Source organism: Malus domestica, chromosome 06 (genome assembly GCF_042453785.1).
Source record: "Malus domestica chromosome 06, GDT2T_hap1".
Lineage (NCBI taxonomy): Eukaryota > Viridiplantae > Streptophyta > Magnoliopsida > Rosales > Rosaceae > Malus > Malus domestica.
In genome coordinates, this window is record NC_091666.1 from 33,468,099 (window position 1) to 33,608,165 (window position 140,067).

General features: G+C 38.2%; 15 protein-coding genes, 1 long non-coding RNA gene, 1 other non-coding gene and 1 pseudogene across 35 annotated transcripts; 8 read left to right on the forward strand and 10 right to left on the reverse strand.

Moving 5' to 3' along the window:
• Positions 1–554: 554 nt before the first annotated feature.
• LOC139197235 (uncharacterized) lies at positions 555–1,425 on the reverse strand. Its single transcript, XR_011582445.1, has 2 exons — positions 1,293–1,425; positions 555–1,056 (listed from the first exon to the last, which is right to left on the reverse strand). It is a non-coding gene; the product is annotated as an uncharacterized lncRNA (long non-coding RNA).
• Positions 1,426–14,845: 13,420 nt separating this feature from the next.
• AP2D14 (ethylene-responsive transcription factor CRF6-like) lies at positions 14,846–17,082 on the forward strand. Of its 2 annotated transcripts, XM_008376528.4 has the most exons (3): positions 14,846–14,982; positions 15,185–15,404; positions 15,611–17,082. In XM_008376528.4, the coding sequence occupies exon 3, from the start codon at positions 15,795–15,797 to the stop codon at positions 16,815–16,817; it is 1,023 nt and encodes a 340-aa protein (XP_008374750.1). In that variant the 5' UTR covers positions 14,846–14,982; positions 15,185–15,404; positions 15,611–15,794; the 3' UTR covers positions 16,818–17,082. The 2 variants fall into 2 exon arrangements, with proteins under 2 accessions (XP_008374750.1, NP_001280962.1); NM_001294033.1 differs by lacking the exons at positions 14,846–14,982; positions 15,185–15,404 and having other exon boundaries at positions 15,879–17,082.
• Positions 17,083–17,679: 597 nt separating this feature from the next.
• On the reverse strand, positions 17,680–22,309 carry LOC103437994 (carbon catabolite repressor protein 4 homolog 5). The gene is made up of 14 exons (XM_008376527.4): positions 21,833–22,309; positions 21,519–21,682; positions 21,345–21,410; positions 21,192–21,244; positions 20,755–20,836; positions 20,367–20,407; positions 20,187–20,274; positions 20,014–20,106; positions 19,888–19,920; positions 19,670–19,767; positions 18,678–18,789; positions 18,501–18,586; positions 18,301–18,385; positions 17,680–18,064 (listed from the first exon to the last, which is right to left on the reverse strand). Exons 1-14 carry the CDS (start codon positions 22,131–22,133, stop codon positions 18,011–18,013), a joined length of 1,356 nt encoding a protein of 451 aa, XP_008374749.1. The 5' UTR covers positions 22,134–22,309; the 3' UTR covers positions 17,680–18,010.
• Positions 22,310–23,459: 1,150 nt separating this feature from the next.
• Positions 23,460–26,230, forward strand: LOC103437993 (lysM domain-containing GPI-anchored protein 1-like). The gene is made up of 5 exons (XM_070824201.1): positions 23,460–24,294; positions 24,985–25,099; positions 25,211–25,372; positions 25,733–25,764; positions 25,849–26,230. The coding sequence occupies exons 1-5, from the start codon at positions 23,643–23,645 to the stop codon at positions 26,073–26,075; spliced, it is 1,188 nt and encodes a 395-aa protein (XP_070680302.1). The 5' UTR covers positions 23,460–23,642; the 3' UTR covers positions 26,076–26,230.
• Positions 26,231–33,990: 7,760 nt separating this feature from the next.
• Positions 33,991–36,155, forward strand: LOC103437991 (zinc finger protein CONSTANS-LIKE 6). The gene is made up of 2 exons (XM_008376525.4): positions 33,991–35,305; positions 35,700–36,155. The coding sequence occupies exons 1-2, from the start codon at positions 34,271–34,273 to the stop codon at positions 35,991–35,993; spliced, it is 1,329 nt and encodes a 442-aa protein (XP_008374747.1). The 5' UTR covers positions 33,991–34,270; the 3' UTR covers positions 35,994–36,155.
• An 11,721-nt stretch (positions 36,156–47,876) lies between these two features.
• LOC103437997 (NADH dehydrogenase [ubiquinone] 1 beta subcomplex subunit 10-B-like) lies at positions 47,877–50,012 on the reverse strand. Of its 3 annotated transcripts, XR_529742.4 has the most exons (4): positions 49,517–50,012; positions 49,390–49,431; positions 48,269–48,345; positions 47,877–48,066 (listed from the first exon to the last, which is right to left on the reverse strand). XR_529742.4 is itself a non-coding variant. In XM_008376530.4 (3 exons), exons 1-2 carry the CDS (start codon positions 49,803–49,805, stop codon positions 49,400–49,402), a joined length of 321 nt encoding a protein of 106 aa, XP_008374752.1. In that variant the 5' UTR covers positions 49,806–50,012; the 3' UTR covers positions 47,877–48,066; positions 49,390–49,399. The 3 variants fall into 3 exon arrangements, 2 of the variants coding, with proteins under 2 accessions (XP_008374752.1, XP_008374751.1); XM_008376530.4 differs by lacking the exon at positions 48,269–48,345; XM_008376529.4 differs by lacking the exon at positions 48,269–48,345 and having other exon boundaries at positions 47,877–48,211.
• A 1,910-nt stretch (positions 50,013–51,922) lies between these two features.
• LOC103437998 (kinesin-like protein KIN-14P) lies at positions 51,923–58,427 on the forward strand. 7 transcript variants are annotated; one of them, XM_017332704.3, is made up of 22 exons: positions 51,923–52,059; positions 52,717–52,901; positions 52,999–53,156; positions 53,261–53,353; positions 53,442–53,655; positions 53,786–53,913; positions 53,997–54,095; positions 54,207–54,284; positions 54,368–54,460; positions 54,569–54,598; positions 54,755–55,318; positions 55,402–55,483; positions 55,567–55,662; positions 55,743–55,922; positions 56,073–56,179; positions 56,274–56,452; positions 56,540–56,704; positions 56,803–57,056; positions 57,144–57,307; positions 57,408–57,887; positions 57,990–58,090; positions 58,192–58,427. In XM_017332704.3, exons 2-20 carry the CDS (start codon positions 52,787–52,789, stop codon positions 57,552–57,554), a joined length of 2,946 nt encoding a protein of 981 aa, XP_017188193.1. In that variant the 5' UTR covers positions 51,923–52,059; positions 52,717–52,786; the 3' UTR covers positions 57,555–57,887; positions 57,990–58,090; positions 58,192–58,427. The 7 variants fall into 7 exon arrangements, with proteins under 7 accessions (XP_017188193.1, XP_070680304.1, XP_070680303.1 ...); XM_070824203.1 differs by having other exon boundaries at positions 57,144–57,286; XM_070824202.1 differs by having other exon boundaries at positions 54,012–54,095.
• Positions 58,428–60,668: 2,241 nt separating this feature from the next.
• On the forward strand, positions 60,669–60,741 carry TRNAR-ACG (transfer RNA arginine (anticodon ACG)). Its single transcript has one exon. It is a non-coding gene; the product is annotated as a tRNA-Arg (tRNA).
• Positions 60,742–69,076: 8,335 nt separating this feature from the next.
• LOC103428317 (uncharacterized) lies at positions 69,077–71,393 on the reverse strand. The gene is made up of 4 exons (XM_008366423.4): positions 71,120–71,393; positions 70,566–70,745; positions 70,381–70,447; positions 69,077–69,860 (listed from the first exon to the last, which is right to left on the reverse strand). The coding sequence occupies exons 2-4, from the start codon at positions 70,703–70,705 to the stop codon at positions 69,579–69,581; spliced, it is 489 nt and encodes a 162-aa protein (XP_008364645.1). The 5' UTR covers positions 70,706–70,745; positions 71,120–71,393; the 3' UTR covers positions 69,077–69,578.
• Positions 71,394–75,423: 4,030 nt separating this feature from the next.
• LOC103428318 (uncharacterized) lies at positions 75,424–78,894 on the reverse strand. 2 transcript variants are annotated; one of them, XM_008366424.4, is made up of 6 exons: positions 78,572–78,894; positions 78,006–78,454; positions 77,538–77,885; positions 77,052–77,426; positions 76,666–76,886; positions 75,424–76,360 (listed from the first exon to the last, which is right to left on the reverse strand). In XM_008366424.4, the coding sequence occupies exons 1-6, from the start codon at positions 78,715–78,717 to the stop codon at positions 76,112–76,114; spliced, it is 1,788 nt and encodes a 595-aa protein (XP_008364646.1). In that variant the 5' UTR covers positions 78,718–78,894; the 3' UTR covers positions 75,424–76,111. The 2 variants fall into 2 exon arrangements, with proteins under 2 accessions (XP_008364646.1, XP_008364647.1); XM_008366425.4 differs by having other exon boundaries at positions 76,666–76,880; positions 78,572–78,884.
• Positions 78,895–84,921: 6,027 nt separating this feature from the next.
• Positions 84,922–86,343, reverse strand: LOC139196943 (uncharacterized). The gene is made up of 2 exons (XM_070823307.1): positions 85,713–86,343; positions 84,922–84,995 (listed from the first exon to the last, which is right to left on the reverse strand). Exons 1-2 carry the CDS (start codon positions 86,341–86,343, stop codon positions 84,922–84,924), a joined length of 705 nt encoding a protein of 234 aa, XP_070679408.1.
• A 16,577-nt stretch (positions 86,344–102,920) lies between these two features.
• On the forward strand, positions 102,921–106,092 carry LOC103420368 (protein CUP-SHAPED COTYLEDON 1). Its single transcript, XM_008358432.4, has 3 exons — positions 102,921–103,295; positions 104,487–104,752; positions 105,069–106,092. The coding sequence occupies exons 1-3, from the start codon at positions 103,142–103,144 to the stop codon at positions 105,759–105,761; spliced, it is 1,113 nt and encodes a 370-aa protein (XP_008356654.1). The 5' UTR covers positions 102,921–103,141; the 3' UTR covers positions 105,762–106,092.
• Positions 106,093–106,138: 46 nt separating this feature from the next.
• LOC103438221 (cleavage stimulating factor 64-like) lies at positions 106,139–107,987 on the forward strand (annotated as a pseudogene).
• Positions 107,988–108,630: 643 nt separating this feature from the next.
• Positions 108,631–113,274, reverse strand: LOC103438000 (CRM-domain containing factor CFM3, chloroplastic/mitochondrial-like). Its single transcript, XM_008376532.4, has 9 exons — positions 112,252–113,274; positions 111,598–112,063; positions 111,383–111,513; positions 110,641–110,985; positions 110,228–110,384; positions 109,855–110,147; positions 109,703–109,762; positions 109,381–109,464; positions 108,631–109,205 (listed from the first exon to the last, which is right to left on the reverse strand). The coding sequence occupies exons 1-9, from the start codon at positions 113,101–113,103 to the stop codon at positions 109,110–109,112; spliced, it is 2,484 nt and encodes an 827-aa protein (XP_008374754.1). The 5' UTR covers positions 113,104–113,274; the 3' UTR covers positions 108,631–109,109.
• Positions 113,275–114,015: 741 nt separating this feature from the next.
• On the reverse strand, positions 114,016–119,576 carry LOC103438001 (synaptotagmin-5-like). Of its 4 annotated transcripts, none has more exons than XM_017333009.3 (15): positions 119,471–119,576; positions 118,967–119,167; positions 118,447–118,521; positions 118,253–118,360; positions 117,888–117,920; positions 117,697–117,778; positions 117,432–117,557; positions 117,158–117,301; positions 116,310–116,717; positions 115,993–116,127; positions 115,688–115,903; positions 115,305–115,577; positions 115,022–115,159; positions 114,604–114,906; positions 114,016–114,476 (listed from the first exon to the last, which is right to left on the reverse strand). In XM_017333009.3, the coding sequence occupies exons 6-15, from the start codon at positions 117,718–117,720 to the stop codon at positions 114,255–114,257; spliced, it is 1,989 nt and encodes a 662-aa protein (XP_017188498.1). In that variant the 5' UTR covers positions 117,721–117,778; positions 117,888–117,920; positions 118,253–118,360; positions 118,447–118,521; positions 118,967–119,167; positions 119,471–119,576; the 3' UTR covers positions 114,016–114,254. The 4 variants fall into 4 exon arrangements, with proteins under 4 accessions (XP_017188498.1, XP_008374755.1, XP_017188497.1 ...); XM_008376533.4 differs by having other exon boundaries at positions 117,689–117,778; XM_017333008.3 differs by having other exon boundaries at positions 117,689–117,778; positions 119,301–119,494.
• An 11,248-nt stretch (positions 119,577–130,824) lies between these two features.
• Positions 130,825–131,172, reverse strand: LOC103438222 (polcalcin Syr v 3-like). The gene has a single exon (XM_008376749.1). It carries the CDS (start codon positions 131,170–131,172, stop codon positions 130,825–130,827), a length of 348 nt encoding a protein of 115 aa, XP_008374971.1.
• A 1,374-nt stretch (positions 131,173–132,546) lies between these two features.
• On the forward strand, positions 132,547–133,581 carry LOC103438002 (VQ motif-containing protein 20-like). Its single transcript, XM_008376534.3, has one exon. The coding sequence runs from the start codon at positions 132,611–132,613 to the stop codon at positions 133,325–133,327; it is 717 nt and encodes a 238-aa protein (XP_008374756.1). The 5' UTR covers positions 132,547–132,610; the 3' UTR covers positions 133,328–133,581.
• Positions 133,582–133,979: 398 nt separating this feature from the next.
• On the reverse strand, positions 133,980–138,498 carry LOC103438004 (uncharacterized). Of its 6 annotated transcripts, none has more exons than XM_070823852.1 (11): positions 138,153–138,494; positions 137,959–138,032; positions 137,599–137,831; positions 137,030–137,264; positions 136,634–136,803; positions 136,319–136,461; positions 136,020–136,197; positions 135,314–135,893; positions 135,083–135,195; positions 134,486–134,729; positions 133,980–134,378 (listed from the first exon to the last, which is right to left on the reverse strand). In XM_070823852.1, exons 3-11 carry the CDS (start codon positions 137,775–137,777, stop codon positions 134,151–134,153), a joined length of 2,070 nt encoding a protein of 689 aa, XP_070679953.1. In that variant the 5' UTR covers positions 137,778–137,831; positions 137,959–138,032; positions 138,153–138,494; the 3' UTR covers positions 133,980–134,150. The 6 variants fall into 6 exon arrangements, with proteins under 6 accessions (XP_070679953.1, XP_070679954.1, XP_070679952.1 ...); XM_070823853.1 differs by having other exon boundaries at positions 138,247–138,439; XM_070823851.1 differs by having other exon boundaries at positions 137,959–138,035; positions 138,156–138,292.
• Between the last annotated feature and the right edge of the window lie 1,569 nt (positions 138,499–140,067).

Genomic DNA, 140,067 nt, shown 5'->3' on the forward strand with positions numbered 1-140,067 from the left:
GTTTAAATATCTTTTTAATAAAAGCTCATGTGTAAATTTTATTTATTATATTAATAGGTTTGGCCATCTTATTGAAATTGGCTTTTGGTGGGCTTCTCAAGTTTGACTCTTAATTTAAGCGCAAATTAAAATTGGGTATGGGGGTTTAGAAATGCAAAGAAATGAAGTATTTTTTTTATCACTTCATTGATTGTCGTTACATGAGTTTGATTTAATTTATTTACTATATAAAATTACAAATTTCAAAATTTGAACTCATATAACAGCAGTTAATGAATTGGTAAACATCACCACCCACCGCTTATGGGCAATGAACAAAAATACACTCAAAATGGAATATGCATGAAGATTTTTCAATTCTTAAGTCCATTCTAACTAGGAAAACACGTACTGCAAGATAAGTAATTTAGTTTGATGTGAGTCCTCAATACAAAACGAGTTAGTCATCCTCAATGCAAAAATATCTTTGCAAGATTTGAAAAGCAAATGGGGTTAATTTCGTTTAAGATAATGTTAAAAAGATTAAACTTGTGAATAAAATTTTGAAAACTAAATGATATGAAAGTTGGTGATTGGATTATTACTTGAACGTTATAAACGTGCTCATTCCAATTGGTGACACATCACTTATTTTACAAATTTTATCTATAAATTTAATCTCTCTAAGGTGGTTTAAATTAGAGGTGGGCACGGGCCGGGCTGGGCCCAAATTTGGAGGGACCGGACCGGACTTGCTTAAAAAGGAAACGAGACGGGTCGGGCCGGGTATTGCAAATCTGATCACTGGAACTTGACTTAAACATGCCCGTTTCAAACGGGCCAGTTCGGGACGGGTCCACTGAGTCCTCTTACTTTTTTTTTCCTCGGTATTGATCGCCTCCGCTCATCCTCCAGATCTTCTCCAACATCAAGACCCTTATCGGTTTTGTTCTCTTCTTCTTTAGCTCTCCTGACGAGCTCGTTGGGATGGCGCGGGGGTCCTACTCCTCGGAGTTCTCTTCCAATGGCTGCTGCTGCGAAGGAAGAGCAAAAAGACGAGCTCGACGAGTCCATCAACTACCAAGTTCGACAGAAGTAGGGTGAACTTTCAATTTCCATCTTTTTTTTTTCTTCAAATCAATCACTCATAACACCAATTCAACAAAAAATTACATTATCTATATCTATATATCTAATATCTATATATCTAATATCTATATATGTATAAATGTGATTGTAATTAAAGATCAAACGGAGCTAGATTCAACTCAAAACGCAAAACCCAGAAACAAATATGAGAGTGGACGAAGTACAAGGGCTTCGGCAACGTGGTGGCGGGGCTGGCAGGGCACATCTACGCCATGAACTGGAGCGTCCTCGAGCAGTACCCAAACCGAGTGGAGATCCTGCAACTAGACGACCCAAACGCGGAGATCCCAACCTGTCCTTCGAGCACCTGTACTCGCCAACCAAGACCATCTTCATCCCAGACAAGGAGTGCCAGAAGCCAAAGCTGCGATGTAAAATTTCACAAATTTTGTAAATCAAAATTAAGAAATTGACGAAATTGGAAGAAATAAGGGAAATGAGTTACCTCGGTATCGAGATCAGGGGAGGAGATGGAAGAGTTGGTGGGGGAGGATGGCGGCACCAGCATATCATTTCTCGGTGTGTCTGTGCTCAGAGATGAGAGTTACAGAGATGGGGGGAGAAGGTTCAAGAGATTGGATGAGGGGGAAACACGGGGAAGTGGGGTGTGTGTGTGGAGAGTTCTCGAAAGTGAGAACTGTCGCGTGGAGGAACAATAGGAAGTGGGCCTGGGAGACAGTAGCCAACACGGGGGTATTCTTGCAAATGAGCCGGTCCGGGTACCCGTTTTTCTATACTTTTGGAATCGGCTTGAACCTAAAATTTCAAAGGCCCACCCCGCCTCGCTCCGTTTCTCTTTTTTAAAATTAGGACCCGCCTCGAACCCGCCCTGAACCGCCAATACTCGCCCCTACTTGCGGGTCCAGGGCCAGTTTGCTCACCCTTAGTTTAAATACAAATTACAACGCCTCTTTGGCGTTTTCAAAGTCATTTTGCCATACATATATAACGAAAAACGAGACAAACACTTGCTATTTTATAAAGGGATGTGATATTTATATACTTCTTTTTACTTCTCTCACACTTTTTTGGTTTCTAGTTGTTGGATCGGATGAATTGAAGAATATCAACGAACATAAATTAACAAGAGGTGTGTGGAAAGTAAAGAAATGTGTGAATAGCACACCCTTTATAAATGGGTGCCCTATTCAACCTGGAAAAATAGAAATGTAGAAACAGTGGCGCTTCAACGTTCAACAAATATGAAGACTGCCACCTATCTGAACTTCGAACGATTGCATGCTCATATATTATCATCTACTAAAATAAAATCAACACACAAGACAAATTAACAGAAACAAATCACCTTTAATTACAACACTAAAATAGATTAATTAATTAATCAAATCCAAATGTGCCAGCAAACAAAAAAACTAGCGTCGTGGAAGAGAAAGTCGAAATTAGAAATTAGAAATAAAATAAAAAGGAGATCACAAATAATTAAAGCCAGCTGACAAACAAAGACAACCTTTGCTTTTAATCATCGGCATTTACTATTAGCAACAACATATTCATTTAAAAATTAAAAGCAAATTAAAAAAAAAACAACAACAACAACAAAAAAAAAAAAACCTGGGGACGGAGGTTTTGGGTAAAAAGCCGGCCGGAGTTCCATGTCCGGCACGTGCATGCATGAACTGACAACAGTCAGAAGAAGAACCCACCTGCAGGAAAAAACCAGATACGACGTCGTACAGCACATACTCAATTAATTAGCAATTAATTAGGTGCCTCGTTCAAGTCTAGAACCCCATTAGTCTCCTCCTCATCAGCTTCATTAATATTAATCACTTCATTATCTTCCACCACCAGGACATGATCCGCCGCCGACGCTTCCACAACTACCTGCTCCGTCGCCTCCAACGCAGCTCTGTAATTACCATTATGTCCCTTGACACTAACCCCGCCAGCTTTCTCAAAGTACTTGATCGCCGTCTGCATCCTCCTCACTATTGCAAAAAACTCCTCCACCTCCTTGTCCTCCGCCGCCACGTCACCGACAACCCCCTTCTCCTCCTCCCGCTGCTGCTGCTGCTTCTGATGCACCTTCTTCGCTCTCCTCCCATGACACTTATCAATTTCATCATCTTTCTCTACCCTTTTTCTTCTCTCCATTTTTTCACTCAACCCCACTGTATACAATTTACCCACTAATCCCAATCTATGAACTCCTTAAACCATTTTTCTTTTCGATTTGCGAGTTTAATGTAGCTTTCGTTGGAGCAATTTAATAGGACTACCGAGGCAGCAGTTCTCTCAATATTCTCTCTTTGGTGGTTGCGGTTGTGGACCTTGGGGTGGTGTCATGATCGTGATTTTCGGTGTAATCTCATGTTATATTATTGGACTTTGAGCATTTTCAGCCGTTGGATTAGCCTAGGCCCGTGATGTCATTCCATTTCGTCATGCTGCCGACGCCCAATTGGTTTGCCATAACGACCGCATCTTCCTACGCGCGCATCACAATTTATAGGTCAGAGTCTAAAATATCGATGATATCAGAAATATCAGTAGTTTAAAAACATGGAAATTTCGATGGAAATATCGAAATATTATCGATATCGATAAAAATTGAATAAAAACCAAGGAAATTGTAAGAAAAACTTAGAAATTTTTATTAAAACTTTGTAGGATATTTATTTAGTTAATTATCTATTAGTTTATCACAAAAAATTGAAAGGAAATGCATTGCATGATGGATTTAACTGATTTAAGTTGATTATATAGCGAGCTGGCAAACATAGTGAGTGTAGAAAATATGTAATAATTAATGAAAGAAGTTTAAACACACCATAATCATTTATATATAATAAATTAGTACAATATTTTACACTTTATACATTGCATAGTAAGATATATGAGTGACTTAGTACCACATAGAGTTCCTATCAAGGTCTAAAATATCGATGATATCGGAAATATCGGTAGTCCAAAAACACGAAAATTTCGATAAAAATATGAGAATAATATCGATATTTTAAACCTTATTCACAGTGTACCGGTGTCTCTCTCTCTCTCGAGCAACGTACCGTGAATAATACATGTTTCTGTGACTCACAATTAGCCACGGTTAGCGTTGTTGACTTATTGTGTATGGTTTGTTCAAAATTTACACAAGAATATTTTAAGTATTAGAACTATTCTAATTTCTATCCCATCTACTTTTTTAACATGAAGGTATGTTGGCAGACGAATATATGTGAAGGGGATTCTCTCTTTCACCTAATCATCTTTATCAAATAATTCTGAATTTTAAAATTTGATCAAACGACTAAAAACATGAGTTTACTTTAAAAGTTATAATAACTTTAACCGTTTGATCAAATTTCAAATGTCTGAATTGTTTGATGAGAAAAATTAGGTGGAAGGGATTCGGAGAGGATCCCTTTCTAATATATAGCACTCATATTGTTCCCAATACAATATTCAAACAAGAGTAATATTACACATATTATATATTTGTACGGTTAGTTATACCACTTCTCTAATAAAAATAAAACTCACCAACGTATGTGAATTTCATCTCTCATAAAACAATTTTACAAATAATAATACAAATATGTGGTAAGAATTCGTTTTGAAAAAAATAAAAATGTCATATTACTTTTTTTATTTATCGAAACATGCCATGATACTAACGAGCGAGGCAAGAGGCGCGTGGAGGTTGGGTAGGGATGGTGGACGGACAAAGCAACTTACTTGGCCTCCTACTTCGATGCTTCGAGTAGACAAAAGCACGACTCACCACTTAAAAGTCAACATTTTAATCCATGACAATGCAATGGCTTTTGGGGGCCACTATGGTATTCCTTACGACCAAAATAATATCGTGCACCCGCACAATGACATGCCACGTGATTGAGTTTTGACTGATTGATGCAAACTCATTACCAACCAAACCCCTCTTTATCCCCTTCTCTTTAACAGATAGCGCTTTACTGGGGTCCTTTGTTGTTTGATTATTGTGGGGTGGGAGGTAGAATAATATTTTACTATTCAAAGATATTAAAATTGATCTTGTCGATTCATATAATTTTATGTTTATAATTAGAACCGTTTATAATATAAACTAATTTATCAAAATCACCTCAGCAAAAATTAAATTAAGGTCGATTAGTCTTCTAACTGTAAAAACAATTGAACATAAGGGATAAAAATATTACTAATAGTCTATAACTATTTATGTATTTGTTACAACGGGTAACTAAATGACCTTAGTTTTAATTGATTTTTTTGCAGAGATGATCTTTATAAATTGATTCATGATATGAACGGTTCTGATCATAAACATAAAACTATGTGATTCTAACAAGAAGAGTGCTGAATGAGAGTTCCTATTCATCCTTATGTAAGCAAACATTGTTCGGGTGGTTATGTGATTAATTATTCTAATCAATTTTTTTTTGTTGTAATTCACACACTTTTGATATCTTTCACACATTTTGTTTAATTTTTATCTTTTGATTTTTTTCAATACATTTAATTCGACGACAAAAAATTAAGAAAAGTATGTGAAATGTGAGTCCTTTAATATTATTTTAGGGTGTTGACCTTTCCTAAGTGATTTCCACTTTGTAAAATATACTTAATTTTGTCTTCGAAAAGAATATTATTATCTCAAGTAAACACAATACTCTGTTTTAGAGAGGAAAAGGTTTCGAAAAGAATATTTTTATCTCAAGTACACACAATACTCTATTTTATAGAGAAAAGGTTTTATTAAGAACATATTAATATAGCGCACTCGAAATATGAACACATGCCCTAAAAACAATTGAAATAAGATGGCACCATTAAATTAAAAATTAATTATAATATAAGAAACTGTTATTAGCATTTTAAAATTTTCATTATACACTCCTCATAAGTGTATTTATTTTTCTAATTATAGAAAATTTGGAGTACCAAATGAGATTTTTGGAGTGCTAATAACAACTTCCATAATATATACATAAAAACCTCTTTCTGTCGCATAATGTTTACCATCGCATATAAATTTATGATAAAATTTTAATATGTATTCTAAGTCTATTATTTTGGAGTGAGACTTATGTGAAGTACTATCACTGTTATTTTGGTGTTCTAAACCTATCATGCCTCAATATTTATTTATTTATTTTTAACTTTGTTGTATAATGGGTGTTTAGGTAAATTTTGATCATCTATGGACCTCTGGGGCTTAAGGATCAAGGAATTTGGACGGTTCAAGAAAGAGAAAAAGAGCTTTGGACCCTGATTTGTATGAGGTGAGTCAACATAATGAGTTAATTAGGCCATATTTAATTTGAGTAGTCTAAATTACCTACTCTTTGGGCTCTAAACCGTGAAATTAGGAGAAAATCTCTATCCATGTTAGGTGTTAGTATTCTCTTTTTGTGATTCTTGTGAAAATCTCTATCCATGTTAGGTGTTAGTATTCTCGTTTTTTGTGATTCTTGTGACGCCATGTGAGCATTGGGGTTCAGTATTCAAGACTAGAGGGGCCATTAAGAGAAGTTTGCCATGACCAGATTCGACACCTTCCTCATGCTAATGATACCAGTTGCTAAAAAGCAGCTTGTTCAATTCATGTGCTATGTCCGTGCAGCCCTTTAAGTGTTTGCTAGATCTTAAACAATAGATAGAGGAGGGTAACTTATACATTGCGGGTACATTATCATTATGGTGTTTTATATCAATGATAAAACATTAATCATTATATCAATAACATAAGACGTCACGATGACGATACACTCATTCTATATAAGTCATTTTCAATTCATTGATATAGAGGGGGAACCGCACTGCAAAGATTGTTGGTGGTCATGTTGAACTCATCAGCAGTAGGAAACGTAACCGTTGAAATATGCATTTCCATGCACATGCATGTACATGTATGCATGCTTATTCCTTGCTGTTCATCGTTGCCTATATTAATTTTAATAACCAATTGATGCAAATTTCATAACGAGACATATAATCAACCAAAGTCTGTTGACTATAACTAACTAAAAAAGCGACTCAGTCAAATGAATCTTTATAGTTCTTGTGTTTCCTTGTTTGAAGAGACGAATCTTCTATAATAAATAAATAAATAATAAACATAGAGTACGGATCGAGAGGGGTGGGTGGATACGAAGCTTCCTCTTATTTTTAATTAAATTGCTATTCGTCGGCAGTTCAAACAGTTGAATCAAAACGTGATGGTGATTGGTGAGTGCCAAATTTGATTGAGTCGTTTAGAAACGATGTTCAAGTCTTCTCCTTAATTAATTAGCCTTCGCCTGAAGTTTCTTGAAAGGTATACTACACTACCAAGGAACTTTTTTCTGCCCGTGTCTTTGAAGTTGATCTGTTGAACGAAAAACTCATGAAACCAAATATCTTAATTAATAAACAATTTTAGGCAAAGAAAAATTAATACATGAGACTAATACATAAATTAAATGGAGAAATTTTTATGTGTGCAAAAAATATGGCTTAATACGTCAAGTATCATAATATATTTAGTTAGATTTTTTATTTTCAAGTATCTAACCACTTGTAATTATGATACTTGATATATCGAGTTATGTTCTCAACGCACTAAAAGGTCTGTCAATTAAATGATACCAACGATGAGCGACAAACATGCACGCCATTGCATGGAAATGGCGACAAACATGCACGCCATTGCATGGAAATGCATATATATATATATATATATATTGCAGTAGTTTACATTTCTTACTAATGATGAGTTGACATCACTCTGAAAAAGGGTAATGCAGAGACTAAATTTCTAAATCAAATGATGTGAATGTTGATAATTAGATTATTATTTAAATGTTAATTAACGTGCTTATTCCCTATTGATAACACGTGACACACCCCGACCTGGAATGTCCACTTGGACTCCGCATCGAGTTGTGCTGGCTGACACCTAGAGGGTGACGAAACCATAAATTGTAGTGTAGTGTAGTGGGGAAAAGGATGTGAATAAATTTAAATCTAAAAGTGCCTAATCAAAAGAGTGTGCGGGTGAGCGGGATTGAACTCATTTCACACGTATGTCAGAGCATAAGACAATATAGTAAATAAGATAAGGGTTATACCATTGAAGATATCCATCTCCTGAGATTTGCTAGAATCATCGTTTACACGTAAGTACAACTACTAAACCTGGAGGGACGAAAAACAAAGTTGAGTGAGTTAGAAAATAACGTTTTGTAAAAACCTTTTCAAAAACATTATAACCCCTCACCGTAAAACCAAGTATAGTTTCCAAAAATATACATACTACGTTGTTGACCTTAAAAGCTATCAAGCCTACGTGAAGTGCAGACCGAGTAATTAATAAGCTAATTACGTCATTCGGTTGTGTGCGGGGTGTGCCAACTCGTTGACTGAGCTTGGCCAAGGAGTAAAATATGTTGATGCCGCGTTGGGCGCACTGCTAACTTCTTGATCTTGCGACTGCAGCTGAGGAAGGAACACTTCTTGGCCTTCGGGTTCTAGAGCCTGAAGACAAGGCTGCTAGTTCTGCGAAGTTCAATATCAAATTCGACTTTCAATACAATAATAAATTAAGCTTTAAAAACTTTATCTTATATGCACATAAGTCCACGCCTTATCACATCAATCAAAGGTTGATCCCATCTTTTCCATCTTAACTTCCAATACAATCTTTTTCAAAGATTCAATCCTAATTGCATCATCACCATCGTTCAAAATCCACATGTCCCTTTGTAGCAACCTAATGCAGTCCCACTTTATCTCCTCATCTTGTATGCAATCCCACTTTTTCTTGGATGTGATAATGCATGCAATTTTATTAATCTCATTTAATTAAAATACTTGGCATCCTGCCAAGATACTCGGTGGCTATGATTATTCCATATCTGCACATGTTATTTGAACTCTTCGGTGCTTGAATTATTGGAAGATAATCTCCCAATACACTTAAAAACTCCAATACGAGAATCTCCAACAGACTCGTGGAAGAAGAAAAGTCCTTGATTTCAATCTGTACTTTGGGTACAAAGTTGATCACATTCCAACATCTAAAATTCTTCATAATCATTCGACAGTCTTGATTGCTTGGGCCGAAAATGTAAAATCGGGTCCAAACATACCTATAATAAGAAAATACTTACCGTAACCTGCAAATCTCAAGAAAATCAATAAAGTATAGCTATCAAGGTAAGCACAAGATGACCGCAATCACATAATCTCAAAATAGTAAACATATCATAATGAATGCTCATCTACCTATGCTGACACACGAGTTTGTACAGATAATTTCTGAAACGAACAAGACTGGGTGTAATCAATGCATTCTAGTACTACGATCACGTGAAGGCTGGCGCCAAAGCGCGGTCACATACAAGTCGGAATTGCCTAATGCAATATGTACTACATGACTGGCACCTAACTTGGATCCAAGGCAAATGAATGGTGCGGATGTGAATATACACGTGAAGAACTGACCCTAGCCCTGGGGCGAGTACTAACACCGGGGTGCAGCATTGATGAGCAGATAACATAAATATAATCATGCCATAACAATTCAATAATTCTAGTCAACAAAGTAACTTACCTGCGCATCCTGTAGGATTATTTTAGCATTTCACAACAGCACAATAGTTTTTAAAACATTAATTAATCATAACTGTAAAATATAATCATGGTATCTCACGCATGCCTGTGAACCTATAGGGTTCAGAATAATTTTCTAAATTCCGTCATTTCGCTACCTCATGTAATTTTAATCTAAGCAAGGCATACGTAGTAAATTCTTTTCAAAGTATAACTAGAAACTAGCAAGTATGCGTATACTTATAAAAAGAAAAGACCCACTCACAGTTACGTAGTCGAACAAAGTCTCTGAGCCTTACTTAACCCTGTACTTCCTCGGGATACGTTTCCCCTATACGTGAAATTACTAATTTAATTAGTTTAATAACACATATACTGAAACTTAAATAAAACCTCCGTAGATTGCTCAAACATAGGGTTTGAATATATGAAATCAATATACTCGATGTCACGGACCCATACGTGTCAACCACACGTCGGCCGGAGGTCGGACACGCCGTCACGCGCTGCATGCGCTGATGACCCATGTGAGACCACACGCGCCCACGCTCCTTGAGTACAACCGTACTCACCTTCCTTGATAGTGTTCCTACACTGTAAATTTGTCCGCACGTGTACAAAAATACCTGTAATTAACGTATTTTAACAGAGCATCACTTTTTCATTACAAATCTGATTCGAGTTTAACTCGCATCTACGCGTTCGTGATGACAAGTACTAATTAAGTGCGTAACCAGGAAAATGGAATGAAAGCCGAAAACCACGTCCACGTTAGATTCCACTTTTGTCCAAAAGGGTAAAATCGTCAACTCACCCCAACGGAAAAGAAATCACAGTGAAAAGTAGGGATGGGTCGTCACAACACGTCATTTGGTTTAAAAAATCGATCTCCCTAGCATTTTCCCTTTGAAAATCTTTGGTGCTACAATAACCTGAGTGTCGCATTATTACTCTAACCGAACTTTAAACGAAATTACATGGCAAGTGTAGCATCGATGTGGAGAGCAAAATGTGGAGGAGAACATTGATCACTTAAAGGCAAAAAAGTAATGAGAGGTAAACTAAATTTGTATACTAAATTTATAAATTACATGATGTGTCACTAATAAAAAATAAGCACGTTCATTAACAATTAAGTAATAATCCAATTATTAGCTTCCATGTTATTTAGTTTACAAAATCTAGCCTACACATTTAGTCTCCCTAGCATTACCATTATAAATTTACCTCAAATCCTCCAAGAGACGTACTAGTAACTTTTTTTTTTTGGAATATCTCAGCTGTACAAGGGATATTTATTGATATGAAAAAAAAAGTTACACCTAGTTAGGAGGAGGGACATAAACTTTGCCCCTCATAGAACAAGAAAACAAATACAAGAAAAGAGGGGGCATACACCTTACCTTTTTGAAAAAGAAAATACAAGAAAAAGAGAGAGACTAGACCTTACCTATCTTAAAAAAGAAAATACATGAAAAATATGGGGTAGACATAGGACCAAACCCCTCCATAAAACCTAAAAGGTAAGCACCTACAAGACAAGCTGCAAAATGAAGGAAAATCCAAAAAGATTTGGTAAAAAAGAAAATCACAAATCAAGAAGGGGAGACAAACGTGTAGGCCAACATGCCCAAGAAATCTAAGTATAGAAAATGAAGAATCTCTGTAGAAGGAGCAGCATTCCAAACAAGTGAAGACGAGAGAAGCCCTAAATTGGCTAATTTGTCAGCAACTGCATTCCCTTCTCGAAATGTTTGAGAGCAACATAATACCATTTCTGCAATCGGAAAACACATTTTTTCCAACGTGTCTGGAGTGACCAACGAGGAGAAAAAGAACCATAAGCAAAACAAGATATCATGCTTGAAGAATCACTTTCAAGCTATAAATTTTGCCAACCCAGGGCGTGAGCCAACTCCACAGCAAGGATGACAGTATGAAGCTATGCACAAAAAGAGGTACGATGCCCCAAGCTCAGGAAAAATCACCAAGAAAATAACTTGTAGAATCTCGGAAAATCCTACCACATGCCGCAGGACCCAGGTTACCTTTAGCAAGGCCATCAATATTCACTTTGACATAAGAAAATGGAGGGGGATGCCAAAAAACAAAGTCTATAAAAGAAGCTTTACAGGACTCAATCGAGATTTTAAGAGAGGCTAAAAGTTGCTTATCTAAAATAATATCCAGCAGGACCCGGGTAACTACTTTGTGATCTTTCTTTAGCCTCTGCCTAATTTTCACCAAGTTTGGCACATGGCAGCTCTGGCACTTTCAGAGAGGTTACATTTTCGATTAGCGTTTTGCTTCCCCTACAGAAAAGCCAATGCCAAATTTGACCGTTGCAATCTTTAGGATCTCAAAACAAATACAGCTATGCCGCTAATTCCCTAAGGGAGTTTGTTTGAACGGGAGCTCTCCTACCGGATAAACATCAAAGTTTCAAAGCCCTGATCTTCTTCTTAATCTTCCAGCCGTGACGAGGCTTGACTGGTAGCTTAGGTGCCGAAGTGCCGCATCCAAGGCATGAGATGAGAGAGTGGTGAAGAAATTCATTATAATTTGAATTTGTAAAGTGGAAAACAAGCGTCTCAGAATAAATTTAAACAAAAAAGACAAAGTAAAATGTGGATAACATTCGAATTCATTTGTCGCTGCCACGCGCAGAATAATGTTCACATCAGATAGTTCAATTTCTAAGAACATAAACCGATGGATACATCTTACATCATGTGTGCATGCTTGGCCATAACGCTGCTCTTTCACTTGGAGTTACTAGTCTGGAAGAGGAAGGTGATTTGAAGATTCTAATTGATGCAATTAACGGGACGTGTTCTATTCCTTGGCATCTCACTGCCTTGGTGTTCAATATTTAGAGGACCGCTTGTAACTTCCAGCTGAATATATACTTTCGTCATATCTATCTGGAAGCTAATTCATTTAGTTGTCGATGTGTTAGCTAGAATTGGGCATCTATCTCATGAGTGTTAGTCTTGGACCTTGGTGGTACACTCTCCCGTGCTGCTTGGTTTTGGGACTTATGTTGTAATTCTTGCCCAAGGGGCTTCTCTTTGTAACTGTTCTTTCCTATATATATAAAAAAGCATATCTCCTTAGATGTTTTCTTTTTCTGAAAAACAATGTAATGATCATGGGACAAATAAACAGGACGAAACAATTCCAATAACAAACATAGGATCCTCCACCATAAGACGACCATGTTGAATATAATCATCATATAAAATATGGCAAGGACAAGGACAAGAACAAGGAGAAGGGCGGATATGATCATCCAAACAATATAGTATGGATGAAGCAGACTAACAAACAAGTAAGAACAACAAAAGGAGAGGAAGGGTACCTCTGTCTTTAACAAAGGGTTCAAGGAAAGGGAAACAATTGAGACCCAACCAATTCGTCAAGGTGATAGGGCGACTTCATAAAAATTCATAATAACCAAGGTGACAATGGTATAATTGGTATATGTGCAGCATTCAGATGGCCATGGTCTCCCTACTGATACGATCCTCATAACCCTGGCCAAAGAAAATAATTAGAAAACATGACTCAGGAGAGAAATAACAAGACCATCACGAGTTAGGAAATTCTCTTCTAAAACAGCTTCCACCAACGAAAAACGTTATTGCAGATGTTTAACTGAACATAGCAATGAAAAAATATCATAGGTCAGAAGTTAATAGTTTACACCCATTTTTCAAACATGGTGGTTGTTTGTTTTGAACCTACACTAGGTTCACCTTATATCAGCAGTTTTCCAGTCACACCAGCAAACATTAGATATTTATAGTTTACGCCCATTTATAATATGATAGTTAATTAGAGAAATTGTATAGTTGAATAAATGTGCGTATGCATGCAATATTCAGCGTTAACTTAACAACCACGTATGCGAGCTTACGTAGTTATCGTTACCTGCTCTTATCTTGTAATCATGATATAACTAATTAGTCACATAGTGAGACTTCAAATTATAGCAACTCAAAAAACAATTCAAATCCAAATCCTTCAATCCCAATAGAAGAATAACAAGAGAGGAATGGTACGTACGGTACTGTGCATGGGTGATTAAATGTTAAGATAATTTGGATTAATTGTCACGGGTGGCAACCACGTGACTTTGCTACTCTTGAAAAGACTTTTTGGGTCTACTTTGCAATGGGAAAAAGCACCCAACAACTAGAACTAAAACTAATGGGCCGGTTTGAAATGCTCCTTTACAAAACACTTCAACTTTAAAAAAAAAAAAATTTGCTTAATACTTAAAAGTGCTTTTAATATCCACTCAATATTACGGTGGTATTCTTTTTCACTTAAAAGTGATAGGTTTAAGTTCGAATCCCGTGGATGGCAAATTCAATATCAAATTAGGTTGCTCATTATGTAGATTAACCGAACTCTCATTTCCTTTAATGTAAAAATATATCGATGTACTAAAAAAAATGCTTTCAATACATAAAACCACAAATGCTTCTTAAAAATCCATCTAATGCTATCTTTAGAAACTGCACATTAGTTTTTTTTTTTTCAAAAAACACTTCAAATGTATTTTTCAACTATAAACACTTTTAACATTTTTCAATCTGTATTCGAATCATTGTAATTCTATTCATTTACCACGAGTTCCACTTACAAATCTGCTATCCGATAGTAGTTGATCTCGTTCATATTCCTTACTTTCTTTTCCTAGTTCACGACTTTCTCTGTTCTAAATAAGTAAACACATTGAAACTGAATACTTAAAAAAAATAAAAATAAAGACATGTTGGTTTATTTGAACTTGAAATGGCCTAAACACCCATACATACCGAGCGTTGCAAAATGACAAAACAACCCTTCGTTAATGGTGGAGGGCCCACTCTTGTCCTTTGTAGGTAAAAGGCTAAATTATAATTGTAACGCAAAACCGCAGCAGTGACGAACCGTTTCTCAATTTCGTCGTTCTTCCGAGAAATTTTTTGGTGTGACTGTCATACGAAATAATACATTACGTGTCCTTATATAAATGATGAATTATGTGTTTTAAAAGGTTAATAACTTAAAAATTAAAATTTTTCATCACTTACGTAAAAACACGTGATATACCATCCGTGTTCATGTTACAACTAAAAATTTCTCCTCCTCCCCTCTCTCTCTTAAATGGCTATTCCCCCAAATACCATTTCAGTCCCTCCAAAAAAACAACCACAGGGTGGGGACTGAGGAGAGAGACCGGGTTTTTTCTTGTGTGTTCTTCTTCAGAGAAAACACCAAGAAATCAGAATCATCACACCACCTTGAGTAAGAATCAAGCTTTCGCATTTCCCTGTTTGATTCCATCGATTTTTTTTCTGATTTTTCGTAGAAAATCTTGAGGCTTTCTTTTTGGTAACGAAAAAAGTTTCTGAATTTTCTCGGCCGCTGATACCAAATCCTCTGCTTGTTTTATATTCTGGGATCTTTTTTTTGATCTGGGTTTCGATATCTTGTGTTATTTCTCCAGATTCTCTCTTGTTCTAGCCCTCTCTGCTTGCAAGTTGCAAAAGATAAGGTTTTTTTTTGGGAGAAAACAGAGGAGGTTGGCACAGAGGATATATGTCTTCTAGATTTTATCTGTCGACTGGAGCTCCGAAGAAGCTCTGGAAATCTTATCAGCCTCTCTTTTGCATGCACAAACAGATTTCATCTGTTTTTTCCATGCCATTAAAATCACAAAGACAGAGGTATGTGGGTTTAATTTATTACTCTCTTGCGTTTAATATTATGTGTTTTCAGTTTTCAATTTTTATGATATTTAATGTATGTATGAACATCAATATTAGTGCTTTGTGGAATTTTGTTTGATGGGTTTTTTGTTTTAGGGGTTTTTGATGGGTTTAAGGTCTTTGATTTGTTGTAATTTTTGTTTTCGTTGATGCAATTGGTGCAGGAGTTGTTCTGGAGTGAAGTGCTTTAAGGATTGTTTCAGAATACAATTTTCGATTTCGATTTCTGGACTCGAGTTTTTGAGGGTTTTGGGTTTTTCTTGATACCGAGTTCTGAACTTTTGAGAGAATTTTTGTTTTCTTTTTCTTGTTTTCGGGTATAGGGGGTTTAGGGGTTTTAAGTTCAAAATGCCGGGGATGAAAACCGTAATCTTGAATCAACATGTGAGCTGGAACAAATTGAAGAAAAAGCAACCTACCGTAGAGGAGAATGCAGGTTACATGAAGAGAATTCGGATTATATACAATGATCCTGATGGTACCGACTCTTCGAGTGAAGATGATGAGGAATATGACATTGAGGGAAACCTATTTCAGCATAGTAAGCGCTTTGTTTCGGAGATTTTGGTTGTGGAAACAGAATGTGAATCATCTGCAGGGACCAATGGAGGCAGAATTGGTCATAGTACGGACTTTGATGACTCTAAGAAAAGTAATAGACTGCTCCCTAAGGGAGTTCGACGCAGAAAATGGGGAAAATATGCTGCGGAGATTCGAGATCCAATTCAAGGAATTCGAAAATGGCTTGGCACTTTTAATACAGCAGAGGAGGCTGCTGCTGCATATCAACAAAAGAAGCGTGAGTTTCAGACCATACAGTCACAGCGAAGGACTAAGAGCCACTGTGAAAACATGCCATTATCAGATAAGCATGAGTTTGAGAGTATGCAATTAACGGAGGGAGACAAGCATGGGCTTCAAGGCGTTCCTTTATCAGAGGAGAGTCAGGATTCATCGTTTTGCCATCCATCACCATCATCTGTGCTTGAAATGTCTGGTTCAGCTGCGCTTTGTTTTGGACTCGAAAGGTCGAAAGAAGAATCTGGGGTGGAAGTTTCTGGGGGACAAGGCACTCTACAGCAACCAGTTTTTGAAGAAGAAGAATCCATTCCAATGTTGCCTCCAATGTTGCCACCGTTAGATGTCGAACAGTTGAATTTGGGATGCGGCGACAATTACGTGTTTTCTAGCTTGGATCAGTTCTTTGATGGCATGTGTGATATTGTTGATGATGGTATGACAGACATAGTTGATTATCCCGCGTGCAAGGATAAAAAAGGCGAGGCTACGTGTCTTCCCCCTCTCGACTTCAATTTTGGTCAGCAGGATTTCTCCTGGATTGATCAGAAACTGGAACACGGTAAGCCATGAAGTTTTGTAGTTAGGAATTACCAGTAGTTTATCTAGTACATGTTGCACAATAAAATGCTCAAGAAATGTTTTAGCAGCGGTGTTTAGGGTTAATCGTTTTCTATGTTCGGAGAGAGTTCTTGGGTTTTCACTGTGCTTTTCAGCCGTCCAAGATTTTTCCAACTCTCAGACTCAGAGTGGTAATATGTTTGAGTAAGCTATTATCTACTGAAACCTTTGTGTACTCCTTTTCTATTTGTATTAATGACAAGTCCGTTTAGTCAAATGCGTCAAACTGTGATTTCCAGATAAGTGGAAACGACTCTGTACTACAAACACAGAGCGAATTGATGTCGATTCTCAAAGGTAAAGTTGCTTTGCCAAATTTTGAAGAGAAGATAATACTGACATGGCAGACAAGGATCATGTAACATAGGAAGAGACAACAACAGTGGCTTTGGATTAGCGTATAGTGCGAGTCTTAGGAGGCGTGTCGTTTAAGGATAATTATATGGCCAGGAAAGGCGGCTAATTGAAGTTAAGCTTTCACTTTCAATTGAAACCATCATTTCGCCGGCCCGGTTCAATTTCGAGGAAAAAATCCTCGCCGGATCATTTTCTTAAGGATCTTGTGATCGTGACCGTTCATCGTACATTGTACAATTAGTTTTCGTTAAGTACTATTTATATTTAATTTTAAATTTTAAACTTTGAAATTATTTTTTACCGCACGATGTACGATGAACGGTCACGATCACAGGATTCTTAGGATCCCCAAGAAAAGAATCCGGCGATGATTCTTTTCCCAATTTCGATGGGTCCGAAAGCCACATTCATAACAATATAAAGCTGACCAAGTCCATTGTGAAAATTGGAAAAAAAATTGATATCGAAAAGTAATTGTTGAATTCAAAAGGAAATGCGATTACGACATGTCCTGCTTTGTTACAAGTCCTCGATAACTCTACAAGTTATAAGAAAAACACTTCAAGCCCGAAATTAGCTTGACTCAATCCAACAAACAATAAAAACCCGATACGGAAATATACATTTTCAAAATCCGAATTATTTTTCAACTCCCCGAAAAAACTAGGAGCACAGTAAATGTGCAGAAGCCCCGTAAACATTACAGCCATTGGAACTTGACACGGAACAAAACGTTTAGAACGTACCCTCCCCAGGCTACAGCTTGAGTAGGGACTTCAGTACTGCTATCATTGACGAAAAGCCAGTTCGCATACAACAGCAAGATGATCGCTGCCCCATTGCTGCAAAGCAAAACCGAAACTTGAGAGAAATACACAACACCTTACTACCTTATCACACTTCCAAGTTTTCAGGAGAATTTCTGAGTAGTTCACTTGTTTATCGGTCTGTTCACTTTTCTACAGTACTGAACATAGTGAAGAAGCTTATGATGCTCTAACTCAAACAATTGTTTAATTCTCCTTTAAAGCAAGCTAAGTGACTGATAAAGCATAAATAATTGGAGATAGAAAGTTACCTTGCTGGGGAGTCCTCCATCTCTTCTTAAAGCATTGACTGGTAAGGTTTCAAGAACTCTGACAGGAACAAGTTCCTCGGTATGCCTGTCACTCAGCGACCAAAAGTATTTAAGTACAAAGCACAAAACAGTAACACTCAGCCTGTTAGAATTTAATGAAATTCCGGACAATAGACCGACCGAAAAACAAAAAGGCATACCAAATATAATCAACGGTTCCCATAAACTCGGAGTGGTATGATGTTGCCAAGGGTTCTCCAGACCTATCTCTGGTTCTACAACTACCCTGCAGAAAGGCACATACATACAGCATTGGGAAAAAGATAATTGGATTTAAGCATCGAAATTTTTTTAAGTAGAAATGATTTAAGACTTACAGGTACTCCCAGGTATGCACTGCAAAGCTTCAAATTGTGCCGAAGACAAGTGACTACTTCACTGCCAGTTGCAAGCCTTACTTCTTCCTCGCTCCATATATATGAAAATGGCCTAATAAAAAATTTTGTAATACCGCATCCACAATACAGAATTCAGTTAGAACTTTTTTTAAAAGAAAAAAAAAAAAGTTCTTTATCTGCAGTGCATGTTGTTTGTACCATACTTGACAAATCCTGAAACTACCGAGCACCGGTCAACGTTATACCGTCAAGGACCCATAAGAGTTTCCCTCCAACCAGGAGGCCAATCACAGCGCGACACATGTCGACATCAGAAGCCAATCATAGCGCGACACGTGTCAACATAAAAAACCAATCACAACTCGACACGTGTCAATGTCAAAACAAAGCTAGAAACTCTCTTCTATAAAAGGAGATCATTCTCCCACAATATTTCCTAATGTCATTTGTACTAAATCATTCACTAGTACTCACTAAAGGAGAGCTTGAACCTATGTACTTGTGTAAACCCTTCACAATTAATGAGAATTCCTCTACTCCGTGGATGTAGCCAATCTGGGTGAACCACATACATCTTGTGTTTGCTTCCCTATCTCTATCCATTTACATACTTATCCACACTAGTGACCGAAGCAATCTAGCGAAGGTCACAAACTTAACACTTTCTGTTTTACCAAAGTCCTCACTAATTTTGTGCATCAACACATGTCATATGAGAGGTCAAGGAAACAATAACTTATGTCATCCTGCTTTCACTTAAGCAGTTAACCGGAAATTTCAAAAAAATGGATCTCCCGGGTTCTCACCAAACCAAAGGGAGTTTAACAAAAAATAAAGAGAAAAGGAAGACTACTGAATTCCATAAAGTTATAAACCAATTATATCTAATTTTAGGTGATAAATGCACTAGTCATATTGCTTGTACATGTTCTAATGCGACATTTGAGGTAACTATTCATACACTGAAGTACCTGCTTGCTTGCTCATTCTGAAATCTGAAGCCTCTGTGATTCGAGTTCAGGACAAACTGTCCGGATATACCTCTGCGGTCATGTAGTCGGATGTCCAACTGCAATAAACCACAGCAAGAACAGCATAACATAAACTGAAACCCATACAAAAAGGAGGGGAAAAAAAAAGACGACAAAGAAACAGAGGGGGAAAGCAGGAGAAGCCAAAATGGAATCACCTCAGAAGAAGCTAGGAAATGGTACATAGGACTCTGAACATTTGACGAACCAAAAAATTCGGTGTAAGTGACGTGGACCATCTGAATCAAACATGCTTAATAAACGATATCATTGCAGGAAGTCACCTGTGGGATGCTATTTAGATCTCCCGAAATTATAACAGGGATGCTGCCCCACTCTTGTGATAGCTCGTAAGCTTTTTTAAGAAACAGTCGGACCTAATGCATGATCACATTTGAGATATATTACAAACTATGCTGTACAGTCCCATTTCTGAAAAAAACATAGTAGAGAATACCTGCCCTAGCTTGATATCTCCACGTTTTGGGTTGAATAGTAGATGTGTATTCCCAATCACTAAGCTTCTACTTTGGGTGTATGGACTCCTGTATGATGTGAAATAACCCACCAATATGTGAAGTAAAACCAAATCCTATACAAAATATGCAAACAGGACAGAAAGAAAACTTATACTCACGTTCCGGGAGGTATGCCTGACTCTAATTGATTTTGGTTACTCTGCATTTTCAACAAACAAAAACAATGTCTAGTGTAGCTAAGCAACAATAGTAAAATGGAAACAAGACAATTGGCAGCACAAAGGGGTTCGTCGAAGTCATAGATTTAGAAGATCACACTGGAAATCATAATTTTACCATGTGACAAGGCATGTTTTACATGGCTAGATAAGGCCCATAAGGGTAACATTCAAACCTAAGTACCTAACCACAGAGAAGTGCACATTTAAAAAAATGTGATGCTTGATGCTACAGGAGCAAACCATCATGCCACCATGACATGACACATCAATATGAATTTCAACTAATGAATTAGCACCCCTTAGAAGAAAGTAATGCCCCATATACCTTTAATACACAAAGTTGAGCAACATTGTTACGAAGTCCAAAACTTTGGAACTCTATATTTTCTTCATGTAAAAGGCTAAACCTGCATTCAGAAAATCATTGGCTAAAAGCTGGAATAGAAAGAAACTAAATTGATAATAAACAAGAAATGACAAGTTATACCAAACATACAATACCAACATGATCGTAACTAATGAAAATTAGATAGGATATATAATTCAAATGCAGTCATCAAACATGTTTCTCAAGAAACTATAAAACCACAACTAATATAATAAATATCAAAGGAAAAACCATCTAGCTAGTCATAAAGAAGTAACAACATATTTGATTTGAGGAGAAACAAGATTGGATATGAACTGATCTGTCATTTGAACTTAGAAGTCAAAGCAACGTGCAGAAATTTTACAATTTTCGAAAGGTCAACTAAACCATACATTTCCTTTTTCCAAAATATGGCGCATCCATCATTTGCTTCACCCGTGCGCGCCTAGGGATAGTTGGTAATCATTAATCAGAATGTATGCCAATAAGAAGGTACTTGACAATGGTAAGTGATTACATACTTGGAAAAGAAAATTCAAAGCTACCTTATAAACACCTTCGAACCCATCTTTCTGGAAAAGATGAGCTAAATCATCGAAACGATCAACCTCCTACAGCCATACAAGTAACATATTATTAACTTAAAATTAAGTGAAACAATAAAGATTCACACTTTAGCCAACACATCATATCTACATTGCCAAACTCTTCGACTTTACCTGCAAGCACATGATGCTAGCATTGTAACGATTGATCTCCTTCCGAATAAGCTTCCGGCGGCGGTTCCACTCCAAGAACATGGGTGGGACTTTGTAGTACAACTCTGGGTGCTTGGATGCATTTTCCACACCCAGAATGTTATAAGAAACAACCACAAATTTCTCTGGACACCACAACATTCAAAAAAATTAGCACAATGCCTTGTTTGGCTGAGCAATCCAAACAGCTAATTGCAGTAACAAACAATCCTAAGCGAACTCAATTAAAGTCAAATTAGCCAAACAAGGCATTTGAAAATTGGATATTTGTTTACCTCCATAGGTGGAAGCAGAGGAGCTGCAGGGAGAAGAAGCCCACTCCCGGGAGCTCTCTGTCTCGGTTCGACTCGGTTGCCGCTTCGTGTGCTTCCGATACGAAGGCGATACAAATTGGAACCTGGATGACGACGGCGGCGGTGGCGGGTCGGATTCTCGGGTTAGGGTTTTAGATTCGGACTTCACTCTTCTGCGACGCCGCCTTTCGTGAGGCGGAGAGTGAGGGTGGTTCTCTGCGGCTTCTGTGTTGTGTGAATGTTGCTTGCGCTTACGCCGCCGTACATCGCCCGTTTCTTCCATTCTGCCTAACTTTTTAGTTTTGGAAGCGGTGGCGGGAAGTAGGAACGCGCTCAATTTGTGGTACGCGCTGCCATGGTGAGAATGGGGGTGGTTGCTCCGAAATTCAGTTAACGGCGTTTAAGAGGAGGAGAAAGGGATAGATGTCCAATGAAGTTAAATGGCCCAATAAAATGTTCAAGATCTCAGCCCAATTTTTATAACAATTCATTAGATATTGACAAAGACTTTTACAATGTAAACAAGAGAAATGCTAAAAAGACCCTTTAATTGAAAATTTTACTTTTTGTTATTTTACTGTTTAACGTTAATTTTTATATCAATATTATAAAATATTATGTCAAAACATGAGATGATAGCGAGTCCATAAATAGTCTCGCTTTTGAAAAAATTTCTTTAGCATTTACTAGTTAGTTTCACCCAATTTTATTTGGAACGAGATAAATTTGGAGGCAGATTGTCTGCTTTCCTGTTTGGATGCCCTTCTCATTCCCTTCTATTTATGCGGTCACGGTTAAGTCACGTTAACATTTTATATTCTTATTGCTTTTTGTCTTATTATCTCTATAAAAAAAATTGATATAAAATGTTGACATGGCTTAACCGTGACCGCATAAATAAAAGAGGATGGGAATATCACTCAAATAGAAGGGCAGACAATCTGCCTCTGATAAATTTAGCAGTACCTCCTAAGCTTACCACTTTCCTCTTTCCAATTATATCCCTCCACTTTTAACTGAGCTATGAAATCATGGACTTTTTAATCGTATGATTTCTCCTATCGTTCTGTAAGTCTCAAATTATGTTCTTGCAATGAAGTAGAAAGTGTGGAACTACAATTTTCTTCCGTAATTTGGACCATTGAGTAGTTTTGAAAATGGACGGTGAAGTTGACTCTAAAAAATCAAAGTATTTAATAGTCTAAACTAACAAAATATGTGATACTTATGATTGTTTGCAAAAAAAATGACATATTTTGAAAGTTAAAAGAGATCAAAGCTAAGGGTGCATTTTTGCTCATTCAAGTGGTTGTAATGTTAACCATCCTACTTATTACTATTAAATGAGTTTAAATTTTAAGATTTTTATCTATCCACTACACAAATCTTGAAATTTAAACTCATCTAATAATAAAAAATAAAATGATGAATTTCACCATTACTTAAGCGTGATGGGTACAAATATTTTCCAAAACTAAATTAAAATTGAATCAACTAATCCTTTTGAGTTCGTATAATGGAAGAACTCATTTCAACGGCTATTGCTCATGGTGGCACTCAAGGGCCAAAGACTGGTTGGTCCAAATGTCCAATAGCCTAAGAAATAATTAAAGAATCACACATTGGTCTGCGCAACACCAACTTTCTCTCACTCTCATTAATTTATGATGTGTACTCCCAACAACTTCACTCCACTCGAAATTAAATTAATCGACCAAATTTTTTGAAAAATTGGACAAAGATATGATCTTTCCAACTATTTTCAACAAACCCACCCAAGCAGATTTACAAGATGAGATCAAATCACCTAGTACTAGTACTTCTGCAACTTTTATTCATCTTCTCCATTAGTCTAGCAAATGCCAAGTCCACCATAGAACCATGTTCCTCCGCAGACTCCTGCTCCTCCCTCCTCTCCTACATCCTCCCATGGGACTCGAAACTCTCCGAAATCGCCTTCCGCTTCCAACTAAACGTCTTCGACGTCCTGGCCGCCAACTCCATCAACTTAACCATTCCGTTCCTTGGAAACCAAATTATGAAAGCGAAAACCCTACTAAAGATTCCCATTTCGTGTCCATGCGTGGACGGCATCAGGAAGTCCGTTTTAACCTATACCGTCCACGCGGTGGACACGTTGGATCTGATAGCGGAAGGGTACAGCGGGCTCGTGAGCGCCGAGCAGATTAGGACTGTGAACGGGATAGGCGCCAAGAATCCGTTGACGGGCGGGCAGAGCGTTTTGGTGCAGTTGCCATGCACGTGCTTTAATAATAGTAACAACGGGGTTGCTTCTGTGTACATGTCGTATGTGGTGCAGAGTGGGGAGAGCTTGAGCGGCATTGGCGGAGAGTTTGGAGCGACTGTGATGGAGTTGGTGAGCATCAATGGGCTCGATCAACCGTTGGTTGATCCTGGTGACATATTGGCTATTCCAATTTCAGGTTAGTAGAATTTCAATGAAATTGGTTTTTAATACAAGCGATAATATGTAATACAGAGAATTGAACTTAAGACTTCAAATGCAAAGATAATTGTTACAACGATGTCATTCCAATTTTTATTGAAATTTAGGGAGTGTATTCAATTGAGAATTTGAGAGATTTTAATGGACTTACAAATCCATAGATTTTTATGAAGTCTGTGTTTGTTGGTTGTTAAGATTTAATTAATTTATAAGGAAGAAAGGTAGGTTGGTGAATTTATGTGATTATGTACATAATTAATTTGGCGAGTAATGTAATTATGTACTTGCTGGTCAAAGATGTTCTTTGAGTTCTGCATGTGTTTGGTTTTGAAGCTATCAAGAGGAGAATCTATGTTTTGGTTAATGTGGCATAGTACAATAAGTTAAAGAAATGAATGAATAAATTTTGGTACTCCCTATACCAACAGTGCTTAGATATGTTCACCAAATATATTAACATATAGAATTGATTTGGGCAAGTCATGAATTATTTTAAGTTTATAGAATGATCGGTGTGAAAAGTATTTACCCTCCTTCGTTTGTATAAAAAAAGAGCGTCGGATTTATATATGCAACATAATCGAAGCTGCACCTACGTACGTACATACCAAACATATAGATAGATTAGCTAATTAATTAAATTAATATAGTGTCACGGTATATGCAGCATGTTCATCAGCAAATTTGAACTGGTACAATGAGAGCTTAATAGTTCCAAATGGTTCATACGCCTTAACTGCCAACAACTGCATAAAGTGCTTTTGCAGATCAACCACTCTCAAGTAAGCATGTTTAAATTACCAGTATATCGTGCTCACAATTTTCTACATGTTAAAAGCCTGGCATATTGTACATTAATTTGTACTGAGCTGACTATCTTGGTTGGTCATCAGCTTGCAGTGTTCCCCATCTGGCATTGTCCCCTCATGCTCTCACCTGCAATGCAAAGACTCCGATGTCTTCATCGGCGATGTGATAACCAAACCAACAGCATTAGGTTGTAATGTCAGCACATGTGTGTACCGAGGCCACAATGGCCGCAAGATTTTCAGGAGGTAAGAGCAAGGAGAAAGTCTTACCTAATAACGCTTGTATGGGGCACCATTTACACAAAAAGTAGATCCAGCTGCAAGTCGCATGCACTAGCAAGACAAACCATTGCAATTGGATATTTATTAGGGTGGTTTGCTATCCAAACACTCATTTTTACCTCCCACACACTCCTTTCAATTTTCGGTTATCGGATCGAATGAATGAAAGAAGATCAAAGAATAGAAATTAACAAGGATTGTGTGAGAGATAAAAATGAATGTGTTGATAGCACCACCCTATTTATTAACACACAAGAACAAGATTCTAGAGCCAATTTAACAATTACTTGTATTACTTTTTAACTATATCCTTTTCTTGCGCAGTTTGGAAAATTCTTCTCATGCCAATTGCTCAGGTGACAATTACTAAAACCTATTTATTTTTCTTTGATGATTATTATTATTTTGTTTCTGTTTACTGTAAAAACCTGGCTGTGCAGATGTACAAGATTACAGCGCAGTGTCACCAGAGCAATCTTCTAATCCTGTAATCCCATATATATCTTTACCTCCATCAGCATCACCATCTTCTTATCCACCCATGGGAATTGGTGCTTATGGACCTACGAGTACACACAACCCCAATATCTCTAATCACAGCAGATTGCTTACTCAATCTTCATACTACATTTTGTTGGTTGTCCTTGCCCTCTACTTTTTCTTGTGATAAAATTAATCGATGCCAATTCTAAATGTCCCCATGTAAACTTTTTGTTCTTTTGATTCATATTTTTCAATTAGATGCTCAATCCAACCAATGAAATGACATAAAATGTCAGAAGCAGCAACATTTGCAATGTTTTAGGTTACTGCCCCTTCTCATTCGTATGGTTTCAACTTTTAACCTAATTTCTGTTTGTGCATATTTGGATTTTACTACGGATCATAGTTACCCTAATCCGTGCACGTATGGTAGTAGCTCAGAGTTGTCAGCGGAGTTATGCTCACAAATCAGAAATCTACACGAGCTTGACCCATTATAAATTGGTATGCGTTGGGGTCGTCTGAGCCATTCCGCTAAGAAAACTTACACATAAATTTCAGCCCAAACTCTGTCCACAAAGTCCAATTGTTCATCTGATCATCAACTGCTTCTTCTTCATGAGAAAATATGGTTTGTAACTATGTTTATTATCCACCGCCATTAGTATTAGTAATTTCTTTGTCACATGTCATGCGATATAGAAATACTAGTGTGAAATAATATCACTGATTGCACCACAAAAATCTTCCCTTTTTGTTAACCAATATCAATGGAAGATCTGTGATCTACGAAGAACAGTTTGAGAGAGAGAGAGAGAGAGAGAGAGAGAGAGAGAGAGAGAGAGAGAGTGAGTGAAGAAAGAAGTTGTATATGATTTTCCTTAATCTCCAAGTAATGCAATGTACATCACTATTTATACACAACAAACTTAACTACCTAATTATCCCATAGCTCCTATTCTTGTGACAAGTGTAACAATCCTACACTCACTAACTCATATTCTAACATCCCCCCGCAATCTCTTGCTTTGATAAGCTAAGCATGAGATTCTCACAATGTGTTCGAAACAAAGGAGCACTCAATCCCTTGGTCAAGATATCTGCAAACTGTTCTCTGGAGGAAACACTTGGCCACTCGTTCCCTAACAAAATGCACATCGATTTCAATATGTTTGGTCTTTTGATGCTGAACCAAATTAAATGAAAGAGCAATAATGGAGAGATTGTCACAAAACAATACTAGAGCTTGAGATATAGGAACATGCAGAAACACAAGTAATTGTTTGATCCAATCGAGTTCTGCAGAAGTAGTAGACAAAGCATGATATTCGGCCTCAGTAGAGGACCTGGAAACAGTTTGTTGTTTCTTAGAAGACCAAGACACAAGATTTGGTCCAAGAAAAAACAACGAACCCAGTAGTGGAGAGATTGTCACAAAACAATACTAGAGCTTGAGATATAGGAACATGCTGAAACACAAGTAATTGTTTGATCCAATCGAGTTCTGCAGAAGTAGTAGACAAAGCATGATATTATGCCTCAGTAGAGGACCTGGAAACAATTTGTTGTTTCTTAGAAGACCAAGACACAGGATTTGGTCCAAGAAAAAACAACGAACCCAGTAGTGGATCGTTGATCATTTGGGTCTCCTGCCCAATCAGCATCACTATGTTAGATTCAAAGCTCCTATATGATAGTTGATTCCCAAGTGCAATGTGCCCTGTAAGTACCTGAGTATGCGCTTCACAGCTGTGAAATGAGCAACCATTAGATTCTGCATAAACTGGCAAACCTGATGCAAAGAGAAGGCAATAGCAGGCCTGGTAAAAGTAAGGTACTGTAATGCCCCCACAATGCTTCTATACAACTTAGGATTTCCATACGGCTGACCATCATCCTTAAGCAATCTGTTATAGGGTAGACATGGAGTATCACAAGATTTAGACTTATTCATTTCTGTCTTGAGTAACAAATCCTGAACATATTTGGCCTGAGACAGAAATAACCCAGTTTTGGTTTTGGAAATTTGAATTCCCAGAAAATAATGCAAATCGCCTAAGTCTTTGATCTCAAACTCAATTGTGAGAGAGTGAATAACATCCTGAATAGCATTGGATGCACTGCCAGTAATAATGGTGTCACCAACATACACCAATAGGATAACAATCTCATAATGCACTTGTTTCACAAATAAGGAAGAATCAGAGTATGTAGATTTGAATCCCAGTGTTGGTAGAAATGAAGTAAACCTTTCATTCCAAGCTCTGGGAGCTTGTTTTAACTCATATAAAGATTTATGAAGTTTGCAGACCAAATGTGGATGATTGGGATCCACAAATCCAAGAGGTTGAACCATATATACTTCTTCTTGGATAATTCCATGCAGAAATGCATTCTTGACATCCAACTGCCTTAAACTCCAACCAAAGTGTGCTGCAAGGGCCAAAACAATTCTGACAGTAGTTGGCTTGACAACATGACTAAAAGTTTCTCCATAATCTTGACCTGGTTCTTGACTGAAGCCCTTAGGCACTAACCTAGCTTTATGTCTAGCAATAGAGCCATCGGCATGCTTTTTAATCTTAAATATCCACTTACACCCGACTAAATTTTTATTTGCAAGTAATGACACCAAACTCCATGTGCCCTAAGAATGAAGCGCATCAATTTCTTCTGTCATAACTTTCATCCAAACAAGAACTGTTAATGCATTTTTGTAATTAAGAGGCTCAACCAAAGACAAATCAACACCACCAGATTCTTGTAGAGTAGTCAACAAAGCATTCTTCTTCACAATTCCACTTTTGCTTCTAGTTTGCATGGGATGCAAATTCATAGGAGGAATCTCCAGTACTACTTGCAAAACTTCAGGTTGAAATGAAGAACCTTGATGCATATGAACAGATGATATTGCTTCAGCATTGGACTCAAGTACCACAGGGACTGAGGGAGAAGATTCAGATGTACCAGTAATGGACAAAGGTGAGGGTTGGACAAATGGAGAAGATAAGGATGACATGGGTGATGGTTGTGGTGTTGGAAGAGAAGACTCAATAGAATTACTAAGGGTATGAGTTGTATCAATAGTGGAAGGGACATGAGACACAGGTAGAACAACAACATTAGTGTTTGTGAAGGTAGGCAAAAAAGATGGAGGTTGAGACATCACAGAAGGTGTATGGGAGGACTTGGAAATGGATAAGTCTGGAAATGGATAATCATGTTCATCAAATATAACATGCCTAGAAATGTAGGTTATGTTTCCAGATACATCATAACAAATATACCCTTTGTACTGTGAAGCATAACCTAAAAACACACATTTAATGGTTTTGGGTTGAAGTTTGGTACTGAGATATGGTTTTAACAAGGGATAGCAGGCACAACCAAATATTCTCAAATGGGAAATTTGTGGAACAACTCCAAATAGAACTTCAAAGGAAGACTTATCAAGGAGAACGGATGTGGGCATTCGATTAATCAGGTATGATGTAGTTTGGACAACATAGGACCAGAAATAGGAAGGTAACTTAGCATTCTGCAATAAAGGGATTGAGGTTTCTATAAGATGCCTATGTTTTCTCTCAGCCAACCCATTTTGTTCAGGAGTATAGGGACATGATTTCTGATGAAGGATACCCTTATCTTTAAGAAAAGATTGAAACTGTTTGCTAATATACTTTCCCCCCCCCCATTACTTTGGAAAATCTGAACACGACTTGAGAACTGAGTTTGAACATAGTTATAAAATGTAACAAACACAGAGAACAAGTCATTTTTATTGATTAATGGAAATAACCAATAGGGCCTTGTACATTCATCAACGAAAATCACATAGTACCTATATCCATCTTTGGAAATACAAGGAGAATGACCCCAAAGGTCACTATGTATGGTGTGAAAAGGTTGGACAAACTTATTGACACTGTGGTGAAAAGGAAGTTTACAAAACTTACCTTATAGACGACTGTGACATATGACTGGTGAAGAGACCTGTTTACATTGGATATGAGCTTTATGCAACATCAATGTAACAATTTTATTTGTAGGGTGACCTAGTCTATGATGCCAAGTAGAAGATAGTGCTAGCTGACCAATATATGCTTGAGGTTGTTGTGTTGTATTTTTTAAGATAGATGGAGAAGATGCAAGAGGAATGGGATATAGTCCATTACTGCACAACCCTTTGTAGAGAATCCTCCCTATGGCCTTGTCCTGAATCCAAAAGCAAAACGTGTCAAAAATTAGCCAGCAGGTGTTATCCAAACAGATCCGATGTACTGACAACAAGTTTTGGTACACAAATGATAGAATTCAAAGTTATTGGTTTCACTCTGGTGTTAATCAGAATTGACCAATGTGTGATACTAACAAACCTTCACCATTTGCTGTTTGAATCGTTTCATTGGATGGATAAGGAGTCGCCAAAGACAAGTTAGACAGATCTGCAGTCATATGGTTTGTGGCACCAGAGTCAGTAAGCCAGACTTGAGGGAGGCCTTAAGAGGTGGATGCCTGAGATGGTTGAACTGCAGTATACATAGCATGCATAGAAGATGGTTGAGATTGGAAATGTTGAGAAGAAGTTCCATAAGTCTGAGAAGACATCGGAGGATAACTCTGATAGGAACCACCACCAATATAATTTGGACCTTTGTCATTATAAAAACAGTACCATGTGGAAAGATTTGTTTTGCCACAGATGTGACATTTGGATCTCTCAGGAGGTTTAGAACCACAAAATGGTGCAGTATGACCTTCACTGTTGCACAATTGGCATGTAGGAATAAGAGGGGCAGATGGAGAAGAATAGTATTGACCTGGAGATTGACCAAGAACACCAGGGGTTGGTGTAGGCAAAACATGAGTCTGTGTGTAAAGTTGAGGTCTTGAGTTAAATGACCTCTGACCTTAATTAAATTTTCCCTTGCCTTTGTTCCTATTAAAAGACTTGTAGCCACCATTAGGTTAGGAAGATTGACCATGAGAACCAGTAGACTGCTGAAGTAATGGGGCTTAAGACATAGGAGGTCCAGAGTTAGCAGCCATAGTAGTGGGATATGAAGGAGCAACAGAAACATTATCCACAATACTTTTTTTTCAGCCAATAATTGGGATCGAAACTTAAGGGAAATCACACTTTCTCTACCCCTAACCACACATCGGAAGGTATTATACTCAGGAGGGAGTCCATTCAAGGCTAGAATTACAATGTCTTCATCAGCAAAATAAACCCCTGCAGCTGCCAAGTAATCTCTAGCCTCTTTGATTTTATGTAAATACTGACTGACATTATCAGACCCTTTTCTGGTGTTCTACAAATTAGACTTCATTTGAAATATGCTAGTTCTTGACACAATGGAAAATTGTTCTTTAAGACGAACCCAAAGTTCTTGGGAGCTTTGGTTACCAATCGCACAAGACATAGCAACCGGAGACAAAGTCGCAGTAATAAGTTGCATAACAGTCCTATCATGCATTTTCCATATGGAGCAACTTATCACATTTCTTAGAAGTAGAAGAGTCAGAAGAATTGATACCAGAAGCAGCAGAGACATTGGGCACAGGGTAGTGATTGGATCCATCAACAAATCCCATAATGCCATTGCTTTCCAGCATGAGTTGCATCTGAAAATGCCAATTCAGGTAGTTGGAATCATCTAATTTCACATTCACGGACGTGGAGATAGTAGAAATGAGGGACGTAATTGGAGATTGAATAATCGTAAGTTGAGCAGCAGTCACTATTGTTGCAGAAAACAACCAAATCAGATCACTGTGCAAGAAAAAACTTCACTGAGAACAAATCGCAAACACTTGGAATGAACACGACAGAGAGATATCAAGGAAAGATCGACCACCACACAAGATCGAGCCAAACCCTAGACAATGTAGGTGCACGAAGACGAAGAAATCCTTGAGAATCAAGAAACAGAAATCAGAGGCAGCCGAAGACAGAAATCGAAAGCAGCGAAAGCAAGAAGATGGATCGACGTATCATGCGCAAGCATCATAGGCGATTGATACCATGTTAACCAATATCAATGGAAGATATGTGATCTACGAAGAACATTTTTAGAGAGAGAGAGAGAGAGAGAGAGAGAGAGAGAGAGAGAGAGAGAGAGAAGAAAGAAGTTGTATATGATTTTCCTTAATCTCCAAGTAATGCAATGTACATCACTATTTATACACAACAGACTTAACTACCTAATCATCCCACATCTCTTATTCTTGTGACAAGTGTAACAATCCTACACTCACTAACTCATACTTTAACACTTTTCACAGCACAATTTCGATTTTTTTTTTAAATTTCGGTTTTTCTCTTTTAACCAAACCTGGGTTGTTATAATCAACATATAAAACCTATCCCAAACCAAATTAGGGACTGATTGTTCCTGCAGGCTGCAGTGTGTTAGAGACGTTATAAATCTCCACCATGAACATATGTATGTGGAGTTCAGTTCCCTCACCAGTACTGGTTACTCATTCTTATCCCCAGCCAAAAGCTAGCTAACGTGGCACCTATCTCTTCTTAGAGCACCCAGATGTCGAAAGCGAACTCGATCCCACCATTTCATCAGTTACCTAGATTTCAAGCCATCATGGTCTAACTGACAATTACATAATGCTGCGTTTGTTGGACATGATTTATGTATCATGTATGGATGATAAACTTACATGACAGTATGTTTAATATGTGTGGAACCTGTCACTCTTCTTCCCTTGTGATATCAAATCGATCAATACGTTTCATAATAAGTTTGATTACATCTATGGAAATTCGATTTATAGGGCTCAGTGGCCGGCACAATTTGAGTTTCAGAGAATTAAGACTTAAGTTGAGTTTTAAAAGATTAAGTGAGACTTGAGACTCGAGTTAAGTTTCAGCCTTTTACAATGAAAACCATAAATGCCACAATAGCAAAGTTTGGATATGACATGGGCAATTTTTGTTTGTTTGTTTTAATTTATGGTTTTGTACAACTTTTGTAGCATTCTAGCCCATAACAAGATTGGGTTTGCACAGAAATTTAATGAAATTTCGTCCTGGCTTGACTCCAACTGTAAACTTGTCTTGATAGCAAATTTTCAGCAAAATATTGACAAAATTCTATCTTCTTATTACGAAATTATCGCACACAAGTAGTAAATGTAGATGTGTACATGTTACCTTTCTATTTTTGTGCACTTGAGCGTGTGAAACATACTCAAGGGACCAAAGTCAATCAACTTGCTGCTAATCAACGATTGTGGGTGGTGACACAATAAGGTGGATGCAATTTGCGAAAAAATGGTTGGTTTAGTGGGTAATACCTTCGAATTTATCTCTTGATTCGTAGTTTGGAGTTCTCATAGCCCACTCGTTAGTGCTAAAGCTGCTCCTTAGCGCATACAGCCGTTCGTTGGTGCTAAACCTACTCTTTAGTTAGCGCACATAGTACGTGGTGAGACTTAAGCTTATGCCTGGATATAAGTCCAGTGAGAATAACAACTTGATCATGACTTATGGGTGAAAAATTAACAAGAGCTTTAATTCTCTCTTAAGTCTTAAGTTCTTAACTAGAAAAAGATATTTTTGTATTTATCACATGAGAGATTGTAATATTACTGTTTTTATGACTCAGATTCGTTTACCAATAGAAGTAAAAACCTAGATATCTAAATTTAGCAAATGGCTCCGCAGTAAGTTCATCATTTGGAGAGAACCACGTTCACATAGTGGTTTAGGGTGAGACTGAGAGATGGGAGCCACAAGAGAGTTGAAAGAAACCCTAAGAGGAGGGGCGGGGACCAATAACAAGTTTCTACATAAACCAACAAAATAGTCTCTCTCATTTTTCTCCCACAACACACATGCTACATACACACGCAATTGCGGCCTTCCCTAACTCTAGTTTGGCCCACATGGATCCCTCAGTTTGACTTACAACCAATAAGAATTCAGAGAAACAGATCAAGTTGAGAAGCTTAGCCAATAAGCAGTGAGATACGACCTCCTTGTGGGTCCCAATAAGCTTTAGCAACATCCTCTCCTCTCTTCCTAATGTAGCAAAGCAAAGCAAACCACCAAAAAAACTGCATGGCAACGAAGGTAAGAGTAAAAGCGCTGCAGTGGGTCTTCCTTTCACTCTCACAGTCTTCTCCCAGTCCCCACACTATAATTATTGAACCATTTGGGCCTAAATAAATATGTGAAGCCACCTCAATATTCCGTGTTCATGAGCTGTGACTACTTACAACAAAAGCACTTTGTTCACCTCAACATTACTCCTTCTGAATTCAGTTGTGACTTCTAACAAAAGTAATTGTTCATCGGTTTGATTCTTGCTAGATTTTATCAAACACTTTGCTGTTTGCTGCTGCTGCTGCTGCAGTATGATCACGGATAAGAAAGCTGCAAATGCAATGGGAGGCAACACATCTCGAGCTTGCGATAGCTGTTTGGTGAAACGGGCACGATGGTTTTGTGCTGCTGATGATGCTTTTCTTTGCCAAAGATGTGATGCCTCGGTGCACTCGGCGAACCAGTTAGCAAGCAGACACGAGAGGGTTCGGCTCCAAGGTTCATCTTTCAAGGCCAATGCATCGGTGCAGCTGATTGCGGACCAAGCTGCACCGGCTTGGCACAAGGGGTTCAAGCGCAAGGCGCGAACCCCTCGCCACAACAACAAGCCTGGATTCGTGGCCAAAGATGAGCAAGAGAAAGTAGGGCTACACCCTCCTCTACCTTTTGTTCCGGAAATCGGGTGCCAAGAAGCAAATTTGATGGAGGATGAGGAAAATGAAGATCTAGAGCAGCTTCTTTATAGGGTTCCAATTTATGACCCTTTTGCAGCCGAGCTTTGCAATATTTCGTCAAGTGATCAGGTTGGGAACAATACTGGTGCTATTGATCTCGATGCCGAAGAGATTGAGATCAGAAATACGGGAAATGACTTGGACAATTTGGGAGGGTTTCTACGGTCGGATATGGAGCTGGCGGAGTTTGCTGCTGATGTGGAGAACCTGCTTGGAGGGGGACTAGATGAGGATTGTAGTGACATCAAAGGAGTCCTGGGGCTATTGGACGAGGGTAAAGAAGTGAAGGTTGAAGAGGAAGTTGAAGGGATAGAATTTAATCCTTCGATCTTGGATTGGAGCTTGTATTACGATCAGTCATCAGCTGTACCGGTACTAATGGGAAGTGAGGAGGACAGGGAGGAAGAGGAGAAGGTAGTCCTGCTCATGGGGGCTCAGAGTAGTGATGAGATTGGATTCATGGAGAACAAGCAAATAGTGATGAAGAGGAAGAACATATGTTTGAAGCTAGATTATGAGGCAGTCATCACTGCCTGGGCAAGCCAAGGCTCTCAATGGACGACTGGAACTCGACCGGAGCTCAACGCTGACGAAGGCTGGCTAGACTGCATGGTAACAATACTACTATCTCTCTCTCTCTCTCTCTCTCTCTCTCTCTCTCTCTCTCTCTCTCCATTTTCTGGTCCTACTGATCTACTAGACTACTGGCCAACAAAGGCATACTCATTTGAATCACTCGGTGCACTCTTCTGCCTGTGATTACTGTCTACTGAAAAGAGTAAAAACAAAAATCATGTCCATATGATTACATATATATAATTACATCAAATCCGCTATACTTTTTTAATTTACTCCGTAAGGATGATTGCCTATATAATTAAAATCTATCTAGCTAACTTGTGTTAAGTAAGACTATTAAGCTCGCACAATTTTTACAAAACCTATAATTAGGTTTTTTTCTTTCGATCAAACCTAATTAGGGTTATGTATTATATGGTTATTGCAGGGTATGTGGCCTACAGAAATTCATCAACCACATGGAGATTCAGCAGGATGTGTAAGTCGAGGAAAAGGCGATGACCCGGGAAGAGAAGCAAGAGTTTCTAGGTACAGAGAGAAGCGAAGGACGCGACTGTTTTCGAAGAAGATAAGATACGAAGTTAGGAAGCTGAACGCGGAGAAGCGGCCTAGAATGAAAGGTCGATTCGTTAAGAGGACAACGTCCAGCTTTGGTGGGGTGGGAAGTAGTAGTAGTAATGCTCCTGCGGCTGCATTTCCCTACCTCATGATCAATAAATAACCGTACGTAGCTGTAGCTCTCGTGATGATTTTCACGAACATCCCAATTTTGCTTGTTTTAATTTCATGGCAAAATTGGACTGACACTGATGTATATGCAATGTGCCATATATATAGCCTGCATTTGTGCGATAAATGAAGCAAGTTGGTAGCTTATAACTAACACAGTTAGTCCATCTCTCTCACTACCAATTTATTAAAAGGCGAGGGCAGAGGCGTAGGCGTCCCATGAATAGCCCCGCTTAGGCGTGAAGCGTGAGGCGAAGCCTCATGGTACCTAAAATTTTAATATATTATTATAACTAAATCAAAGATAATATAATTATCTTTATAAAATATAATTCTTTATAAAATATAATACTTTGTAAAACAAATATAATTATAACTAAATCAAGGATAATATTGTCTTCCTCATTACTAATCTTGTTGTACTTAGGAACTATGTCATAAAGTCTTAAAATGTTATAATTATTTATTTTATTGTAAGCAATTATAGAGAACTTCAAGAAAAATAAGGGTGAGTGTCCACAATTATAGAGAATTTTAAGGAAAATAAAGGTTGAACGTCACAATTATAGGAAAATTCAAAAGGAAATAAAGATTGGGTGGAGGGGAATTTAAAATGAAATAAAGGTTGAGTGAGCAATTATAGGGAAATTCAAAAGGAAATAAGGGAGCATTTTTGCTCACCACCATTTAGTGTGGTGTATGCTTACCACCCTATTAATTACCGTTAGATGAGTTTGAATTTTGAGATTCGTGTAGTGGATAAGCACAAATCTCAAAATTCAAACTCATCTAACGGTGATAAATAAGGTGGTGAACATACACCACTCTAAATGGTGGTGAGCAAAAATACACCCAGGAAATAAAGGTTGGGTGGAGCAATTATAGGGTAAAAGGAAATAAAGGCTTAGTGGAGCAATTATTATAGGAAATTTAAAGGAAAATAAAGGATGAGTGGAGTAGTTATAGGAATTTTGAAGAGAAATAAAACTTTGCTAATTAAAAATAGGATTTGGGGAGAGAAACTATCTCTTCCTTCTTTGTTGAAACTTGAAGTTTCCTGCATTTTAGAAACAACCATAGATTTCGAAGGAAAAAAATGCCCAAGTTGAACGCCTAGGCGTGCCTCAGCTGCCTAGGCATGCCCTAACGCACCCTACACACACCCCCACAAAATAAAGGCGAAAACCCAGCCGCCCAACCTCAAAGGCCGCCTAGGCCCTCCCGAGATGAGTTTTTTTAAACATTGCTCACTACTACTCATAACTAGCTAGTACTTCAAATTCGAAGCTTTTACTGAACAAAGTCAGAAGAGCTCCCTCTCTCACATTAACCAATATCAATTTTGAAATTGTGTGTGCTAATTGATGCATGTATAGCTAACAACTGGTTGGCAATAGCTACTACTATCTTAGACTTGAGTAACAATATTCATGTTTTCTTAATTTACGTAAGAGTAAATTTTTAGAAATCCCCCCGAAGTTATACGTACTTCACTTCTTATTACCTTTACGTGTCGGTGTGCACATGCCTTTATATAATGGCAATTTGGATGAAATGTGAAGAAAATAGACAGTATGGGCTACAATCATTCTTTTGAGTCCTTAACTTACTAAAAACAAAAGTTCAAAGAGTAAATCAGAAAGCAAATACAAGTTCATGGAGTATTTTGGCAATTTACTTAACAATGTTAGAGATAATGTACACATAGGATGGTGACACTTGTAAACAGATTAAGAGAGTTAGTTATAGTTGTTAAGAATATGCAAATGTAAGTAGGGTGTAGTATATATACTCTTATAGTGTAATAGCTTGGTGATTAAGAAAAGAAATAGAAATATCTTTCTCTCTCTATGAATCTCTTTCTCTGACTTCTCTCTCTAAGATTACTGTCTGTGATTCTCTTCTTCTTAGTTTACATGGTATCAATCGCCATTTTCGCTCTTGCTGTTTTCTTCGATCCTTCGGCTGCTTCCGCTCATCTTCTCACTATGTGATTCTTTCTCGTCCTCGACGTCGATTCTTTTCTGTATGCTTGGACGTATTCTGGTATTCTTCTTCGTCTTCTGTGATTTCTAAGGTTCTTGGTGTTTCTTGATCTTCTTGCATCGGTGTTTCCAGAGTGTGCACACCAGGTGTTTGTGATATTTCCTCTCTTGGATTTCTATCTTCTTTCTGTATAAATGGTGTCTGCATCTCAATTACAACTCCTTCAGTCGCCTATTACTGCTCTCATTTCTACTATTTCAACATCTATCAATGTTAAGCTTGATGATTCGAATTATCTTAATTGGCATTTCCAAATGCAATTGTTACTGGAAAGTAATGGAATCATGGGGTTTGTTGATGGTTCAACACCCTGTCCTGCTCGGTTTGCTCCTAATTCTGGTGATTCTGGAGTTAATTCTGCTACTTCCTCCTCTGGTTTAGAAACAGATGAATATACTGTTTGGAAATTACATGATCGCGCACTTATGCAGCTTGTTACTGCCACCTTGTCCCCAGTAGCTATGTCATGTGCAATTGGTAGTGCTAGTTCTCGGGAGTTGTGGACTCGGCTTAAGGAACAGTTTTCTACTGTTTCCAAGACCAGTATTTTTCAGATGAAGTCCAATCTTCAAACCATTAAAAAGGGGTCAGATTCAGTCACTCGGTATTTACAGAAGATCAAAGAAGCAAGGGATTATTTGTCTGCTGCTAGTGTGTTTCTTGATGATGAAGACATTATTATTTTGGCTCTTAATGGTTTGCCTCCAGAGTATAATACATTCTGCACGGTTGTTCGAGGCCGAGAAAGTGTTATGACTATGAAAGAGTTTCGGACTCAACTCCTTGCTGAAGAAGAAATTGTTGATAGTCATTCTCATGTTCCTTTTCTGTCTGCGATGGTTGTCAATAATACCTCATCCCCTGTGCACAAAGGTTCTAATCAGGCATTTAACTCTGGCGGTGGTCATTCCTTTCATCATACTGGGGGTCAGTCCTATGGTGTTTCAGGAGGTTTCAAGCCGTATGTTCACAAGAACAAAGGGAAGGGCAAGTTCAATGGAGGTCAGCGATACTACACTCCTCGGCCAATGTATCATACACAAACCCATGTCTTCCCTACACCTACTCCTGGTGTTCTTGGTTCGTCGCCCTCAGCACCTCTATTGCCGACTTGTCAATTGTGTAATGCTGAAGGTCACACTGCTCCTTATTGTTACAATAAGTCTTCTGATCGCCAACAGTGTCAAATCTGTGGCAAGTTCAATCATACAACTTGGTATTGTTTTTACAATGAAAAAGGGCCTTCCTATATGGGACCTCAGTATTCTCAACGGGCAGGTACTCCAATGCAGGGATACTCTTACAATGTGCCTCATGTGTTGCATGGCTCTCACCCCTCTTCCCTGCAAGCAATGAATACTGTATTTTCTCCCACATCACCATCTTCTCATATGGGCTCTGTGGCATCTACTTCTCAATCACCACAAGTCTGGTTGACAGATTCCGGTGCTACTACACATATGACAGCTGATCTTAACAATTTGTCCTTAGCTTCTCCATATCCTAGCAATGAAGTTGTTCAAACTGCCAATGGTGAAGGTTTGCGAGTTTCTCACATTGGCAGTTCTATTCTTAACACTTCTAAAAATCCTATCACATTAAATTCCATTCTCTATGTTCCTAAATTGACACAGAATTTATTGTCAGTTCATAAGTTGTGTTTGGACAACAATTGCTGGCTAATCTTTGATGCATTTTACTTCTGGATTCAGGACAAGGTCACAGGGAGAATCATGTACAAGGCCCCGTGCAGTAATGGACTCTATCCTATCCACTCACTCTCTACTAGCTTCCTACCTTCTCAATCTTCACATGTTGCTTTTCTTGGACATCTTGTTGGTTCCAGTCTATGGCATACTAGGTTCGGACATCCATCCAATAATGTAGTTTCTTTACTTCTTAAACAAGCAAATATTCCATGTAATCAGGATGTTGTCTCTCATATGTGTCAAAGTTGTCTCAAGGGTAAATTCACACAGTTACCATTTCCTTCCACTCATGTCAAGTCTGTCATACCATTTCAAATTGTTCACAGTGACCTTTGGGGTCCTGCACCATGTACATCCATTGATGGCTATAAATACTATGTTACTCTCATTGATGAGTGCACTCGGTTTTGTTGGTTGTTTCCCTTATCCAGTAAATCTGATTTCACTGATGTTTTTGTTACCTTTTGTGCATTTGTCTCCACTCAATTCTCTACTTCTGTGAAAATACTACAAACTGATGGGGGGTGAATATATTAGTAATAAGCTCCACACTTTTCTGAAATCCAAAGGTATTGTACATCATAAATCTTGTCCTTATACACCTGAACATAATGGATTAGCTGAGAGGAAACATAGGCATATCATTGAAACTACTGTCACTTTGTTACAACATGCCACACTGCCTTCTCAATTCTGGACCTTTGCTTGTCAAACAGCAATTTACTTAATCAATAGGATGCCAACTCCAGTTTTACAGAATCAATCTCCTTTTCAAGTTTTGTATGGTCAAAATCCTGTCATTACTCACCTCCGTGTCTTTGGTTGTTCTTGCTATCCTTTACTTAGACCCTACAACACTTCCAAACTTCAAGCTAAGACCACCAAGTGTGTTTTTCTGGGGTATGCTTCCCAATATAAGGGTTATATTTGTTATGAGGTGTCCAAAGCCAAGTTTTTTATCTCCAGACATGTTATCTTTAATGAGACTGAATTTCCTTATCTTAGTCTTCTTCAATTGTCCAAACAAAATAGTGTGTCCCATGTCCCTTGTTCACCTTCATCTTTTACACATGTTCCTAACCATCAGAATGTTTTGGTGGTGCCTCTTCCTCTGGTTTCTTCCTTAACCTTTCCACCTGTCCCTCCATCCCCTGACTCTAGTGTTGCTGTTCATTCTCCACATATGGTTGCTTCACCTCCATTTTCCTCCTTACCTTCTTCTTCATCCATTACTGCTCCATCAAGTACTACTCCTTCTCTCCCTGTGGATCATGAGTTCAGCCCTGATCGGTTACAAGTGGTGTTACCTATTGCACCATTGAATATGCATCCTATGCAGACCAGGAGTAAAAATGGTATAGTCAAACCCAAGGTGTTTTTCAGTTCTTTAGCGCCATCTGGAGATGTTGATATGTCTCTCATTGAGCCAGTTTCTTATAAGACCGCTAAGAAATCCTCTGTGTGGTTGGCTGCTATGAAGGAAGAGATTGCTGCCCTGCACTCTCAAGGTACTTGGTCTCTTGTATCTCTGCCCTCTCAGAAAAACTTAGTCGGCTGTAAATGGATCTTTAAAATAAAGAAGAACTCAGATGGTTCTATTGCAAGACATAAAGCTCGCTTAGTTGCAAAGGGCTTCAGTCAAGAGGAAGGATTAGACTATGGGGAGACATTCAGTCCAGTGGTTAAGCCTACCACAGTAAGGCTTGTCCTGGCCTTAGCTGCTCAGTTTCATTGGTCTTTACGGCAGCTTGATGTCAAGAATGCATTTTTGCATGGCATACTGCAGGAGGAGGTTTACATGGCACAACCTCCTGGTTTTGCAGACCCTGTGCATCCTCATTTTGTTTGCAAGTTACATAAATCTCAGTATGGATTGAAGCAAGCCCCCCGGGCCTGGAATGAGAGATTCACAGCTTTCCTTCCTTCTCTCGGGTTCATCTCCACCTATTCTGATTCGTCTCTATTTGTGAAGCATGTTGGTTCTGAGATAGTGATTTTACTGCTTTACGTAGATGACATTATCTTAACAGGGAATGCTACAGCTGCTATACAACAGGTCATCCAGTCCCTTACTACTGAGTTTGACATCAAGGATTTGGGCACACTTCATTATTTTTTGGGCATTCAAATATCCTGCACAGCAACCGGGATGTTTTTATCACAAACCAAGTACATTCAAGACTTGTTACACAAGACTGAAATGAGTGATTGCAAACCGTGTGACACTTCATGCTTACCTTATAATCGTTTACTGAAGGATGATGGAGTTCCATTTTCAGAACCTGGGACATACAGGAGTATCGTTGGTGCCCTGCAGTACCTCACTTTCACTCGTCCTGACATTGCATTCTCAGTCCATCAAGTATCTCAATTTCTGCAAACCCCTATGGTGTCTCACTTCACTGCTGTCAAACGCATTCTGCGTTATTTGAAAGGCACCTTGTCTTCTGGCATTACTTATGCTGCTGGTGACGTTGGTTTAAAAGCTTTTAGTGATGCCGACTGGGCTGGTGATCCGAATGACAGGCGCTCTACAACTGGGTTCGTTGTTTTCTTGGGCTCCAATCCCATCTCGTGGTCTTCTAAGAAACAACAAACAGTTTCTCGTTCGTCAACTGAAGCCGAATATCGAGCCATGTCCTCCACTGCTGCTGAACTTGATTGGATTCAGCAACTTCTTACATTCCTACACATTCCTCTGTCTTGTGCTCCTGTGCTTTTCTGTGATAACCTGTCCGCCATTGCTCTTTCGTTCAATCCCGTTCAACATCAACGGACCAAGCATATTGAAATTGATGTTCATTTTGTTCGTGAACGGATTGCTCAAAAGAAGTTACTTGTGCAGTTTGTATCTTCCGGAGAGCAGTTTGCCGATATCCTTACCAAAGGTCTTAGTGCTCCTCTCTTTCGGACTCATTGTACCAATCTCATGCTTGGTTCTTCTCCCATGCATGAGTTTGAGGGGGGATGTTAGAGATAATGTACACATAGGATGGTGACACTTGTAAACAGATTAAGAGAGTTAGTTATAGTTGTTAAGAATATGCAAATGTAAGTAGGGTGTAGTATATATACTCTTATAGTGTAATAGCTTGGTGATTAAGAAAAGAAATAGAAATATCTTTCTCTCTCTATGAATCTCTTTCTCTGACTTCTCTCTCTAAGATTACTGTCTGTGATTCTCTTCTTCTTAGTTTACAAACAATACTCTTCTTGTTGATAATGATATTGTAGTTAACTTCTTTACATCCACGTTTAATCAAATTTCGTAATTAAATAAGTCAATTTCGTGGGTAAGTACCCTAAAAAGCTGTTGTGTCACTGGTACTATTTTGATTAGGGCAAAATGTTCCACATCCATCACATAAGTTGAAAAAGAGAAATCACGATTCAGAAACCAACTCACAGTACAATAATTTTTTTTTATAGACATTCTTTAGGGGCACGGTTAATTTTGATTCATTTTACTGCCAACAAAAGTTAAATTTGAAGAGAGAAAAGGGAAGAAAAATTGACAAAACCTGGCCAAGTTGATCAACAGATTTCAGAATTTGGCATTCACCACTATAAATTTCATGCAGTTGTTGGTAGATTCGGTTAATGCAAATACATATCTAGGAATAAGAATTAGGGTTTCTTCCTACTAGCTAAGCAATACCAATAGGAAGACAATCTTTTTTTGTCAGATATACTGCATCAGTAGAGTCTTCTGGAAAAATGAAAAAACGTGGTGGTGTTTTACAGGAGTGAAGGAGGGAGTGGTATTGCACGTGGGTTAGGACCACCAGACAAAATTGTCTCTAAATTATTTATTAAAAAAAAAAAAAAAAAAAAAAAACCCTTAAACTCTTAAAAATTATCAATTTCATTCCTTGCTTTGAAACTCTTATTGTCACTCGAGTAATAATTTAAAGACTAAATCAGCAGTTTACCTAGTTATGTATGATACCCCTTTGGATTCGTTCTTTAATTTAAATTTTTGAAAAAAAAAATTTAGGCTTGTTTAATAATCATTTAGTCTTTACCTCATAAAAAAAAAATCATTTGGTTTTTTGTTTTTGGTTTTCATTTGTTGTGTCAGTTATAAAAATTGAAATACATAGATAAAATGATGGATGAAAAAGAGTGGATATAGGGGATGATACAAAGAAAGACAAAATAAAATGTAAATTAAAAAGATATATAAAATTGTTTTCATTTTTTAAGATTTTGTTTTTATCCATTCTTCTTCATCTTTTCCCTCTTCCATCACTTTTCGTGATCTCTCCTTTTCATTATATAAAACGCAAAAAGAGAAAATCTAAAATCCAAAAATGAGATAATTATCAAACAGGTCCTAAGATTTTGAATAATTGATTTGAGCATCTGTAGTATTTGCAGTGCCCAACCATAGATAACTCACTTTAGTGAAAGCAATTGAAACATCTTAAGCAGAAATCGTACATCAGTTACCATTTTAGTAGTTCAGTCCTCCATGAGCAAGGACTTTCAAAGCAATCGAATCAACCACCAATCATTTTCTCAAGTCAAGTAATATCCAAAAATAATAATAAAAAATAAAAAATATCAGTACAATTTATTATAGTTTTGCATACATGGGATGGGATGTTTACTACTAGTATAGTTTAAAATAGAGCTTATCAAGATTTTAGACTAATTTATGTAAAAGTATTCAATTATTTCCATTACGTCTTCTTCTTAGACGTCTTCCATAAAAAAATTATAGTGATTATATATCTTAAATTGACATCGACAAGTACACGAAGGTTTCTATATTATTATTAAGGGGAGGATTTGAAACTATTACAATAATTTAAGGGATCATAGGCAATTTTGAACTCGAGAAGCATGGGTGGAAATCCAACACCCTTTCGCTAGGATATTGGACCACATGCAAAGGTTTGTATATATTCAATTTGCAGACTTATATAGCTTGAATGTTAACTAGCTAATCAATTTGTTAAGAGCGATCATACAACAAAGTTGTTCGAAGTCCAGATTAGTACTTTGGATTCTGCTCCCACTCCCACTCAAGGACATGGGATAGTTTTGATGAGTGGTTGCTACGCTCTTCTTTTTACCTTTACTTAAGAAAAATTAAGAGACATAACTAAGTAGAGAGTACATAAAATCAAAAGAGAGTGCGGAAATCACTTTCTAGACTTTCTAGTACCGTTAGTAAACGATGAAAAGAAATCCAACAGTTGGGGTGCAGCGAAGTAGTGTTGTATAACTGTTGGGTTCATTGGTTGTCTTGCTTTTAACTGCAGACAAAAAAAAGATGATTGCTCCTTTCCTTGGTATGTTTGTTTTTGAGTGAAACTTTGTGATCTCATGATGGGAATATTGCCATACGGTTCAATCTCTTCCAGTTCCAAAGATTCCATATGTGTACGTACGTATGCATGCATGATTGATTCTTGAAAAAGGTTTTGATAGCGCTGTTTATGTTTATTTTTTTATTTAATCAAAATTAACATGACTAATCAAATGATGATCAACGCATCATTAACAAAGAAATGTAACGTGCCGTGCCCGAAGAAGGTTAAGGTGACAAGAAAGCCACCATGCAATCTTCAAAATACAATTCCTAAATTACGTTTTCATAACAAATGATGATCAATGTAAAATGACTCGTTTGGAATGTTAACAACAAAGCAATGAGGACAAACCTATCACTCTTTCATATGTTATATAATGGGTTACGCTATTCACATACCCTATTTTACTTTCCTCACCTCCTATTAATTTTCGACCGTCAGATCGTATGAATTGAAAAAGTCAAATGACATAAATTAATTAGAGGTGTGTGGGAAGTAAAAATTGGAACGTGAACAGAACCACCCTATATAATATATCATAATTGAGAATAATCCCATGAATCATAATCATGAACTAGCTAGTTAAACATACTGTGATCATCTTCTGGGAGTTAAAAAGTTCTCTGTGTACTATATAAGGAAGCAAGAAGGGGAAGGAAGGAGAGAGAGAGAGAGAGAGAGAGAGGAGAGCGAGGGGAAGAGCTAGACTGCTTGCATTACAAGCGATCTTGAGGAGCTGATATCGATATGTGAATATGAGGGAACGATGGAGAGGGGAGCTACCTTCGGTCCAATTCAGAGGGCTGAGGAGTGGCTAGAGCTGTCATCTCATGCATTTGGCTACTCCCTTAATATTATTTTCCAACCCTAGTAGCCTGCTGCCTGCGCAGCTGTGCAACTCTATTCAATTAGCTGTTACATGGGAGATGATATACTGAATATTAAGGGTTCGGCCTGGTGCATGGTGTGGGAGCAACTCCTTCCGCGCGCTTAGCCCGCCCATTGGACTGAAGGGAGCTCTGGCCACCACCCGTTTCATCACGTCGCGTAAACCGAGTCAAGTGCACGATTTTCTTTTCTTTCTGTTGTCTGCTCTTAAGACTATAACCATTCTCATCACTGTCATATTCTCGTCGCTAATAATTAATCATCGGATGTCACTTATACTATCATAATTTTCATTAAGGTTTGATGAATCTGCTTGACAGGAAAGAAGAAAATCAATTTGGAGACTTGAAGCTAGCGTGGATGATGTGGTTTTACTACAACAGAAATCCGAACGGTGATGCGAAATCCAGGAAAACAAGAACGTGTGCTCCGGACGAGATTGAACACTTTTCTGGTTTTCTGATTTTCTTCTTCTGATCACCGGAGCATGTTAAACTACTAACACTCTGAAGTACTTAGGATGGGCAAATACCTATTGGTTGCGGTTATCCGTCCATTTAAATTTGACAGTTATGGGTATAACTGTTTACCTGTGAAATTTAAATAGGCGGTTATGGTATTACCGCGGTCATAAATGAGAACCTATTTAACCGTTTATTCTAATATATGTAAAACTAAAAAATAAAAATAAAAAGTTTCTAGCTAAGTTTGGTATCCCGAGACATATTTGGTTATAAGGGGCCATATAATATATATATGCCTCACTTGAGAGAAAAGTATAGTTGATAGAACAGGCCAATGTTTAACATATGTGATTGAATGTGCTAAAGCATTAGAATGTTCGACAGTTTTATTTTGGAGTCTTTTGAAGCTTTGGCCAATTCAAGATAATGATTACCTTAAGATTTTAGAAATATGTTATTGTCAGCTGATGCGTGTATATATATATATATATATATATACAGAGAGCTTAAGGGGAGGGATCCCCATTTTTTCAAAAAAAATGGGGACACGCTCCCCACCGTTAGATTGACTTTAATGAAATTGTGTGGTTGAGATTAAAACACAGGCCACAGAATCTCAACCACATGATTTCATTAAAGTCAAATCCAACGGTAGGGAGCGTATCCCCATTTTTTTTTTAAAATAGGGATCCCTCCCCTTAAGCAATTCCTATATATATATATATATATATTTATTTAATTGGCCTCGGTTTTCAATAAATATTTGACCCAAAAATTAGAAATCGATTAAATGGCTTGGATCGATGAAAATATGTTTCTAAATAAAAATCTAAATATTTATCAAATTAGCTTATTAGCAAACTGATCCGTACTTACATATATATATATATATATATATATGTATATGTATACAAGAATATTAATTAACCTACAGCCATGCATGATTCTTGTAATAGATTGATTGTCAAATAATTGGGAGACATCACATATATTCATAAATAATATTGGTGTCATACAAAAATACATGTTAAATGTACTTATAACGGTATTTAATTGTTAGAAAAAAGAAAATTATGACAAATTTCTTTTTAAATTTTCAAGTTTTTAAAAAATAGGTAGACGGGTAAAAAAAAAAAGGGTAAAAAGGTATGCGGTTATGGTTAAATGGATATGCTGTTATGGATAAATAGATATACGGTTATAGGTATGGTTAACCGTTTATAAATAGTTATGGGTATACCCGTTTATGTAAATACCCAACGGGTAAACAATTATATGGGTAAAAATTTAAACGGTTATGGGTAAATAACCGTGGTTACCCACCCGCCATAACTGTTGCCCATCGCTAGAAGTACTTGGTAAGTGTCGAGTTACAGCGTTCGAGTTAGAGGAGCAACAATTACCGGGAGGACCGCAATAAAAACACAAATTGTAATGCTTTGGAGAATTAGCAACTGTTTTTCCTTAGCACTTGAACAATGCAAAAGATTTATGATACATCATCCATACATGACCAATGACAAAGAAACTTATTCTTTTATCTAGGCAGAGGCCTAGTTCAAATCACCGTCAATTTTTGGAAGCTAACAAGCAAGATAATCTAGTGAAAAGTCGAAGCCTGAAATCTGGCCGGAAATCTGTAACGACAAAGAAAAGATAAGAATGGTTTCACAAAGTCCGGAGATGATAACAGAATATCAACAATGCAATGAAATCGTGATGTAGGTGATCCCCAACTTCCCCCCATTTTTCTGCATTTCACTGCAGCCCAAACTTACCCACCTGCGTGAAGAAAACATAATAAGTACACCAATTATAACTGCAGACCTCTTCACTTACATACAACATTGAACATATCACGACACGGAAATTTTGGACTCCATGTCAAGCAACAAAGTTCACAATCCATGTTAAATCTGCATGAAGAGTGATGCTAGCAAAGCTCAGTATTCAAGTCATTCAACAGATTCGACTTAAATGTTCAAAACAAAATGAAGGTTTCAGCAAGACCGCGCAAGCAACCTTCTTAGCTCCATCACCCAACTCCAAACTCAAAATCAAATGAGTAGACTGAGTAGATTGACAGACTTCAAGATCATACCAACAGGCCCGAATACCAGAATGCATTTATACACAATATTCTCATGCTCTATGCTTAGATTGACAGACTTCAAGATCATACCAACAGGCCCGAATACCAGAATGCATTTATACACAATATTCTCATGCTCTATGCTTTCTCAAGTTGAACCATTACCAATTTGTTTACCATAATTCTATTTCCGAAAGTTACTGTAGATCTACCAAGTTAAAGATGACTCAACTTGCTCAGACCTTTCAATGAACTGTCCAAAAACTTAGAAGCTAGCAAATCCAACACGACACAGAAAGCCGTGCAAAATGGATAAAAGACATTATATGCGAAAAATCATAATGGAAAAAAGCCCCACAACGCAATAAAGGAAGTTGCAGGGGTAAATCTTCCGAAGTTTGTAGATTCATGTCTTTGGTATATACATGTTTATTACCTGAATCGAAGTAACCCTCGCCAGGTAGCAAATATACATCAGAATTGGATTGAGCATTCTATCAATTTTCAAAAACTCAAACTGATAAGCATTTGTTCCAGCTGACAGTCACGATTCGACTCAAGCCTCAAACTAAGAAACTAAAGACCATAGCTACACCTACACCTATTAGGTTTCACATTTCAGAAATTGAGTTGTTTCCTAGTGTTTTTTGTCTGAATAAAACTCCAACCTAAAGCCCTAAATCATATGCCTCACCAGAATCAAAAAACAAGAACCCGACTCTTAATTCACAGCGAAAACGAGCAAATGGAATCGAAAAGACCCAATCTTGAACAAAATTTCACCCCAAAAACTGAACTTTCAAATCCAAACAATAAAAAATTGCAATCAGATTATCAAATTGGGAGCTCAAAACACAAGAAACAGTACCTGAAACCGATCACTCGGACTCCACCGGCTCCGGCTTCGGACCTGAAATTCCCATAAACAAAAACAAAATGTCAATTAATTGAGAAAACTGACAAACGACGGGAAAGGATAGGGTACGGTGGCGGACCATGGAACTCGTAAGGACGGTGGTCCTTCCCCCAACCGATGCCGCGAGTGGACTCGAGGTACTGGTGGACGAGGTGGCGGCACTTCTGGAGGTGGTTGACGCCTTCGATGCGGTAGCACCATCGGAGCTTCTCCCTGATGATCTTGGCCTTCTCGATGTCGATCCACTTCTCCCGCACCAAGTGCTCCCTCATCTCAAGCATCGCCACCGGGTCCTTGTACGGATTCGCCGGATCAAAGTCGTCCGGCGGCGACTCGTCGAAGTCCACCACTCCTTTCTTCCGCCCCATTTTCCTCTCGCACTTCTAGATTGCTCTCTCCCTCTCTCCCTCTCTCCCTCTGTGTTCTGGCTTTGATTTTCGGAGCTCTGCAGCTGCTTCAGGTGGTTGAGCTTTTGGGTATTTGGGCTTACGATTGATCAGGCTCTGGTTTTGGGCTCATCTCCATTGATAAAGCACTAGGCCCATTCAGGATACTTTTGTAGTAAGAAAACGGGTTTGTCTTCAGTAGTCCGACATTTTATTAATTAGATTAGCAAGTTGACAAAAAATAGTGTTTCAATAATTCAATTATGGCCAACTATTTCTTGCTACTAAGTAGTTTGGACTATTGAAGAAAAATTGGTAAGAAAACATGTTCACTTCGAAGTGTATTTCCGTGTTAGTGATTTGCCCACTCTATTTTTATCGCTAAGCATCTCTTTTTATTTGAACTTGAGTGCAAGTGATTAGGTATACTTCCTTAATCAACTGGTCTAACATGCAACTGCCTAATTAAGACATGCAACTGCCTAATTAAGAGAAACAACGGAAAAAAAAAGAGTGCAAAAGAAGAAATGAGTGTGACAATCAGTATTTGTTTCTCCTTCTAATAGGCTTAAAATTTGTGTGATGGTTCAAGAGCAACTCAAAATATTATTCATATCTTTCTTCGTCATTTGAGATACACAAAATGTTATGGCCAAAGCCGTTTATCTAGCATCCAAGTGCTTCCTAAAGCAACTCCTAGATCGAGTACTTCACCAAAAAACACTTATATGACCCAAAAAAAATTGTAGTAAAAAATAATTCTAGTTGTCAAAAAAACTATTTTTAACTACAGTTGGGCACGGGCCGGGTTGGGCCTAAATCTGGAGGAACCTGTTTTAAAATGTAACGGGCCGCATGGGCCGGTTAGAGGGATTTTGAGTTTGAGAACCAGACCTAACCCCACCTGTTAGAAATGGGCCGGTTTGGGGCAGGTCCATGAGTCCAATTACTTTATTTTTATTTATTTATTTTTTCCGGTTTTGGGCATACTACCAGTGTCTTTTTTCTTTCTCCTCTTCACATCATCTCCATTCTCTCCTCTTCCCCTCTTCCAAATAAAAAACTGAAGCAATCACCATTTCTCGATAATTGCATCACCTGGGCCTTTACCATCGTCGTTGTCTTCAACATTAATTGTCTCTCTGTCTGCAACTTCTGTCTTCTCTCTATTTGCAATTTTAATCAGCTTCAACGTCATCGTTTCACGATTCGATGACAGGTATCCACCTTTTCCCAATCTTTGACTCCTTCGCACTTTCTTGTATTTAGTTCATCAGATCTAATGGTTTCTCAACTTGCAGGTGTTGAGAGGCAGCGGATCCAAGATATTGTCAACATCTTGGACTTGGGACTTGGGATAGAAGGAGAAGGAGTCGAAGAGGCTTTCAAGTTGGGAACTAAAATGGCTTATTAAAGAAGGTTAGGAAGACGGGGTTTGTGGACTAGAGGTCGTTTTGGTGAATTGATGATGGTTTGAGTTAAGTGATGTCGTCGAGGAGAGGAGTGGGAAAAGATTAGCCGAGTGGGAGGTGGGAGAGGAAGGAGAGACTAGGTCACTTAGAGAAACAAGTCCAATCCAACGAGTGCGATTGGATTGAAGATTGTTGATCATTCCATTTTAGAAACGGGTTGGTTCGAGGCCCCGTGATTTTAAAGATTTAGACCCGGCTTCGCCATGTAAATACCACCACCCCGCCCCGCCCCGCCCCACCTCGCCCCATTTCTTCTATAAAAAAATAAGACCCGCCCCATACCCGCGTATACCAGTCCTGACCCGTAGGTCCTTGACCTGTTTGCCCGCCCCTACTTTTAACCCTTCCAAACGCAATACCAAACAGATCCTTAACTCACAGGCCTACTAATTTCATGGGCCAGGGATGGATTTGGGCCATGGAATTGAAAATTCAAGACCAATTTCAACCTGACATCGACGACCACCAATAGGTAGCACAGAAGACGGAGGGGTGGAAGACAGGTGGCAGAAACCCATCTGATGGAATTAGAGACGTAGAGCTGAGAGAGTTGTGCTCCTAATTTCGCGCACTAGTTCTTACCTCTCATGGAAGATCAACGGTGCACGGAAACTACGAGGAAACCAAAATACACCAAACAATAAACATCTGAACAAGACATGATTAAAAGTAAAAATAATTAAAGTAAATGATAAAAAAAAAAAAAAATTGGTCTAACCTTAATCAACGCCGCATTAGCTTGTCGTCTCTTTGAGTTTTCTCAGGTGGGACTCTCTGTCTTTTCTTTAATTCACATTTTCCTGGATTTCCTTCGCTGCATTTTGATCATGATGATCAACATTTGTTCATGTGTGTATGAATAGTTACGGCCCGTTTGATGACCATTTTGTTTTTAGGTTTCGTATGAATAGCTCAAGGCATGCAGCGTGCTTGGTAACCTTTTCGTTTTTAGATTCATATGTATAGCTAAAATGGTTTGTTTGATAACCATTTTGATTTTCGTAACCAATTGTTGAATGATTATGGGATTCTAAGTCAAGTTATATGCTTCTGGGTTGTTCCATTTTCCGCTCTCTTTACATGCTTACATACGTTCTCTTGTAGCTAGTGTGAAGCTCGGGCAAATTGTCTCTCACATTTTGTTTTTGCTTTTTTTTTATTTTTATTTTTTATATTTTTTATATCCGATTTTCGAAGTTCTAACCAGATGTTCATAAGTTTTTCTTTTCTTTTGTGTGTGTGTATATGATTGCTGGTGCAACCCCAGCTTAATCTTCATCCCCTTTCGTTTGGAACTCGATAGCATTTCTCCTACGTGTTTGTTTCTTCGAGAGATTGTTTGTTCACTTTACGCAGTTCATTGTTAGTACCCTTACATCATTAACGCGTTTCTAACTCGCAGGGTTACTCTTTTTCAACAGATGATTAATGTTTTTTAGCATGAGTTTATAGTTAAGCTCCAAAGCTAGACGCCACTCCAAGTAGCTGATCATGGATTCCACATCAAATTACAGCAGAAAAGAAAATGTAGGAGCCAGCAGCCCAAGTGTTCCTGCTACAGGGAATAGTTTCGAACAAGTTGTAAATCGTAATGGTGAGACTGAAGGTGAGGAAATCTAGCCATCTCCATTTGTTCCTGATATACTCTCCAATGCGAGTCAATGATCTTAAATTTTTCCCCGTTTTGGAATTTTATTTTGCAGGGAAGCGGAGAGCGTACTTAGTAGAGTGGTTAAATAGTTTAGTTCCTAATCTAGGTTTACCAACAAATGCTTCATACGAGGACTTGCGATCGTGCTTGATCGATGGTACCGTTTTATGTCTGATGTTGAATAGGCTTAGACCTGGTCTTGTTGATAAGGTTAGTTGATAACTTGATAGGCTTTCCGCGGCCCTTTTTTACTTGAAGAGTTATTCGACAAGTTGGTGATCGAATGTCTCGTTTTGTAACTTCAACGTTCATAGAATTCGATGTCACCCTCAGAAAATGTTGCAAGGTTTCTGGCAGCTATGGATGCATTAGGGCTGCCGAAGTTTGATATGTCCGACCTAGAGAAGGTATCTGTCGATGTAATTTGTATGCATACAGCTCCCCTATCAAATTAAACAATTTCTATACGTTCGCTGACATTCAAATATTATCCAGGGGTCTATGAAGACTGTCACAAACTGTCTTTTAACACTTAAAGCAAAACTTATGCCAAATGTTATGGGAGATGGTATTACTATAACTAGTCCGACGACTAAATCTGGCAGCCAACCTTCCCGCTTCCAGCTTTCTCAATTATCTGTAGATGAGAGGCGGAAGGTCCTGTCTGAGTCAAAATTTCAGCGCGCATTGCATAGTCCTGTTATGGCAGGTCTGGCCATTGTGTTGTACATATCAAACTTTATTTTTGACAATACACTTGTGTTTGTTTAGTTGATTAACTTTTACATGATGTTTTCGTCATTCAAACAGTGGGTTTGACGCAAATTTACCTTCAGCAGAGACATCGCCTTCACGAATGCATCATGTTGGGCATAAGTTCCATGAGGTGTTGCAGTTGAAGCAAGGAAGCTACGCGGATCTTCCTGCTGCAAAAATTTCAGAAATGATGAAACCGAACAGTTTAGATGTCAGTCATCAATGGACCCTGAAACTGAATCAGGTTTTCCTTTTGTGATCTCTTCAGTTTAATGTATTTTTAATGCACTTCAGCATCTCTTGCTGCAGAACGCTCCAACGCAGTCACTTTTGAGTGTCGTAAATGGAATCCTCGATGAAGGTGTTGAAAGAAAGAATGGTGAAATACCTCATGTATGGAAATCCGAAAGCAAATGATTGTTAAAAAAATAAGTTCATCACGTACAATATTCAAGAAATATGGAGTTTGAAAATCTGCTCTTACACATTGCGTTTGTGGCACAGCGTGTGTCTTGCCTTCTGCGAAGAGTTGTCCAGGAGATTGAGCGGCGAATATCAACTCAGGCGGAGCATTTAAGAACTGTAATATGCTTTTATGAGTACTTACCACCGATAGCCTTATTAAGAAGTGCTTTGCGTTAATTTTTTTTTATGGTTTCGTGCAGCAAAACAACCTTTTTAAGGCTCGTGAAGAGAAATACCAGTCAAGAATCAGAGTACTTGAAACACTTGCATCCGGAACCAGTGAGGAAAGTGAGGTATGAAACATTTTTCGGAAGATTAGATCAGGAGTTGACAGCTTCTCGTAAACATGTTTCAATGTGGTACCGATGTCTTATTTTCAAAGTGTGAATTTTCTGGTACAGCTTATGATGAACCATCTTCAGCAAATAAAGGTATATTTTGCAGACAATAAAAAGCATATTGCTGGTGTTTAGGTGTTTAAGCAGTGAAAGAATACGTATAATTTTACTTGCAAACTGCGGTTACGAGGATTTGCTCATTATATAAGTTTATGAATATGATTAAGTGGGAATGTTTACAATTGGCAGAGTGAGAGAACCCGAATGGAAGCAAAGAAGAAAACCGATGGCGAGGATGTGAATGTGATCAGATTGATGAAAGAGAGGGATCAAGGCAACCTTGAAATTTCAGGATTGAAGCAAGAGTTGGATATAGCAAAAAAGACATATGACCTGCGTTGCTTGCAAATGGAAATGGAAGAGAAGGGTGCTAGAACGGAGCTTGAAGAGAGGATAAAAGAACTCGAACGTCTCTTGGCAGAGTCAAGGAGTAAGGTGAAAGAGCTCCAGGCAAATTCTGAGTCAAAACATCAGTCTAATAGAGCAGAACTTGAAGAGAGAGTAAAAGAACTTGAACGTTCTTTGGAAGAATCAAGGAATAAAGTGAAAGAACTCGAGGCAAGTTCCGAGTCCAAATATCAATTTTCTAAAGTAGAGCTTGAAGGGAGAATAAAAGAACTTGAACGCCTCTTGGCAGATTCAAGGAATGAGGCGAAGCAGCTTGCAACGAATTCAGAGTCAAAATATAAAAGTTGGAGCAAGAAACTGCGTGATTACGAGAACTCTATGGACCTTCAACTTGGTTCACTAAAGGTATCTTTAGATCAAATTGTATTTTCAGCTTTAATGTATATGATGAATAGTACGCATTTCAAATCAATTTATGAAATATTCAGGAATTAAGATTATCTTCGGAGTTCATTAAGCAAGAAGTTTTGACGGCAGAACACAGTTACGCGGTGGACTTCAATCACTTAGGTAGGGTTGTCTATTGGAAGCATTCGTCTGTTTCGTGCAGTTTGTGCTAGAAGAGTTTCATGCTTTATAACTTTGTTTTCCAGGAGTGAAACTTCAAGCATTAGCAGACGCGTCTGAGAACTATCATGCACTTCTCGCTGAAAACAGGAAGTTATTTAACGAAATTCAGGATTTAAGAGGTGCTACAAAATAAATTAGCGTTACTGTGGTTACATCTTACGGAAAATATTAGAGTTCACTTCTTAACTTTCTTGCACAGGAAACATCAGAGTTTACTGTCGAATAAGACCATTTCTTCCTGGAGAAAAAGAAAAGAAGACGTTGGTAGAACGTATTGGTGAAAATGGGGAACTGGTAGTTGCAGACCGCTCCAAACCAGGGAAGGAGGGTCATCGATTGTTCAAGTTTAACGAGGTCTATGGTTCAGATGCAAGTCAAGGTTCTCTATTTTGTGTCTGTAATGTTGGATACATATTTTTCGATTCATCTGTTCGTTCTCCTCGAAAATGATTCTTCTTGAATTGAACATGATTGTACAGTGACATACATTACTATGCTGAACTTTGAGCAATTTATTTAACTGTGGCAGGCGAAGTATACGCTGACACACAACCATTGATACGATCTGTGCTTGATGGATATAATGTATGTATTTTTGCTTACGGTCAAACAGGATCCGGGAAAACATACACGATGGTATGGAACATATTTATATCCTAATTTTCAGCACAGAACGATAATTTGAAAAATGCTGATTTGTTGATGTTTTATGTCTGTTGTTTCCTCTCAGACTGGTCCTAATGGATCAACTAAAGAGAACTGGGGAATCAACTACCGTGCCTTGAATGACCTTTTCGACATCTCTCAACGTAGAAAAAGCTCCATTACATATGAAATTCGAGTCCAAATGGTTGAAATATACAACGAACAAGTGCACGATTTGCTATCCAGCGATGGTGCTCAGAAGAAATATCCTTGTCGTTATGAAATGCGCTTCCTATTGTGTTGTCTGAGTTAGTTTTGGTAACAGTCTTTTGTTTGCCTTGACTTGCACACACTTGGGATTATGACTCACTCTCAACCCAACGGGCTAGCTGTGCCAGATGCTAGCATGCACCCCGTGGAAGCAACCTCAGATGTAATAAGATTGATGGGAATCGGGTTTAAGAACCGAGCTGTTGGTGCCACTGCGTTAAACGAAAGAAGTAGTCGCTCTCATAGGTTTGTACATTTCATCTTCGTAAAACTTCATCCCGTATATATCTACATGTTATACATTTTCTGGTGTGTTTGATTTACGCATGAATGTCTATGTACAGTGTTGTTACAGTTCATGTACGTGGGAAGGATTTGAAGACTGGTTCCGCATTGATTGGTAACCTTCATCTTGTAGATCTCGCGGGAAGTGAAAGAGTGGACCGTTCGGAGGTAACAGGAGACAGGCTCAAGGAAGCACAACATATAAACAAATCATTGTCTTCGCTCGGAGATGTCATATTTGCTCTCGCACAAAAGAGCCCTCATGTACCTTACAGAAACAGCAAGCTCACTCAAGTCCTTCAAAGCTCTCTCGGTACCTCTTCGCTAGTTAGTTTCGTTGTTGTGCGAAGTTTTGTCAGATATGTAGCAATGCTAGAATTTTTACGGTGTTTTCCAACAGGTGGGCAAGCGAAAACGCTAATGTTTGTGCAGCTAAATCCCGATGCGAGTTCATTTTCCGAAAGTTTAAGTACTCTAAAGTTTGCTGAGAGGGTTGCCGGAGTTGAGTTGGGAGCTGCGAAAAGCAACAAAGAGGGCCGGGATGTAAGGGAATTAATGGAACAGGTTCTCATTATATATAACATATACATATGCTTGGGAAAAATATGTACAAATAATGTTCTACAAACAAAATGTTGTTTCTAAATTTCTCTTGCCTCTGCAGGTAGCGTCCCTCAAAGACACGATTGCTAAGAAGGACGGCGAGATTGAGCGATTGCAATTACTTGATGGCCACAGTGAGAAGCGTGGGACGAGCTCATTTAGGTATGAATCTTCGCAGCCAAGCAGAGTTTCTAGAGGTGGGAAGTGAAACCAAACACCGTTAAGTGGCGGGATGAAGGCTTAGGGCTTAAGGCAGCTTCTGATCCTGAAAACTGTGTTCTTGTACAGTATCATAAGCTCCAAAAGTCCATGCAGGACATTAAACAACAAAATGATTTTCTTCGGCAATCATCAAAGGTTGCCGGAAGTGATGACATAGGTCAGAATAAACATGCAGATCATGCTGAGTACTTGGCATCTGGAGATGCAGATTCTGAGGGGAAATTAAGTGACTTATCTGACGGTGGTCTTTCTACTGGAACAGAAACTGATGGCTCTGCATGAATTATCCCGAAAGCACGAAATCCGTTCCCTTGTAAAGGTGGGCATTACTTACATTGAATCTAATGCGTTATCCAGACACACCAACAAGGCCTATATGTAACGGCATTGGTGATACCTACCAATGACTCATATTCTGCAGGCCTAAAAGGATTAGTAGGATTCCGCGACCCTCGCTAAAACCAGGAACAACTTCTTCACCTTCGGCATCAGGATCAACGAGCGCTGTGAAGGTGCCATCAGGTACGTGAAAATAGAGCTCTCTGCACCAATTATTACTTCAGTTTGCCTTCTACTTATCAGCAGTATTACGTCTCTCAACAATTCACAATCACTTTGTGCAGGTATGAGAAAAAGTAGCAGTTCTTCGTCACTGAAGCCGGCTGCAAACAGTTGGAAATAATTAGAACTCAGTCACTACAAGAATTTCTCCACTAATTTTTTTGATATACATGTACAGAGTTTTCTTAGTTGCAATTTTCTGAAAATTTTAACAGCTCCTACCCCTAGCTTTCTAATTACTCAAACCCTTTGTTGTGTGAGCTCTACTGCAATTATGCAATGTATACAATTAAACCAACGAGCCTTGTGTATAATCTTTATCCGAAACACAAATCTTATCATTAAATTACAGTCAAATTAATCTTTGAAGCGCAACTCATATCATTAAATTACGGTCATATTAATCTTTATCCAAAGCACAAATCTTCATCTGAAGCATCACATTTAAGCATTTCAAGACCCGTTATATTGTTTCACTTTACAGCCATGTAATAATATAACTGTAAAGCGAAAACACCAATTGATATAGTAACTATTTTCCACACAGTATATTTTTCCGTATTTTACTAGGATTAGAATACATGTTTAAAGCCAATGCTCTCTTTGATAATTTTACATTATAACCACATACCTTCATCACTGCAAAATTTGTATCGTTCCACTGTGACTCCATCTACTGTTGCTTGTGCTAGCGCCACATTTTCATAGTTGTTTATAGATTCCTTAATTGCACTTTCCAGCAAAGTAACTTCTCCCACAGTTATCTCACCCCAAGGCAAGCCCAGTCTCGAGAGATTTTTCAATATGATTGGTCGGGTTGATACACTACATGTCACTATACAAATGATGAGATATGTGTGCTAAAATGTTATATTCCACCGTTTCTATTAAAACATGTGGTGTACCATTTGTATTTCCGTCACAATGAAAAATTTCTTGCCCAGCCTCATCACTAATATTAGAACTTGTTCCAATTGCAAATCCCAAGTTAGAGATCGTATCCAAGGCTGAGATCGAATACATTCAACCTCCGGGCTTAGAATTGCTAGACCTATCTAATTCCTTGAAGTTGACATATCTGCCATGGTTTCAAGTATCAAGTCTCCACCTGGTAATTGATCACAAAGATTGAACATTAGAAGACCCTCGTACCGTAAATCAGTTTGAGAGCTAATTTCTTGAATTGCTTGTAGTCTCAGAATTCAAAGTCATTGGCTTTGAAAGTGCTTCATCCTTTTTTATCCCCTTGATCTGGTATTTATTTATAAATCGATGAACGTATAAGATCTCCCATATGATTGCTAGCCAATAATCACGAGGATTTTTGTCGGTAACCTCAGACCAATCAAAATCAATATCAATCGACCCCTTCAGCTCAGGAAACTCTATTATACCTGATTCTGATCTAAAGAAAAAACACTACTGAAAGTTGATAATCAAGTTATAAAAAGAAGACTTTCTTTAATAGCTACATGGCAGAACAAGTGTAGAGACTACAACACTAATAAGTAAGAAAAAAGCACAAAACATGTCTGATTAAAAAGAAGAGTTTTAACAAAACACTCTCGGTACTGTTCACTTTTAATGAAAAACCATATTTTTACCTTTAACTGGCACTATTCACTATACCTTTAAAAAAAGATTTTCGTTAAAAGAGAATTTTTTTTGGACTTTTCGTTAGTTTTCCTTAAAAAGAATGTAACATAAGATTAGAGATTGTATAATTTATATAGAGTACTGATAGGAATATCTAAAAATATACAATATAAGAATAAGCTTCTAAGGAAAAAGATGAAACAATACCTACTTTAGTACATAGGCTGCTCTCTTCGACCGAAGGAACGCTATATAGGCTGCTCACTTTGGAATTTTTGTTCATCAAAACCTCAATACCCCCATCACTTTAGTACATTCAATCAGAATGGCATTTTATATTAGTAAATGTATACTCTTTCAATATATTATGAATTCACATATCATAAGTTCACAATGAAATTCAAAAACTACAACAATCAGAATCACTTGCTAATCGAAATCCCAACAAGCAAATTTTAGTCAATAAAGTTCACCCCTTCAGTCTATTAAGATTTCAACAATCATAAGTTCAAAGCAAAATCCAGAAATGTTAGATCCCATATCGTCCAGGGAGTGGATCCTCTATGCCTTATATGTACATGCTCATCTCCATATACCACGAGATCTTTTGGGAGCTCACTGCGTCGGAACTCCAAAGTTAAGCGAGAAAGGGGCCAGAGCATTTCCAAGATGGGTGACCCACTAGGAAGTTCTACTCGCGTGAGTTCCCATTAACAAAACCTTGAGGGTGTGGTTGGGGCCTAAAGCGGACAATATCGTGCTACGGCAGAGGGGGCCCGGGCCGGGATGTGACAAGAAACTTAAACAAATTAACACACCAGCAAGTTCACAAAACCACCCAATAAAAAAATTACAATTTGAAAACCCAACCACCAAATTGAGGGTTTAGGGATACTTATTGTTTCGTATATATTGTAAAAAGGTTGCTTTGTTAGCAAACAGTGACTCTGTGGCCCAATGGATAAGGCGCTGGTCTACGAAACCAGAGATTCTGGGTTCGATCCCCAGCAGAGTCGTGTTGTTGTTTTTGAACTTTTTTTTTCATGAATAATGAAATCATTATAATCATTAAATGTTCTAGAACAAGTTTTGCTCTGTACCCCAATGGTTAAGGCACTGGTATGCGAAACCGGGCTCCGGTTCGATTCACAGTTGGCAGAGTCGATATGATTTTTTAAAATTTTTCCTATTTAAATGATTTTTAAAAAGATTGCATCATATATCCTGTTTCAGTCATTAGGCCATCTCCAACCGATGGCTGGCCAGAGGGCTCGTTTTAGCCCTCTGGCCCTCCAAGATTCTCCAAGATATTAATATTTTAATGAACAGTACAGGGTCATATTTGCCTCCGTTTTTTTCATGAATAATGAAATCATTATAATCATTAAATGTTCTAGAACAAGTTTTGCTCTGTACCCCAATGGTTAAGGCACTGGTATGCGAAACCGGGCTCCGGTTCGATTCACAGTTGGCAGAGTCGATATGATTTTTTAAAATTTTTCCTATTTAAATGATTTTTAAAAAGATTGCATCATATATCCTGTTTCAGTCATTAGGCCATCTCCAACCGATGGCTGGTCAGAGGGCTCGTTTTAGCCCTCTGGCCCTCCAAGATTCTCCAAGATATTAATATTTTAATGAACAGTACAGGGTCATATTTGCCTCCGTCTCCAACCGAGGGCCAGAGGGCCAGAGGGCTCGTTTTAGCCCTGTCACAAAAAATCGTCTCCAATCGAGGGCCAAAGGGCCATAGGGCCAAACATAATTTATTATTTAAAAACTACAATTTAAATTCAAATCTAACGGCTAGGTGACGTCAACATGATGTCAGCTAGTTGACGTCAGCTAGCCGTTGGTAGCTGACATCATGCTGACGTCAGCTAGCCGTTGGATTTGAATTTTTTTTGCTATAAATAGGGTGGATATTGGGCTATAATTCACACAAATACGTTCTCGTGCCACAAATACGTACCTACAACAGGATCTTGTTGCACATCTTTGGGCCAAAAGAAGCATGGAGTAGGCTTTTAAGTTTTATGTTGTTAAATGTTTTTAAAAATGTTGTTTAAGTTTCATGTTGTTAAATGTTTTTTTATGTTGTATAATTTGTATGTTGGTTAATGTTATTTAATGTTATTTCATATTGTTTAATGTTGTTTCATGTTACTTAATTTAATTTAATGTTTTATAAATGGCCTAGGAAAAAAATAGAATTGAAAAAAATTATGAAACAAATTTTGTGAAATAGAAGTTATAGGAAATAAAATATGAATCAAATTTTGTAAAATAGAAGTTATAGGAAAAAAATAGAATTTAAAAAAAAATTGAAACAAATTTTGTAAAATAGAATTGAAAAAAAATATGAAACAAAATTTGATTAATATGAAAAGGAAAAAAAAAGGGAAAAAAAAAAGTTTAAAAAAAAAAAAAAAGGCCTAATAATACAACGGCTACTAGCCGTTGTATTAAAAAACATTCAAACTATTAGTGTCGGTTATAACCGACACTAATAGTAGAACTATTAAAAAATAAATAAAACATGTTTAATGCTGTCGGTTTTAACCGACAGCAATAGAAAACATTAAAAAAAAAATAAGCCAGCCCGGGGCTGGCTGGCTGGCCGAAAGCAGCCAGCCCTCCAGCCCTCCAGCCCTCTCCGATCCCGTGGGGCCCTCCCAGATTCCAGAGCCCTCTGGCCTAGCCCTCGGTTGGAGACGGTTTTAGGGCTATTTTCGGCCCTCTGGCCCTCTGGACCCTTCGGTTGGAGATGGCCTTATGTCATGTAAGTCTCTCCAGACCATACAACTGCTCGGCGAGCACATGCAAATGGTTCAAAGTTAACACATTAGAAAAACTATGAAATAGATAAACTGAATAAGTGAAATACATATAAGTTTAAAGACAAATATTGTAATGTTGGTTTTTTTTTTCATTTGAATAAAAAAGCTTGCTTTCATGTCTTAATTTCAAAGGTTGAATCTTTTCTTCCTGAAACATAAATGTCAGTTTAGCCAAAATGGTCTCTGAGATTGACATAACTCCTTAATTTGTCCTTGAGGTTTGAAATCGATAGAACTGGTCCTTGATGTTTGAAATCGATAGAACTGGTCCCTGAGTTTGTCCATTATCCATCATTTTCATCCTTCTATGCAAAATATCTGTTAAATAAGAATTGTTAGGGCCCAAAGATGTCACATGTAAACCCAATCAAGTAGGCCCGATTGTCGTAAAACCCCGAGTCAAGTCTAAACACATGTCAAGGTATGAAATCGAGAAGGGAAAACATTCACAATCATGCCATGCCATTAATATATGATAAACGAACCAGACATTTATATAATCACGCAACGCCATGCAAATCCCTACACATTCATCATGCCATGTTATATTTCGCTAATTACCATTCACGCTAAAATATGCCCAATCCATATGTCTGGGGCTTGCCAAGTGAATCATGGTGTGGATGTTTACGGAAGTTTGTCGGGCATACACAAAGTCAAGATTATGGAAGACTTTGGGCTGCTTAGGAGCCCAAAGATCCAAACCCACAATCCCACAATCCTTGAAGTCTACGTAAGTGAGTTTGAGAGAGAACAAACCTAATTCCCTTTTTTCCCTAGCTAGACAACTAAGCCAGTTAGAAAAGAGTCAGACTCAAGGCCTTAAAAATCATGTGAAAGCCCAATAGAGCCTGCATTTAATGAAAAGAGAGGCAGATTTTCCCTTCCTAGTTCACGTAGAAGAACAATGAAAGAAAGTCATGAAACGTGTTACTAGAATTAATGCACGTGGAAGTTGACCTAGGAAATAAGCGCTCTGGAAAGAGAGCCCGATGTAGTCTTCACAAAAGCATTGGTGTTCATCTGTCTTAAACCAAATGGGAAGGTCAGAGTTATGCTGGGAGAAATGGGAGGGAAGACTTAGTTATAACTAGAGCTTTTCTAGGAAGCCTCAAAAGGGAACCATTCACCTACAAAAGAGAGGTCAGAGGTTTTGAATAGAGGAAGACATAATATTAGAGAGAGGGAGATTCAAGGTTATACTGCACCAAGCAAGGGAAATAGCTCTCTAAGTGCAAATAGTCTTGAACATCTAAGAGGATCACCTTCATGCAACCTTAGTAGTTTCTTTAAGCTTCCTTCAATGGGAGCCTTCTTAGAACCCTAGGAAACCCAAATCACCCAACTAAACACATCATGCAATCATGCAAAGTTCTTTCGCATGCTAAATTGGTAAACTTCTAGATTCACCTCACTCATGCAAGTTATTATTTGCCTAATCATGTTATCTTTGAGTCATTAATCCAACCGGGATATTTCCTAAGACATGCTAATTCTTTCGAAATATTTTGGGAATTGGTACCAAAACGAACCAGGGGAATAAAAAGGGTACTTTCAAGCCCAAGTCTAGCTCGGCTTAAAAATCCCTTAACAATGACAAAAGATAAAAATACCCTCAATTTAATAAACAATGTGCCAAAGTAATTTGACAAAAATCGAGAGTATTTTTGTCATTTATAGCTTATTTAATGAAGGTCATTTCCGAAATGACCAAAATGATTGACGGTGGACAAACTCAGAGACCAATTCTATCGATTTTAAATATCATGGACCAAAGTGAGGAGTTAGACCAATCTCAATGATTATTTTTGGCTAAAAAGCCATGTACTGCAGCCCAGTAAATGCATGTTCAAGTTGGGAAGCATCGAACGAAATCAATCGTGTTTAATTGCAAGAAATTGGTGGTTCAAAATTCAATCTTTTAAGAGGTTTTAAGATATTTTTACATGTCTTCATGAATTTACAATTTTTTTCTTTTATCTGATAAATTGTTATGTCATGGTTTGTGCAGTGTAGTTTATGACTTGGGTTATGAAACACCAATAATGTTACAAAAATTACACCTTAAGAGACCAATAATCCAACTTAGATATAAAATTTAAAACCAATAATATAATTAGTCTCCCAACTTAATTATATATACAAAATGTATCATTGAAATCCAAAACGAAAAAGAAATGAAACAAAGTTTAATCAGGGAACATGACAATGTGTTGTGTCCCCTCATTGTGTATTTTTAATCAGATCCCTAAGCTGTTGAAGAAGTTGATCGGTTGAGCAATGTTCTTCTTTTGCTTAAAACAGTACAAATACACTCCAAATCGAAAAATAGTGTACTTGTGGTGCCAAAAAAGCATATGATCTTTTGAGAACTCGTTCTTAATATCTTAGCAGCGTATTATTGGTGTTTATTTGTTTAAGTTCAATAGCGTGTCAAATGCATGTTCATTTTGTCCCATGAATGCAGGCAAGGGACATCAGGAACATTACTTGCATTACAAGTTCCGCTACTTAGGTTGGTGCAAAAGGCACGGATCTCCTTCCCAGCAATTGCCGATGTGATTTTAATCTGGTGCAAATTAATGTTAGCACAACCTAGATTCTCCGAGCAATCAAACTTGATCGCTTCTTCGGTTGCAGAAGTTCCATGAAAACCATTGTATGTCACATCGCTCATTCACTGTCGAAGTCAGCAAATTTTTTCAAAAATGATGACTTCGTTAATACAACTAATTTGTTTGAGTTAAAAATCATTTTATTGAAATTAGCATAAGAGCAATCTACTAACCTTATTCCATGACCTAGTCCACAACTAATTTTGGTGATATTGATAGAGGTTAATTTGGTCCACAACTTTTATTTAAATGTGTAACTTAAATGTGCACTTTTGATGTGCACCTGGACTTAACATTTTATGTAAGTAGAATATGTTGACTAGTTCATGGCCGGCCAAGCCCACGTGAGTCAAGTTGTGATGGGTCGACCCGTTTGATACCTTTAAAGCAACCTAATCATCTAGAATCCAAATAGTCATGTATTCTCCACAAACGAACGGGTTTTATTTAGGTACACAATCTTATCCTATGAAGGTTTTCAATGTACCCGATCTGATCAGATTAAAAACTTTACCCTTTTTGCCTTTTCACTTTATATATGTAGATATCCCCCCTCCCTATATATGGAAAACATACGCTAATTGCAAACCATAGTCTCTCATAATTAATAAGAGTTGCAACAGTGTAACTGTGCTATGTAAGTTAATATCCGTGATTAGGGGCGCATTGCACAAATTTTATCCTTCACAAGTGCGTAGGCCAGCGTTTGCTACCATACATTTCAACCACTGAAACTCATGTGTGTACAAAACTAGGGAAATGGATTCTCTCTGGATCATTTCCACCAAATTCACCAAGTTAACAAATTCGAACCCTTGAAATTTGATCCAATGACTAAAGTTATTATAACTTTTAAAGGAAGCTCACGTTTTTAGTTGTTGGATCAAATTTTAAAGGTCTGGATTCGTTGACCTGGTAAATTTGATGGAAAGAATCCGAAAATGATTCCTTTTCCAAAACTAGGAGCCCAAGGATTTGACTAGTCACCCTTTGGAGTTGGCCCATTCAAAAGTGCAAATCCCTGATAGCAATCCTCCACGCCAACTGGTAAACTTTTAGCTTCCACACCACACTTTACTTAAGCAAGTTATTATTTGCTTAATCATGCTATCTTTAAGTCATTGATCAAACCGGAATATTTCCTAAGACGCTATAATTCTTTCGAGATATTTCGAGATTTGGTACGAAAGCGAACCAGGGGAATGAAAAGGGTACTTGCAAGCCCAAGTCTAGCTTGGCTTAAAAATCCCCTAACAATGACAAAAATGACAAAAATGACCTCAATTTAATAAACAATGTGCCGAAGTAATTTGACAAAAAATCGAGGGTATTTTTGTCATTTACAGCTTATTTAATGGAGGTTATTTCTGGAATGACCAAAATAATTGACGGTGGACAAACTCAGAGACCAATTTTATCGATTTTAAATCTCATAGACCAAGGTGATGAGTTATGCCAATCTCAAGGACTATTTTTTGCTAAAAAGCCATGTATTGCAGCCAGTAAATGCATCTTCAAGCTGGGAAACATCGAACGAAATCAATCGTGTTTAATTGCAAGAAATTGGTGGTTCAAAATTCAATCTTTTAAGAGGTTTAAGAGATTTTTATATGTCTTCATGAATTTACAATTTTTTTTCTTTTATCTGATAAATTTTTCTGTCATGATTTGTGCAGTGTAGTTTATGACTTGGGTTATGAAACACCAATAATGTTACAAAAATTACACCTTAAGATACCAATAATCCAACATAGATATAAAATTTAAAACCAATAATATAATTAGTCTCCCAACTTAATTATATATACAAAATGTAACATTGAAATCGAAAAAGAAATGAAACAAAGTTTAATCAGGGAAACATGACAATGTGTTGTGTCCCCTCATTGTGTATTTTTAATCAGATCCCTAAGCTGTTGAAGAAGTTGATCAGTTGAGCAATGTTCTTCTTTTGCTTAAAACAGTACAAATACACTTCAAATCGAAAAAATAGTGTACTTGTGATGCCAAAAAAATCTGATCTTTTGAGAACTCGTTCTTAATATCTTAGCAGCGTATTATTGGTGTTTATTTGTTTAAGTTCAATAGCGTGTCAAACGTATGTTCGTTTTGTCCCATGAATGCAGGCAAGGGACATCATGAACATTACTTGCATTACAAGTTCCGCTACTTAGGTTGTTGCAAGAGGCACGGATCTCCTTCCCAACAATTGCCGATGTGATTTTAATCTGGTGCAGATTAATGTTGGCACAACCTGGATTCTCCGAGCAATCAAACTTGATCGCTTCTTCGGTTGCAGAAGTTCCATGAAAACCATTGTATGTCACATCGCTCACACTCACTGTCGAAGTCAGCAAATTTTTTCAAAAATGATGACTTCGTTAATACAACTAATTTTGGTGATATTGATAAAGGTTAATTTGGTCCACAACTTTTATTTAAATGTGTAACTTAAATGTGCACTTTTGATGTGCACCTGGACTTACCATTTTATGTAAGTAGAATATGTTGACTAGTTCATGGCCGACCAAGCCCACGTGAGTCGGGTTGTGATGGGTCGACCCGTTTGACACCTTTAAAGCAACCTAATCATCTAGAATCCAAATAGTCATGTATCCTCCACAAATGAACGGGTTATATTTAGGTACACAATCTTATCTTATGAAGGTTTTCAATGTACCCGATCTGATCAGATTAAAAACTTTACCTTTTTGCCTTTTCACTTTATATATGTAGATATCCCCCCCCTCCCGATATAGGGAAAACATACGCTAATTGCAAACCATAGTCTCTCATAATTAAAAAGAGTTGCAACAATGTAACTGTGCTATGTAAGTTAATATCCGTGATTAGGGCGCATTGCATTTATTTTATCCTTCACAAGTGCGTAGGCCAGCGTTTGCTACCAGACATTTCAACCACTGAAACTCCTGTGTGTACAAAACTAGGGAAATGGATTCTCTCTGGATCATTTCCACCAAATTCACCAAGTTAACAAATTCGAACCCTTGAAATTTGATCCAATGACTAAAGTTATTATAACTTTTAAAGAAAACTCACGTTTTTAGTTGTTGGATCAAATTTTAAAGATCTGAATTCGTTGACCTGGTAAATTTGATGGAAATAATTTGAAAATGATTCCTTTTCCAAAACTAGGAGCCCAAGGATTTGACTAGTCACCCTTTGGAGTTGGCCCATTCAAAAGTGCAAATCCCTAATAGCAATCCTCCACGCCAACACCAAGTCAGCCAAAGCCAGGCAGGCCAAACAAAAACAAACAAACAAAAGAGGCCAATCCTACCACATGTTCCGCGATGCTTCCAAAGACAGAAACCCCAGTACCCCACACTTGTCCCTCAAACCTTTCTCCCACCCACCTTCCCAATCCTCCTTTTTCTACAAAACAACTTGGAAATCTGATTTGATTAAGATCTCAACTTAATTTAGATTAATAGGTGGTCATAAGACCACCAATTCTCAATTATGTTACTTGTTTTACTCAACTACGGATCCATCAATTTATTTGAAACTTTCTCTCTTGTCGTATCACATTCTATTTTGCGATATTTGAGACGTCATACTTATGATTGTAGGATCAAAACATCATGTGCTTTTTATGAAAAAAATTTCCCTACATCAGCACGCTATTGTGTGAGAAAGTTATAACGTTTAATAACAACACAATGACATCTCAAGAAGTTCTAAAGATGCAAATGTGACAATATTCTAAACCCATTGCAATTATTGTTCGAGAAAATTAAAACATGTGTCAATGTGCGAATGACTTGTCACAATTCTACAATCACATCCACATACTTCTCGGAAAAAAAAAATTCTGAAGATTCAATTGTGACAATATTCCAAGTCAATCATAAATCGTGCAATAACACAACAAATTGCAAATAGATCCAATCCTCATTTCCTCCAAAATACAATTACAAAGGGATTATGAGAATCCAAACAAAGTCTTTAGTAGAAGATTACATACTTGTCCCATGAAACCTCCTCCCCCAATGTCATAAAACCATCTCCTAATAGAGATGGCCACTTCTATGAAGGAAACCAAAACAAACTTCTATCCACATATAGAGAGAGAGAGAGAGATAGACTTTACGCCTCCCACTCTCTCTCCTCTTCCCTTTTATTCCTCTTAATTTACATATACATCTTTTGAGTTTACACAAAAAGACTCACCATAAATTAAACATATTAAGATCAACTCACTTGACTTGTATATACAAAAATTACACTCTCCATCTCAAAGACCCCCCAAAAAACATTAATCTTCTTCCTCCTCCTCTTGATATTTTTCCCAAAGCACAAAGCCCTCTACTTTTCTCACAAAACTCTGCTTCTTCCAAAACAGAGAGGGCTCTGTTCCACACCCTAACTCTGTGTCTAAGCTACAGCAGAGATGCTGCAGTTCCTGCGGTCCCTGCTAAGACAATCAAACCCTTCGATCCGCACTGCAACTGGCCTGTCCCCAGACTTCATCCGGACACAGCCACCGTTGCGCGATGACAACATAGGCTGTGCCGGCAAAAATGGAGCCATATTGCCGCTATTACCGAAATGCTCATCTTGGATTACAGGGTTGGATGCCCTGCTCGGCGGCGACCCGCAGAAAAAAGGAGGCGATGAAGCCGATTGCTTATTACCGAATCTATCTTCACAATTCCCCTGTTTTCATAAATTAACCACAAAACAGGAGAAAATAATTAGTCTTTGTTCTTGGAATTTTTTCATAAGTGGAAGAGCGAGCTAAAACATGACAACAAAATTAAAAATAAACGAATTCATGCCAATAAAAACAAATTTGAAACCCCCAAATTAGAAAATATAAAACGAAAACATGAAATGATTTAGGCCTGCCCCTTCCTCTACAAAACCGTCAAACCACGGTTTATTTATGTCCCTTGATTCAAGTGGATGCATCGACGAAAAGGGGTGTGCAGAAATCATTTTCTCTGAATATTAGCTAAAAAATCATCCCACGAATATTAGCACAACAAGTTTAAAGAATTTAACGAAAAGTTATCAGTCCTACTTTAACGAAAAATCACATTTTTACATTAAAAAGTAAGATCTGATACTATTCCCTTTACCATTTATTCAGTCATTTTCATTTATTCAGTCATTTTCGTTAATACCCAAAATTTTCAAATCCGTTTTACTATAAATTTAAGGGGAGGAGAGGAACCTTGGCGAGAATAATATCCAGAATCTCAGACCCAGCTTCAGAATCTCGAATCTCCGATTGGTTGTGACTGTTGCAGCAGCAGCAACAAAAATCAAACACCCAAAAAATAACAACCTTTGACTCTTACCTACGAATTAAAACCTTAAAAGAACATAGAAGTGTGAGAAGATAAAAAAGGTACGTACTTGAAGTATCTGAAGGGTCTGATGTTGTCGTTGAAGGAAGGATTCAGAAGGCTGAAACGACGTGGTTTTGGGCACACAACTGAATCCATCCCCTCGCAGCCTGCCGTGGCGCTCTGCTCGTAACCGCACCTGCTCATCATCTTTGCTTCTTCTGTTGGGTGATATCACCAACAACCAAGCCTGCACACCCACACCCAGATTTCATTTCATCAAATCAACCCCAAAAATTAAAAAACACAAACTTTTGCATGAAGATTTCATATAAAATATAATTTTTGTTGGGGGGCGGGGGGAGTGATTTTCGTACACCTTGTTTATTAAAATTTCAGGCCTTTTTGAATGAATTAAATCAAAAGAGAATCACGAGACGGAAATAAACAGAGATGTGTGAAAGACGTTAAATATAACAAAGCATGAAAAATAAAACAACCCCAGAAGGATAAAAAGATGCGAAATTAAGACTTGTTCTTCATGATTTACATATAATTTGCAGATCTGTTGGTAGGAAAGTTGCAGAAAACCCAGGAATAAAAAAACAGGGAGGAACTAAGAACCTTGAGCTGCAGCCACAGGAGGCCCCTCAGGGAGGAGGAGATTTGAGGGGAAGAAGAGAAAGGATCTGCAAAACAGAGATTTTCCGGGGCGTCTGAGAGGGAGAGGAGAGAGAGGGAGAGGAGGGGTGGGGGCTGAGTATTTATGATTCAAAGAAGCAGGGGACAGAGAGAGAGGAAACAGAGGATGATCTAGATTGTGGACCGTTGGATGAGGTTTGAGATTGGTGTTGGAGGAGCCCGATTTGGTCCACGTGGTCGGGATCTCCAGCCAATAATACTAGAAAATAAATAAATAACAATACTCCCGTTTTAGCACGAGCCTACAAAGGAAAATATCTAAATTTATTTATTTATTTATGGTACGGTTGATTGATTCCAATTTCCAATTGACCAATGACCCTTGAGCCTTTGCAAGTGCAATGCACGGAAAGACATTCTCTCCGGATTTTTACCATTAAAGTCATCGAATCAAGTGATCCGAATATTTGAAATTTCATTTAACATGACAAAAATTATTATAGTTTTTAATAGATCAAAATAAGTGAACCGTTGGATGAAATTTTAAAGACTCGAATCATTTGATCTAGTGGTCTTAGTGGAAAAAATCCGAAGAGGATCTCTTTCCGCAATGACAATCCAACTATTTTAATTTTTAATTTTCTGGTAAACGAAGAGAAGGATTAGGATTAAGGACAATCAAATCTTTATCTAATTCTTAAATTTGAAGTCATGCAGATTTTTTTCTTACTTGATAAGAACACGTTGACATGGACAATCAACCAAAATAAGAAGATAAACGTCTCCGTAGGATTTGAGCTTCCGTTTTTATTTTGAAGATCTGTGAAGATTAAAATGCATATTAGTCATAAAATTAATGTGTCTAATATTAATTTAGATTTAAAGATTTAAATATTAGAAAAACCAATGAAAATGACTTGAAATTTTTGAGTTTTAACGAAAATGACAAAATAAAATGTAAAGTGAATAGTACCATAATTGATTTTTTAGTGTAAAAATGTGGTTTTTCGTTAAAATGAATAATACCGAGTGATTTTTGTAAAAATTTCCTTAAATATTTGACAACTTAATAAATTAATATAAGAAAATGAGTTTTTTAATAGTACAAAGGCACAGAGTATGAACAACTAATTAGATGATGCAGTGAATCTTTAAAAAAGGCAAGAAATTCCAATAAAGTTGTCTTATTAGATCATCTTTTACATATGATCAACTTAGAATCATGTGATATCAAAATACATAGAAGTTTCAAATTTTATAAAACATGTTATAACAATGACATGTCGTAATCACTTTTTTTTTCTTAAAGTGTTGCTACGCCCAATAGGCCGAATGCAATTCGATGAGTCATGAACGTGCCACAAATTAAACGAACGTGGTATGAGTATGTTCGTACTTTTGCCAAACCCGAATTTAAAATAAGAAAACTAATGAAAAGGGTTTGAAAATTTTGAGTTTTAACGATAATAAAAAAATAAATGGTAGAGTGAATAGTATTGTTGATGCACAAAACCAGAGGTCTTGGAACAACGTAAATCCGACCGTGAATTTGCAAAAAATGTAAATAACACAAGATGTATCGTGGTTCACCTTAAGGTTTGGACTACGTCCACACTAATTGTATTTCTCTGAGAGTATTTGTGAGGGAGAGAGTGTGAGAGCTTTTCTCTAGATAGGAGAGACTTAAGGTTTGTGAGGGTGAAGATGCCCTTTTATAGAATAAGGATTCCTCCACTAATTACATATTTGCCCATTCTTTTATTACGTAATTACATTTGAGTTATCCGAGTATTTATACGAGGTCTAAATACAAATGCCCTAGGTATGGTATAAACACGTATCAAGATTGACTTTTTAGTATAAAAATATGATTTTTCGTTAAAGTAAACAGTATCATGAGCTTTTCGTTAAAGTTTATATTTAAAAACTATAGCCAAAGATTAAAGAAGCATGTCAAATTTTGAAGATAAAAAGAGGGGATGAAAAAAACATGGCAGATGAACGTTAATTAAATTCCAGTGGAGCAAGGGTTGCAGAAAGGCTAATTGCAGGGAGGCTTCAATAATTCGAATCCAAGGTGGAAAGGACAGACATGTTTGTAAACACAGAATGGAAGTGGGAACCACAACTCCATTCCCTTTCCTTTTCTGTTCGATTCCTCCACATGCCACTGCCTTGGGATGCTCACATTGGTAAACAATGTTGGGAGAAAGATTTACATTTACTTGGCACAGATATATTGTTATCGGTGGCGTGCTGTGTTAATAACATAAAATATATGTAACTTTTGTTTATATGGTATTGTTTTATTTTTACGGAATGTTATGTAATTGTGTACTCGTGCTATATATGTTGTTTTTTTTAAAGAAAGGTTTAGTTGTAGAATCAACTCTCATGAATGACCTATGTATGTTGTTCTATTTGAGGGAAAAGTTTAGTCGTACAATCAACTTTGATGAATGACGAACTTATTAATATCATGATATTTTTTTATAAGTGAGAAATTTTAAAGCCAACTCTTGGTGAATATCAAATTTAAAATAATATTTTAATTATCAGTATAAAATGTCGTTGTATATCATATACTTGTATTAAATTTTGGTGGCCATAGTCCAAATTTGCAATCCAATGGAATTCATGGAGATTAATACACACATATATATATGGCCCCTACCATTAGGTCCATTACCAACCAATTGTAATTGGGGCGATCATATGTGTATACGGTTCATTCACCACTCATATAGTGTATATCCGATTATACCGTATTTTAAAACGATTTTGTTTCCTTTTGTGCACTATTAGATAATAGATAGTGTAAAAGTAACCCTTTACCACAGTAGTGAAAATGTGTTGTGCCCTTACATGACGATATGAATTTGAACTTTATCGGTAGCTAATTTAACATCTAACTTATTAACGCTATCACCCGACTCAAAAGATAATAGATAGTGAAGTGCTCACTAACTTGCTATTTATATTGAGAAGTAATTTCAATATATATTTTTCTTCTTCTGCACGTTGATGTTTATTCTGATCATCAATGCTTCATATATTTCAATTGAATGACCAGGATAATACAACAGTGTACAACTACGTGTGATAAAAGGATTGTGCGGGATTCACTTCCCCTATTCCTTAGAGCAACTAACTATTAGTCTAGTAATATACAAATCTCTGAGCTCTCCTTAATGTATATCTACATATATAAAGTGAAATGGCAAAAAGGGTAAAGTTTTCAATATCCTTTCAATGGCCTCACTTTAATTGGTGGGTGGTTAATAATTCTTTCTTTGTTTCTGAATTTTTAATTAAAATATATAATTAGATCTAAAGCAGAAATAAAACTTAATTTTTAATCTAGGCGTGGAAGGAGGCTAGTTAGTGAAATGAATAGCTTGTATTAAAAAAATAATAACTTTCTGATAAAAAAAATAATAATTTGGTCATTATTTTCATAATTATTTAAGGGCCTGATAGGCCCGTACAATGTCTTGGGTAGGCTTAAGACCGGCCCACTAAACTAGGTTAAGGGCCTGATAGGCCACGGGTAATAGGTCTTGCGTTTGAACTTTGATCTTCTGCGCAAGTTTTACTTCTGTGTTTCAGAAGACTGAGAGGAAGATGGTGTGGCCAGGGACAACAATGGCAACCAATTGTCTAGTAAGTCGTTTCTCAACCTTTTGTTGTTATTTTTATTATTTCAATCTTCTGAAATATATTCGTAAATGATACGAGCCATATAGAGGGATTGGAATTCCCAAACCCTAGTATATATTAGACTGTTAGTTAGCAAACAAAAGAATTATTGATTATATTTATATGATGAGAAACGTTAAGATGACTCTCTTAAAGTGGAACTCTGTCACTTCATAGTTTAACGTCAATTTTCTTGCCAACATTATAACAAAAAATATGGGCTGGCAGCCCATGGAGAGTCCCACTTTTAAAAGAGTCTCCTTAGTATTTCTCTTTATATGATATATTAAGGAGAGTGATAGGATTGTTGGCACAAATTTGCAATTATATTATTGTTGCGTATGAATTACAATTAAGTATCAGTTACAATTGACGACAAGTGCACAAGACTAACCAATAACCCCAATAGTTCGGATTGTAAATTGATTAAGGAATACATTAATGTTTTGATGGTTCAATGACAAAATTTTCTTATACACTCTGAAATACTATAGAATTTTGAATAGTTAATTATCGGTCAAGTATACAATAATTAAAATCTACAAAGCGCTATACAATTTTCAGCAAATGATATGTGACATTTGACATTTGAAATTATGTGACAGTTTCAAATTCCCATGCAATAACTGAGTACAAAATTAATATATTTCCTTTCCAATGACCATGATTTCCCAACTACAATAGTCAATAGGTCATCACCTTTAAAAAAGTCATGAAATCCAGATGCAGAAATCTTTAAAGATGGTGATATATCAGACTTTATTTCATTTTTCATTCCCCACCTAAGTGGGTCCTAAACCCTAAATTAACCACATATAAATGATATAACCCTAATCCCTTGAGTGTACCATGTGATACCTTTTTATTCCACTGCATCTGCATCATGTGTTTGAAGCAGCCTTGTTATTCTTCCTCTTTAGTTTTCTCCTCTTTTGATTCAGCTCATAAGCCTCATATCCCAGCTTGTAGATAAACCCTAATTTTTTTTTAAAAAAAGCTAAAGCTAAAGTAACCCTTGTCTCTCTCTCTCTTGATGTTCCTTGCTTTGTTCTCTCTCTCTCTCTCTCTCTGTCTCTAAACATTATTTCATGGATTCGAAATCTCCAAAATCCATGTCACCTTCTTGTCCTACCTCAGTAATATAATATTATATATTATAGTAGTTTTTACAAAAGGGTACCTGGGTAGGATATTCACTCATTCTCTGTGCAGTCATGCATGCACATTCATGTCACAATGTCTAGTCATCAAAGCAACACAATAGTGGTACGTGGGTCATTGTGCTGGGAAGAAAAGTGGGGAGGAATCTCTTTGGTATTTTCTCCCATCCAGAATTCGCACTTTGCTCATCTTTGCTTCGCACCAATGCAATTGTTCTGCATTTAGGTCGGTCATTCTCAAAACCCTAGATACCAGTTTTAGGTCAATCAGACCCATCAGTATCTCCATCTCTTCCTCCACCTTCAACCTTCGCTTTCTCAGGCATTTGTGGGAACGTCGAAGATCTTTGATTTTCATCTTCTTCTGCTCATGAAATTGGGAGAGGTAAGAATATATCCGGAAAATGTTTATACATGACGTATGTTTTTTAACTTAAAGAACGGACGCGCATTGATATTGCTAAGAATGTATCAACCACATGTTTGTACGCTTTGTTACAACAGTGACATTAGTGACTTGACATTACTAATAACATATCGACAATCAATTCTTTAATAAAGGATGGACTTCCGTTATGGACTATAATTTGGTATAGTAAAAATAAATGATAACATAACATAATTAAGCAATTGAAACACAAACACACACACATATATATATGAACTTACTTTTTGATTAACTTTCTTCATCAGATGGAGAAGAGTGGGATCAACTGAACCTTTTCGTTTTCGTTTGAACATGGATGCTAATTTCTGGCAGGGTTTTTCCTTATCAGTCTTGAGAAAATCCATGAACGTTCGGATTCCGTCTTCCATTATCATTAAAAATGCAGCTGACGAAATTTTTGAGCCAAAACCTTCATCCTTTTGATGGTCATCATCTTCTGAAACTTATGACATAAAATTCATGCATTAGTTAATTAACTTTGTTTGATCCCTAGACCTTTTGCATTCTTTGATACAATTTAAAAAATCATATCACGTAACATTCAAATTGTTAAAGAAAAAGGGTATGAATTAAAAGAAGTTAAAGTACAATTCTTCTGCAGATGTACCTCGATATTCTGGCACTTGAAGTAACTTTGGTGCCAAAAGCCTCATCCTAGCATAAATCTCTGGCCTCCTGCCTTGCTCATAAGGCTCATTCTCTACATATCTTTGTAGAAGCACTTGAAATTGCTGAAATTTCTGTGCTAATTCGCCAGGAACGCCGGGATCAAACTCATGGCGTGATGCCCTTTTTTGCTCAAAATTCTTGTAGTTCCAATTAAGTGCTTCCCATGTTAAGCAAATTTGTGCAACATAAGCAGCCTCCAGCTCATGATAAGGGTTGTGACGTACATCAGGCAGCCTTTTTGTTGCCGTAGAGATTCTATGAACAATCCTTTCCGAAATTGATCTTGGACAGACTTGAATAGACTTAAGTGATTCTGAAAACAAAAATATAGCATATATAATGTCAGCTTAAGATATTAATAAAAGAAATCATTACAAAAAGGGAGAAAATATAGCTAGATAATAAAAAAATTAAATTAAATTACCTGTTTCATGGAGCTTTTGGGCACTAATTCTGTCTAGGAACATCATTTCTTCATCATACTTTTGGAAGACTGTGTAAGACTCCCATTTGGGGCAGCTTCGCCGGGACGAGGAAGAAAAAGGATCTTCAGTGGCAGAATCCCTGCAATTAATTGAGCTTCTCCAATCAGAAGAGCTCTTAGAAGTTGATCCAACAGTTGAGTCCTCAAAAATTTCATCCTCTTTATTGTCTTGAACTTGGAACTTCTTGTTCTTCAATTGTGATGGCCCGAAAACCACAAAATTTTCGTCACTGGATAAATGCGTCTGATCTGCCCTATTGATTTCAGTATTATGTTCATCACAATTACCTGTATGATCAAATAACATAAGCAAATGTCAGGCTGCAAATAGTACAAGTATTAGAAGTAAATCATGTGACTAGCTAGCTAAGTGTAACAAACTTTAGTGCTTGAAATAATGGGACATACCGTCACCATTTTTGTCACTTTTATGTAGCTCTATAGTTATCGGAGATGTGGGCCACACTCGATCCTTCGCAACAGAATTGAGAACTGAAACTGTATCTTTCACGGGGATTTCCTCCGCACCTTGATCGTCATGTTCAGATTCTGAACCTTGTGATGACTCATGCAAAGATTCATCGGGGCGGTCTTCAATTATTAAGCTCTCCCGTGCGCTAATGAATTGGTCTTCGGAAAAACTTTTTTGATGATGATGCTGAAGGTTATTGTTAGGCAAAAACATCAGTGATTCGCCGCCGTGAATGATGTCAGCCACCAGATCATGATCATTTATGGTACTGCAGTATTGGTGACCAGGAACATGAAACTGCCTTTGTTCGTTGTCTTCTTCTTCCTCCTGCTCCTCCTCTTCTTCTTCGTCCGAAAACACATAGTCTTCGTATCCATTCTGGTTTCTGCAATCCAACAAATAAATGCATACAAAAGGGTGAAGATTAAGTAAATTAAAGAAGTAAAACACAAAAGTGAGCATGCAGTTAAGAACTTAAAACATAAGGATATATAATTAAGACCTTGGGAAAATAGGGTTGCTGCCGACAAAGTAGAAGAGTTTGAAAAGAAAAGTGGAGGAGAGGTAGAGGAAGAGGAGGAGGAGGTGGAAGGAGGAGGAGGTGTTGTAGAAGAGCCTAACTAGTGCTTCCTCAGCTGAACATGGCATTTTCTCCTCCGAAAAATGAGTTTGTATGGAGCCTCTAGTGTCTCTCCTTCACAAAGCACAATGGCAAAGTGGGAGTATTACTCCTTGAAAAAAGTTAAAGCGTGTGCTTTGGTTTGCTTTCATAAATACTCTCTTTCTTGTTGGTCGAAATAGTTTTTTTTCACCAAGAAATGTTTCGTGTCCTCCAATATTGCAAGTGCCAATTTACCTTATATATGTTTCCTATTATTAATTGGATATTTATAAATAAGCCACTTAAATCGTCTATTTTGTAGTGAAAGAACACGTATAACACTATTTTGAAGAAAAAAAACTTTTAAACTTAACTGTTGCAACTGACATTAATATAGGTAAGAGATAATTTTCTATAATTTGATTCTTTAAAGGTTTCTACCACCAACAGTTATTTTAAATATTTCACTACCTTCTTCTTCTTCTTCTTTTTTTGTTTTTTTAGGTAAAAGATATTGCACAGTCTTGATTAAATTGCTTATGAAAATAGTTCTTTTGCATGTGCTCACATTGTGTGAAACAAATCGTGAGAATCATTTCTAATGCAGTATCTTTGTATTAAAAGAACATAAACCTTGTATTTTAGTTTGTATTTGAAGTAAAAGAACTCCTTTTCCTTTTCTTTTTATTGCTAGAATTAAAGTAGAAAATCCTATTCTACAAGAAAGGGGCCTATGCTATATCCAAATAAATAAATATAAGTATATAACTAGAAATAAAAATAAAAAGAAGAGACCAAAACCAAGCCGCACGCATTGGTAGACATGTATGCATGCCACTTTTTAAAAGAAGTATTAAGATAATATTATTTTCAAATAAAAAGAAGCTGAAATAAAAATAAACAACTTAAAGTAGATAATTAGAGGAAAAAAATGACACGACATAAGTTTCTGTACAAGGTTTTGGTCAGATAATTAGTGGAGGCTTGAAGGTATTAGTATTCTTTGCCTCCTATAATATATAAAGAACCTTTTTATAAAGCTATGAATTATGGGAGGTATTGTCAATTGAATTTGGAGCTTCTCTTTTGGAAATCTTCTTGGTTGTTTCTTCTTGTCTTTAACTTTGCCACTAAGATTTCTGCAGACATGTTTGTCGATCCAATCAGCGGTTGATTACTTGATCAGGCACGAATCAAATCACCAAATTATGAAGCACTAAACTATGATTTGTATTAATTAATTAGTTTACAATGGATTGAGCTTTTGAATACAACTTTGTATCTTTGCTTGATAAGCTTGAAAAAAAAAAACCCCCCAATTCTTGGTAGCCCAATAGTAAATACATTCCTGAATATAACCCACAAAAAGTCCAATATTTGCATAATTCTTTGAAGGGAAAAAAAAAAAAAATCTTTTGGTGCCACAAATTGGATTGAATAACCCACATACCCAAAGAAATTAGAGTAAATTACTTTTTAACTCTTTCTGTATGGGTGCAATTGTAACTCATTCATCATCTTTAAAATATTTCAATCTCATATACTTACATATTATTTATTTTCATACATATGTTAGTCAAAGGCTAAATAGCCAAAATGGTCACTGAGATTTGCATCACTCATCACTTTGGTCCTTAACATTTCAAATCAATAAAAGTGGTCCCTGAGATTGTCCACCATCCATCATTTTAGTCATTCTGTTAAAAACTCCGTTAAGTGTCCCGGAGCTTTTGGCTGGAAGTTAGGGCAATTTTCAAAGCTTCGTAACTCAATCGTTTCTTAACCAAATTCGACCCATAATATATCAAAATGAAGATAGGAAAGTGTAGAATAAGATTATACCTATTTGGAGCCCAATGGTTGCCAGAGATGGCAGGAAAATAGCCTCAAAGTTGACTGGTCCGAGGAAAAACTGGAAAACTCGTCGGAAACTGGGTAAACTTTAAATGTTCATAACTTCTTCAATACTTAACGAAATCAAGTGATTCAAAAACAAAAATCATACTTCTCGACGAGATGAAGATAATGGTTCATTTTTAGATAGCTAACTCTCCGTGGTTTGGCTGGAAAACAGCTTCCGGCCATCTCCAGCAACTATTGGGCTTCCAAATATGTATAATCGTAGTCTACACTTTCCTATCTTCATTTTGATATATTATGGGTCAAATTTGGTTAAGAAATGATTGAGTTACGAAATTTTGAAAATTGCCCAAACTTTCGGCCAAGAGTTCCAGGATGCTTAACAGAGTTTTTAACGGAGTGACCAAAATGATAGATGGTGGACAATCTCAGGGACCACTTTGATTGATTTGAAATATTAGGGACCAAAGTGATGAGTTATGCAAATCTCATGGACCATTTTGGCTATTTAGCCGTTAGTCAAATTATCGATTTGACCTTTAAATGATGACATGACAAATGTGGGGCCTATATTTTTACTCATGTGAAAGTCAAATTTGTCCACATAGATTAAAAAAAAATGGTAAATTACATCTTACCACCTCAACTTTAAGTCATATAACAAACTCATATTTCATTTTATAAATATTACAATGTCATACATCAACTTACGAATCTGTTGCAATGTTAGACCTCCAATAGTCAATTCGTCAAATTGGCCATTAAACGATGATGCGGCAAATGCAAAATCCATATTTTTGATGATATGGTAGCTAATTTTTCCATGTAGATAAAAAATAAAATTATAAAATAAATAACTTAAAAAGAAAATAATTTTCTGCACGGTTGACCTCTCTTCTCACCTGAACCAACACGCTAGCGTTGTGCTTCCCCCCCATAATCCTACACCTCGAGATCAAGATAAATTCACATCCACATTCACCGAAAATAGAGAGCCGCCAAAAACCTACTCCAAATAGTTGAACTTGAACAAAATTATATCTTGTTCATCAAATTAGATGAGTAAATGTCTAGATGATGGTGGTGGTAGTAGGAAGCCAGATCGAATTGACATTCAAATGTTAAAACTAAAAATAAAAATTAAATTAGAAGTAGGAATTTTCTACAAATTGGGGATTAGGGTTGTTTGAGAGTGTGAAAACTGGAAGGGAAATGGAGTTTGCAGATGAATAATTTCTTGCATAATTGACTTGATCTTGAATCATACAATGATTCATGGCTTTATACAGTAAAGGGAAGGCTACTCTAGGTAAATACATCTTGATTGTTTGCCAATTACATTACGATCCTATAATTACCCTAAATGAATAGTTGACTTATTTTCTTTCCTTTAACAACCCCCCTCAAGTTGGAGTGTAAATGTCAATAACGCCTAACTTGTGAAGATGCGTTCGAAAGACAGCTTCCCTTGTTGGCTTCGTGAATATGTCGGCAATTTGTTCTCCGGTTTGCACATATGCAGTTTTGATCTCTCCATTTTGAATTCTTTCACGTACTGTATGACAATCCAACTCAATGTGTTTGGTTTGTTCATGATATACTGGATTTGCAGCAATGTACAAGGCCGCTTGGTTATCACAGAATAGGTTTGCAGGTTCATGATGATTAACCCTCGAATCATGTAACAAATACCTTAGCCAAGTGAGTTCACATGTAGTAGCTGCCATGGATCGGTACTCCGCTTCAGCTGAGAACCTAGAAACAATTGCCTGCTTCTTGCTTTTCCATGATACAAGTGCTTGTCCAAGGAATACACAGTAACCTGTGACAGATAGTCGTGTAGTTGGACAACGAGCCCAATCTACATCACAATAACCGACCAAATTTAATTGGCCATATGATGGAAAGAGAAATCCTTGACTCGGAGCTGCCTTTAAGTATTGAAGTAACTTGTGGACAACATCGAGATGAGGCTTTCTGGGTTGTTGCATGAATTGACTAAGGGTATTAACCAAATACGTGATTTCCGGTCTTGTGATAGTAAGGTAAATCAATTTCCCAACCAACCTGCAATAACAAGTTAGGTCATTGAGAAGGTCATCATTGTTTCGATTCAACTTTAGTTCTGGATCCATTGGAAATTTGGCAGGCTTCACACCAAGTAAACCATTATCTTCCAATATATCCAATGTATATTTTCGTTAGCCTATTGAAATCCATGCCATCGATCGTGCAACTTCAACCCTAAGGAAGTATTTCAATGAGCCAAGGTCTTTAATCCGAAAACAATTATTGAGAAATTTTTTAAGGTCACTGATTGCCTCTTCATTGTTCCCTGTGATGATCATATCATCAACGTATAATAGTATCACTGTAAATGAATTTTCACGGACCTGAGTGAATAATGAATAGTCTGCCCGTGATTGTTGAAAGCCAATGTTTTGGATTGCAGATGAAAACTTGTGAAACCAACTTCTTGAGGCTTGTTTCAGTCCATACAAGGACTTGTTGAGTCGACAAATAACTCACTCCCCCTGTCGACGATAACCAAGTGGAGGAAGCATGTAGACCTCCTCATGGAGATCCCCATGAAGAATGGCGTTCTGGACGTCCATTTGGTGAAGGCTCCAATGGCGAACTGTAGCAACCGTCAAGAGACAACGGACGGTGATGAGTTTGGCTACGGGGGTAAAAATTTCTTTATAATTAATGCATTCGCATTGAGTGAATCATTTAGTGACGAGGCGGGCTTTGTACCTTTCAACAGATCTATCAGCTTGATATTTAATTTTGAATATCCATTTACAGCCAATCGGGTGATAGCCAGGAGGAAGAGAAACCATGGTCCAAGTGTTGTTGGCTTCAAGAGCATGAATTTCAGCATGTATAGCTTCAACCCACTGCGGGTCTTGATTGGCCTGCTCATAAGACATTGGTTCCACCAAATGGGAAATATTGTGTACAAAGTGTTGATGAGCAGAAGACAAATTAGAGTAAGAGACATACCGATGGAAGAAGTACCGCGTACCGAACGTGGCAGCGGAGATATTGCCAGAAGCAAGCATAGAGGCATGGTATGCTTGATATTGTTTAAAGTGAGTGGGAGGTCATGTGGTTCGATTAGATTGACGAAGTGGGGGTTGGGGATTAGGGAGGGTGAGCGGTGATGTTGGTGTTGTAGAGATGAGGGCGTCATTAGGTTGTGAGGGTATGGGTTAGTTGTGTGATGGGGCGAATGAATTAGTAGCGGGGTCGGGAGTCGATGAAGGTATGGGATTAGTGGTTGGAAAATCTAGGAGTGAAGAGGAATGAGGCATGATTTCAGTGGTATGGATGAGATTAAGTGGGATTGAGGAATTGGTGGGATGGATTGGGTCAATGGGTGATGGGGTAATGGTTGATGGGTCGTGGGTAGTTTGGGATGAGGTGATAAATGTGGTGTGATGTCATCATGAGGAAGTGGCAAAGTGGGCTAATCAGTTTGCATTTCTGGTGGTGAGGTGGAGAATGGAAAAACATGCTCATGAAAAATTACATCCTGAGATGAGAAATTTTTCTTGGTATCGAGGTCTTAAACCTAATAGCCTTTTTGACCAAGTGGATAGCCAATAAAAACACATCGTTGTGCCAGGGAATCAAATTTGTGAATGGGTATGAGATTGGTTGCATAGCAGAGACACCTAAAAGTTCAAATATAAGAGTAATGAGGTGGTGTGCCATGTAATTTTTCATAGGGTGAGGTGTGCGACAACAAGGGGGTAAGAAGACGATTTATAAGGTAACAAGCTGTTTGAAGACTTTCTCCCTAGAATTTTAAAGGAAAATTTGCTTGAAAGCGAATAGCTCACCGCACATTCTAGAGGTGATGGTGTTTGCGTTCCACAACTTCATTTTGTTGGGGTGTGTGAGGGCAAGAGTGTTGAAAAACAGTGCCACAGTCATTTAAAAATGAACGCATGGAGGTGAATTATGCCCCATTATCAGCACGTAAGGCCTTAATGGTACAATTAAATTGGGTTTTGACCCAAGAGAAGAATGATTTCAATAAAGATTATGTCTCAGACTTAAAAGACATAAGATGAATCCATGTGAAACGAGAAAAATCGTCCACAATAGTTAAAAAATATCGTGTCCCAAAATGTGACGTAACTTTGTAAGGCCCCTAATTATCACAGTGGATTAAATCGAAATGTGAAATTGATTTTATTGAACTTAGGGAAAAAAATAAACGAGTTTGTTTCGCTAGTGGACAAATATCACAAACATGCTTGGAATAAAAAAATATTTATGGGATGGTTTTGGATAAGGCTTGGAGAGGTGTAATGGATGGATGTCCTAGGCGGTTGTGCCACAAGCTTGAGGTACGGTTGACGTTATGCGATAGGTGTGGGTTATGGCTTGGCTTGAAGTGATATAGCCCAATATATTGCTTGCCCAGGCCAATTATCTTCCTCGTAGCCACGTCCTGTATAACACAAAAATCAGGAAAAAATATTACAATACATTCCAATCTTGAGTGAGTTTGCTAACGGATAACAAATTAACTCTAAACTTTGGTACATGAAGTACTCTATCAAGAATCAAATCAGAGGACAATTTGACGGATCCAATTGATTTGATTTCAATTTGGCTCCCATCTGGAAATCCCACAAAATCTTGTTGTGTGTCTGATGTATTATGTGTTGGCAATGATTTTGATATATGATATGTAGCTCCACTATCCACAATCCAATATAATGTTGAATGTGAGTCATGGTGAGTAACATTACAGGTTGGTGTGATTATACCTGTAGCATTGGTGAACGATTGGGTATTACCGTTTCATTTTTGAAGCATGGCCATGATCTGATTGTATTCTTCGGTAGTGAATGTGGGTCCCTCAGTAGGCATTGTTTTAACCGGCTGAGGTTGATTTGTCTGTGCATTATGAGCTGATGGTTTCTTGCCTTTTGGCTTCACATTCTTGCCATGAAATTTGTGGCCTACTGGAAAACCATTGAGGAAAAAACAATCATCTACAAGGTGTCCTCCATCATAGTAACTGCACTTTAACTTTGAAGACGTCGTTCTTAAGTGGTGGTGGAACGGCTTGTCTACATCGCATGATGGTTGCTTAAATTTTCACACCGAGAGGCTACTTTAACTTGTCTTTCTTGCTGAAGGACCAAGGCATGGACATTACGTGTGTCAGGAAACGAGTTCATCATTAAGATCGATCCACTAACGGTAGCGTAAGAGTCGTTTAATCCTATAAGGAACTGCATAACTCTTTCCTTTTCTTCTTGTTCAGTAAGTTGCTTTAGTCCTTCACAGGTGCAAGTGAGAGGATCGTGGTAGGAGGCTGGTTCATCCCAAAGTGCCTTTATCTTGGTGTAATAGGCAGAAACAGACTGTTGTCCTTGTCGGTGTTTGACGATTTCTTGTCGAATCTGGTAAATCCTAGAGTCATTACCTTGTGAAAACCTGTCTTTGAGATCATTCCCAACGACAGCTGTCGTGTCGGTATAGAGAATATTGCCAGTAATGTCCGAGTGGACTGAATTCACGATCCAAAGCAACACCATGTCATTGCATCGCTTCCAAGTAGCGTATTTTACCTCTGTGAGTTTTGGGGTTGTGATGGATCCATCGATCATCCCAATCTTATTCTTTGCGCTAAGACCAATGCGCATGGTACGACTCCATTGTCTATAATTATGTCTGTCAAAAGGTTTTGAGACCAAGATGAGTCCCAAATTATCCAAGTGGTGCAAAGTGAGCGGGTCTGAGATGTCGATTGACACCTCTGTGAATTTCGTCTCACTTTCACCCATCTGGTTTTGTTTGCAACGGAAGGTGTGGTTGGGTTCCTAGAGGCACCAAGATCGGTGCTCTGATACCATGTGAAAATTGTAAGGGAAGTGGAGTTTGCAAATGAATAATTTCTTGTGTAATTGACTTGATCTTGAATCATGCAATGATACATGGCTTTATACAGTAAAGGGAATGCTACTCTAGGTAAATACATCCTGATTGTTTGCCAATTACATTACGATCCTATAATTACCCTAAATGAATAGTTGACTTATTTTCTTTCCTTTAACAGAGAGGGTGGTGTGGACAAGCTCTTGATCAGGTTGGTCGTCAATGGTTTTAAGGATGGAACGAATCTATGTGATGTCAGAGACACCGTGTTGCATGGCAGCGAGGACTTTGGGGTCAGAGAGGTGAGGCATCTGAGTTAAGGATGGGGGTCTCACTACTACAAAAGTGGCTTATTGTGTCGGTGGTTGGTGTCGGTTTTATATAATTGTAGACATCAAAATTTTGGTAAATAAATGTTGACCGATAAATCAAAGTTTCAACGCTCATGTATTACATAAATTTTACACGTAGCGTGTGTCTAAACAAAAAATCGAAATAAGTTAGAAAAGTCATCAAACAGGACACGTGTCAACACCTGGCAGAAACGACTTATTTCATCTGGAATATTATATTCAAAATTAGGCCTTGGAAATTTCTATAAATAGAAGGCTAATTCATTCATTTGAGGGAGAACCAATTCATATTACACATTGAAGCTCTGAAGCTCTGAAACTCCGAAGCTCTTAAGCATCCAGGTTCCCGAAGAATCAAGAAAGCCTTCTTCATTCTTCGTTCATCGTTCTTCCAAGATCAAGCCCCAACGGCCCTTTGGATCAACAATCATCCACCAATTCAAGATCAAGCCCCGACGGCCCTTGAAGAAAGTGTTCTTCGTTCTTCGTTCATCGTTCTTCCAAGATCAAGCCCCAACGACCCTTGGATCAACCATTCACCAATTCAAGATCAAGCCCCGACGACCCTTGAAGAAAGCACCATCGTTCATCATCCGTTCATCCAAGATCAAGCCCCAACGGCCCTTTGGATCAACAACGTCGACAAATCCACACATCCAACCGTTCTTCAAGATCAAGCCCAAAAGCCCTTGAAGATCCGTTCATCACCATTATTCAAGATCAAGCCTCAACGGCCCTTGAAGAAACACTCATCCTCAAGATCAAGCCCCACGACTCCTTGAAGATCCGCTCAAATCCACCTTCAAAGATCAAGCCCACGGCCCCTTAAAGAAACTTCCAACAGTTCATCCAAGATCAAGCCTCGACGGCCCTTGGATCAACGAAACATCCACAAATCAATACCTTACGGAGATCGAATCAGAGGATCAAAATAGAGAGAGATTGTAACCCAAAATCATCAAATACAAATATTATTTTGTGCACGCTGTTCTTGTCTCTTTCATTTCAGGAATTTTCCGTGTTCACAAATTGGCACGCCCAGTGGGACAATCTCTACCTCTCATCTCTTTCTCCGTTCAAGGAATCCAAACACACCTCAAAGTCAATGGCATCAAGCAAGGGACAAGCCCTTCTCGCAACCACTGAAGGAATGATCCTAAGCACTTCTGCCGCAAACGGACAATCCATTGGCACCACAACCACTCCTCAACATGCCACTTCAAAGTTGGTGCCGCTAAAAGAGCAAGGGAAGCATCAAAGATGTGAGTCTGTCATCAACCTGACCTCGCTGGGGGCACCGAAGCATGCTGCTGAGGCACACAAGATGACATCCCAAAACAGCCAACGACGTTCTTCGTCAGCATCTTGGATGTCTAAAGGAAAGTCACGTCTATTGGTTATACAAGTCATGACCATCGGCGTTACCTCCATCGAAGAACAACTGGCTCAAATGAATGAAGCAATCGCAAGGCTAACCCGAACTGTGGAAGAAAAAGACTTGCAAATTGCAGCATTAATTAACCGATTGGAGGCACATGACGGCGAGAAACCCGACCCAGAAGATGAGCCTACGGTGGAGAGAATCGATGCGAAGCCGGAGCCAGACCAAGCAGCGGCACTCATGGGATCTCTTTCTATCCAACAGCTGCAAGAGATGATCACCAACACCATCAAGGCACAGTACGAAGGGAGCTCAAATACATCTGGGTTGTACTCGAAGCCGTATTCAAAGAAGATCAACGCCTTAAGGATACCGAAGGGTTATCAACCGCCAAAGTTCATGCAATTTGATGGAAAGGGAAACCCGAAACAGCACGTTGCCCACTTTGTTGAAACTTGCAACAATGCAGGGACCGAAGAGGACTACCTCGCCAAGCAGTTTGTGTGCTCGCTGAAAGGAAACGCCTTTGAGTGGTACACAGACCTAGAGCCTGAGTCCATCAACAGTTGGGAGCAATTAGAGCGGGAATTTTTCAACCGCTTTTATAGCACCCGCCGCACTTTGAGCATGCTAGAGCTAACGAGCACAAAGTAGTGGAAGGACGAGCCAGTCATTGACTACATCAACAGATGGCGCACTCTAAGCCTCGACTGTAAAGACAGGCTCTCAGAAACCTCTTCAATCGAGATGTGCATCCAAGGTATGCAATGGGGTTTGCAATACATCCTTCAAGGCATTAAACCACGGACCTTCGAGGAATTGGCCACCCGCGCCCATGACATGGAGTTGAGCATCGCCCATCATGGGAAGAAAGAACCGATCGCCGACTACAAGAACGACAAAGTTCTTGAGACAAAGATGGAGAAGGCTACGTGGAAACCCACCAAGAAAGCGATGACGGTCAACACATCTCCCGTCAAAATCTCTACACGAGGCAAGGCGATTCAAGTCGAAGCTTTTCGTGATCAAGAGATGCGTAGACGCACTTTGAAGGAGCTTGAGGAGAAGACTTATCCATTCCCCGACTCTGATGTGGTTGCCATGCTGGATGACCTGTTGGACAAGAAGGTGATCGGTTTACCTGAGTGCAGACGGCCGGAAGAGATGAATCGTACCGACAGTCCAAGATACTGTAAATTCCACCGCTTCATCAGTCATCCGACAGAAAAATGCTTCGTGCTGAAAGATCTCATCATGAAGCTGGCTCAGAAAGGAATCATCGAGCTAGATCTTGACGATGTGGTGAAGTCAAATTAGACCACCATCACTTATGACTCTGTCAACTCAAAATCTTCACCTCAATCGTTAGGGGCATGCTCCAAAACCATGCCAGTCAAGCAAAGCAAAGTTGAAGAATGGACTCAAGTCACTCCTAAGAAATTACCCAAGAAGCATACGTCTCCTCCACAAGTTCGCCAATCGGAAAGGGGGCAAAGCAGCTCTTGTCAACCTTCAAAGAAATGTGAACGTGTTAAAGATGATGAAATTGTGACACAAAGATCGTCCATTGCCATCACAATGCGTGATTTCTTTCCCGAAGACTTCTTCAATCACTCGGTCAAGGTTCCTTGCTATGAAGATTGTGAGGAACGCCTCTCCAAAATTGCTTGACAAAATTCACAAACTCTCCTCGCCCGCACGAGTCTAAACTGCATGGCACAAAGCTCCTGGTCTGCACAAGCATAAAAGGCAAAACCAAACACTCCTTGCCTGCACGAGTCTAAACTGCATGGCACAACGCTCCTGGTCTGCACGAGCATAAAAGGCAACACCAAATGCTCATTGTCTGCACGAGTTGAAACTGCAAACGACACCAACACTCCTTGCCTGCATGAATTAAAACTGCGTACGGCACAAAAAATCCATTGCTCATTTGAGCTACGTTTTGACTTGATCTCTTTCTTTGGAAGGGTACGTAGGTAGCTTGAATATTCAATTTCAAGTTCAGTCACATCAAAATAAAAAATAATAATAAGTGTTTTATTAAATAGAGTCAATTTTATTACAAAAAAAAATGAATACATATGTTATTATGTATTTACAAAAACAAAAAAAAACAAAAAAAAAAAAGAAAGGAAAAAAAAAGGAATATACAAGTATTTTATATATATATATGTGTGTGTGTGTGTGTGTGTATATATATGCATATACATAACTACCAAAAGCCCAAGCCCAGTTCTTGGACCTACAGCCTTCATTTCCTGTAAAGTCCAGGCCCAAGTAAACTCCGTTCCATCGACTGCAGGGCACCGCCCTCTGGACCATCTTCCCCCTCTCTGTAATCAACATCCCTGCTCTCCGCCGTTTGAAAAAAAAAAAAACCGTTGTTGAGAAGCAACTGCAACCATGGCGTGCTACAACAAGGTTGCCCCGAGCCCTCTGCTAAAAGCCCAGTGCCGTCATCAATTCCTCATCATCTCTGTCTCTTTGTCTTCATCAAAGGCAGCAACGATTTGATTAACTCGGGCGACACTCACAAATCAGCTCGTCCAGACAGTCGTGGAGCTTAAATTGCAGAACAAATTCCTCAAATCTCAGTTCGAATGATTCTAGAATCTTCAACTGCCAAAGCACGGAAGCAATAACAATGGGATCTCGAGCAGGAGAATGGCGACTGGGAAGTTCCTGGACCTCGAAGGCGGGCAAAGGCGGTGGAGCTCGCATAAGAGAAGAAGTCTGGGAAGATGAGTCAGTGCTCTGCTGTATGCGGGAGTTGCTAGATTTTTTTTCAATAGTGGCAGCAGTGGAGGGCATAAACCAAATAGTGACCGGAGAATTGGTGTCTCTCTCAGAACAAGAGCTTGTCGACTGTGACACGTCCTACAACGCCGGATGCAATGGCGGTCTCATGGACTACGCCTTCGAGTTCATTATCCTAAAACGGCGGCATTGACACTGAATCCGACTATTTAATCTGTTGATGTTGACTAGCACCGAAACCAGGCAGGAGCAGATGACGGCGGTGCGGAAAGAGAAGTTATTAGCTATGGTGCGCACACCCACACCCCACACGCGAACCGGGTCCAATGGAATGACTCCGTTTCGATCTACACCAGGCCCAAGCCCAGTCTCTCCACCGCCTCACACACCGTCAAACACGGTGGTGTCTCCGACCTTGTCTATTCAAAGCTCAGAATTGCCAGAAAACCCAATTGGCCTGTCCCATCCGGCGCCAGCCACGACATGCTTAACTACCAAGGCAATCAGCACCACCGCCACTGCCACCACCTCGACTGGAAATTGCAACAATGGTAGTAGTGTATTCGCACCTTCCTCCGCTTCAGCGTTGATGACACAGCCACCCCAAGCATCGTCACCGTCCTCATTCACCAATCAAGTATCCACATTGGGCACCCTGGATGGCTCTACCACAACCTCCGCCATTAATGAACCCACATCACTCTCGCCCTCTCCTTCTACCTATCAGCAGACAACAGCAGCCTAGCAAGCGGCGGTGCAGTTTTTTTCTACTCTGCCCTCCTCCACCCCAAAAACCCCAAAAAAAATAATAATAAAAATTTCGGTTTTCCGTTCGGTTACTCTGTCGCGCCCGGTTCGGATCCCGGACGATTTATCCCAAAAAATCTCAGAAAAAAAACCAAAAAATCAGCCAGAGTTTCACTTCCGGTCCTTGGGTTTTTCTAAATTTTTAGTTTCGATCCTTTGAGTTTGCAGAAAAATCTTCCCAACAAAAAGAGGAAATTTTGAAGTGAGGGTTTTTTGATTTTGGTGTGACATGACTCAGATTCAAGTTCAGCACCAGCAGCAGCCTCCTGCGAGTGGCCCGAACGTTGTGGCGGCGAACGTCGGCGGTGGCGCCCCTCAGTTTGTTTCGACGTCGCTGTACGTTGGGGATCTCGACCAGAATGTAACCGACTCGCAGCTGTACGATCTGTTCAACCAGGTCGGTCAGGTCGTGTCGGTGAGGGTCTGCAAGGACTTGAGCACTCGCCGATCTCTGGGCTATGGTTACGTCAACTATAGCGCTCTTCAGGATGCTGCGAGGGCACTGGAAGTTCTGAACTTCACTCCACTAAAGCCCATGAACAAAGCCAAAAGATCACCATCTCCTCCACCATCGAGGTTGTCCCTGCCTTGCCTCCGCTCAGTTCGAGGGTCTTGGGTTCGAGTTTGTCCTTCTTTGCCTCGCTGCTGTGCCGTGGGACTTGGATTGCATCCCTCTCCTCCTCGACGCTATGCACTACCTCCTCCTTCTTCCGTCTCTCGGACTCGGCCTGGGTTTTCACCCACGAACCCAGCTTGCAGAGAGCACCATATATAAAAAATAAATAAAAAATAAAAAAGAGAATAAACTTACAAGGGTTTCGGTGCATCAGGCACCATACAAAAGAAACAATAAAAAAATAAAAATATATTAAAATTATATATATATATATATATATATATGGATGGTGCATCAGGCACCATACAAAAGAAACAATAAATAAATAAATAAATAAATATTAAAATAATATATATATATATATATATATATATATATATATATATATATATATATATATATATGGATGGTGCATCAGGCACCATGTGCCAAAAAAAAAAGAAAAAAAAAAGGGAATGGTGGATCAGTCCATGTGAAAAATTAATATGTATGTATGTGTGTGTGTGTGCATAATATATGTATGTTTACAGCAAACAAAAAAAAAAAAAAAAAACAAATGCATTGAGAGAAATAAAGTCCGTTTTTATTTATTTTTTCTGGAAATTTTACATAAATTTGCATTATACATACTTAAAAAAAAAAAATCAAATCAAATTTACAAGAGGGGATCTTCAAGGACGATCAGGTGCCACCTCACCACTCGGCAGAGCTCCAGAAATGAGAGGCGCCGAAGGTTGACTGTTTGAAGCCACACCACTCGGCGGAACTCCAGGAAGAAGAGGAGCCAAATGTTGATCATTTAGAGCTTCATTACGCGATACAGCCCCAGAAAACGAAGGCAAATGTTGTTGGAACAAACCCACAAACCTCTAATGATCAAGTAAAATCTGACCATCAGAGTCCTGCATCTGGTCAATCTTCCTCTTCATGTTTGTCGCATAGCTATGTGCGAGCTTATGCAACTGTTTATTCTCCTGCTTGAGCCCTTTAATCTCCTGTTTGAGACTCATCACTTCAGCCGCTAATGATTCAACTTGACGGGTTCGAGCAAATAGACGTTGGGCCATATTAGACACAGAACCTGCACACTGCACACTGAGAGCCAGAGAATCCTTAACAGCCAACTCATCAGACCGTTTGGAAAGTAGTCTGTTATCTTTGGGAGTGACAAGGTTCCTGGCCACCACCGCAGCGGTCATATCATTCTTCATCATCGAATCCCCAACGGTAAGAGGACCAGTAGGGGATATGAAAGATGGGCGCCATATGTTGTCTGGAGAAGGCGGGACTGCCTCTTCACTAAGATTCAAATCAAAACGACGGTCGGAGGGTCCAGACATTTTCAAAGGTGTTGAAAAAATAAGAAGTCGGACAAAATCAAGATCTTAGAAGTGCACAAAGGGAGTTTCTACAAGCGAAAATTCAAGTGAGCTTTGAAACGAACTGCGTGCCTCTATAAAAAATCAACACTCGACGGGATTTCAGAGATCGAAGAGGCGATCTCAGAATTCGAAGAGGCCAATTCAAAAATCGAAGAGGCAAGACTCAGAAATCGGAGAAGCATCTTGCTTTTCCAAACACGTCAGCACCCGTCACGCGCAAATTCAGCTTTGCGGAAATCACGGGCAAGTTGTCGAAGCGCCGATCCCAGATATCGAAGAGGCGCCAGTCTTTTTCAGCCTCGTCAGCACCCGTCACGCGCAAACTCAGCTTTACGGAAATCATGGGCAATTTGTCGAAGCGCCAATCCCAGATATCGAAGAGGCGCCAGTCTTTTTCAGCCTCGTCAAAACCTGTCATATGCACACTCAGCTTGACGAAAATTACGGACAATTTGTCGAAGATTTCTGATAAAGAAGAAAGCACGTGAAGCCATACTGATCAATCACGCATTGGTTGCCGACACGAGTAAAAGAATAGTACCTCTACAGGTACTAAAGAATTTCCTATAACTGTCCACCTTCACCCTCCATAGCAAGGTAGACATACATAACCTTTCTTCATCTCCGAGAATGCCTTCCCAACAAAGCCTCTCGAGTCACTCAGTGTTTCTTATTCCTTGGGGTATCTCTGCAAACAAATGACACCAAAGCAAAAGTATCTCATATCACCAGGGTAGAAAGCAAGAGTATCTCATATCATGCGTTCTCCCTGTCCTTTCCTTTGTCCTTGTTCTTACCTACAAAGACAAGGATAAAGAAAACAATATGCCGGAACCTCCACTCAAACTCCGATGCCACATTTGCCTGGAGAACATATAAGGCAAGTGAAAATGATACCTTGCAGCATGTGGAGACAACGTGCAGAAGAAACAAGCAGAGAAGAATGCAGTCTTCACAGTCAGCTCAGCAGAAGGAGTCCGAGCTGAGGAACTCAAGAAGCTGCCACATCTGCCTGAAGAAACAAGCAGAGAAGAATGCAGCCTGCACAGTCAGCTCAGCAGAAGGAGTCTGAGCTGAAGAACTCGAGAATATGCTACATTCTGCCAGAAGAATAGATAAGACAAGGGAAAATGATACATTGAAGCATGTGGAGACAAGCACAACAAAGCACGTGCCGATTCATCCGTTACTTCTTCAAAATCAAAAGTATCTCATATCATCAGGTTTGCAATCACTCTGGGTGGAGGACTCGTTTTGACCCTCAAATTCTTGGGTCGACTTGCTAGGCGTTGTGGGCTGCATGTGCTGTTTCACCACCCTTGGATCAAATCCTTAAAGATCAAGTCACCAACTGGAAAAAGAACCCATCAATCTTGAAGATCATACCGTTGACCAAACTACTCAGGTGTGAATTAGAAAGATTGAACAAAGCAACAAGCCGTCACCTTCACCTCGTGCCTGCTTGCCATGTGTTCGAGTCAACCTTCAAGAATCAAGCCTCAACGGCCTTTGAAGAAGTTTCCGGCCAAATTCAAGATCAAGCCTCGATGGCCCTTGAGGAAATCACAAGTCCGATTCAAGATCAAGCGTCCACCATATTTGAATCAAATCCAGTTCAAGAATAAGCTGTGGAAAATCAACAATTGGAGGAATCCAGAAAATCCTCCAACCCAGTTCAAGATCAAAGCTGTGGAAAGTCAACAAGCGCAACAAAATACGTGCCGATTCATCCACTACCAAAGCCAAAGATCATCTACCACATGAAACTCCTTGTGGTCCAATTTCAACCTTCAAGATCAAGCCTCAACAGCCCTTGAAGAAATCTCCAACCCAATTCAAGATCAAGCCTCAACGGCCCTTGAAGAAATCTCCAGCCCAATTCAAGATCAAGCCTCGACGGCCCTTGGATCGACATCTACATTAAGGGACTTCAAAACGCATCTCCTACACGTGACAAGCACATGTATACGACGCGCCTTGAAGTGGGGGCATTTGTAGACATCGAAATTTCGGTAAATAAATGTTGACCGATAAATCAAAGTTTCAACGCTCATGTATTACATAAATTTTACACGTAGCGTGTGTCTAAACAAAAAATCGAAATAAGTTAGAAAAGTCATCAAACTGGACACGTGTCAACACCTGGCAGAAACGACTTATTTCATCTGGAATATTATATTCAAAATTAGGCCTTGGAAATTTCTATAAATAGAAGGCTAATTCATTCATTTGAGGGGGAACCAATTCATATTACACCTTGAAGCTCTGAAGCTCTGAAACTCCGAAGCTCTCAAGCATCCAGGTTCCCGAAGAATCAAGAAAGCCTTCTTCATTCTTCGTTCATCGTTCTTCCAAGATCAAGCCCCAACGGCCCTTTGGATCAACAATCATCCACCAATTCAAGATCAAGCCCCGACGGCCCTTGAAGAAAGTGTTCTTCGTTCTTCGTTCATCGTTCTTCCAAGATCAAGCCCCAACGACCCTTTGGATCAACAATCATCCACCAATTCAAGATCAAGCCCCGACGGCCCTTGAAGAAAGTGTTCTTCGTTCCTCGTTCATCGTTCTTCCAAGATCAAGCCCCGACGGCCCTTGGATCAACCATTCACCAATTCAAGATCAAGCCCCGACGACCCTTGAAGAAAGCACCATCGTTCATCATCCGTTCATCCAAGATCAAGCCCCAACGGCCCTTTGGATCAACAACGTCGACAAATCCACACATCCAACCGTTCTTCAAGATCAAGCCCAAAAGCCCTTGAAGATCCGTTCATCACCATTATTCAAGATCAAGCCTCAACGGCCCTTGAAGAAACACTCATCCTCAAGATCAAGCCCCACGACTCCTTGAAGATCCGCTCAAATCCACCTTCAAAGATCAAGCCCACGGCCCCTTAAAGAAACTTCCAACAGTTCATCCAAGATCAAGCCTCGACGGCCCTTGGATCAACGAAACATCCACAAATCAATACCTTACGGAGATCGAATCAGAGGATCAAAATAGAGAGAGATTGTAACCCAAAATCATCAAATACAAATATTATTTTGTGCACGTTGTTCTTGTCTCTTTCGTTTCAGGAATTTTCCGTGTTCACAATAATATACTAGCGGATAAGACACTTTCGACGCCCTTTTTACATGGTGTTGGAATTACTATTGGGTATAACCACATAAACTATCTATGTCGCTTATAACCAACATAGATTGTTAATGTCGCTTATAACCGACATAGCTTAATCTTTTTAAATGGTGGTGTCATATAAAAAGAAAATCGTATCGCTTTCAACCGACATAAAGTTAGTGTCGATTAAAAAAAAATCGTGTCGTTTCTACCTGACACTAATAATTATTTTTTATATATTTTAAAACCCGATGTCGGTTGTAGCCGACACTAATAATTATTTTAAAATATTTTAAAATCCGGTGTCGGCTGTAGCCAACACGTTGGTGTTCTTTATCCAATGCTCCGACAAGTCACCACAAAAAGACTTGGATTGCCAGCATGTCATTAACTCACAGCTGTTCATCGTTATAAAAAAATCAGAACCATTCCCTTATTTGAAACCAATCCAATTGGCCACCCCAAAAGCACTTGGATCACCAACGTGGCAAACCCCACTATAAAACACCACGCACCAAACCACTCCATATCAAAATTCAAATCCGAGCGCATCTCAGTTCCCAACAATTCGTTTTCCCTCCTAAACGAATCATTTTCATTTCCCAAAAAACTCAGAGAGAATGGAAGCCACGAAAGCTACCAAGGGCATTGGCGGAAGAAGAGGCAGAAAGATGATGAAGTTGGTGTTCAAGTCAGTTAAAGCTGGCCTCCAATTCCCCGTCGGCCATATCGCACATTTCCTAAAAAAGGTACGCTACACCCAACGTACCAGTACCGGCCTCCAATTCCCCATCGCCCGTATCACTTGTTTCCTTCAATTCCCCTTTTGCTTCTAGCTCCCATTTCATGTAAATTTTTTTTTAATTATTATTAATTAAAAACAAAGACAGATTATTTTTATTTTTATTATTAATAGTTTGTGGTGTCCCTTATGGGCAACAATATATTGGTTATTTTATTTATTGAATTGTTAGGTGGCGTCGGTTAGGACTGACACCAATCTGCTCCATCCGACAATCTTTGTCAGTACTTAGTGTTGCTTGTATCCAACGTGAGCCTCGATGTCACTTTTAATCGATGCTACTATCCTTTTTTATTTTATATTGCTTTCCTTCTTTGTGGTGGATTAAGGAGACTAACCGACATCAAAAGCCTTTTCATGACGCTAGCATTAGTGTCGGTTCTATTATCCGATGTTGCATGAGTTTATGTCAGATTTTTACCAAATATCCGATAGAAATTATATTTTCTTGTCGGTTTTTGGACCGCCAGTTATAAGTAATTTTGTAGTAGTGTTTGGCTGAAGGGATGAGCATCGATGCAGATTTTACAGAGGTCGGAAGAGGCGGTGGGACAGGTGTTGGGCTTGGGACTTCAAGAGGGGAGGTGGGACAGGACGTAGGAGAGCATGGGAAATTTGGAGAGGTTGTGATCTATTGGATGAGATGGAATAAGATGGGATGAGATGGGATGAAATCGAAGATATGGGGTCAGAGATACGAAGAATGAGTGGTGGTTCTTGAAGAAAGTTGAGGTTTCACCATAAAACCAATTAGTAATATAGAGAGTAGCTCAACTTACTTATAAGCTCATGCAAGGTCCATCCTCCCATTAATGTGGAATTTATTCTCAACACGCCTCCTTACATGTGGTGAATTTTTAAGCCTAACATGTGGATAGTACAACGGGGTGATGTGGAGCACGTGTGGCCGTTCCACACCTGGGACAACCTGCTCTAATAACACGAAAAAAGTTGAGATTCAACCATAAAACCAATTGACAATATGGGGAGTAGCCCAACTTAGCCCATGTAATGTCTCTCCTCCATTAATGTGGGATTCATTCTCAACAGTTCTGTCTGTGTGAGTGATGACTTATGCGATTGGATTTGATTGGATTTTGAAAAAGAAAAAGAAGGATGTTAGACCAAGTCTCAAAGTTTGCTCTCTTCTCGGCTGCTAGGAAATTGTTAGATGTCCGCCATTACTTTTCTTCTGCTTCTGGACATCAAATTAACTTTCATATGTCTTCGCTTTATTTTTCAAACAATGTTTCTACTCATGGTAAGGTGACTATTAGACAGGTTTTGCAAATCCGACATCGCCATTCCAGAGGTAAATTTGGGACTTCATAATGTGGTTTTTTGCATTGGCGGATCTATTAAGGGGCAGTAGGGGTCATCTGGCCCTCCCAACTTTGGCAAACCTCAATGGAAAACCTCAATGCTGCCCATTTGAGGTTCAGAGTTATCCTTGAGATATGCCCTCTAACTGCTTGATGGAATGCCTCAATGAATGGGCAGCGCAGGGAATTGTATACAGCGTGGATGAAGGTTGCATCGTGCCTTTGGCTCCAATAATACATCAGAGTTTGGTGTTGCAGCCTCTGTTTTTCTACCTCTGGATTTCCTAAACTTGCCTCAACCCGCCAAGGAATTTCCTAAAGAAAAGTGGATAAGTCCATAGCTGCCACTTCCACCGTTTCAAACCCTATTTGCTTCGAAGTAGTGCCATCATTCATTTGGAAGTGTGCCTTTGAAGCAATACCAAGTCATTTTATACATTTATAAAAAATAAGACCCATCCACTTGAAAAAAACTTAAGCTTCTAATTAATCTAGACAATATAAACCCAAATCTTTATAATCTTAAACTCTACCTAATCCCAAACCAAATTCCAGATTTATAAAATTTCAATATTCATTGTATTAATAATGAAATTATTGTAACAATTTCGACGAAAACGTGTAGTAAATAATTGCCGTTTGTAATGGACATTTGTAGTTTGTAATGCTATTTATTCATAAATTATGAATGATGGAATTATGATTTAATTTTTATGGCTATTTGTTGTTGAGAAAATGTGTATAAATTTTTACACTTGACCCTAAACAATTTTTCATGAATTCGCCACTGATTTTTTGCAATGACCCTATTAAGGAGAAAGAGCCCATTCTCTAAGTGCAACAAAAGCTTGCGGGATGGAACTTACACTTTAAAAGCCAACTATTTCTAGCACGCCTAATCATATTTTTCCTTGTTTTCCGTGTCCTCCTTGGAACAGCTAAAGCTATTGAGCAGGTGAGTCAGGATTTTTCTGGAGTTCTTCAGGGACTCATCCTCCTATCGCTTGGACATTCCTCTAAAGATAAAGGTGACCTTGGTGTTAGACTTGTGCTTCATTTTAATTAGGCATTGTTGATTGTAGAAATATTCTCTTTTATAAAAATACTACTTTCACCGTCTATTGATGTCATATCTCTAATAGAAATAAGACTCACATGCGTTGACAGACCCTACCTCTATTAGAGAGATGGTAGGGCCAACCAAAATTTGTACTATCTCTCTAAGTGTAGCATTACATTCGTTGTATAGCTAGCAATGGTAGAGATTCTAGGCTTTAAATTGGGCTTTTGATAAACCGCTTGTTTCTCTTTTATCTGATTCTGAAAGGTAAATTATTAATTAGTCCATCACTATTTGTGATCTTATTACTAATAGAGCACTGCTTGAGAGATTATATTTTGAGACTAAATTTTGAAAACTAAAGAACATGTAAGTTGATGATTGATGTATTACTTAGTGTTGATAGACGTGCTCATTTCTATTGGTGAACATCATTTAGTTTGCAATTTTAGTCTCTAAATTTAATCAAGTGGTGTGGACTAATTCGTTGCCTCGTAAGGCTCGTGAGGCGTGGCTTTGGGACTTAAGCTAGTTCTTCTTGCCCTAGGGGCTTTTCCTTGCAATTTTACTTGCATCCCAAAAAAGAAAAAAAAAAAAAAACTCACATAGTCAAGGTTATGTGTAACTATAGGTGAATAATTTTTATTGGTCTGAGTGAGTTTCAGACACAGGAAACTTATCCCCCTTTAATTCTTACCATTTTATAGGGGTAGAAAGAATAAGTTTCCGTTATGATTTATCAGTCTTCCACTTTAAACTGGACAACATTTTTTGCTTCCTTTTCTGAATGTAGCTTGAATTTAGTGACTTCTCCAATCCAATTCAAAACACCTACGAGTTATGGTACTCAGTAAAAATGAAGAAAATTTCAAGCCTCTAATTAAAAAAGTCTCATAAAGTAAAATTTCAAACCAAAAGTCACCATCCTTACTTTTTTTCTTACAATCAAACATGTGTAAAAGGTAATCATACAGTGATCATCGTGTAAATTTCAACCCAAACATATAATAATGAGCACCTCCCAGAGAGAGAGAGAGAGAGAGAGAGAGATGTTTCTAGTCTTCTAGAAACCCTATGCAGGAAAGATGGATGTAGTACTCCATAGTTGGAGTTAGGATTGAATTTTATGCGAAGCTTGGAAGACAAAAGGAGGTGAGTGTGTAGAAAAAATGTAACGGAAACGCTTACATACTGTCGTGCGGGTTGGTCACCATTTTAACCACTCTTGGTAAACTTTGCCCACACTAGTTATAGTTAATTAAATAAATTAGAAAAAGAAGATAAGCCACCTATAGCCTACAGCCAACCATTATATACGAATTGAAAGATCTTTGAACTGTCAATTATGCAAAATTCTTTGCCGTAAACAAACTATCATGATCATACGCAGTTCCAAACATGCAATCTAATTAATTAAAAAATTTGCAGCATATCAAGCAATCTAGCCATGAATGCATCCATATATATATATATGCTATATTTGATCTTATTTAAGACAATAACCAAACTAATTAAACTTCATATAGAGTGTTAATCTCTTATCAGGTATATGTGTATAAGGAGCTGAGTCATTTCTTAGTTATATTGTCAATTGATTTTATAATAGAACCTCAACTTTCTTCGGTTTATTTTATGGTGCAACCTCAACTTCTTTTATGATAATAGAGCATGCTAACCTATCATACGCAGTTCCAAACATGCAATCTAATTAATTAAAAATTTTGCAGCATATCAAGCAATCTAGCCATGAATGCATCCATATATATATATATATGCTGTATTTGATCTTATTTAAGACAATAACCAAACTAATTAAACTTCATATAGAGTGTTAATCTCTTATCAGGTATATGTGTATAAGGAGCTGAGTCATTTCTTAGTTATATTGTCAATTGATTTTATAATAGAACCTCAACTTTCTTCGGTTTATTTTATGGTGCAACCTCAACTTCTTTTATGATAATAGAGCATGCTAACCTATCATACGCAGTTCCAAACATGCAATCTAATTAATTAAAAATTTTGCAGCATATCAAGCAATCTAGCCATGAATGCATCCATATATATATATATATATGCTGTATTTGATCTTATTTAAGACAATAACCAAACTAATTAAACTTCATATAGAGTGTTAATCTCTTATCATGTATATGTGTATAAGGAGCTGAGTCATTTCTTAGTTATATTGTCAATTGATTTTATAATAGAACCTCAACTTTCTTCGGTTTATTTTATGGTGCAACCTCAACTTCTTTTATGATAATAGAGCATGCTAACCTATGTGTTAGCCCAACAGCTCATGTGCTCCCAATATGTGTTGCCTAATGCTTACGTTTTAGACTTAAATAACGTCACGCATAATTCCATGAAGGGTGTGTTAAGAATGTGAATTTCACATCAAGAAATTAAGGGATCTTACGTGTGTTTTTCTAAGGAGTTGAACTTCTCCTTAACTTGGTTGAGATGTCAATTGATAACAGTAATTTATGATTGAATGAAAAGGGATATACGCTGCAGATTACCATGTTCCCATTGTACTCACTGTAGTAGTAGCGTAGACAGGGTTTGGTGGGTAGAAATGGGTGAAGGTGGTTGGACTGGATCATGGAATTAAAAACAAAATACATGAAATCTGGTACAACAGAAACAAAACCTCGTGCCAAAATACTTGCCACTCATCTTCTACAAAATTTTATTTAAAATGACACAATGTCATATCCACTTTGATTGAATCATTCGTAGTCAATGCCAAGCCTCACAGACGACTACTAGAAAATACATATACCCCTCCCTTACGTTCATGTATAGTAGCTGGGGTGTTTTGGTAATTTAATTATTTGATTCCATTATAAAATTTGTACTTTTCAATCGCCATCTTTGTCAAAGTGTTAGCTGTAATTATCAACATATAAAAAGACTAATGTGGCTAATGACTATGGCTTCTTCTTCTTGAAGATTGAGTTTATACAACACAAAGTACACACCATTAATACCTGATCGCCTTGAGCTTTACTTTTAAGCTAGCCAGCATCAGATATCCGTACCAGGGTTTCTGCTGGCATCAAAATCGAATCCACTTGGTTTGTTTATCGAATCAAGAATGCAAGAGAGTCTTCCTCCAGGTTTCAGATTCCATCCTACAGATGAAGAACTGATAACGCACTATTTGTGCCATAAGGTTTCTGATGTTAGTTTCACGTCGAAGGCTGTAGCAGACGTTGATCTCAATAAGTGTGAACCTTGGGACCTCCCAGGTATATATGGTCAGATTATGTTTATATAAGTGTATCATGTTCAACCCTATTCTTCTGTTCATCTGCCTCACATGTTTGCCTTCTTCCTATAATATTATCTGATTATTCCTAGTTTTCTATGATATTTCATTCTTCTTATTCCTTAGAGGCTTTTAGTAACGATCTTGATGATGATCACAATCTGTCTTTCTTTAATTTGCCTAATGGCTTTGTTGAATTTATGTAAGTAAAGCAGTCTTTCCTGAAAATTACATGTAATTCAAACAGGAAGAAAGGATAGTATAGGAGCAGATTTAGGCTTAGCCAAGTTGGCTAGAGCACTAAGTTGAAGCTCTATCCCCGTTTAGATTAATTCAATTCTTTTTAGTCAAAATGGTTTGAGATTTGCATAAATCCTCACTTTGGACCATGAGATTTAAAATCAATAAAACTGGTTTATTAGCTTGTCCACCATCAATTATTTTCGTCATTTCGTGAAAATCACGTTAAATAAGAAAAAAAAATGAAAAAAAAATACCCTCAATTTTTGTCAAATTATTTTTCCATTTTAATCCTTATTTTAACAGAAATTTTTCATGAAATGACCAAAATGATTGATGGTGGACAAACTCTTGGACCACTTCTATCGATTTCAAATCTGAATGATTAAAGTGAGAAGTTATGCCAATCTCAGAAAGTATTTTAGATAAAAAAAAACCTTAATTCAATATGCTTGGATAAAAAAGAGAATAAAGAAAACTATGTTCCAATCTCTTCCTACCAAATACATATTTCCCATGACATTTTTTCGGACTTTCTTAGGTTTACAGTAGATATTTTGTTTAAAAAGGATAGTGCTATTCGCACACTATTTTTACCTCTCACACATTTATTTTAATTTTTTGCCGTTGATTTTTTAAATTCATTAGATTCGATGGCCGAAAATAAGAGGGGTGTGCAAGAAGTAAAATTGAAAAAATGGGTATGTAGATAACACTATCCTAAAAACAATGCAATTAGACCTTTAAAAATTGTTTCACAATATACATTTCTTATACTAATTTACCAACAGATATACTTGAATACAATTTTTCAGAACGTTCTTAAGTAGCTTAAGTATTCATACTTTTGATAGGAATATATTTTGACAGTAACGTATTTAACCGATAAATGCAACTTACAACAAACTAAATTATTATGTGGTTGGTGAAGGCAAGGCTTCGATGGGAGAGAAAGAATGGTACTTCTTCAACCTGAGAGACCGAAAATATCCAACTGGACTTCGAACCAACCGAGCCACGGAAGCCGGGTACTGGAAAACAACTGGGAAAGACAAGGAAATACATCGTACAGGTGTACTGGTTGGGATGAAGAAAACCCTAGTTTTCTACAAGGGCAGAGCTCCTAGGGGTGAGAAAAGCAATTGGGTCATGCATGAATACAGACTAGAAAACAAGCATCCTTTCAAATCCTCAAAGGTACAAATTACTACAGAAGAAAACAATTGGATCGTTTGGGACTGCTATCTTAAAACCACTTCTACTGATAAGCACTTTTTTCTTAGAAGTGCTTACCTGAAAAACAATTGGAGGTTCTTCTAAAAAGGTGTTTTTCAGAGAGTTATTCTATTAAACATAAAAACTAAGTTTTTTAGTAAAAAATAGTCAGTTGCGCTTTTGTTGTCATAAAGTGCCTTAAGCTATTTCAGAAATAGTCTCAAATGCCTTTATCGATTATATTTATAATTCTTTAATTTGCTAGGTTTAATTTTTTTATTGGTTTCACAATATGCAGGAAGAATGGGTGGTTTGTAGAGTTTTCCAAAAGAGCATTAGTGCATTGAAAAAGCCACAGCAAGCAACCACATCCTCCCATCAGCAGCCGTCGATAGAATCTCCATGCGACGATACGAACTCAATCGTTAACGAATTCGGAGACATCGAGCTGCCAAACCTAAACAGCAATATTAACGCAAATTCATCCAGCGGGTTCAGCAACAACATTTCCTCACCCCCAAGCTATTACAGCAATATTATTGATCATAGCAAGAACAACATTAACGACGTTACCAACATGAGTTTGAACATGAATTGGGCAGCAACAGCGGCGAGAGAGGCAGCCGTGAACGCCGTTTCATGGCCGTCAAGCTTGCTAAGTCCCTCAAATCTTTCGGTGAATTCGTTGCTTCTTAGGGCATTACATCTTAGGAGTAGTACTAATAATAACGGTAGTAATTATCAACCAAGAGATACTAATCATGGTCAAGCTACAGCAGGCACTAGTACTCTAGATTACTCATCATATAATACTATGCAGCAGCAAGGAATGATGCCGTCAATCTCTCATCACATTGGATCCAGTACTACTATGGATCATATAAATTCAAATTTTCAAGCTTCTTCGTCGAGTATTAAAGATCAGATGATGGAATCGATGCCGCCACAACAACATTCGGAGCAACCATTCAATTTGGACTCCATTTGGTGAAGCTGTGAACTGTACAGCCTGATCAAATGAATAAGCTAATAACATCTTGTAAAGTTCGGCATCGTTACGGTACTAAGCCTGAGCTGGTTATGAAACAAATGCAGTATACCACAGGGAGAGTAGACTCACATGCACGTACGTAAAGTTCGATAATGTTCCATATATTTATAACTATGATAGATTATTATGTCGAAAAATAATAGGGTTCTTGCCCTAGTTTATGGGTCTGTTTAATTATGTTGAAGAGTTATAGTATTATGCTGGTAGGGAAAACTCCCTATGTTAAATCTGTACCCTCTTATATTATGAAAACATGTTTCTCATGATCAAACATCTCAACACATTTCTCTTTCAAAGTTCATAAGGTAATCTACACGATGATGGTAATGGTTAAGAAAATGAAAGTTCATCAATCATCATTGACAAGAATTTTTTTGTCATTATTATAACAAAATTCGAACCAAATTAGTAGCTAAATGCAGAGGTTCGAGATTCCAAAAAAAATATAGATTATTCAGATCCACACAATGCCCTACGAGCGGTTGATTTATGTTAATTATGTATGAACTAGATACTAACCACATTTAGAAAAATAATAATTATCCTTAAATCGACTAAAACATTGTCAAGGAATATCTGTTTACACGGACTTACCTGAAATGAGTTGGAATGAGCATTAGAATGAATCCCATCCATGAATTCTCTACGTTTTATTAATAAATATGAAATAAAAAAATACGTATATTACAACATGTAATCTTCCGGCGGCCACGATTTTACTGATGGAAAAAATCCAGCAGACTTATAAAAATAAATAAAAAATGCAGCCCAAATCATAATAAACTGCCATTAAAGACGCAACCCAGACCTATTAACCGTTAAAACAAAGAAAAACTAATGAAAATAGCTTGAATAACTCGTTTGAATGTGCTTTTAGAGAAAATATTTTTAGGTTTCAAAAGCACTTAAAGTGCTTTCTGCAAAAAGCACCAGTTATGTGTTTTTTTCAAGAAGCGCTTTAAGTGCATTTTTAGGATTTACTTGCATCTTTACTAATTATTGGTTCTAAAAATATTTTCACAAAAAGCGCTTTCAGTAATTTCAAAAGCATATCCAAACGAGCTCGAAAACTTTGAATTTTAACAAAAATGACAAAATAAAGGGTAAAGTGAATAGCGCCAGGATTGACTTTTTAGTGTAAAAATATGATTTTTCGTTAAAATAAACAGTATCAGAAGTTTTTCGTAAAAATGGTATGCCTTTTCTTTCTTTGGAAGCCTTTTTGAAAGTGTTTTCCTATTTGTGCACTTATGTTATATGCTAACTTGAGGTTGTCTGTAGATTCCCAGCATTCAGCCACCGACATCACATAATTCTCAGCAGTCGACACAACCAACTCAGCAACCAAGCACTCAGGCTGCTCCCTCGTTGCCTGGTCAAGTTGGTTTACAGGACCAAACAGGGCCATCGCAGGTCCAAGCTCCTCCAAGAAAGCAATACCAAAACCAACCGGCAATGCCTAGTTCATCAGCTGGTGCTCCATCTATAAATGTGCAGTCTCAGCCTATGCCTTCACGTCCCCTGCAGAACCCCCAGCAGCCCAAGGGACATCTAAATCCTCAAATGAACCCGACTTTTCTTCCACAGTCCTCTCAACTCCCAAATATGCCCGCACATCCTCTACATTCTTCTTCACAGCTACCTTCGCTTCATCAAACCCAAATGTCTTCTGCTTCCGGGCAGTTACAACGTCATTACAGACATCTGGAGTTTCTCATATGCCGTTGCAACCACCATTGCCTCCACAACCAAGACCACCTTAAATGCCTAACTTCCATCACCAGTATCCACCACTGATGGGGGCCAACATGGGTTCAGAGTTCAACAATCAAGCTGGATCTTCCATGCAAGTTGATAGAGGATCGTGGATGTCTGGCCCACCAGAGAGTTCGACAGTGCCACTTCCAGGAGGCGGCCAGCCTCCTCACCCCCCACCGGTAAGATAGCTGCTACGTCACACATTTGACTTCAGCCGGAGCTTTTATTTATAGGTCGAGTTTCCGTATCAATCACCATTTGACCTTTATGCTCATTGTGCAGTTGTCCCCTGAGATGGAGAAGGTGCTGCATCAGCAGGTCATGACCCTCACACCAGAACAAATTAACCTCCTGCCTCCAGAGCAAAAGAGTCCAGTGCTACTGCTACAGAAGATATTGCGCCAATAAACCCTCGTGAATTTTTCAATTTTTCAGCCGGAAAGAGGGACAGCGCTTAGCTTCAATGTTCAGCCGGAAAGAATCTTTGGAACGCTGCCTATTACTCGGTAAATTTTCTTGTTTGAGAATCTTAGAACTTGACTATCTTTGGTGTTAAATCTACATCCATTTGTTGTATACCAATGTTTTAGAAGGCTCGCCTCAGGGCGCGCCTAGGCGGCCTCTGAGGCTGGACGTGAGGGTTGCCGTCTCTGTTTTGAGGGAGTGGGCGGAAGGCGGTGGAAGGCGTCACCGGAGCCTCCTAGGAGGCGGAGGCGCACCTCAGGACGTCCAGGCGACTCTGTTTAGCTTTTTTTTTTTTTACTCTCAAACCCAAATTTTGGGTAGGGTTTTAACGGCCTCATACCTCTTCCTTGCACTATCATCTCTCTGCCTATTTTTTCTGATTTTTATTTTTTTATATAATGGATGTACGTGTGATGCCTGCATGCATTGTTATATGTGTGCCTATTGTGCTTTTCATCATCTATTTAATATATATATATATATAATATAATATATGAATATATATGTGAGTGTATATTTATAATATATGCATGTGTTCAGGATGATTATTGATTAATAATCTTCTTCTTTTAATATAATATATGTGTACGCTCAGTGTATATATTAATAAATTTAGGTCTCGTGAGGCTTCGGCCGGGCTATCCCTCGGACGCCTCGCCCACGCCTCATGGTTTTAATACATTGTTGTATACACAAATGCATATATTAAAAAACGTCAACTACAATGCTGTTGATCAACGAAATACATGAGAATTTTATCTATGCTAAAAGCCATTCTGTTTTAATGTAGATGCGTGAACTACTCTCGGAGTTTCAATTGATAACATTCTGTTCCAATGTTTTGCTCCCTTGCCGCAAGCAAACTCAGTCCTCTCTGAACAAAACTCCGTTGAATCCATCTCATGCACCGAGTCGAAGATAATCATTCACACTTTTAGACAATCCACCAGGCAGGATAATTAGCATTGCAAGGCTAATTCGTTACAAGCATCCCATGTTTTGCCATTGTCAACAGTTCTTGTTCACTCTCGCAAAATGATCAGCGTTTCAAAATGGGCGAAAGTTTTAATCTTCGTTTTCCCAATCAGAATCTTCATCATTGTCGCTAACATCTGAATCCACGTATGAATCTTCATCTTCATCCTCATCTTCGTCCTCGCTCTGCAGATAAGAACCAAAAATTTTACTCTCATTGCTTGATACGGGGATGGTTAAGGAAAGACAAAATCTGTCCCAGAGGTGGCATGCTAAAAATTTATACTAATACAATCAATCTGATTGGAGCTCATGACCACTAGATAGTGAATAGATGACAATGAGAAACAGGATATCTCACTTGGACTAATTCCAACGCACGATGAATCTGCTCGGGATCTCTCGAGCTCCAGGAACTCTCATCTACATCATCTTCAGAAATACCCTGTTCACAATCAACAAAGCTATGGTCATGCGAGTGAACAAACGCCCATACAAAACCGCAAAAATGTATCATGTATATTATTGGAGAAACCAAAGCTGTATAGCAACAACCGGCCGTGCGAGAGGGGGCATACGCTTGGATCGCACAGTGAACAGATGAAGATGAACAAACATATAGTAATCACTGATTTTATCATTAGTGCTTCGGATATGTGTTGAAACGAGAAATTATAACTTACAACTTGAGATTTCATTTGCTCTATGTTCTTCTCTAGTTCAGATATGTGCTGACTGAGAGCCTGCATGGGACATAAGAGATCTAGTGTGAGGTGAAGGACATCAACGAGAGCGAAATATCCAAAAAACTGGGAAATAAATTTTTTTTAGAAACCTCATGGCGTTGCATGGCCACTGATCGTTTTAATGCTTTAGCCTTAGTTAGAAGGTTCCTAGGCCTCAAGGTAATGGGTCGCCGATAATTCTTTCCCCGATAGTAAATGAGAGCATATCCCTTTGGAACTCTTTCTATTGCCACAAGTATACCACCACTCTCATATTCCAATAACCTAGCTGTATCTTCAACAAAAGCAAGAGTCTTTTGCTTGCTTATTAATTTCACTAGTTCTCTGTGCTTCCAATGCAAGTGCATGTTTTCGACAACACCATCAAAGACACCACGTATGCCTGGTATAATATGAAATAAAGACCATTAGTGTTTCAGCTAAAAATTCTATCTTCACCTAAAAAATTAGAAGATTTCTTACCAAGAGGCAAGTATGCTTTCATTCTCAAACCAACCCGGCGAAACATAACCCGTTCCTCATCAGTGATTGTTTCCTGATCATAATCGGGACCCGCAGGAAGCATTAATGATTCTATCTTGGAGAGGAGTTTCTCTGCTCTTAGCTTTTTGGCTTGGGCCTGCCAATGAGTTCAGAATATCAAACTAAGGTACACATATGAATCTACATGTATACTTTCTTCCGCAACTGAGTTATGTCTAATGAATGTTAAATGATATATTTTGGATAAAAACATGTTACAAAAAAGGCACCACTCTAGTACCCGGGTCTTTATAATTGAGTCGATTCAATTCCAAAACTATTGCATTCACAAGGAGTGAGAACAAGACCTTCACAGGCTCGTCCACTAAAAGAAGGATAGAGAAAATACTTACAACACCTAGTTTATGCTCGATTCGTCTGACAAGCTTAGCATTCTTAGCTCTTGAATCTTCTTCAATCATCTTTTCCCGTTCTTCAGCAGATATTTCTCGTCCCCAACGAGCTTGAGCCTCATAAAACTCAGCCAAAGTCCCTGCAAGTGCCTGTCCTTCCACTGCACCTGAAGAAGCTGCATCTATTGCTTTAATCCGCATTTTCTCTTCAACATCTTGAACCTGTTTCGTTAGTTCCTGTCTTTCAGCCAGAGCAGCAGCCACACTTGTTGGAAGAAAGTCCTTTCCACGGTAAATGACAATGTAATATTTGTTTCTGAGCAGTAAAACGCCACCTGTTAAATTCTGCAAAATAGAAGGAACTTTAAATCAGTACCTATTGGTATTTATTCCGTAGGTAACAATCAGAAGAAGATTACAAAAAAAACCTTAAAACTATTTGACGAAAGAAGAAAATAAAATGTGATGAGTGCCTCTTCAACCATAGATTTGGTAGAAAATGCAAGGTGGAGGCGCTTAATGGCAAACTTATTAACAAGTAATAACAGAATTACACAGGTTCCTTAATTAGAAGGATGGTGTTTCGCATTTTTTCCTTGAAAAAAAAATGCAGAATAAGCTTGAGAAAGTTGTAACAGGAAGAACTAAAAGTGCCACTAATGGACATGAACGAAAGGTAAAATGTCACACGAAAAACACAAGGTTTGATGGTAATTAGGACAAGAGACAATGTTGAACAGACCTTTATCTCTTCAGCCATCAACTTGTTGTTTGTATTCTGGATACCTCGTTTGACAGCAATCTTAGCAACAGAGCTTTTCTCCCAAAGTTTAATAATAGCCAATGCCAACCCTTGATGGTTTCTATTTCTCCCTTCATTAAGAAATTAAGAACAAAGAGTTATGTCAAATACTGACACGGTAAACTGAAGAAAGGTACTCAGAAGGAGAATTATACCAAGGGCAAAATGACAAGGAAGCGACTTGGCAAGTTTCCGTAAGGTAGTCATCTCTGCATTAGTCAGCCGTGATCGCATCCCGGTAGGGAGAAGTCTGAAAGGTGTTTTGTAGCCAGGAATTGTTTTGGGAAGCAAATCAGCATCAACAGGAAGTACTCCTGTACCCCACCACTCTTCAAAACGTGGACCTAAATCATCCAATAGGCTGTGAAACTCAGCTTCCTCCTCCGTCATGTTATGAACACGCTCTGGAATTTTCAATGCTTGCTCAGTCTTATCTGGACCTGAAGTTGCATCATTGCCACTTCTCATCACCGATGTTTCAGCTGAAGAAACATCTGGGATAAAAAGACCACCCCTTTCCCCATCAACAGTTTGGGATTGAGAAGGTCCTTTGTAGTTACTCCCTCGGTACACAACCATGACACTTCCTGATCGCCATAAAACTAACCCTCCTGTTCGACGCTGACCAATCACTACAAGCAGTCAGTTACATTACGAAAGTAAAATGCTTCTACATGTTCATTTCCAAACTCGACATACAATTTCAAGCTGCATTCAGCAAGTAGTGTAATTTACACTCAACACACATATATAAAAATGTAAATTGGTCATAACACCGCAAAAACTGAAAATTCGAGAACGGAACAAACCTCAACAATCTCGTGAGCCGTCTTCATGTCCAATGCCAGCACCTCATGGAACTTGAGCCTCACCAGCTCCGTCTTCCTCCATGTATCGTGAATCTTCTCTAGCACCGCCTGGGTGATCCCGGCCTTGGGCACACTGATCCTTTCCCTAAGCACCATCCCCATTCTCCTCAGCCGCTTCAGCTCCTCGTCCTCAATAGTCAATTCCGCCAAGGACGGAGCTTTCCCTCTCCTCTTCCTCAACCCCTTGACCTCCTCCTTGTCATTCACCTCCTCCTCCTCCTCTTTCTCCCACGGCAATGCCACCTCATCAGCGCTCTTCTCCTCCTCCAATACATAATCCGGCCGGACCCACTCCCGCTGCAACAAATCCCCGAGCTTCTCCTCTCCGCTTGCCGCCGGCACTGAATCCTGACCGTCCAATCCGATTCCATCGTCTTCCTCCTCATCGTCCGACCCTAACCTTAAGTTCCGCAACCGGAACACGATTCTCTCAATCGCGCTCTGGCCTTTATTCTTGTCAAAGTACCGAGTCGAATCCGCTTTGCCATCTTGCTCTCGTCCCTGCGACTCGTTGACCTTCTCGTTGACTTTCTGGCGGGGTAATTCGGCGGGAGAGCTGCGATTGGGCCACTTGTTGAGCCAAGGAGCGGGCGAGGCGGGCCTGGATTTGTGCTGCGGGGGTTTAGCGTTCGGATTTCCGCCGTGCTCGGTGGTTCTGACGGAGGAGGAGAATGTTTTGACGATGCGAAATGACGGTTTTGGGGCCAGGCTGAAAGAGGAGGGCGAGTGAGAGGTGAGTGGGAGTGAGTTCCTCAGTGGCATTTCGGAAATTTTCGCGGTTGTGAAGGCCATTTGCGGTGAAGATTGAAGTAAATTGTGAGCTTACTGTGGCTGTTGACGGCGGTGCGCTGTCATTGTCTGATTGGTCGGAGCCTTGAAAGCGGTGGAGCGACGGGAGGTTGGAGACGAAGACTCTGTGTGTAGTTTTGGGGGAGACGATAAGATTTTCGTGGGAAGATTTTCGGATATTTTTTCTTGTATATATATACTTATGGAATTTTATCGGGGGCACATCTGTAATTTTGGTCGGGGAAGAGCCCTCCCTCTCTCAGGCCCTAATTTGCAGAGGATAATTGATTTTGGGAGTTTTTTTCTTAAATTTTTATTTTTTTAACAAACGATATTTTATGATAAGAGGTGGAGTAGTTTTTGAATTTTAATTCTTTTGAAATGTAAGAAAAGTAATTTTAATTCTTTTTTCAATTGTAAGAAAAGTTTCTTATAGTGTAGGAATTCTCGAGTATATCAATGAATGATATACATTATTGATTTTAACGGTTAAATTAAGAATTAACTGATCGATATGAACCATTTAGCAAACATAATTGCATAATGGAAGCCATCATTTAGGTTATGATTGATTTCAGAAACTAAGAAAAGTGTTATTCGCACTTCAAAGATATCATTTGCACCCCAAACTGAACGTGATTGTGAAACAAAGATTGATTTTTTAGCCAGGTACGATATCCATAATCAGATATTCAATATGATTTTCAGAAGATCTGTTTGCGTTCAAGTAAAGAATTCAAACCAATTTAAGGGATTCTTTGATCAATCTAGAGATCTTTTCAATTCCATTCGTAACAAGAACATGCTATCTTCACCAACGAAACAATATAAACTATATACAACACGTTGTATGTATCTCCCCCGTCACGCGATAAATGCTAGCATAATGTAATACATGAAAGTCAAAAGGAGAAATACTAGAATAATTTTATTATTATTATTATAATAATTAATAGGCCTTTGAATTGCTGCAGAAAAATAGATCAAGCATCATTGACCATATACAATTACGCAGCATGAAGATGGACGTGAACTGTTAGAACTCCATGTACATACTCTATCCATAAACGTATTCCTGTTAATCAACTGAAATTATCTACGCACCGGAAAATAAAACCACGTAAATTAAAGCTCAAAACCGAAAAATGAACGGCTCAGATTCCGGAAGATCTTCTGCTACTGGAAGGAGATGAGTTCAGGATTTCCTGACCAAGCTCCTTTACCTTGTTAAGAAGTAGTACTTGCTCGGTCTCGAGCTGAACCATGTACCCTTCTTGCGTATCCTCTAGGGCTTCTAGCTCGCTCATAGCCGTTGAGAGCCCTTCAATATTTCCGTCGTCGATTAGAGACTGGAACTTCATCATCGTTTGTTTCATCTGAACAAACTCATGGTAAATCGCGTGTCAGAAAAGAGTTGAACTTGATTAAAAACATTTTCCGTACGAACAATGCTAACAACGTGGCACAGGAAGAAAAACTAGAAATGAAAACGAATCTTCTCACCTCACTGGAAATTTTGTGTGCTTTGTTTATGGATGGTTCAGAATCCAAACTTGCTCTTTTCTCCAACCCCGGGACTCTTCGAGTGACCAGAACATGGATCTCCCCTCTTATTACATTCTGAAGGGGGATCCACTTGTCTGCCGTCTGGTTTGGAAGCAATCTCTGATATTCCACGACGCAATCACCTATACTTGATGACGGTAACAAGGCATTGTGGTCTTTAACATGCAAGAAAAGGGGGCTGCCATCATCGGGGAATTCCAAGGTTTGATGCCATTGGGGATTCAGAGTTTTGTACATAACCTGGAGCGCAAGACGTCCAAGTAATAAGAGATCGAAAGCAAAGCAATGGGAAATAACAAATGAGAGGAAAACGACAATCACTACAATATTTGAACATAAATGTGACTGCTCAAACCTTTGTTTGTTTCTTCAAGTTCCCGTATTGAACCTTCACATATGGATCACTTGTGCCTCTGATATCAGCAGCAATAAGGTCTTTTCCTTCGATGAGAACAAGTTCAACCCAGCCATTATCTGAACCCTTTGCCGAACCCTGAAATATTCCAAGAAGGGGAAAGGAGGAACAAAACCGTATTAAACAACACACATTAAGAGCAGAATGATTCACGCGCATATGAATGAACATTATTGAACATACACATGCAGATGACCAAACAGACTGAAACAAGATTTCGTACCCTTGACCCGTCAGAGCCTTCAACTCTGACTGCTTCTATTTGAAGCCTTAATTCTCCAGAATTCACTTTTTCTAGGGGGATCCACACATCCCTGACTGACCCTTCGACCAGTCCCTCTAAATTAACTCGTGCGCTGCCAATGTTGTCATCGCCAAATGTGTCTTCATTGAAGCATTTTATCATCAGGTATTCACCTCCTCCAATCTCATCAAATTCAAACTTCTGATTCCAGACGGGATTCAAAGCATGAGCAGTCCTTGTTCTCTGGAGAATCTGGAAAGAAGGTTACGGCAACATATGGTGTTTATAACGTTAGTTTCTGCAATATATAGACTTTAATTCACAAGTGAGAGGAAACTATTATGGGAGGAAAAAAATCCTACCTTTCCATATTGCAGTTTAACATATGGATCACACTTTCCATATCTGTCTTTTGAGACGAGATCTTTTCCTTCCATAACAGATATGTGAACTTTCCTTCCAGTTCTTGGTAGAAAATTTGATGACCCAAACAGTGATCTTTGCGGGGCAAGACGAGAGTTGTCTACATGTGAACCATCAGAGAATTGCCATTCTTTTAGGACAAGCTTCACTGTCAACTACATGATGCATTGAGAAAAAACATTTACTGTTAAAATTAAATAAAAACAAGGGATGTAAATCAGTCATAAATCTTCAAATGTGTTACCTCCCCTGAATTGACCCCCTCAAATGGAACAACCAATTCAACTTCTTTTCCGCAAAACTCAGCATGTTTTGCTATCACGCCAGAATGAGGTCCTATTGCCCAGAATATCGTTGAATCATCCTCAACATACTTCACCTGTCCACGGGGAAGAAAACTTCAATTTAGTTGACACTCAACAAGTTGATGATAACTTCTGCGCAGAGAATATATATTATCAAGTGTTTCTTGTCAAAAACAATGAAAAATAATAATAATTTCTGTATCGTAACTGTGACTATCATTTCAAAAAATTAAGTTTTGCATCCTAGAAATAGTACCTTAATTTCACAGCTTGCCAGATAGTCATACTTCACAGTGTTTGGCGTACACTCATAAAGATGAAATCGAAGATTTCCTGTTTCCTCATGTAACACCATATTAAACTTAGAATTCCAGCTAGGGTTTGAACCCAAACTCACACCTGTTTTTCTAGTTAACTCTTCAAGTTCAACTTCCACAAATGTCCGCAGATCTTTATCAACAAACTGCTCATCTGAACTTCTCTCGAACTGTTTTCTGGAGGGGCTTCCCTTCAAACCATTCCTAGAAAGTTCACTTGCTGAAATGACTGTCACGTATATAATTCCTCCAACGGCCTTTTTCCTTAGGTTTACAGCTGGCATAGTGTAACAACGTCGGCGAGGTTCAACCATCGTCTTAACTAAGGTGTCAGTGAAAATTTTAACCTGTATAGCAAGCAATATATTATTTCTCGAATTATCAAGCTTTGCATGAAAATGTGGCTAGATGTATGGTTTTGACCAGCTAAAATTTCAATATTATCTAGTTGAGTGATTATTTACAGAGAGACTATTAGCTCGTTTGGATGTGCTTTTAAAATGACTGAAGGCGCTTTTGGTGAACATGTTTTAGAATTAATTCTTAGTAAAAATGCAAGTAAATCTTGGAAAAGCACTTAAAGTGCTTCCTGGAAGAAGCACATAATTGGGGCTTCTTGCAGAAAGCACTTTAAGTGCTTTTGGAATCCAAAAACATTTTCTCTAAAAACGCTTTTAGTCATTTTAAAAGCACATCCAAACGAGCTATATGAACAATTCCAGAGTGATAAGTCGGGTCAACTTAAGTTAAAGCAGTCTAAATTAACTTTCAGGCTTAGGAGTCAAACCAGCCAAGAAGAAACGCCTGGAAGCTCTGTAGCAGGCAGTGACTGGCTTCCACCACTTCCAAAGGCAACTCCTATCCTCACTTCCGGAGCTGACAGAAATGAGTACAAAATTGCTTTCCCATTCAAGACCGGCATCAGCAGAAGCTGCAAAAAAGGCAATTTAATGAATATACCGACCAAAAATATGAAAACCGCACAGCTTCTAATTTCTTTTAATAGAAACCTTTCAAGCTGAAGCATATGAGAAATTGGAAAAGGAAACGACTTTACATACATCGCCTTTGATGTGAAGACTATTTATAACAATCCGTGCTGTCCCCATCAATGGCTTGGCAAGCTTTGCTTGCAACAAAATACTCATATCATTTGTATCCCAGTCAAAACCCAAACGCATAAGCCGCTGCCAAAATTAACATAGGCAGTGCACATGATGATGTCAGGAATTTAGTAGTCATATATCAATTGCTTCAAGACAACGCTGCCAAAGCAGCGTACGTACTAAAGTGTGAGAACTGTAAACAGAAGCCAAACCTGATCACCTGAAGTTGACCAACGAGTCCCATGAAGGCCCAAGCTAGGCGGGGATGAACCTAGTGAAAACTCCAGCAATTCAACTTTTTCCTACATGAAAAATGTTCACTCGTTAATTACTCATAAAAAACACCATACAGTAAGAATGAGTTCAAATATTCAAATTATTATAAACAAGCAAAAGGGATAGATCGCTCACTATAAGCCTTGATTTTCTGTGCTTCAACCGTTTCTGCATAAAAGAAACTTACACAAATTAGCATGATCCATTACCAAAACTTGTCTTCGTGAATGTTTGTTTAATGGACAATCTTAGACATCCTACCGAAATCAGAAAATGGCAACGATAATGATCAGAACTTCTTTCAGCATTACAAGCATTCAGTTAGTAGATTCAAAAGCAATTTAGGAAAACCGACAGTCAGCGAGTATCTGAAACTTTAAGACGACTGTTCTAGCATTATAGGATGACATAATCATAGAATGCAAGTGGGAGACATTAAGTTGTTAACCTCGTACAGAAAAATTAATATAACCGGTTGATACACAAGGACACATTCTCACCTCAACAATGGACGAAAACCTTATTGATAGCTTCGGGTTCATATAGTTGGGCCATATTTCCATCACCAGCTTATTCAGCCACTCGCAGTGTTCCAGTGGAGTTATAGGCTACATAAATCACAAAGCGAAAATTCAGCCTCGATAAAGCTCAAATGTCATACAAACCAAATAAAATTCCGGAACAAATATGGTACCGAGGTGTTCAATATGACTCTCTTCCATTGCTTGTTCAGGTCTTCAACAAGTATCCGACGTTGATAGTTCCCGTACTGCAAACAGAATCAGTGACAGCTTATGTTACATCTCGGTATGATTTCGACATTAGACCCTTAAAAATTGTGAAATGCAACAGAACAGGAACAGTTTCTAAATCGAAACATAAACGAAAACGATTGGCACTCGGCAGTAGATAATCATAACCAATGAATAAACCAAAACCAAAAAGTAAATTAAACACCATATTCTCAACAACTGGTAACAAAAGTAAAACAGTTAAAAGTTCTCCAAGCCAAAAATCACATTGACCAAATTGACCAATTGAACAGTAAATTCTTTTTCCACTAACACTTATGTAACCTACAGATATGGATCATCCAGAGTCCGCACAGTTCGAATCTCGCTCTCCGTAGTTTAGATGAATTTAGCGTAGACTATTGCTCTCGAATCGAAAATATTTCAAATACATAACACAATTACACAAAGAAGCAATTTTACCTGTACGGTTGCCCAAACAGCAACAGCAAGTGGGACCCAATTGGAGAAGGAGAAAACCCATCTCTCAAAAGCCCAGGCAAACAAAACCAGAGGTATCAAAAATGGCAGAAAAGGCTTCTCTGCCATCACATAGTTGAAGAACTCCACTGCATCCTCAAAGCTCAACCTTCTCCCTTTCCTTCTAATCATCTGAGCAGGCATCTAAATAAACCAACTTTAACAATTCACTTTTCCCCTAAATAGATACAAATATATATATATAATATATATGTATATGTATAGATAACAACTAGAATCTCCAAAGTTTCATGCTTTACTGAGGAACAAAAAATACCCAGAAATAAAAACAAATTCTTAGGTATAAGGTGTGGGAACTGGGGTTTTTGGAATTTAGTTTGTGGGAAAATGTGAGGAATATTTATGCGATACTTTGCCGGTTGAAGAAGCTTCAGACGGTGAAATAATCTGACAGAGAAATCAGAAGCAGTTGGCTGCGTGGTTTACCATTTTTAGAGAGAGAAACACGAGAGAAGAAAAGTCAAGCTAAAGAGAGAGACGGGGAGGAGGAGAAAAGATAAATAAAATCCCCAAGTCTTTTGTTAACTACTACGAAAAGTGCTTCAACTTAAGCGCTTATTTATGGGGTGGGCCACACTGGAACCCTTGTTATGGTATTCGGCCTTTGATGGTGGAGGAATCGTGTGCTCTTCGATGGAATTCATCCGACGGCTGAGGATCGTCTGTGGGCGTATGCCGTGTGACCTCATTTGAAGAGCGGGTATGTTTTGACCGGTGACTATGTACATGTCAGAACTTGTTGGCGGTTGCCTATTGAACGTTGAAGCTGGACCAGTCCCGCTAACTACTGACTAGCTTTGGAAGGACATTTTTGTCTTTTTAATGTAAAATTGTTTTTGTATAACTGTCACACAAAATAATTAATTTACTTGTTTTATAGACTTAGCCTTTTTTTTTTTGAATCAGGATCCTCTTTGTGAGAATCTTGGAGATGCTCAAATCACATCCATTCATTATACATCGTGCGGCCAGTTTTCGTCAGATACTGTTCATATTTAATTTTAGATAAAAAGATTTACAATGATTTCTGGTTGCACGATATACGATGAACATATGTAATTGGAGAATTTCCGAGATCCTCACAAAGAGGATCTGAAAAAGATCATCATTCTTTTTATCATGAAGTATTATTGGCACTCCAAAAATCTCATTCTACACCCCTTGCAAATGTATTTTTTTTTCTAAATATAGAATGTTTGGAGTGTAGAATTAGAATTATGGAGTGCCAATAACAATTCCCTTTTTCTTTGTTTTTTAGTGATAGTTGTATTGCAAAACCTGCGCTTTATACATAATTAGCTCTGACAGACTATTTTATGTATCACATAACATGATAGCACACGTCACTAACACACCAATATGTGGTAGGGTAAAGGGATCCTCTCTGGATCCCTTCCATCAAATCCATCCAATCCACCAATCTGGGCCCTTGAAATTTGATCAAACGGCTAAAGTTATTATAACTTTTAAATGGGCTTCCTGTTTGTAGTCATTAGATCAAATTTCAAAGGTCCGGATTGATAGATTTGATATATTTGGTGGAAGGGATCTGGAGAGGATTCCTTTCCATGTGGTAGTACCAATTCATACGCGTGAATTAGTTTTGTCCGTACATTCTAAAATACTTGGATCTAGATTTGGTGTCTCTTTACAGTAGACAACATGTCTCTCCACTTTTACTCACTAAGGTTTATTTCGAACTTAGGACCAAGGAGTATTGGAATCTGTTTATTGTGTAACCCATTGACCAACACAAACCATGGTCTCATTTGGTCGTGGCTTTTTACATGTTTAGTTTTTACACCGGTGAAGTACGCGATGGTGATTAGAGCACTTCCAGTGTAGGAAGATTTCCTAGGCAAGAGGCAACTCAATCCTCTTAAATGTATAGTAAGTGACTGCAATGAAAAGTAACTGCCTAAGTGCATCTTCACTCTTAAACTGAATAGTCAAGGCAATTCGTATTAAAATATTAGTATTTTTTATTTTATAAAATAATAAAAGATAATTTTATTTTTAATTTCAGATAATAATAAAGATTGGTTAAGAGTATTTAAAAATATTTAAAATGTAGTGTAAAGTGGAAGAAATGTATTTATAGAAAAAATATATAATTTTTTATATTTTTAATTAGTTTTTAATTATATTTTTAATAATTCAAATTGTCGCTAACGTCATGATAACATCACATAGGCAGGGCACTAAGCTAGATAATTATTGTCTGACTTCTCCATTGGGCTCATATTGGGTTCAATTGCCCAAGTGGGCTAGAGTGTTTTGAGGGAGGGAGAAAGTGGATTTGATTGCATATTCCTAAGGCAATAAGCAATGGTAGAATTGCTCTTAGGTAGAGTTGAAATGTCTCTGTAAATTTTTTCTGTCCTCGTAAAGAATTGACTATCATGGAAAACCATTTTGCCATTTTATAAAAAAAGATAAACAAAAGAAAACAAAGGTGGAAATTGTGACAACCCATCCCGAAATATATTTTATCGATGGTGTGAAATGACTTATAAACCCTTAAGCGTTGAATTGTGTGTGTGTAAATGGGCTAAGGTTTGGACCAATTAGTTCTATTCATAAGTAATTGGACCCAATTAGAACTAAAGGATTTAAGGTTTTGTTTGATTGGCTGCAAACTGGACCACACACACACCCAAACTCCCGTTGACCCTCTATCTCTCCTCCTTCTCGAATTTTCCATTCATCCATACAACCCGTACAGTCATCATTCAACCAACTTCATCCTTCACGGATCGACGTCAAGGAGGTGGTTTTCATGTTCCTTGTGAGTCCAGGAGTCGAACCATAGCTTTAGTTGGACGTGAGGACGTCGGGATCTCGAGATATCAAGGAACTTCGACGAGGTGCACTATACATCTATCATGATTGCAGTGGTTTCATCAAGTTTTAGGACCCTAGGAAGTCTTAAAACTTCTTCACGAAGCTTTTAGAAGAATTTTGGAAGGTTTTGGATGTACGGAAGCTCGGGTTTGGCGAGTTGCAGAGGTGGCCGGATTATCGAAGTTTTCTCGACTAGATTTAGTGGATTTTAGGACCTAAAAGTGGTAAGGATATGTTCCTCTCATCCTAAACTTCATTTTGGTGCAAATTTCATGAATTTTGGTTGAGAAATGAAGAAGATATTGAAGTTATAAGATTTTCCAGAAACTGGCGATCGCAGCGATACCGGCACCGGACTTCGGTGAACCAAGGAAGTAGAAGGAGCATATTCCGTCAATTTTGACGGAATATTCTTAACAACGTCAGTTATATATAGTTGTATATGCTGATTTTTAACGGAATATTCCCTAACGCTGTTAGGGAATCCGTCAGTGTGCCAGGCACATGTCTGCACATGAGTCGCACGTCTGGCTATGCATTGGCCAGCGCGTGAGGGCGCATGGGTGCTCGAAAAATTTTTCTAAAACTATGGGGATGTTCGTGGGGTTGAGTAGACCATGTTAGTATATTCAAACACCCCAATTGAGTAATGTATAAGATGTTATTACCTAGTTTTGGTTATGTTCTTTAAAATAACGTTTATATAGTTGTTTCGCATATAGGTGAGACCTACCCTGAGGACGAGAGCAATCAAGCAAGACTCGGGGGCTACGACCCTTCCACATATCAGTGAGTGGGCTTTTGGTTTTCAGTATATATTTATATACTTGGTATTTTTCCCAAAAAATGTGTTTAAATGAAATTATGTTTTGAAATGCCATGCATATTGATTTATGCTTAGACTATGAATTAGTATAGTAATTGCATATATCTATGTTCGATGTTGTATACGCTCAGGTAAGTACCAGGTGAGTTGTAGATTGTTATTGTGAATTGATGATTATGTGAGATGTGTTGAGAACTCATAAACATGCACCTCGGTGTTAGTGCTCCCGCCCGTGGTTAGGGTACAATCCTTCACGTGATGTTCACCTCCCGCACCATATGCTCACTTTGGATCCAAGTTAGGTGCACAGTCCTGTCGTACATACCACTATAGGTGGTTTCGACTCGTTGGTGACCTGCGATTAATCGCACAGTCTTCACGTGATCGTAGCACTATAGCGTATTTATTTACACCCAGTCCTGTTGTACAGACCACTTTAGGTGGTTCCAACTCGTGTGCATGCATACTTGTTGAGCTATAGATTCAGCCGTATAGGCCACTTTAGGTGAATCCGGCTGATATGTTATTTCTCATGAGTTAATTCACCTGAGTTACTTATTCAGTTATTTTGAGATATTTGGCATGGCATACTTTTGAATATTACTATTCTGAGCATGGTTTTGAGATGTGTGTGTGTGTATATATATATATATTCTATTTTATAAGAAATTATACAGGTTTTATGGCGAGGGGTTAGAACTTTTGATAAATTAAATGGTTTTGAAAAACTTTGTTTTTGCCCACCCACACTTTCTGTTTTGCGCCCCTCCAGGTTTTAGGTAGGAGTGCTTGTTGGTGGCTTACGAGGATTTGACGGAGATTCTGACAGATTGTCACAAATGTAGGATTTGGGTGTTGTATAATTAGTATTCGTCATGCTGGACTGCATTTAGGCTACTTATGCTTTGATTGTGCAATCACACTTAATATCACACTTGCACCTTATCTCATCTAGTGCTTTAGTTGGTTTAGTTTTTGTTTATTCGTATTTCTTATATCAATATTGCTTCCGCACTGTGCACATGGTTACGTCACCCTCACGTGACGGCCAATATACTTCGATCTAGGTTAGGGTGTGTCAAAAAAATATGGTTCCAAGTTTTCTTTTCAATGTCCAATAGAATGTAAAATAGACGTCGACAATGTTGACACACCAGGAATCATGAAAATGATCGGTCTCACTAATATTAATTGATGGTGGTTGTTGGTGCAACTGAAAAAGACAAGCAATCGCTTACACACCATGTTTCTTTGCTATGGTTGAAGGATGAAGCTATCAAAATTGCTTTCATTGTTATCTTCATTTTCCTTCAACAACAATATATATTGCTTTTCACCGATAGTTAGAGCATTGTGTTTCATCCTCTACATTTAAATCCAAATTCCTCTTTCTACTAAATTTGTGTATTTATCCTATTATTTTTCCAAAAATAAAATGTCTTTTTTTTTTTTCGCTTCAAAAAAGTTTATGGAAAGATTTGCTAATCTAACCACCAGCAATAGGATAATACTCACAACCTCAAGCTAGAAGGATTTACGCGTGAAACTTAACTACCAACTTTCACCAATATGAATTTATGTAGAAATTTAAAGATCGTGCATTAATGAGAACTTATGGTTTGGGAGCAAACCACAAACACGTCCTTATCAACTGAACCAACCCTCGTTGGCAATAAAATATTATTTTTTCAACTTAAAAAGTAAACAGTAAGTTGTTTTACATTCCAAAAAGAGTAATTTAGAAGTGTTTTTAAAATAACTGAAAGCGTTTTTAGTAAAAATATTTTTGAAACCAATCATTAATAAAAATTCAAGTAGATCTTGGAAAAACACTTTAAGTGCTTCATATAAGAAACACATATCATGTACTTCTTTAAAAAAAAAACATTTACAGTATTTTTGGAACCTAAAATCAATTTCACTAAAAATGTTCTTAGTTCTTTTAAAAGCACTCCCAAATAAGAATAGACTCCTTCTCCTCACTCCTTCGTAATAAACTTTATTTTTTAATTTTTGGATCAAATACTAGATTAGCTAAAGTGGTTGAGGATGCAATAAAAATTAAATATATATATATATATATAGAGAGAGAGAGAGAGAGAGAGGCTTGCCATTACAGATCATGTTCCTAAATAATTAGGATTTGGATCCTTTCATGAGCTTAAGGAGATGATCCTCCTGATCAAGATACTTGGATAGTTGGATTTTCATCCAATGGTTATAAATAGGAGGATCAATTTAAAGTTATAATAATTATAGTAGTTGGATTTTCATCTAACGGTCTACGTGTTTTGGTCAGGAGGATCTCTTCCTTAAGCTCAGGAGAGGATCCAAATCCAAATAATTAAAGGGAGTTTTAACGAAAAACCCACGATACTGTTCACTTTAACAAAATACCACATTTTTACACTAAAAAGTCAAACCTGCTACTATTCACTTTACCCTTTATTTTGTCCTTATCATTAAAACTCAAAATTTTCAACCTCTTTTCGTTAGTTTTCCTATAATTAAACACCAAAAGACCAAGACTTTTCCCGTTTAACAGTTCTACAGAAGCACGTCGCATAAAAAATTAAATAACAACGATTATAATAATATAAACTTTTCAAGAATAATTTCTGCAAAGGATACCCGACAACGACCCTAATGTTTGTGTTCTAATTAAATTCAGATCAATCCAATTCCATCAGCGTAATGACATAAGATAGGAGTAGGTCAGTGGTATCCTTTTGCTTTCACACAAATGTTCAAGTAAACATTATCATCTGCTAGGATTGCTATTTAATAAATTAATTAATTACTCATTATTGTTGCAGTATAATCATGCCCTTGGAAAGGAAGGATTATCATTTTTTGAAAAAGATGAGGATTAGTTGTGAGACACACTTTACATCGAATTTCAATGATTCAAATCGTCTATTTTGTAAGTCTTGATTCATAGATTATCTTTGCAAAAATTCCATTCAACCCTAAACATTTCTTCATTTAATTATACGATGAAATTTCAATGTTTCTTATACAATGTTCATCAATTTATTTGAACTCAATTAGATACCTTAAATATTTTAGATTTAGCTAATATGTTGCAAGGATGACTTATGAGGTGTAACTTGAAAAATAGACGGTTCAGATCGTTAAAATTCGATTGTGATGTTGGTCTCACAACTAATTTTCTTTTAAAAAAAATAAAGAATCTCTTCCCTTAAAAGTTTTGCAGCAATATAATAGTAGTATTCTCTCAACTAGTAAATAAAAGTTTTAATTTTGTGTTCAACTCACAAGAATAACAAGTTTGATATACTCCGCTATATATAATTTAATTTAAACCTCGCCCGCCTTAAACTAGAGCATGTGACATATCTAATTAATTAAAGAAGAACAAGGGAAACTTCTTATTCATCAATTATCATCATGTACGATTTATAATGAAATATTTCATTGACTATAAGACGCCACTAACATATTTTGCCTTTTTACTTTTAGATATTTTGGTGGTGTCACTGTCACGTTTATCATCCATAGATACGAAAAAAGAAAAATAAAAAAAATACAATTATTAAACTAAGCACTTAAAACGCAAGTACTAAAATAATCACTGCTAATAGTCTTGGGGCAACTAAGTCAATGCCAAGTCGGAAAATCATTCCAAAAACATCAATTATTGTTAAGAAAGAAGACGTTTTATCTTAAGTTCTTTGACAATGAAAGAAGTAATTCAACTTTTTATAAGTCTAGTTTTTGCAATGTATCTTAATTTTCTGATATGAAATTCACTCTCGACGAGCTCTTTCAACAATTTACATGTAAAGTTATTTGAATTTAACACATAAAAAACACTATTGAACCGACGTGGAAGCGCGTAGACCATATATCAACTAAATGTAGAGGAAATATATATTGAAATCTTAAAGAAAAGGAAGCAGATCGAATGAAGTTTGTTGGTGAGCGGATCACATATGTATTAATCATGCCATGTTCTTGGATTTCTTCCCGGCCGGCCGCGGCCCGGGGACTTTACATCAACTAAAGTATACATACAGCTTTATGGACCACAGCTTGGCACTCGAGCTTTCGCATGCTGACATGCATATTCCTTCTACACTTAAACTTGCTAAATCACATGAAGTACAACGACACCAACAAATCAGTTTTTTATCGAAAAAAAGAAAGGAACAAATTAACTTTAATTTCTATCCATGGCTTCTTTTTCTTTCTTTTTTTTCTTACATCACTCGCTCGTCAACCTAGCTCATTACTTCATGTGCATATTGGAAGCATTCATCCAGTTGATGCACACTTTTAGGGTGTGAATACAAGTATTGTATAGTACAACTATAAGGATCATTATCTTAACATGTTGGCTACAGTGCTAGCAATTTTTGCGTCTAATTTTAGCATTTGGACTTTTTTACTTATGTCGCTTTTTTACACACAATGATCGACGAAAAATAGAAAAAAGCATTAAAGGTCTTGCTTTTTGTGTAAAAAAAATAATATGTGTCATGTGAAGAAACGAAAATGTTCAAATACAAAGAAAGTTTAGTACAAAAGTTGCTAGTATTTCTATATATGTAAACTGTGTACATGAATTCTTTTAAAGGAAAACTAATAAAAATGGCTTGAAAACTTTGAGATTTAATGATAATGACAAAATAAAGGGTAAAGTGAATAGTATCAGGTTTGACTTTTTAGTGTAAAAATATGGTTTTTCGTTAAAGTGAACAGTACCGTAGACTTTTCGTTAAAACTCCCTTCTTTTAAAGATAATGCACAGTGTCAAAGTGCACTCTGGCATATATGAATATTTATCTTATCATGTTGACCACCATATAAGTGGGCAATACATATATGTAAACTAAGAGATCATTTGATAGTCATTTCGTTTTCACAATCTCTAAAAACATGGACATAAAAAATCAATATATAATGTGAATAATGAAAAAGAGTAATGCTACGTAGATTTAAATTAAATTTGCAACCATATGATGTGTCACCAATAAGAAATAAGCACATTAATTAACACTTAAGTAATAGTCTAATAATCAATAACAACGTCATATGATTTACAAAATTTAATCTAAAAGTTAGTCTCCCTAACATTACAAAAATAAAAATAAAAATAAATTTTATCGGTTAATATATAGCACTATGCATATGATGAATATTCCATTCTCCATTAACGTGTAAAGGCTGCATATATACCAGCATAAACCGACGAGTTAAGGACCATCTCAACTCAAGAGAGCATAGAATATAATTAGGATATATATGGTGGTTGTAAACCCACTTTTGCATCTTGGATGGTCGGAATGTTCTCCAATCTTAGAGATGTGAGTTAAAAATCTCACAGCCTATCGCTAACTCCGGCCCTTTTAATTCAAGGCCTTAGGGTTTTCGGCATGCGCGATTGACTTCAGTAAAACTCATACGAATCTGATACCAAAAGATGTAATCTACAAAGGATTGAGTTTAACAAATATCAAATAACATGACTTATTTAGTCAAGGAAGTAGTAGTCGATATTTGCAAACTAAAACCTTTATAATATTACGTAGCAATGTGAGTTTCGTGCTGAATAACTTTTCGGCATTAAGAACTACATATAGTGTGTTGTTGCACAAAACCAAAGGGGTTTTGGAACAACGTAAATCCGATCGTGAATCTACAAGAAAGTAAAAAACACAAGATGTATCATGGTTCACCCCAATGTTTGGGCTACGTCCACACTGATGTTGATATTGTTTCACTCTGAATGGTGAATATATAATAAGGCTAGAGGTAGTGTGCTCTCTAGCCTATTTTCTGTGGCCTAAGCCTTGCCCTCAATCTTGACCTCTCCCAATGAGGAGAGTGAGGAGTCATTTTATAGAATAAGGGCTCCTCACTTATTATATATTTGCTCCTTCATTTATTACATAATTACATTTGAGACCCCCTAGTATTTATACGAGATCTAAATACGGAGGCCCTAAGTATGGTACAAACAGTAGTCCCCCAAGTCTTCAGTCAAGAGAGTCTTTTGGCCGGAGACTTGAAATTCAGTCCATGTGTGGGCCGAAGTAACTAGATGTCGTCTATAACGGATACTCGATATGAGGCGGTACCCAATCTGAAATTATGCTCAACTAGAAGTAGCACATGTTGTGATGCTGCTCTGCTTGTGGTTTATGTTGCTTTGGTTGGCTCGGCTTGTGGCGTTGAAGGTGAGGGAGTCCATTTTATAGAATAAATGATCGCTCCTCAATACATAAATGATGGGCTAGAGTTGATGCTCGCGGCGATGCTCTCTAATAATGGTGAGGGAGTCCCTTTTATAGAATAAGGGCTCGCTCATCAAAACATACGTGATGGGTTAGAGTTGATGCTCGCGGCGAGGCGGTTGCTCAGCGGGCGGCGATGTTCTCTAATGATGGTGAGGGAGTCCCTTTTATAGAATAATGACTTATTCCTCAGTACATAAGTAATGGGATAAGTCCCCCAAGTATTTTTCATGATGCCCAGTTGCAGAAGCCCAATATATGGTACATAGTGTAGTCCCCCAAGTCTTCAGTCAATAGAGTATGTTGGCTGAAGACTTCAAATTGAATCCATGTATGAGCCGAAGTGGCGGTTGTTCGGAGGCAGTATATGTATACCCTGCATTGAAGCTTTGTAGGTGAAGCTTTGCAAGTGAAGCTTTAAAGCTGGAGCTTTTGTAAATGAATCTTTTGAAACTGGAACTCTCGAAGCTGGAGCTATGTAAATGAAGTTTTCGAAGTTGATTGACATGACTGATGCTTATAAATGTTTATGTTGATTGACATGAGTGATGCTCATGGATGTTGACATGAGTGATGGTCATGAATGTTTATGTAGGATTGTCATGAGTGATGCTCATGAATGTTTATGTATGATTGACATGAATGATGCTCATGTATAATTTTGGAGTATTTGACGTACTTTTGATCACCTGGTTGGTGATAGTAGCGGGCAAGCTGCCGAATAATTTTGGAGTACTGGACGTACTTTTAATCACTTAGTGGGTGATAATAGCGGTAGGCTGCTGAATAATTTTGGAGTACTGGACGTACTTTTGATCACCTGGTTGGTGATAGTAGTGGTAAGCTGCCGAATAATTTTGGAGTACTGGACGTACTTTTGATCACCTAGTGGGTGATAATAGCAGCAGGCTGCCGAATAATTTTGGAGTATTGGACGTACTTTTTTTTTTTTTTTGTCTTCTTTACACATCAGTATAACTATACAATAATTGCTCCAGTTTGCAGAAGACAACTTAAAAATATTCATTAATGACAGTGGGTATAGGTGTGCCATGCTTTCCACTTCCTCGGCTTTTCTCTATCTCCAGACATCTTTTCCTTTTTCATTATTTTCCTCCCTTTATTCCTTGCTTTTGCCTTTTACTTTTACTTTGTTTTTCTGCTTTGCTTTTGCTTTCCTTGAGGGGGACCCATAAGGGACTGGAGATGATGATGATAGGGGTGAAGATGACTAGGCCGAGGACGATGGCGGTAACGATAAGATTAACATAGGATGATGATATGCTCTTTAATTACTTGGCTACACCTGCATTGCACAGCTTCTTTCTTCGAGCAAGTGGGTGTCCATAGTAGTTTACCACCTGCATATTATTCCCTCTGCCGCCTTACAAAATGGGCTTGCTGATTAACAAATGTTTGTTGGGAGAGCCAAAACAGCCGTACAAATTAGTGTTGAGATTGACCACCGAGATGTCGGTGGTGAAGAAGGTATATGGATCGTTCGGGTAAAGCTTGATCTTGTGTGGCTACAAGTTCTCCCTCAGGCCATACAAAACGGCGTCTTTCGGCAAACTGGTGGAAACCTCGAGGTACGGGTCCTTAAACTCCAATTCGCCATATGGGTCTTTCGATTCAGAGCTTGAATTGAAGAGGACCTACCTGTCGGACTTCCCCTTGATGGCGAACCCAAATAGGTCGAAGATGTAGCTGGAGATGAGCTTAGAGCCGGAGTACCCTAAGTGCTGGATGGGGTTCTTTGTTTTCCCTGACGGCGTGATGATTTGTTTCAGCGACGGCGGCTGCTCTATAGGGATGAGGTTGTACGTAACCCCCACCTCTATTTCTGCACGTCAGTTATGTGGACCTTCAACCAGTCTTGCGTCTCGTGCCTGACATATAGCTATAGAAGTGAGATATCGGGTCGTAGGTTTTGGACTCCTGTTTAAGCTGGAGGAGACCCAGAAGGCGTTGAACTCGTCAAGGCAAATGAAGCCATCATTGTCGGTGTCGAGATCGACCTTAACACGCTTGAGCTTGTCGTTTGAGACGTTGAAGCCGAGGGCCTTGAGGTCGTTGCCGAGCTCGTTGACGGAGATCTTGCCATCGCCGCTGGCGTCGAAGCTTTTGAAGACTTTCAGGACCTCGTCGGTGACTACGGGTTTGGGGCCTGTCGAGGTTAGGGCTCCGCTGGTTGCCATGGTTGTTGGAAATTTCTTGTGTATTTTTTTCTATTTCTCTTCCTTATTCTTCAAGGGATTCGAGTGAAAGTTTTAAACTTTCAAATGGGTTTTCTGAAATCTGAAATGGGTTTTGCTTAAAATTGAAGAGAAATGATTGGAGTGGGAGTGAGAGATGTGGTGGGTTTATAGTTAAGAGAGTAGAGAGAGAGTGAGAGACGAGGTGGCTCCGTGGGTTTTCTGGGAAAGCTTTGGGTTCTTGGTTTCTGCAGATTCATGACGGAGGTGAAAAATTGAGAGAGAACCGACATGGGTTTTCGTGTCGATTCCCACAGACGGCGCCAAATGTTGATGCACAAAACCGGAGGGATCTTGGAACAACGTAAATCTAATCGTGAATATGTAAGAAAGTAAAGAACACAAGATGTATCGTGGTTCACCCTAATGTTTGGGCTACGTCCACACTGATGTTGATATTGTTTCACTCTGAATTGTGAATATACAAGAAGGCTAGATGCAGTGTGCTCTCTAGCCTATTTTCTCTCTAGCCCATTTTCTGTGGCCTAAGCCTTGCCCTCAATCTTGGCATCTCCCAATGAAGAGAGTGAGGAGTCCTTATATAGAATAAGGGCTCCTCATTTATTACATATTTACCCCTTCATTTATTACATAATTACATTTGAATCATCCGAGTATTTATACGAGATCTAAATACGGAGGCTCTAAGTATGGTACAAACATAATGCATTCCGTGTATCTTGAGAAGAGTGGGAGATGAGAGATTTGAATGCATGGAAAGCGTGTAGATGGTTTAGAGAAGCATGCAATTGCAACTCATAGAGAACTGCTAAGACGACAATATCCTAGCTGCCTAGAAATGTAAGTACAAAAATAATCAAACTGCTTCTCCGATTAGCCCTCAAATTCCACCACCGCACCCCCATCCCCATACAAATCTCAACGGTCAGTCCACCTGGCACATCCCTACTGGCCCAGTTCGACAATTTCGGAACCACCACCACACTCCTATATCCACAATCCAATTAAAAACCCCCGTACGTGGCACAATACTACTCGAAAAGCCCACCCATCCAATCGTAGGAACGCCTGCACTCGATCAGTCATCCCTAATACATTCCCCATATTGCACACCTTCAAATTTGAAAATTTTCTTTGTTATCTACATGCACATGCACTGAGTATTGATTTTTTAAAACCGTTAGATCAAATTCAACGATCATCGGTACATGTAGTTCTCAAGAAACATGTACATTTAAATTTAATACCCTCTAAATTTGTTTCAACAAATCCCATGCAAATAGGAGCAAAACTTGTCACACCTACTTATTTCCACCTCTATATATATTTCCCCTTCATCTAATTTCTTGTACTTTTGAGAGGCCCTTGCGCGCTTCCCTGCGCCCAAACAAAACTGTCCCCACAAGTGCCAATATTTACAATGAGCCCACATGCAAACGCAAACAAAAGGGACGTGATCCGCACCAACAATAATCATGGGACGTCGTTTTACCCTCCGCCCTTGAAGATCAACAGGGACTCCCATTTCATCAAGAAGTCCTCGTCCTCGTCTTCGGCCTCGCCGTCGTCGTCAGCTTCGTCGTCCACATCTTTCCTCGTGAACGCTGCGGCTGGGGTGATCAAACCGCCCCAGCAACAGCGCCACCCGGTGATTATCTACACGCATTCGCCCAAGGTCATCCACACGCACCCGAGGGATTTCATGGCGTTGGTGCAGAAGCTCACGGGGCTATCGCGCTTTGAGGATGACAGGCGAGAGCCTCGTCCGCAGCCGCCGCCTCCTTCAGCAAAACGCGAGGTTAATGTGGAGAGTTTGTTGGAGGAGGAGATCATGAATAATAATAGGATCACCGGAAAGGTTATGATGAGGAACGAGGACAACGATTCGTCGTCGGTTATTACGACGGAGGAGAATTGTAGCAGCAAAAACATTAATAATAATAATAACAACAACAATAGCAATAATAATGTAGGGAGCATCGTAGGTGTAGGAGGAGGAGGAGGAGGAGGGGATGGTCAGGTGAATTCCTGCTTCGTGCCGCCTAATCCTTACCTCGGAAACATTCCGGTTTTTACGCCAAACGCCACCGATTTCTTGTGCTCCAATTCCATCAGCCACCTCTTCACAGCAATATGACGATCATCCTGCATGGTGATCATGATTCATGATCATGCGGCGGAGGAGGAGGAGTACTACTTTGTGATGGAATGGCCCTGCCTACGCGACTAAATTGAAGGCCTGCCTACGTGACTAAATTGAAGGGAAGGATTCGCCGTTTTTGTTAGAATTAATGTTTGATTATTTGTTGGTTTTTGTTTTTCATCGATTTTTTGGAGTTAATGTGGATGCCTGCAAGCTGCCAATAAAAGTTCTAATTTTCTGAGGTAGAACTTTTTTTCAATTCTTTTTGTCAATCAAATCGTTGTAATCTGATAATTAACTCATGTTTCTGACGGCTTCTTGTTTATCAAATCGAAATGGATGGATGGATGGAGGAGGAAAAAGATAAAACGAGCCATATTGACTAGAACAGATGTGCTACTTTATGAATCCTAATTAAAATTTTATCCCTTAAAATTTAGATTAAATTAACGTAGCAGGTGCCCACCCTCATGCACCCTCTTCTGGAAAAATGAAAATTTATGGACTTTAATCGATCCAAAAATGGCAGCAGGAAGCAGCCATCCTCTGTTAGATCATTTTAACAGTTGCAGATTGCAGAAGCAGCTTTACGATTTATCCTGGCGGACTGCGCCGGAGAAGAAGCAGTTAAAAAATTAAGTATTAATTGGACAAACAAACCTTTTTATTTATTTATTTTCTTTCTTTTTTCCTTAAATTTCATACGAGGAGCTTATTTCGACTTCCTCGTTAAGATATACACACACACTTTCTCTCTATGTAGTACAGAAAAACGTTACCTGGACATATATTATACATTTCACAAATAGTTACATCATCATTTCTTCTTCTTCTCTTCCTTTTCTCTTTCAAGAATAACGGGCGCCGCTGGTATGCTGAACCACCACTCTCGCAATCTTCTCATCCATCTCTCCGTGCTCGATCTCCTCATCGGCGAATAACATGTAAAAGTCTCAAAAAAGATATATAGAACAATATACTTGACGGGCATGAAAGCCAGAGCCAAAGCCATAACTAGAAGAGCTATCGCAAATCTTTCGCTCGCCTGATCATCATTACACACAATCATTATCCACGGTCAATGTGCTAAAAGTATATAAATTAACTGAAGTAGAAAGGTGGAGGAACGAGCAAGGAATAAGAGAGCGGAACCTGAGGAAAAAGGGACAGCAACAAGGCACGTAGCTTGAGAAGAACAACGTTCCCATCCTGGATGATCTCTTCAGCTTGAGATATGGCATTCTGAACAGCCAAAAGCTGCTCCATCGTATTCATCGCTGGAGGTGCTAACACCTTAACCTCGTGAGTGGACTTTCCTTGGCTAAAATATTGAGTGAGAACCATGAAGACCGCCATAAAGACGAGCATCAATGCAAAGGCATAGCTCAGCCATCCCCTGAAAAGTGCACGTGTGTCAGTCTACAGACAAAATTCCTACCGGTTTTATGTGTGGAAAGAAACACTAGAGTATCGAGACCATGAGAAATCCCATTGAACTGTATTTTTTTCTCTAGCTACCCCCGTGTTCTCATTTAGGCAGTTTCCAAAAAATTTAGTACCTACGAATTTTCACTTGGAGGGCTTGTTTCTGTCTCTGAAAACCATGTTACATTGAGTCAGCATCAAAGTTTGACTCTGTTATAATGTGCGATAATCATGCTTTTTAAATATTCATTTTTTCCCACTCCCCCTACGTCTAAATTAAAGACCAACCAGTAAAGGAAGAAAATGAAATTTCAAGCAGTTTACCTGCAAATGATGTAAGTGAAAACACAACAGAAAAGCAAAGACTTCAACGGATCCTCCCAAAATGCCAAAGAAAGCAGGCACTTCCCTAATTCCGTCATTGGAAAGAGTAACTCCTGCAATTACTCAACAAATTTAGACGACGTTGCCAGAAAATGGAGTTTAACTCATAAGATATGTAAGAGAATATAGGCTAAATAAAACCTTAAATAACATTACATTATAACCAAATACCTTCATCACTGCAAAATTTGTATCGATCCCTTCCACTTTGACTCCATCTACTGTTGCTTGTGCTAGAGCCATTTTTTCATAGTTGTTTTTAGATTCCTTAACTGCTCTTTCCAGCAAAGTAACTTCTCCCACAGTTATCTCCCCCACGGCAAGCCCAGCCTCAACAGAATTATTAGAACTTGTTCCAAATGCAAATCCCAAGTTAGAGATCATATCCAAGGCTGAGATTGAATACATTCCATCTCCTGACTTAGAATTGTTAGACCCATCTAATTTTTTAAAAGTTGACAAATCTGCCATGGTTTCAAGTATCAAGTCTCCACCTGGTAGTTGATCACAAAGATTGAACATTAGAAGACCCTCATAGCATAAATCAGTTTGAGAGATAATTTCTTGAATTGCTTGTAGTCGCAGAATTCCAAGCACTGCCTTTGAAAGTGCTTCATCCTTTTTTATCCCCTTGATCTGGTATTTATTTATAAATCGATGAACGTATAAAATCTCCCGTATGATTGCTAGCCAGTAATCACGACGTGTATGCCCCTTCAGCTCCGGAAACTCTATTATAGCTGGTTCTGATCTACAGAAAAGACACTACTGAAAGTTGATAATCAAGTCCTAAGAAGACGACTTTCTTTAATAGCTACATAGCAGAACAAGTGTAGAGACCAAAAGCACCAAAAATAAAAGGTAATGCTTAACTTACAATGAATTTGATTTATAAAAGACTGCCTTGTCAAACAGTCTAGTACCCCATGGGCCAGTCAACTCAGCTTTCACAAGCTGTTTTAAGTCATCTGATAGATCATATCGTTTTGCCTTGTCATAAGATACAACACGCAGGGCCTCGAAGTAAAGTGCATGGTCTGTCAGAATTAACCTTCCTGCTTACAACACAATTAATTTCGCATTAATAATCTTCATGTGCAGTAAATCCATAATAAGAACTGACAAGGACGTGAGCCAACAAAGATATTTGAATTGTTTAACTATCCATTGACGTACCAGGCCATGTAGAAATTCCTACATGCTCGAGAACCGGTTGGGTAGTGACTGTTCCATCCACTTCCAGAATCTTCTCTCTTTTTGATGATCGCATGGCAGAAAGAAGTGATGACTCTGATTGGCTTTTCATTTTTCTTATTGATCTGTACGAGAAAAATTTCAAAATCGTAGGACTAGTTATGAGTGTCTGATACGCAGTACAAGAAATATGCTTCCAGAAATTCCATAAATTTGAACTTTGAAATTTATGAAAAGAAAATGCAAGTTTGAAGGGGAGAGAGGAAGAAAATGCAAACTCAATAGGAGAGAATGTACCTTTCTAGTCCACTTAGGTACTTGTCATATGTGGACAACTGAAGTCTCCCATTGCTAGAAGATGCAAGCACCTCAAAAAGATTTTCACTGATAATCACATTTGCAATAATAGGAACTGCTGGAGCTATTCTACAGAAAGCGTCTAACCCAACGGATAAATCCTCATCTAACTGCACAAAAAACGAGGACATGTTGACATTAATAGAAGCATTACAGTGCAAAGAATCGTTTGAACGCCAAACTATAACTTACACATAGACAAAACAGGTCCGATAAAAAAAAATATTTAACATAAGATTAGAGATTGTATGCTGTATGTACAGTACTGATAGGAATATCTGAGAATCTACAACATAAGAAATAAGCTTCTAAGGAAAAAGAAAAAACAAAATTTACATTTCGTAAAGGTTGGCTAGAAACAGCCGGAGCCTCCCAAGCTATCATCATGTCATATGTCAAGCGTCGAAACTTTTTATCAGCCAGATGACCTGTTACTTGAGTGGACAGAGCAAGTGCTCGGAAACAGCAGTATTCCAAAAAGTTCCTAGCATAACACGATGGATGCTTTATAGATTCAGAAGCCTCAGAATTGAAGCCTTCACGAAGCTCAGTTGTAGGAACACCAAGGATTCTGCATCATTTGTTTGTTATCATTAGAAAATAGGAAACTAATGAAAAATGCTTGAAAATTTTGAGTTTTAATCGAAATGATAAAAATGTATCCTAAGTGAATAGTACCATGACTGACTTTTAAAGTAAAAATGTCTTTTTCGTTAAAAGTGAATAGCACCAGAAAATCACTTCTCGATACTAGTTACCACATTTTGTTTGTGATTCATATGAAGTTCCCAACAACAAAAGAATAATTTCCAAAGGAGCGAAAAACATAAGTTGCACATATTTCATCCAGTTCTACTGTGATAATATAACAGTTGACAGTATCAGGTGAACAGCTGAAGACTTACTTTGAACATCTTCGGACAACTATGTTTGCAATTGGAGATAGCTCTGGTACCCAATTCGTCTGGGCAGAAGGGGATTTTTCCATATCCTCCAATTCTTCATCATAAGGGCTACGATTTCCAAGCAACCATTTGAAGGATCCATCTCTAACAAAATTCTCGAGCATATTTGCCACAGCCATCCCTAGTTTTTGCTCTTTCAATGTGTTATGATTTTACTTATCATAATTCAGAAACTACAAGAAGCAAATTTTAGTCAATTAAGTTTACTCTTTCAATCTGTTAAGATTTCAGCAATCATAAGTTCATAGCAAAATTAAGAAACTTAAACAACTGCAACACCAGCAAGTTCACAAAAACTACCAGATCAAAAAATCACTTGCAATCCGAAAACCCAACACCCAAATTCTACCAACAACATCATCAATCTCTTCAACCTGCTACAAACCAATTCTAAATTACTCACCACAATACCAAAATTAATCAAACCTAATTCTCAAATCCCACTAACAAACTAAACCCAGCAACTAATAACACCCAAAAGCAACACAACTTGCCACAAAATGCACATTCAAGACCGCCGCTTTCTCAGCAATCTCAGCTTTTGCCGATGAAATTCTTCAGATTTCTGCAACATTTCGCAAAACCCACCTCAGATTACACGCTCCGAACCAAAATCTACGAACCCACATCACCAGTTTGCGAATTAATTGAAGCAAAAGAAGAATTGGTCCGAGCAGCCACGTATGAAGGTGTGGAAGATCATAAATGTGTCGTGGTATGGAGGTTTATTGTATTATTCTAAGAGAAACTGAGATTGTTAGATAAGTACAGAATTCGCGGCAACTGTGACAAAAGAGTTTTCGTCATCCAAAATACCGCCCCCCCGGGCTAGTAGCAGCAGGGTTGTGCTTCGCTCAAGGGTTTAAATATCGGTAATATCGGAAATATCGGTAGTCCGAAAACACGGAAATATCGATGGAAATATCGGTATAATATCGATATCGATAAAAATTACATGGAAACCACGGAAATTGTAAGAAAAACTTGGAAATTTTTATTGAAACTTTGCAGGATGTTTATTTAGTCAATTATCTATTAATTTATCACAAAAAATTGGAAGGAAATGCATTGCATGATGAATTTAACATTATCAAGTTGATTATATAGCGAGCTGACAAACATTGTGAGTGTAGAAAATATGTAGTAATTAATGAAAGAAATTTAAACACACCATAATCATTTATATATAATGAATTAGTACAATATTTTACACTTTATACATTGCATGGAAAGATACATGAGTGACTTAGTACCACATAGAGTTCCTATGAGGTTCAAAATTTTCACCTTGGTGTTTTTTAAAATATAGAAATTTATCTTAGATAATAAATATTAGCTTGCAAACCTTGCAGACATCTTAATGACCATATAAGGCTGAATATGTAATCACAAACACATCTGTAACGAGTTGGATAAGGCCCAGGTACGTGGTTGACAAAGGAAGGGTTCAAATATAATATGCTTGCTTAGTTAAAAAAAACAAAATATTATCTAAATAATTTATAATTTATATAACATATATATATATATATAAAAAATATATCCTAAACTTTTAAAAATATAAATGGATGGCCTTCATTATTAAAAGTTAAAACCATGTACCTCTTTCACGTCACTTGTCTAAAAGTTTTAGACTAAAACCATCAAAGCCAATGGTTTTGTTTTTTTTAAGTCTCCCGTCCCACCACCAAGGTTTTTTCTCTCTCTCTCTCCCCGCACCGTCCCCTCCTCCTCCCTCATTTTCACAAATCTCTGTTCCTCTCTCTCCCCGCATCACAGATCTATGTTCCTCTCTCTCTCCCCGCATCGTCTCCTCCTCCTCCCTCATCTTCACAGATCTCTGTTCCTCTCTCTCTCCCCGCACTGTCTCCTCCTCCTCCCTCATCTTCACATATCTCCCCCTTCTCGATCCTTCTCTCTTCTTCTCTGAGGCCCTCAATCCTTCTCTCTTCTTCTCTGAGGCCTGACCTCTCTTCTCCCCCTTCTCCATTCGACCCACACACACACAGATCTCCCCCTTCTCCCACTCTCTCGATCCTTCGCCCACTCTCTCGATCCTTCGCTGCCGTTGATCGTGGCTCTGGCGAAGTCGGACTTGGCTCAGTCGTCTCTGGTGGTGCGCCGCTGAGCAAGGAGTTGGCCCAGTCATCAATTTTTCAGGTGAGATTCCATTGAAACCCTAAGTCCTAAACCGACATCACATATGTTGAATCGTTGATGCATGCGTGAAATTTGAAGCTTATATGTGAAATTGAAGTTAAAAATCGTGTTTTTGCAAGGTTTTTGGGACGAAATGGGCTCGGGAATAGGCACACCATCTCCGGCGTTCGATATCGGAGGCCGATTGCACCGTTCAACAAAATATCTCGATATTTCCAAAATATCGCGATATTATCGATATTATCGATA

Bases quoted from the DNA above. Each gene is read 5' to 3' on its own strand.
- AP2D14 (XM_008376528.4), top strand. From the start codon at position 15,795: ATGCCGGGGATGAAAACCGTAATCTTGAATCAACATGTGAGCTGGAAC.
- LOC103437994 (XM_008376527.4), bottom strand. From the start codon at position 22,133: ATGGAAGAAACGGGCGATGTACGGCGGCGTAAGCGCAAGCAACATTCA. The intron at 18,587-18,677 runs GTAAGTCTTAAA...GCCTTTCTGCAG, and splicing joins GTGCATACCTGGGAGTACCT to GGTAGTTGTAGAACCAGAGA. The intron at 18,386-18,500 runs GTATGCCTTTTT...GCTGAGTGACAG, and splicing joins GGAACCGTTGATTATATTTG to GCATACCGAGGAACTTGTTC.
- LOC103437993 (XM_070824201.1), top strand. From the start codon at position 23,643: ATGAGATCAAATCACCTAGTACTAGTACTTCTGCAACTTTTATTCATC. The intron at 24,295-24,984 runs GTTAGTAGAATT...CGGTATATGCAG, and splicing joins ATTGGCTATTCCAATTTCAG to CATGTTCATCAGCAAATTTG. The intron at 25,100-25,210 runs GTAAGCATGTTT...GTTGGTCATCAG, and splicing joins TGCAGATCAACCACTCTCAA to CTTGCAGTGTTCCCCATCTG.
- LOC103437991 (XM_008376525.4), top strand. From the start codon at position 34,271: ATGATCACGGATAAGAAAGCTGCAAATGCAATGGGAGGCAACACATCT. The intron at 35,306-35,699 runs GTAACAATACTA...TGGTTATTGCAG, and splicing joins AAGGCTGGCTAGACTGCATG to GGTATGTGGCCTACAGAAAT.
- LOC103437997 (XM_008376530.4), bottom strand. From the start codon at position 49,805: ATGGGGCGGAAGAAAGGAGTGGTGGACTTCGACGAGTCGCCGCCGGAC. The intron at 49,432-49,516 runs GTCCGCCACCGT...TGGGAATTTCAG, and splicing joins CCGTCCTTACGAGTTCCATG to GTCCGAAGCCGGAGCCGGTG.
- LOC103437998 (XM_017332704.3), top strand. From the start codon at position 52,787: ATGGATTCCACATCAAATTACAGCAGAAAAGAAAATGTAGGAGCCAGC. The intron at 53,656-53,785 runs GTCTGGCCATTG...TACCTTCAGCAG, and splicing joins GCATAGTCCTGTTATGGCAG to AGACATCGCCTTCACGAATG. The intron at 57,057-57,143 runs GTACCTCTTCGC...GTTTTCCAACAG, and splicing joins AGTCCTTCAAAGCTCTCTCG to GTGGGCAAGCGAAAACGCTA.
- LOC103428317 (XM_008366423.4), bottom strand. From the start codon at position 70,705: ATGATGAGCAGGTGCGGTTACGAGCAGAGCGCCACGGCAGGCTGCGAG. The intron at 70,448-70,565 runs GTACGTACCTTT...CTGCTGCAACAG, and splicing joins AGACCCTTCAGATACTTCAA to TCACAACCAATCGGAGATTC. The intron at 69,861-70,380 runs GTTCCTCTCCTC...TTATGAAAACAG, and splicing joins TGGATATTATTCTCGCCAAG to GGGAATTGTGAAGATAGATT.
- LOC103428318 (XM_008366424.4), bottom strand. From the start codon at position 78,717: ATGCCATGTTCAGCTGAGGAAGCACTAGTTAGGCTCTTCTACAACACC. The intron at 78,455-78,571 runs GTCTTAATTATA...GTTGGATTGCAG, and splicing joins AGCAACCCTATTTTCCCAAG to AAACCAGAATGGATACGAAG. The intron at 77,427-77,537 runs GTAATTTAATTT...TTTTGTTTTCAG, and splicing joins CCAAAAGCTCCATGAAACAG to AATCACTTAAGTCTATTCAA.
- LOC139196943 (XM_070823307.1), bottom strand. From the start codon at position 86,343: ATGGGTGAAAGTGAGACGAAATTCACAGAGGTGTCAATCGACATCTCA. The intron at 84,996-85,712 runs GTAATGTCCATG...TGTGTTATACAG, and splicing joins GAACTCGTTTCCTGACACAC to GACGTGGCTACGAGGAAGAT.
- LOC103420368 (XM_008358432.4), top strand. From the start codon at position 103,142: ATGCAAGAGAGTCTTCCTCCAGGTTTCAGATTCCATCCTACAGATGAA. The intron at 103,296-104,486 runs GTATATATGGTC...TGGTTGGTGAAG, and splicing joins TGAACCTTGGGACCTCCCAG to GCAAGGCTTCGATGGGAGAG. The intron at 104,753-105,068 runs GTACAAATTACT...CACAATATGCAG, and splicing joins ATCCTTTCAAATCCTCAAAG to GAAGAATGGGTGGTTTGTAG.
- LOC103438000 (XM_008376532.4), bottom strand. From the start codon at position 113,103: ATGGCCTTCACAACCGCGAAAATTTCCGAAATGCCACTGAGGAACTCA. The intron at 111,514-111,597 runs GTATAATTCTCC...TTCTTAATGAAG, and splicing joins TCCTTGTCATTTTGCCCTTG to GGAGAAATAGAAACCATCAA. The intron at 110,385-110,640 runs GTAAGTATTTTC...ACTCATTGGCAG, and splicing joins TCGAGCATAAACTAGGTGTT to GCCCAAGCCAAAAAGCTAAG.
- LOC103438001 (XM_008376533.4), bottom strand. The intron at 117,558-117,688 runs GTTTGGCTTCTG...TAATTTTGGCAG, and splicing joins GGTCAACTTCAGGTGATCAG to CGGCTTATGCGTTTGGGTTT. The intron at 114,907-115,021 runs GTTTGAGCAGTC...CTTGCGCTCCAG, and splicing joins ACTTGAAGAAACAAACAAAG to GTTATGTACAAAACTCTGAA.
- LOC103438222 (XM_008376749.1), bottom strand. From the start codon at position 131,172: ATGGCAACCAGCGGAGCCCTAACCTCGACAGGCCCCAAACCCGTAGTC.
- LOC103438002 (XM_008376534.3), top strand. From the start codon at position 132,611: ATGAGCCCACATGCAAACGCAAACAAAAGGGACGTGATCCGCACCAAC.
- LOC103438004 (XM_008376537.4), bottom strand. From the start codon at position 137,777: ATGGCTGTGGCAAATATGCTCGAGAATTTTGTTAGAGATGGATCCTTC. The intron at 136,804-137,029 runs GTAAATTTTGTT...TTTTTTGTGCAG, and splicing joins CTAGCCAACCTTTACGAAAT to TTAGATGAGGATTTATCCGT. The intron at 136,462-136,633 runs GTACATTCTCTC...TTTCTCGTACAG, and splicing joins TACCTAAGTGGACTAGAAAG to ATCAATAAGAAAAATGAAAA.